The sequence below is a fragment of the Aotus nancymaae genome, unplaced genomic scaffold, assembly GCF_030222135.1.
Source record: "Aotus nancymaae isolate 86718 unplaced genomic scaffold, 86718_ANA_hifiasm-v0.15.2.pri h1tg000076l, whole genome shotgun sequence".
Taxonomy (NCBI): Eukaryota; Metazoa; Chordata; class Mammalia; order Primates; family Aotidae; genus Aotus; species Aotus nancymaae.
Genome location: NW_026988491.1, coordinates 6,151 through 128,418, shown reverse-complemented (window position 1 = coordinate 128,418; position 122,268 = coordinate 6,151). Strand labels below are relative to the sequence as shown.

The 122,268-nt window shown below is 48.0% G+C and overlaps 2 protein-coding genes across 3 annotated transcripts; one reads left to right on the top strand and one right to left on the bottom strand.

The window, feature by feature from the left end:
• The first annotated feature begins 2,435 nt into the window (after positions 1–2,435).
• LHFPL7 (LHFPL tetraspan subfamily member 7) lies at positions 2,436–12,868 on the top strand. 2 transcript variants are annotated; one of them, XM_012454093.2, is made up of 4 exons: positions 2,436–2,552; positions 8,044–8,160; positions 9,430–9,568; positions 12,380–12,868. In XM_012454093.2, exons 2-4 carry the CDS (start codon positions 8,116–8,118, stop codon positions 12,640–12,642), a joined length of 447 nt encoding a protein of 148 aa, XP_012309516.2. In that variant the 5' UTR covers positions 2,436–2,552; positions 8,044–8,115; the 3' UTR covers positions 12,643–12,868. The 2 variants fall into 2 exon arrangements, with proteins under 2 accessions (XP_012309516.2, XP_064224393.1); XM_064368323.1 differs by having other exon boundaries at positions 7,943–8,160.
• Positions 12,869–20,840: 7,972 nt separating this feature from the next.
• SGSM1 (small G protein signaling modulator 1) lies at positions 20,841–114,902 on the bottom strand. Its single transcript, XM_064367862.1, has 25 exons — positions 114,867–114,902; positions 114,726–114,769; positions 82,293–82,368; positions 79,723–79,885; positions 77,387–77,539; positions 75,824–75,891; positions 75,457–75,602; positions 75,207–75,338; positions 72,093–72,217; positions 65,818–65,885; positions 64,496–64,659; positions 64,180–64,312; positions 56,289–56,427; positions 53,044–53,108; positions 49,210–49,355; positions 46,972–47,100; positions 43,728–43,934; positions 42,120–42,188; positions 39,788–40,375; positions 36,116–36,240; positions 32,724–32,806; positions 31,271–31,380; positions 27,281–27,377; positions 25,405–25,572; positions 20,841–22,387 (listed from the first exon to the last, which is right to left on the bottom strand). Exons 1-25 carry the CDS (start codon positions 114,883–114,885, stop codon positions 22,299–22,301), a joined length of 3,306 nt encoding a protein of 1,101 aa, XP_064223932.1. The 5' UTR covers positions 114,886–114,902; the 3' UTR covers positions 20,841–22,298.
• Positions 114,903–122,268: the final 7,366 nt, after the last annotated feature.

The window sequence follows — 122,268 nt, the reverse complement described above, 5'->3', positions numbered from 1 at the left end:
TGCTCTGTCACCCGGACTGGACTGCACAATCTTGGCTTACTGCAGTCTTGCCCTCCTGGGCTCAAGCCATCCCCCTGCCTCAGGCTCCTGAGCAGCTGGGACCGGAGACATGTACTACTATACTCAGCTAACTTTTGTATTTTTGTAGGGACGGGATTTTGCCATGTTGCCCAGGCTGGTTTTGAACTCCTGGTTCAAGTGATTCACCCACTTCAATCTCCCAAAGTGCTGGGGTTACATGCATGAGCCACTGTGCCCCGCTGAGATGTTCTATTATTTACCCTTTTACAGATGAAGGATCTGGAGCTCAGAGAGATTAAGTAAGTTGCCCAAGGTCACTCAGCTCGCATTTCAGCCTGGATCCCTGGAAAACAGAGCCCAAGGCAAATTTTATGTGCTAATGCTTTATTAGGGATAAAATCCCAGCTCAGCAGGCCAGGCGCAGAGGCTCACACCTGTAATCCCAGCATTTTGGGAAGCTGAGGCGGGCGGATCACCTGAGGTCGGGAGTTCGAGACCAGCCTGACCAAAATGGAGAAACCCCGTCTCTACTAAAAATACAAAATTAGCCGGGCGTGGTGGCACATGCCTATAATCCCAGCTGCTCCGGAGGCTGAGGCAGGAGAATCACTTGAACCGGTAGGCGGTGGTTGCGGTGAGCCGAGATCGTACAACTGCACTCCAGCCTGGGCAACAAGAGTGAAACTCTGTCTCAAAAAAAAAAAAAATCCCAGCCCAGCAAGGGTGAAGGGAAGGGGACTTCAAGGCAAGGGAGGAGGGAGAGCAAATATAAGACATGCCTTACTAGGCTGGCTACAGAAGCCACGTGAAACAGACCGTGGAAGGGATGACGGAAGGTCAAGGACTTCATTGGCTGGAGCCTCCCGCCTCCGTCCGCCATTAGTCACAGTTGGGCCCAACAGTGTTATCTGTGCCTCCAGACAGCCCCAAGGGAAGTCAGTTCCACCTGAGCCCAGATGAGGAGGGTCCAGGGCTCCCTCCCTTAAATCGGGTCAGGTCTGCTTGAATGACAGCGGGAGATGCAGGCATAGGTGGCCGAGTGACTGCAGCAACTGACCCAAGCCGCCCACAGGCAAAAGCGAGAAGAGGCTGGATCTTGTCTGGAGCTAGTGGCTGCTGGGGAAGGACGCAGCTGAGCACACCTGAGAAGGTGCATCAGTCAAGCCTGATACCGCAAGTCAACATCAGAATGAAATCCAGATCCAGTTTAGGCTAACTCCAGTGCCCTTCAATATATATTGATTGAAAGGGGAAAAATGGATACATGAATGACTGAGTGGGGAAAAAATCCTGGCAACCACCACTTCAGATGCCCTCATTTTACAAGTAGAGAAACTGAGGCCAAGGAGGCAGAGAAGCCCCAACTCAGGTCACACTGACTGAGGTGGCAGAGCTGGGACTTGAAGCCTGCGTCTCAGGCTTCACTCAGATTTTCTGCCTCTAACTGGCTGGAAACCTCCCGCTTCCAACAATGCCAACTGCTGGGTGCTCATTCGTTAAGCTACAGGGAAAAGCTAGCATGTCCTGTACACTGAGGTGGTGTCTCTTGTTCTCACCTTCCTAGCAGCCATCTCCCCTCTGCCAACAGCATCTCCGTTTTCCTCCAGGGAAGAATCCCATCCCCTACACTCAGTCCATGTAGTTTCAAGGGGGGTAAGCCTCCTGACACCCTTACTTGGGTGTCAGTTTCCGAACCTCAACCCTCAACCCTAGGACACAGGATGTAGGTCTGGCCAGTAGGACCATACTATTTGCCTGACCACAATGATTGGCTCCTGGGGGGCATGTGCTCCAAGTTTGTCCAGGTGTTGTTAATCACAACACCTGCTGCAATTGTGTGCAAAGAGGGGCTTTCTTTTGTCTGGGGTTGCTGAGTCTGGGAATGTCAGCCTGGAGCCACCAAAATACAATATTATTAGAGAAAATCTGCCTGAGAGTGAAGCCAACCGAGCAGAACACAGAACTGAGAGGTGGAGAGAGAGGGCCTCTGAAGACATTGCTTATTTACCTGGATCCCGCTGTGCCTGAAGCCCATTCCAGAGAATTTTCAGTTATGTGAGCCAATACATTTCTCATCTCTACTTAAGCCAATTTGAGTTGTGCTTCCATCACTTATACCTAAAGAAAATACCAGCACCTACTCTGTGCCAAGTCTTGTCCTAAGGATAAAGATATTTAAGACACAGTGCCTGACTTTGAGAAGTTCACAGCTCTTGGGGAAGATCTGAGAAATAACACCATACCCTCCCCTTGTCCCCACTTGGGGCTGGCTTTCCTCTCTTTGTTCAGGCCACTCAGCAGCCTGGAGTGAAAGGCTATAGATTTAAGGAAGTGGAAAGGAAAACACACACACACACACACACACACACACACACACACACACCCTCAGACCAGTTTATCAAGTGTGCCCGGGCATTGTTCTACAAGCTAAATTCTTCCTTCAAAGGAAAGGAGAATTTTACAAGGTCACAGTTGTGGATTCAAAGCCGGAGCCTGAGCAGAGGTGGCCACATTGGAGGGTCTAAAGTGTGGTGAGTCCGGAGGGAAAAGTGATATGAGCGGGGAGGGAAGGAAAACTGGGATAGTACAAAGCACTGCTCAGGGGCTATGATGGGCTTCAGGGGGTCCAGGAGCCTCTGAAATGACATACAATGTGTGTGTGTGTGTGCGCGCGCACGCCTGTGTGCTCATGTGTGCATGCTTGCTCGTGTGAGAGTGCATGTGGAAACATCCATGGTTTTATTTTGTTTGTTTGTTTTAAGACAGTCTTGCTCTGTTGCCCAGGCTGGAGTGCAGTGCTGTGATCTCAGCTCACTGCAACCTCCGCCTCCCAGGTTCAAGCAATTCTTCTGCCTCAGTCTCCCAAGTAGCTGGGACTACAGGCACCCGCCTACCATGCCAGGCTAATTTTTGTATTTTTAGTAGAAACGGGGTTTTGCCATATTGGCCAGTCTGGTCTCGAACTCCTGACCTCAGGTGATCCGCCCGCCTCAGCCTCCCAAAGTGCTGGGATTACAGGCATGAGCCACTTCACCCAACCAACATCCATAGTTTTATTTTATTTTATTTTTTTAATTTTTTTGAGACGGAGTTTTGCTCTTGTTGCCCAGGCTGGAGTGCAATGGCGCGATCTCTGCTCACCGCAACCTCCGCCTCCTGGGTTCAGGCAATTCTCCTGCCTCAGCCTCCTGAGTAGCTGGGATTACAGGCACGCGCCACCATGCCCAGCTAATTTTTTGTATGTTTAGTAGAGACGGGGTTTCACCATGTTGACCAGGATGGTCTCAATCTCTTGACCTCGTGATCCACCCGCCTCGGCCTCCCAAAGTGCTGGGATTATAGGCGTGAGCCACCGCGCCCGGCACATCCATAGTTTTAAATCATATCTTCAAAGGAATGCATCACCTCTAAAAGGTTAAGTCCTGCTGACCTTCCTTTTGTACCTGAGGCTCAGAGCCATTACAGAGTTTGTCCTATGTGGCATAGCCAATTTGTAACATATGCTGGAATAGATCCAGTAATTGGACTTACCTGGCTGCATAGCTGGGAGAATGTGAAAAGGGATGAAAGGAAACGTCCTCCCTAGACCTAGTTTGCCCACCTGTGCATTTCAGCCTGGACATCGCCCGCACCCCCCAGGCTGGACCAGGTGCCCTTCCTCTATACTTGTCCCCAACATCACCCCAGGCTTTTTCATGCTGTGGAGCCGTGCCTGCACTCATGCCTGTATACATATCAATTGATGGGTTGGGGAAGATACACATCTCAAGCTTTACTTACACAACTTCACACTCAGACACCCCCACCTGCCCCGGTAAACCTGTTCCTTCAGCAGGTTCTCCGTCCCAGGTCAAAAGCCCTGGAGGCATCCTTGCCTCTTCGCTTTCTCTCACACCCGAGGTCTTCTCTTTTAGCAAATCCGATCAGCTTTGACCTTTGCCCTTCAAAATAGATCCAGAATCTGACCACTCTTTGTCCAGTTCCCTACCCTCACCTCCACGGCCAACCACATCCACCTCTGTCCCTTGTCTGACTGAAGAGTCATCTTCTGAAGGTTTCTCCCTCCTTCCCTTCTGCCTGTTCTCCACTCAGGAGCCAGAATGGTCTTTTGAAAACCTAAGATGGTTCATGTCATTCCCCTGCTAAAGACCAGCCAAAGACTCCCTGCCACACTCACAAGTTAAAAGTCAGACTAGGCGCAGGGGCTTATGCCTATAATCCCCAAACTTTGGGAGACTGAAACAGGATGTCTTGAAGACCAGCCTAGACAACATAGAGAGACCTCATCTCTACAAAAAAAAAAAAAAAACCAGGTATGGTGGTGCACACCTGTAGCCCCAGCTACTTGGGAGGCTGAGGTGGGAGGATTGCTTTAGCCCAGGAGGTTGAGACTGCAGTGAGCTGTGATTGCACCAGTACGCTCCAGCCTGGGCAACAGAGCAAGACCTTATCCTTACTACAAGGCCCACTGCTCTTTCCTGTCCTCGTTTCTCCTATTCACATGGCCCTCTGCATCCTCAAATGTGCCAAGAGCCTTTGCACCTGCTCCCTGCTCTGCCTAGAATATTCCTCTGACCCCTCTCCACGTGGCTCCCTCTATCACCTTCTTCAGGCCCCAGTTCAAAGGTCACCTTCTCATGGAGCTTCAGTGAACATCCCCCAGTCACCCAGTCACTTGCTCTCTCCCTCCAATGCTTCATTTTTCTCTAGGGCACTTATTGACATCTAGCATATTACATACTGACTTGCTAATTTCCTCCCTCCCTCCCTCTCTCTCCCTCCAGAGCCTAAGTTCCATAAAGAGGGGCTTCGTCTGTTTTCCTCACTGCGGAATCCCCCCGGCACCTAGAACAATTCCGGGAACATCGTAGACACCTCATATTTGTTGAATGGATGAGCAGACAGACATGTTGCCATATCTTGTTGGTCTGTCTTGCCCACGAAACTCTAAACTCCTTGAAGGCAGGGACTGTGTCCCGTTCACCGCTGTATCCTGGGGGTATGGGGTTAAGGGGTCACATTGAGCTGGGTGCGTTAAAGTTAATGAATGATCAGTCCCTCCAGTTTACAGAGAAAAACATGAAGCCAGAAGAAGAAAGGGACTTAGCTTGACATAGCAAGTCCGTAGCAGCCACCTTGAAACTCCCAAACCCATTTCTCCTGCTGAGATTCTGCCTGTGGCTTCCTATGGCTTCTTTGGAACCATCCCTGCTCCCTGGGTAGAGCTGGCAGGAGAGCTCCATGCCCTCAACCTGGGCAGCCCTGGTAAGCCACTGTGTTAGCTGGCCTTTAAATTAAATCCTTAATATCCCTTTGGGTTTAGGGCCAAGAACCAGAGCCTGATTCCCTAAGTATGAGTCCCAGTTCTATGGCTCACTTCCTGAGCCTCAGTTTTGTCATCTGTAAGATGGGAGCAGTGATGGTAGTATCTACCTCATCAGGTGGCCACAGGGCTTACAGGTAATGAGTGCTTACCTATGCAGGTGCTTAGACTGCAGCCTGGAGAGCGCCCAGAAATTCTTGACTGCTATTAAAAGCCCACTGAGCCAGAGGAGAAAATAGTCCCTTTCAAGCTTCCCTTAGGTGGATTCCAGCTAATTGCAGCCTGGCCGGATGTGGTTTTGGGTTTAATGCCTCATTTAGGTTTCTGGGCACCTGGACGGTTGGTGTGATTTTCCCAGGTCACATTGAGCTTTATCTGGAAAACAAAACTCCTTTCAAGGTCAGAAACACCTGGAGAGCCACTGGTACAGCCAGAGAGAGGCATAGTCACAGGCCTCCGTGGATTCAGCTCTCCCCAGCTTCCTGGCTGGAATTACACCCCTCAGGATCTTGCCAACCCAAAGGAAAGGCTGATTTTGGTGTAGGGAAAACAATGACCCCACAAAAATACTGTCGCCTCTCACTCAAGGGAGCACATTTCACTTGCTGGCGAGCAGCTATGATGTTTTTCTAATCTTGGAGTTAAAAGCCCATGCAACTTGACCCAGACCTACCTGCCCAGGCTAATCTCTGCCCCTCCCCGTGCCAACCCCCCCCACTACACACACACATATCTTAACACCCTTGAAACTTTACAACAACCCTCACTCCCATTTTTCCAGAGAGGTGGGGCCACCTCCCTAAGCTCCTGTAGATGGGAAAGGGAGGATCTGGGCTTCTCTGCTGTTTTTCATCATATCACCCTGCCCACTGACTGATTCCAACACTATCTGCCCCTAGTGCAGATTAAGGGGTTCATAATCTTCTTGCACAGATGGAAAAACTGAGGCCCAGAGCAATGGAGTCACTTGCCCCAGGTCCCGCATCTGGGATATGGGGGAGGGGTTGGCTGGCCTCCAGCCCCAGCTTTCCCGACATGTTTAGTGGGTGACTGGGTTTAGACCGCCAAAGTGAAAGCCGAGGTTGTGGCCTGGAAAATCTGCCTAGTGCCCTTGGCCTGGTTGGCAGCTCAGCGGCTTGTGACCCTGAGTGCCCTTGGGCAGGCTCACCCTTCCAGGCTTCCTTTCTGGCCATCAATGGCAGGGTTGGCTGTTTGCCAGCAAATCACCTTCCAGCCTCAGCCACGCCATGAAACCACATCTATTATTATTTAAGTAAGACTTTACTTTGACTTGCTTTTTTATTAAAATACATTTTAATTTCCATTGGAAAACCATGCCCCGACCCAAAAAAGTTAAACAAATATAAGCAAATCAAACCACATTCACAGATTCTCACTAGAGTCTTGCTATGGACTGAATATTTGTGTCCACCCAAAGTTTATATGTTGAAACCCCGGCTGGGGCGCTGGCTCACGCCTGTAATCCCAGCCCTTTGGGAGGCCAAGGCTGGTGGATCACAAGGTCAGGAGATCAAGACCAAACTGGCTAACATAGCGAAACTCCATCTCTACTAAAAATATAAAAAAATTAGCTGGGCGTGGTGGCACGCACCTGTAATCCCACCTACTTGGGAGGCTAAGGAAGGAGAATCCCTTGAACCCGGGAGGCGGAAGTTGCAGTGAGCTGAGATGGCACCACTGCCCTCCAGCATGGGTGACAGAGCAAGATTCCATCTCAAAAAAAAAAAAAAAATTATATGTTGAAACCCTAACCCCCAAGGTGATGATATTAGGAAGTCAGGCCCTTGGGATCTGCTTCTAAGGAACCCAAGCCAAGACAGGTAGAACAGGAATACACATGGCAACATGAATCCACCTAAAACCATGGTGCTTCGGTCCAAAACTAGGAGGCAGAATACAATACATAATACCATCTGCCAGCCTGGCCAACGCAGTGAGACCCCGTCTCTACTAAAAATACAAAAATTAGCCAGGTGTGGTGGCGTGCACCTGTAGTCCGAGGTACTGGAAGCTGAGGCAGGAGAATCACTTGAAACTGGGAGGTGGAGGTTGCAGTGAGCCAAGATCACACCACTGCACACCAGCCTGGCGCCTGGTGACGGAGCAAGACTCTGTCTCAAAAAAAAGGGAAGGAAAGAAGGAAGGAAGAAAGGGCATATGCGTATGAATTTTTAAAAGGGCCCCATTTGGGTAGAAGCGGAAAGAATGGATAAATGAATGAATGAAGGTACAAATGAACAAATGAAAGTATGAATGAAATATCAGAAGAGCCCTGCATGGACCATTGAGGACGATGCACCATGTGGAAGGTGGAGGGGCAAATGTTCAAAGGTCTGTAAGGACTTACATTTATTCTAGGACTTGCGGGTTGGACTTCTAGAATTTGTTAGGGCAAAATAACCCCCACGACCAGACCACAGTTATTAGTACCTCCCATTGCATTGCCAGTCTCAAGGGGGGCTGATTATCTGTGATCTGATCATAGCACGAGATCCCTGGCTAGGGAGCACCTCTGCCTGCTCGTTTCTCTCCTTGTCCCTGCAGTCTCCATCAGTAATCTTCAACACTGACCCCTAGGTCAGCAATACTTCCTAATGTTGAGCAGCGTGCGGGCAGCTCTGGGGCTCTCTCTGACCTGCATCTCAGCCCTCAGCCTCATCTCCCCTGCCTGGTTCCAGACTCCGACCTTCTCCTTTGGCATCCTCACCTACTGCTCCTGGCCTCAGGGCGACAGCTGGAACCAAAGCTGCATGACCTTCAGTTCCCTGGAGGACATTCCTGACTTTGCCTGGAAGGTGAGACCTGGCTCACCAAGTCACTGGGTCTTCAGGGGCTCGGTTAAACTCATCAAGGCAGCAAAGTTGACTGAGTGGAATTCAAGGAGGCTTTCCTCACTGCCTGGGTGTCCCAATGCCCACACATTTGCCATTACTCTCCTTAGAACTGAGCACAGAGATTCTTAAACCTGACAGCCCTTCAGAAACACCTGTGGAAATTTGCAAAAATGCCAGGTTCTGTGCTACACTCGGATCCCCTGTCTCTGTAGGCGTGGAGTGGGGTCCAGCTACCAATAATTCAGCAAACACGCAGGATGATTCCAAAGGCAGCTGCCAGTCAATATAGCACCTGCCTGCAATTTAGGAAAAGGCATCCCTTCTTTAGGACGCTCTACTGCCATCTGCTGGAAAGTCACCGTAATCAGTTTGCAAATCTATGACAGTCCCCAACATGTCTGAGAGTTGTGCAGTATACAACCTGCACGCTCCTACCTGGCCACCCTCTAAACACTGCTAGGTTTACAAATAAAAGCTGGCCAGGCGTGGTGGCTTACGCCTGTAATCCCAGCACTTTGGGAGGCTGAGGCGGGCAGATCACGAGGTTAGGAGATTGAGACCATCCTGGCCAACATGATGAAACCCCATCTCTACTAAAACATAAAAAATTAGCTGGGCGTGGTGGTGCACGCCTGTAGTCCAGCTACTCAGGAAGCTGAGGCACGGCAATCGCTTGAAACTGGGAGGTGGAGGTTGCAGTGAGCTGAGATTGTACCACTGCACTCCAGCCTGTGTGACAGAGTGAGACTCTGTCAAAAAAAGAAAAGAAAGAGAAAGATAGCTAAGGTGTTAGAAGTCCCTGTTATAATGCACGTTGCCAAAACCAACAATGGGGAGAATGAGAAAGGACTCCTCACCTCTAAGGAAGAATAGGCAGCCTTCAAAGTTGATCGTTCTAAGGGTGATGTAACAGCAGCCACCAGGTGCCTCTCCCGATGATCCCCACATGTAGCAATTGCTTAATAAAGGTGCCATATGCTGGTCAGTCAATGTGGAACTTAATTCTGGCTCTACCACTTAATTAGCCATGACTTGAGGCAAATGACTTCAATTTCTTGCACTTTTATTGGACAATTTATTTTCTTCAACAGTTTCTATGTAAAATGGAGATCATAATAGCACAGACCACGTGGGGATGCTGAGAGGACTCAGAAGCTGGTCAATGAGCAGAGGGAGCGTCCACCTGCCCCTGTCCCAGCCAACACCCTTCATTCTATCTCTTCCCTGCAGGTCTCAGCTGTGATGCTCCTTGGAAGCTGGCTCCTGCTGGCCTTCAATGCAATTTTCCTCCTGTCCTGGGCTGTGGCCCCTAAAGGGCTGTGGCCAAGGGGAAGCAGTGGTCCAATGCCAGGGGTGCAGGCAGTGGCAGGTAAATCCAATGCACAGGCACGTAGTCAGTACTCTAAACATATTCATGGAATGAATGAATGAATGAATGAATGATCTGTGAGCAGAGCCTGGCCTCTTGAGTCAGATCTCAGAGATCAACCCGAGGCCCGTTGACTATCCTTGGTCCTTTGGTAAGCCAGAAATCAGGGGGAAGGAGAGATGGCATCCTTAGTGCCACCGATTCCTGCTCTTAGCTGACCCATTCCTAATCATCTGTCCCCCTTCGTTTCTCTCTCATCCTTCCACTTCGTGTCATCCTTCCCAGGGCCACCATACACAGTTGAGGATGTTGTGCACTGTGCAAGCATGCCCAGCTGTGAACTGAGAAGATGCCGAAATCTAGCCCATGCTTCACTTGCTAAACTGTGAACCTGCAAGACTGCATCTCTTGAGAAGTTGAAATTACTTTTCTCTAATTCATACATAGTTTTTGAATGTACTAGCCTGGTCTTCATTGCAATCCTCATTCAATTAATTCTCCACCATCTCTTGCCTGGATTACAGCAATAAGCCCCTCACAGGTCTCACTGTTCTCACTGTTGCCCCTCAGTGTCTATTTGGCCGCACACTGGACAAAAGAGTCCTGTTAAGCTGACATCAGATTGTGCCACTCAGGCTGGCTTATCCACCCTCCAGTCACTTTGCCATCATACTCTGAGTAAAATCTGAACTGCTTACTGTAGCCTATGAGGCTCCACCTAACCCAGGCCCCGATCCCTTACCAACCTCATCTCTTTCTTCCTCTGCCAGTCTCAGTGTGCTCTGGCTACTCTGATTTGCAATTCGTTGCTCATAAACACCACACTTGCTCCCTCTGCTGGACCCCTCTTTCCCCAGATTTTCGCAGGTCTTGCTACTCATTTCATTATGGGCTCTGCTTAGATACCACTGCCTCCAAGAGGTCTTCCATGACTTATAGCTAAGGGAGCTTCCCTCTCCTTTGATTCTCCATCTTACTTTGCTTTATATTTTTCTTTTCTCTTTTTTGAGACGGAGTCTCTGTCGCCCACGCTGGAGTGCAGTGGTGCGATCTCGGCTCACTGTAACCTCCGCCTCCTGGGTTCAAGCAATTCCCCTGCCTCAGCCTTCTGAGTAGCTGAGATTACAGGTATGCACCATCACACCTGGCTAACTTTTTGTATTTTAGTAGAGATGGGGTTTCACCATGTTGGCCAAAATGGTCTCAAGCTCCTGACCTTGTGATCTGCCCGTCTCGGCCTCCCAAAGTGCTGGGATTACAGGCGTGAGCCACCGCACCCGGCCTATATTTTTCATAGCCCATACTTACCTGAAATATCTAATCCGCCTACTTGACTATTGTCCCTCTTTCTCCAAAGAACATCAGCTCCATGAGGACAAGGACATGTCTGTCTTGTTATCACCAGCCCCTAGCACAGTGCTTTACACGTAGCAGGTGCACAATAAACCTTTGCCGAATCAACTGATGAAGACATGATTCTTGTCCTAGGCTTGCTTACAGTGTCTAGTTGGTGGGGCGTTGAAGGGCATCAGTTGTGTTTTACATGATGGAGATGAGCAAAGGATGCTGGGAAAAACTCCAGGAAGCACCTGACCCAGTGTATGGATGGGCCCAGTGTATGGATGGGTTAAGGGAAGCTTCTTGGAGGAGGTGCCACTTGAGCTGAGTCTGGAAGGATGAGCAGCAGTTAGCCAGGAGTATAAGGTCATTTCTGGTAATGGGAACACGAAGGACAAAGGCATGGAGACAAGAGAGCAAGGCATGTGCAGGGAACGGAAAGTAGACAAGGGTGGCTGGAGAGCAGCAAGGGAGGCCAGGGGATCTTCTGATTTCTGTTACAAGTGCCTTGGAAGCAAGAAGGTATCCAGTCATTTCGTTGGTATCATTAATGTCCACTGCAGCACCTCTAACAGTTAGGTGGAATTTTGATGAATGAACACGTGGTTGGGTGGGTAAGCTGCTGAATGGATGAATGAGTGTGTTGGTAAGTGGGTGGATGAACTGATGGATGCATAGATGGATATATTAGTAGATGGATGAATGGACGGATGGATGGATAAATGGGGGGATGAATGGAAGGATAGGAAAAATAGATAGAATGGAATATAGTTGGATTGATGTAGGATGAGGGATGGGTAGATGGATGGGTGGAGGGTAAGTGGCTAAATAGGCAGATGGACAGATGAATGGGTGAGCAAATAAATAGGTGCACAGAGGGATAGAGAGAATAAGTGGAGATGAACATGGTTGAGTGGATAGATGAGCAGATGGAAAGAAGAGTGGAGGTGTAGTTGAGTGAGTGGGTGTAGTTGACAAAAGGAGAGATGAGCCATAAATAAGTGAATGGATGGATGGGTGGGTTAGGAAATGTCAAAAATGACTGGGTTGGTAAGTGGATGGATAAACAATGAATGAATGGCTGGATATTTTAGTGGATGGATAAGGAAAATGAGTAGACTGGATGAGGATGGATGAAGGGTGGGTGGATGGATGAGTGGAAGCAGGTGGTTAAGTAGGAAAGTGGATAGATGGATGGATATGTGAATGGATATGTCAATAGAAGGATAGAGAAAACAAGTGGGTAAGAGTATGTTTGAATGGATGGATTAGTGAATGGACAGATGGGGGAAGCATAGTTGAGTGGGTGGATAAAAGGAGAGATGAGCCAATCAATAAGCAAATGAATGAATGGGTGAGTGGATAGATGGGTGGGTGGATGGTGGGTGGATGTAGGGTGGATGAGACATGGGATGGAAGGCTAGTGAGGTGCCCCTTGGCCAACACATTGGCTTTCCTTCCTGCTATCTCCAGCCACTGCCATGATTGTGGGTCTGTTGGTTTTCCCAATCGGCCTGGCCTCTCCATTCGTCAAGGAAGTCTGCGAAGCGTCCTCCATGTATCACGGTGGCAAGTGCCAGCTGGGTTGGGGTTACATAATCGCTATCCTCAGTGCAGTCTTGGTCAGCCTCCTGCCCATCATCAGCTGGCCCCACACGACCAAGGTCCAAGGAAGAACCATCATCTTCTCCAGTGCCACCGAGAGAATCATCCTCGTGCCAGAAATGAACAAATAAAAATCTCCTGGGAGGAGCACACTCCAGAGTTTTATGAAATCATCATGTAGCCAAATTTGAATCCCCTCTTTGCGCCTTCTTGCTGTGTGACTTCAGGCAAGTCACCTTACCTCTCTGGAACTGTTTTTTCTTCTGGAAAATGAAAGGTGCAATCATGCTTACCTCATAAGGTTGTTGTGAGAATTCACTGGAAATACTCTATGTAAATAAAGCACTTTGCACCATGTCCGGCCCATAGTGTTCAACAAATATTAGCTACTATTATTACAATCCTTACCTCATAGGACTGTGCTGAGAATTCAGCATCTTTATGAAAAGTGCTCAGGCTAATTCTGAGTTCACGGCTGTCACTCAAAAGCTACATTGTTTAATGGGCATGTGCATATTCTCTCTTCTTCTTTTTTTTTTTTGAGACGGAATCTCTCTCTGTTGCCCAGACTGGAGTGCAGTGGCATGATCTCGGCTCACTGCAATCTTTGCCTCCCAGGTTCAAGCGATTCTCCTGCCTCAGCCTCCCAAGTAGCTGGGACTACAGGTGCCCGCCACCATGCCCTGCTAATTTTTTGTATTTTAGTAGAGATGGGGTTTCACCATGTTAGCCAGGATGGTCTCGAACTCCTGACCTCGTGATCCACCTGCTTTGGCCTCCCAAAGTGCTAGGATTACAGGCGTGAGCCTCCATGCCCAGCCTCTCCCTTCTCTTTTTATAATTTTTCCTTTTCTAGATAATTTTAAAATTATTTATTTTCTCATTAAATATTTAGTGAGTGCCTATTATGTACAAGATTTTGAGCCAATGGGTCGAGGCGTGGTGGCTCACACCTGTAATCCCAGCACTGGATCACGAGGTCAGGAGTTCAAGATCAGTCTGGTCAATATGGTGAAACCCTGTCTCTACTAAAAATACAAAAATTAGCTAGGTGTAATGGTACACACCTGTAGTCCCAGCTACTTGGGAGGCTGAGGCAGGAGAATTGCTTGAACCCTGGAGGCAGAGGTCACAGTGAGCTGAGATCACGCCACTGCACTCCAGCCTAGGCAACACAGCGAGACTCCATCTCAAAAAAAAAAAAAAAAAAAATATATATATATATATATATATATATATATATATATATATATATATATATATTGAGCCAATGTTGGGTGTGGGAGAAGGAATTAAGGACTTGTCTCATCCCTCATGCAAATAATCCCACTGATGTGGAAACTACACTGTTACTTGGGACTCTTTAGAATCCATTTCCAACCTCTCTCTTCAGGCTCTTTCTTGTCACCCACCCAACCCCTGTGCCTCTCCTTCCAGCCATGGTGAACTTCCAAGCCCACAGAAGTCCTCTTCCTGCAGCAGGTCAGGTCTCACCAAATGCAGGCCTCCATAACAGCTGTTTCAGTACCAACTGAGTGGTTAAGTTAAATATTAAAACCAGTGCCCTTATACAAAGGCTGGAATGTAACAAAAGCTGACCAAGAGTTTTGCCGAGGCCTTTCCTGGGCCTCAAAGCATGACAAAATAATGAAGGAATTCTTAACAGGACCCATTTGGGATTAAACAAGTTTTACTGGGGCTCTGAAGAAACTCCCCAGGCCTCCACAAACAAGTTTATTAGAGGTCTGAAGGAACTCCCCAAATCCCTGTGATTTAGCAGGAGATAAGATAAGGGTAATCACCCCATTACTTGGACCCATTTAGATTAAGTAAATTTACGGAGGCTCCAGAGGAAGGTCTTCAAGGCTCAGACCTTATTTATAGATTAAAAGAAGTTATTTATCATTTTTTATTTATTTATGAGATGGAGTTTTGCTCTTGTTGCCCAGGCTGGAGTGCAATGGTGTGATCTCAGCTCACTGCAACCTCCGCCTCTTGGGTTCAAGCGATTCTCATGCCTCAAATTCCCAAGTAGCTGGGATTACAGGTGCGTACCATCACACCCAGCTAATATTTTTGTATTTTCAGTAAAGATGGGGTTTCACCATGTTGGCCAGGCTGGTCTCGAACAGCTTCCCAAACTGTTGGGGTTACAGGCATGAACCACTGCATATGGCCCACTCATGCCTTTAGATGAATGCACACTTACACGCAGAGATATAACTTAGAAGGTATAAAAGCTCTGAAAGACTGTAATTTTGAGTTGATCTGGCAATAATTTCCTGGCCTTCTCCAGGTAACCAGTTACAGGAATAAAAACTCTCTTCCTCACCAGTTCATCTGCATCTCTTTATTGGGCCACGAGAAACAGCAGCCTGACCCTCAGTTTGGTTGGGGAATATTCCCACCTCTACGGCTTGGCACATGCTGCTTGCTCTGTCAGGAGTTGATCTGTTGGTTTTTTCCTGTCTTGACACATTGCTCTTCTTTGGGAGCAGCACCTAATCTTCCTGTAAAAAATGACCCGCATCCACTCTGTGGCTACCTTGGGCTTTAAGATGGATAAATGAGCCCTTCTGGCAAATCGAGCCTGGTCAGAGAGCTTGACTCGGAGTTGGGCATGGGCTCTGTGGAAGCCAGCATGGAGGAGAACAGAAGCACGAGATGGAGAGAGGTGGAGCTCTAAAAACTTCATCTCAACACCTGGTCCCAGCCACACCTGACTCCTTTCTGCAGGAGACATGATCATAGGCGGCCCTAGGCTGGCATCTCCCAGCATACCTGCCCCAGAGGAAAGAGTGAACTTCTGTTTCCTCTTTTGGTATATATAAATCCCAGGGAAGGACTCTGATCAGCCTGCAATGGGCCATGTGTCCACCCCTGGGCAGGGAGGAGCATGTCAGCGGTCTCACTAGAAGGTCACGGTTAGAGTTCCCCAAAGGATGCTGGGGGAGTGCTGGTACCAGAAGTCGGGAAGGATGCTGAGCAGGCAGAAACACTCAATGGTCACTTCTTTCTTTAAGGGAGTCTTTCTTATCCCAATTTCACAGAAGTGAAAATTGAGGCTCAGAGAGGTAAAACGACTTGCCCAAGGCCATATAGCCTATCAGTGGCAGAGCTGGGATTTGAACCCAGGTCTGTCACACTCTGTGGTAGATGCAAAATAACACCTGGATTTGTTCCCTCTGTCCCCATCCTTCCAGCTCATCATAATCAAACTCTTTTGGCTTGAAACACCCACCCAAGAATATACATGAACAATCCCCAAGAGTGATTCTATTATTCTGAAGACACATAGATCACAGAGAATGCAGCTTGGTATTTATCTTTCAGTACAAACAATAAGAACAACTTGACAGCTTGTAAAGACAGAATAGAATAGAAAAAAAGAATAGAAAATCTAGGAAGATACCACGAGGTATTCAAATGGACTTGAAGACAAGTGGTTCATTTCAACTGTTATCAGAAGCACTTCAGTGCAAACCAGTCTCATGTGGGAAGATTCCTTAAGCCTCACGCAGATCCCAGTACAAGGAGGGGCAAGTGGAAGCCACCAAGTAGAAAACAAACTCAGTCTACACATCACCTCCTGGTGCTTGGAACATGCTCCCTCTTCTCTGTAATAATCTCACTACGGTCCTCAAGTTTCTTAACTTTCTCTTTGCACTGTTTCAGCAATGCCAAAGGGAATGATTCTCCAGCCCATAAAGCTAAATCAGTTACAGAGAGACTCTGTTGTCTTCATATGGCAATAGATGGAGTGTTATGTTTTCTTTATCAAAACAAGAGGCATTCATTGTTTGCAAGGAGTCCCGCACCTACAAAGCCTGGAAATTACTGTGCCTACAAATCTGAAAAAGGAAAGCCAGGAAGACACCAGAGGGTCCCTGTATCACATCCTCGTGTAATGGAAAGTCTCCACGATCCTAATGGTCATTTGAATTCTGCTGAAGTTGACTTGGAAATGAATTGCCAAACTGGTACTTCACGAAGTATCAAATTGTGCTCCTCCAGAGTTTATACCTGTCCTCGGCTCGAGCTCTCAATATGCCCAGTGGCTTGGAGGCCAGAAAGATGTGGCGCTGGGAGCCCTCTCCTGAGAGCAGAAGCAGGTGCAGATCACTGTAAATGCTGCTCCTGTCAAGAACTGACGGCCTCATCACACCCAATTTCGGAATTTCTCTAAGACACAGCCCAGGAGGGCCCAAGGCTCACCTTTTCCAAAGTTCTCCTCCTACAGCCACATTCTCTGAAGTTTCAAAGTCTCACCTGAGAACCTGAGAAAGGCAGATGATGGGAACTTAGGACAAATGGGTTCCCAGCCCCATCCTCAGTGATGCTGAGGGGCAGCGGGTTCCAGTGAATGAGGTGGAGGGGCCAAGGCTGAGTCCAGAACCAAAGGAGGAATTACTATCTCCACTTTGCAGAAGTGGAAACTAAGGCTGAGAGGTGTGAAAGGAAAATATCACGGGCCCCCAAATCACTAAGGAAAACGCAAGCCAGAAATTACTTAGGGTAAACCTGCCTGAATTCTGAATTCTATTCAAAGTAGCCCTCTGCTCACTGAGAGAGATGCATATCGGATTGCCTCCTTTGGAAAGGCCAATCAGAAACTGAAAAGAATGCAAGTGTCTGTGTCTCACTCATCTGTGACCCGTCAGCTTCTTCCAGCTTCAAGTCTTCTGTATTTGCTTCAAGTTGTCCCACCTTTCCAGAATGAATCAATGTACTTCTTACATATATTGATTGATGTCTCATGTCTCCCTAAAATGTATAAAACCAAGCTGTGTCTCAACCACCTTGGGTACATGTCCTCAGGACTTCCTGAGGCTGTGGTATCATGGGCACATCCTCAACCTTGCCAAAATAAACTTTGTTTTTTTTGTTGTTGTTGTTGTTTTTTTGAGACGGAGCCTTGCTCTGTTGCCAGACTGGAATGCAGTGGCACGATCCTGGCTCACTGCAACCTCTGCCTCCCGGGTTCAAGTGATTATCCTGCCTCAGTCTCCTGAGAAGCTGGGATTACAGGTGCGCACCACCATGCCAGGATAAGTTTTGTATTTTAGTAGAGACGGGGTTTCATCATGTTGGCCAGGATGATCTTGATCTCTTGACCTTGAGATCCGCCCTCCTTGGCCTCCCCAAAGTGCTGGGATTACAGGTGTGAGTCACCATGCCCAGCCCAAGTATATGTATTTAGAAAAACCTTTACAAAAGCAAAAATGTTCTCTTAGGATTTTTTCCCCCATAAAATGTATTGCTAATGATCAGAGGCCAACAGTGACCAGGCATCTGTGCACACGCAACAGGTACCCAGCACTCCCCAGGTCTGGCCATGCCAGGCAGCTGCAAACAAGAGTGAAGCCCTCCAGGAGGAGAGTCCAATGGATGGAGTTCAGGTTGAAGTCAGAGAAATTAGACCGGAGGCTTCAAGGGACAGTGGCAACATCAGGACCAGTGTCTGCCCTGAGAAGCTTCCCCCAGGAGGAAGCATATGTTCCAAATAAAAGAACTTCCACCTGCTGGCTGCTGTGGGTTTCATTCTTGCTCCTGCTAAGAGTCTTCCAAGAAAGTGATGTAACACACCCAAGCAGCCAACACCTCCTGGAAACTCCTCTACTTTGCTAGCTTAGTTGGAAATCTTTTTCAATTTAAAACCTGAAGTTTTGATGGTGCTCATTAAATCAGGCTGTGCATCTGTAGCTGAAAACCAGTTTTCCTCAGTCCACGTTTAGAGACTGATAGAGGTGGGGATCTGTGCAAGGTGCTCACTGCCTGATGACCATAGCGCTGAATGGCAGCCATGAGTGAGACCCAGAGATGTCGGGGGAAATGAACTCGCTGTCTTTGGGAGCATCAGAGGTGAGAAATGAGCTAGCTCAGCAGTCGGGATTCAGGGAAGTGTTAATTTAGCGCTGTGCTCCCATGTCAAATAGCTGACTGACTGGGAATGCCTGTGGTGCACAGGACCTTTGGGAATGTGGTAGACTCTTCGCAAAAATGACCTCAATTATCTCCCACCCTGCATCTGTGCCCTTTTCTTATTTTGAGACAGGGTTTTGCATTGTCACCCAGGCTTAGCTGTAGTGGCATGACCATGTCTCACTGCAGCCTCGGTCTCCTGGGCTCAAGCGATACTCCCACTTCAGCCTCCTGAGTAGCTGGGACCACAGGCACATGCTACCACAACCAGTTAATTTTAATTTTTTTTTTTTTTTGGTAGAGACAGAGCCTCATTATGTTGCCCAGGCTGGTCTTAAATTCTTGGCCTCAGGTGATCCTCCTGGTTTGTCCTCCCAAAGTGCTGGGATCATAGGGGTGAGTCACTGTGCCTGGCCTGTGCTCCTTTTCAGTGTCACTTTCCAAAGACTCTCATCAGGAAATATGGTCTATTTTCCTACCCTTTGAATCTGGGCTTAGCTATGTGACTTACTCTGACCAACAGAATGTGGCAGAAATGACTTTATGCCAGTGAAGCTGACACTGAGAGAGCGTATGCTTCTGCTTACCTTCCAGGGATCTGCCATCACAGCCATGTAAACAAGCCTAAGCTAGCCTGCTGGAGGATAGGAGATGCGGAATCCAGTTTCCTCTACGGCCCTGGCCAACAGCTCGACAACCATCAGAAGCAGAGTTGCTTATCTGGACATCAGCTGATCACAGACACATAACTCACATGATCTCAGAAGTCTAGAGGAGAACAGAAGAATCTCCCAGCTGAACCCAGCCTGGACTGCTGACTCACAGGATTATGAGATAAATACATGGCTGTTTTAAACCACTAAATTTTGGGTAATTTGTAATGCAGCACTACTTGTGGTAAGAGCCAACTAATACAAGAGGTCAGGAGTGATTCACCTTTTCTGGGAAGAGGCCAGGCAGCTATCACAAAAATCTGACCCCACATAGGGTCAGTAGGGTGTGAGTGGGAGGACACAGTCTTCAGATCAAACGTTTCTTTCAAATAAAAAAAGGACACAAAAAATAACCGATTCACATATTTCTCTGTTTATATATATTTTCTCTATATATAGACACAACTCTTCAGCAAACACTTACAAGACACGTGGGCCACACTGAAAAAAGAGTGCACTCCATGGATAAAACAACTCTCACGCATCCAATCCAGGACACAGAAACACACACAACGTACAGAGATCTGAATAGGCACAGTAAACCAAATAAATACGACTTATGCCAAATCACAACCACGGATGCTCTCTGGAACATCACGAGAGAAGGCAGATAAGAGATTTTGTGCTGTACTTTAAGACTAGTCTGTTAAAAAAATAAATAGGAATCAGAAGGTCTGGGACCTGGCTCTTGCTAAAATAACATCCTCTGTAGCAAACAGCTGAATGGCAAAATACAGTTTTCTCCAGAGGGGCCTTTTGCACATTTCTTCCTGTCCTGGGAAGCTGGGGTACTTAGGGCAGGGAGACGCAAGTCTGATGGCAGCCAGAACGCTGCCGTCTCCTGTTTCTGCTTTGGTGGGGTGGTGTAGGAGCTGGGAGCTGTGAAGGCTACTGTAGCCTTGTGTCTCCCACGGAGCTCTCATTAGAAAGGGCTGACTAGACCTCTATCCACCCTGCACCAGAGGTTGGGCAGAGGCTGGAGGTTCAGGTGCAGTTGAAGTTGCTGCAGCCGAGGGAAAGCAGCCTTCACAAGCACGCAAGGCAAGGATGCATTTCCGTCCCGGTGTGCTCAGGGTGGGAGGACTAATACGCCCCTCCGAAAATGCTTTGCCACGCTGCTTCACCTATCCTCTCCCCTCTCCAGAACCCCAGCTGTCATTCTTTGACCACCCTAGAGGTGGCAGGTCTCCCGGGAAGAGCCTTTCTCTCGGATGCTTGCTGGGTTTCTCCGATTCTGGGTGAGCGGCAAGACTGCTCTATCAAAAGGATGTAGGCAGAGTAAACTCGCTCACTTCGGGTCTGTTTGTGGTTTGGTGACACTCTGTGTGAAGACCTGGAGGGGACTGTTCCCAGACCCTGCATCTAGTTCATCAGCGGGTATTTCCCAAGGAAAACACACACCACACTCTACCCTGGCCGACCTCTGCCTTCCTTTTCCTCCTTTGTCCTGAGTAACCGCACTTAGAGAAAAGCTGCCCTCCCCCACCATCAAGTAGCTTTCACAAAACACACACCTTTCCAAGACCCAATACTTGGAAGGTGAAGCAGTTTCTCCTTGCAAGATGGCAGCAGGATGTAGGCTCTGCCCTGCCTGGGGGACTCTGAGCAGGATCCCAAAGAGCTCTGACTGTCCCAGGCCTACGGACACTTTTTGGGTCCCACCACCTATGTGGGGAGATGCTTTTCTTGAAAAGAAGAATCTCCTGGCATCAGACAGAGGAGAGAAAAGGAGAAAATACAACAAATGGAATCCCAGACTCCCAAGAGAGATGTGTGAGGGACTCCTGTGTGCCTTCTCTTTTTTTTGAGACTGTCTCACACTGCCACTCGAGCTGGAGTGTAGTGGCGTGATCTCAGCTCACTGCAGCCTCTGCCTACCAGGTTTAAGCTATTCCCCTGTCTCAGCCTCCCAAGTAGCTGAGATTACAGGGTACCCGCCACCATGCCCAGCTATTTTTTTTTTTTTTTGAGACAGAGTCTCACTCTGTCACCAGGCTGGAATGCAGTGGCACGATCTCAGTTCACTGCAACCTCCGCCTCCTGGGTTCAAGCAATTCTCCCGTTGCAGCCTCCCAGGTAGCTGGGACTATAGGCGCACACCAAAATGTCCAGCTAATTTTTGTCTTTTTAGTAGAGATGGAGTTTCACTATGTTGGCCAGGATGGTGTTGATCTCCTGACCTCGTGATCCACCTGCCTCAGCCTCCCAATGTGCTGGAATCACAGGCATGAGCCACCGCACCCAGCCAATTAGAGGGTTTCACTACGTTGGCCAGGCTGGTCTCGAACTTCTGACCTCATGATCCGCCCACCTTGGCCTCTCAAAGTGCTGGGGTTACAGGCGTGAGCCACCGTGCCCGGCCTCCTGTGTGCCTTTTCTAAGTGAGGGAGGCCTCAGGACCAGGGTGGCTTAGCATCAGAAGAATGGGGCAGGAAGTACATTTGTAGCCCCTCTTCCAACTCGGTGGTTCTCAAATGGGGGCAATTTTGCCTGCAGGGAACACTTGGCAATGCCTAGAGACATTTTGGGGGGTTGTCACAACCGGGGGTGTGGGTAGGGAATGATGCTACTGGCATCTGGTGATGCCAGGAATGCTGCTCAGCATCCTCCAATGCAGGGGACAGTCCCCTCAGAAAGAATCACCTGGCCTCAAATATCAGCAATGTGGAGGTGGAGGGTCGATCTCTAAGTCAATCTTTAGCATGGCCAGAACATCTCCAAAGGCCCCTTGCAAAGCAGCATAGAGGCCGCCCCACAGACCTCTTCTACATCGATTTCCAAAAAGAAATGCCCTCCCAGGTCTCATCTCACAAGATGGTTTGGAGGGATAGGGAAAGAAGAAGAGGTCATTCTGGACATCAGGAAAACAAAGATGGTTCCTCCTCCACCAACAAGCCCCACCTCCTGTAAGGGGGGAACGCCAGACTTGGGCAATCTTTGGTCAAACAGGAAAACGTAAGGCTGAATTGAAGGGGTACTCCCTCCACCCCATCTGCCCAGAAGTGAAAGTCAGGGTAGTTTCTTTTACACTGAAGTCCATGCTTGTGAACAGACACCAGGACCTCGCTCCTGGGGTGGCCGTCTGGCCAGGAGGAAAAGTAAGCAGAGAAACAGGTGGCAGCTTGGCGGAGGCTGCCTGGGTGAGGTGCCCCTCACTTGTTCTCGATCAGAGTCTGCACCTTGTACACGAGGTCCCGCGCCAGCTTCAGGACTTGCTTGGTGTTGTGTCGCTCAGCCATTTCTGAAAGAGCAGAAGGAAAAATCTCATGAGCTTCCTTCTGTGTCCAGTTTTAGGGTGCACTTCCAGCCCCTGGAGGCTTCTTGGGGGGCATCTTCATCACAGACTGACTCAGGAAGCAGAGACCCTGGAGAAGGCTGATACCTCTGGACCTTAGTTTCCTCATCTGTAAACTGGGAATTGGAACAGCAGCCGCCTCACCAAATTACTGTGGGGATTGAATGGGATAATGCTGGTTCACAGATGTATCATGAACAGGTGAAGTACTTCTACCCCTCCTATAAGCAGAATGACTGAAAGCAGTGCTGAGCACACAGCAGACGCTAAAAGATACGAAAAGCAGGCTGTGCCCATGCCTGTAATCCCAGCACTTTGGGAGACTGAGGGAGGCAGATCATGAGATCAAGAGATTGAGACCATCCTGGCCAATATGGTAAAACCCTGTCTCTACTAAAAATACAAAAATTAGCTGGGCATGGTAGTGCACACCTGTGGTCCCAGCTACTTGGGAGGCTGAAGCAGAAGAATTGCTTGAACCCGGGAGGCAGAGGTTTCAGTGAGCCAAGATCACGCCACTGCACTCCAGCCTGGCCACGAGTGAGACTCCGTCTCAAAAAAAAAAAAAAGAAAAGAAAAGAAAAGGAGGAAGCAACAGAAGGAGGAAAAATGGAGATGGAAGAAAAAAGGACAAATAAAAAAACAAAGAAAAAAATTTTATTAAGATCCACACAACGTGGTCAGACCTTTAAACCAGAATAATCCTAAACTTAGACATTTATCATAAACAAACCATTTAGTACAAAGAAAACAAGGAAAAAAAAAAACGCTAAAACTAACACATGGTTCCCAAACTGGGCACCGAGGTACCCCAGTGTATCACAGTGAACTCACAGGGGCACTGTGGAGTATTTGGATATTTTGAGGGAAGCACAGCAATATTCCACCTAAGTTGAGTGCCACGTCAACTGTCAGCTGGAGTGAGTTCACAAATTTCACCACACTCCCATTAATAACTTGCTTTTTTTTTCTTTTGAGACAAGGTCTCACTCTGTTGCTCACGCTGGAGTGTGCAGTGGTGTGATCTCGGCTCACTGCAACCTCTACCTCCCAAGCTCAAGTGATTCTCATGCCTCAGCCTCCTGAGTAGCTGGGATTACTGGTGTGCACCACCATGCTCGGCTAATTTTTGCATTTTTAGTAGAGACAGGGTTTCACCACGTTGGCCAGGCTGGTCTGGAACTCCTGGCCTCAAGTAATCCACCTGCCTTGGCCTCCCAAAAAGCTGAGATTACAAACGTGAGCCACTGTGCCCAGCATCCCATCATTGACTTTCTGATTTTGCAAAGCTAGGTTTTCAGCAGCAGCTGCAATACAAAGCAAGTGCCACGTGAAAATCACTATGGAACAGAAAACGAAAGGGGTGGTGTCCAATCTCTTTCCGAGGCCTGAGAAGGTGCACAAAGCCCAGCAGGTGCACATACCCCATTAGCAATTGTGCTTATTTAGGAATGAAGTGAAAATGTTATTTTTTTTAAAGATATATATGTATTATTTTTTCAATGGCTTCTAAGTTGTTAGGATATAAATATATATTGAGTGGTTTGGACCTAACAACTTACTAAATGAAACTTTTGGCCTGAGGTGCTGTTATAATTTTTTCTTTTTTTTTAGACAAAGTCTCGCTTTGTCACCCAGGCTGGAGTGCGGTGGTACCATCTCAGCTCACTGCAACCTCTGCCTCCTGGGTTCAAGCAATTCTCCTGCCTCAGCCTCCCAAGTAGCTGGGACTACAGGTGCGTGCCACCACACCTGGCTAATTTTTGTTTTGTTTTGTTTTTAGACAGTCTCACTCTGTCACCCAGGCTGCAGTGCAGTGGTGCGATCTCGGCTCACTGCAACCTCCGCCTCCTAGGTTCAAGTGATTCTCCTGCCTCAGCCTCCTGAGTAGCTGGGACTACAGGCACACAACACCATGCCCAGCTAATTTTTGTATTTTTAGTAGAGACAGAGTTTCACCATGTTGGCCAGGATGGTATCGATCTCTTGAGACCTCATGATCCGCCCGCTTTGGGCTCCCAAAGTGATGGGATTACACGTGTGAGCCACTGTGCCTGGCCAATAATTTCTTAGTTTTGACAAATGTACCTGGATCACGTAAAATGCTAACAGTAGGCAAAACTAGACCAAGGTATGATGCATTCTCTGTGCTATCTTAAATCTAAAACAATTCTAAATCTACAATTTTAGTAGACAACTAAAATGCAAAATTATTCCCCAAAAAAGTTTAAAGTGGGAACCCTACTAATGTTTTAAAAGTGAGGTCACAATTGGTATTTTTTCCAGAACTTTCTTTCATTAAAAAAAAAAATTAAATCGTGATGACAGTGGCGACAGCTTTCAATTATTAGTTCCCTCATGTGAGCCAGGTACCGCATGCTGGGATTTAACCATGCTGTCTCCTGTAATCCTCTGGGCCTCCCTGTGAGTGAGGGAGTGTTAGTACCATTTTATTCCTGAAGAATCCGAGGCCTAGAGACGTGAAGTTACTTGGACAAGGTCACACAGCTCCCAAGAGCCTGGATCAGAATTCACATCCGTCTGATTTCAAAGGTTCTGTCTTTTTTGTGTTACTTCAATTGCTGCCTGGGCCTGCTTTTCCTGTGCATGTCATCCCTCCGAAGCAGACACTGCTGCCCCATTTCACAGATGAGGAAGCGGATGTTTACCCAGAGGGGAAGTGACTTGTCCATGGACACAGCTGGTCAGCGGTAGAACCAGGCTTTGCCCCTGAGCTGATTTCAACACCCGTGCTCCCTCTGCCAGACCCCTGAGAAAAATGCACCCTCAGCATGACAAGACGTCAACTTGTCTTTCTGGGAATAGCCATAAGAAGTGAGTAGAGCCCTCTTTATTCCCTTCACCATACATCCATCTCAGCCCATTCTCATGCCTCCTGAGACCCCCAGAAGGGGCCTACAGAAGCCTGCACCCCTCTCACGAGGCCCCAGTCATGTGGGTACCGTTAAAGAATTTGATGATGTCTGTGAAATCCATGTTGTTCTCCAAAATGATGTCGCGGTAGACTTCCACCAGAGCCAGTGCGATGAACAGGACGTAGTGCGCAGAGGAGACATGTTTGGCTGCCCAGATGGTCTCCCAGACCAGGAAGACGTCATCATAGACGAGTTCTGCCAAGACACCGACACGCGTGGGGAGAGAACGGGCGACAGGGCTCACAGCGTGGCCCTCCCTTGGGAAGCCCCTCTGGGAAAATCCCGGGCAAGTTCTGTCTTAGCCTCTGACCTGGTGCAGTGGACAGAACTCAGGTCAAAAGACAGAGACCTGGACTCTGTCATTTGACCACCAGAAACCTCAGCTTTCCTCATCTGTAGGATGGACTGTGTGAACCAGGTGAGTGCTAAGTTCCTTCTGGCTCTGACATTCTGTGAGTGGAGGAACCAGGCATGTGCGGGTTTGAATTATATGGATCTGTCCTTGCTCTGCCCCTTCGACCAGCAACACCTGCTATCCCTGCACCCCAATCTCCATTAGCACCCCTGGAGGCCTCTCTCCTTTCCCCTACACACTGGCAGAGGCTGCTGTGGTTTCTGAGTCTAGTGAAGAGATAGAATAGAGCGATGGTTACAGCAAGCCTTCCTATGTCCGATTAACTTGGTGTGAATCCTTCCGCCAACACTTGCTGGCAAAGGGGACCCTGGGGTACTTACTTCTCCATGAGCCTCTCTCTTTCCTCATCTATAAGTGGGGTGAAGCTGACAGTAGAAAAAGACTAAAGAGATAATACATACAAATGACTCAGCACAGTGCATGGCACTAAAACACCACGCATGTCAGAGTTGTTTTTATTTTTTTGAGACAGAGTCTCATTCTGTCGCCTAAGCTGGAGTGCAGTGGCTCAATCTCGGCTCTCTGCAGCCTCTGCCTCTTGGGTTCAAGCCATTCACCTGCTTCAGCCTCCTGAGTAGCTGGGACTATAGGCACCTGTCGCTACACCCAGCTAAGTTTTTTGTATTTTTAGTAGAGACGGGGTTTCACCATGTTAGCCAGGCCGGTCTCAAACTCCTAACTTCGTGATTCGCCTGCCTTGGCCTCCCAAAGTGCTGGGCTTACAGGCGTTGAGCCACAGTGCCTGGCTTTTTTTTTTTTTTTTTTTTTGTGAGATGGAGTCTCTCTCTGTTGCCCAGGCTGGAGCGCAGTGGTGCCATCTCAGCTCACTGCAACCTCTGCTTCCAAGTTCAAGCGATTCTCCTGCTTCAGCCTCCTGAGTAGCTGGGACTACAGGTGTGTGCCACCATACCTGGCTAATTTTTTTGTATTTTTAGTAGAGACAGGGTTTCACTGTGTTAGCCAGGATGGTCTTGATCTTCTGACCTCGTGATCCTCTGGCCTTGGCCTCCCAAAGTGCTGGGATTACAGGCGTGAGCCACTGCACCCAGCCCATGTCAGATATTATTATTATTATTAACATCACCCCAAATCTGAACAACAGCAACAAGATACTGTGTTATACATCACTTTTAAGTCATGTTGGAAACATGCATGAAATAAACCCTGCCTCATGGGCTTCAGAGTTCTTGGGCTCTGATACGAATGGAAGAGGTGTGTTCAGATCCTGGCTGTACTTGCCCTAGCTCTGAAGTTAACCCTTCTCAGCCTCGGTTTCTTCACTAGTAAGATGAAGATCTTAACAGCACCCACTGCAGAGTGCCAGTGCAAGATAAGGCAGGCGAAGCAACAGTCTGAACTCTGTAACGTATGCTTCTCTCCTCTGCTGCCTCTGCTGCAAACCCCTCAACCTCATCTCCATGGGATCCTTCCCCCTGAAAGTTCTGCTACCAAAAGTCTGGAGACAGGTCCCCAGTTTAAAGTCTGTACCTCGCTTGAAATCCAGCAGGAACCAGCGGTAGCAGAAATAGAAGTGAGTGTAGTCCCCGTTCTGATGCATCAGCTCGAACAACTCTGAGTCCAGGATCTGTCAAGGAAGGAAAGGCAGCATCAGCCTCTGGGAAAAAGGTTGGAGCAGAGGAGACAGCTGAATGAATGGTGGTACATTGGCACACCAGACTCCACATAGCCCTTAACAGCCAGGTGCAGTAGGCCAGGCATGGTGGCTCATGCCTGTAGTCCCAGAACTTTGGGAGGCCGAGGCAGGTGGACCACAAGGTCAGGAGTTTGAGACCAGCCTGGCCAACATGATGAAACCCCGTCTCTACCAAAAATATAAAAAATTATCCAGGTGTGGTGGCATGCACCTGTAATCCCAGATACGCAGGAGGCTGAGGCAAGAGAAGTGCTTGAACCCAGGAGGTGGAGACTGCAGGGAGCCAATATCACGCCACTACACTTCAGCCTGGGCAACAGAGTGAGACTTCACTTGGAAAAAAAAAAAAAAAAACAGCCAGGTGTAGTTTCAAAAATGGGAAAGGATCTGAATAGTCATTTCTCTGTGGGTAACCCCCTTCCTGGGCACCGAGGAAGGAGAGCTAAGCAGACCCCCGGCACAATTACTGCCTGAAGAACTTACTGCTCACTTATTTCCTTTTATATATATAATCATATTTTAGTTTGTAGTCGGAGGAGTATCTAGAGCAGACATGGCACAGAGCGTGCACTAGGGAGAAAGCCATACCGGGACAAGAATCAATGGCCCAGGCGGTGGCACCCCTGCCTGAAAGGGCATGCGCTACATGGCAGGCCAGCCCAGGCGGCAGCGTTCAGTATCGTAAAGATACTCGCTGTATAGCAGGCTTGGAGCAAGAGTCACTCCTCCTGCAAGGGAGTTGTAGTATCTTACGTCCAGTTCTTGTGGAAGGCTGGCCTCAGGCGGGTAATCCCGCGAACATCTGAGGGCTTAAAACCCCTCCGGTATAATTGCGCCGAGGTGGCTGTATACGCTGTTAGCTCTCTTGCAATTATGCTGTCTCAGACTCCTCCCATAGAAATCATTAGAAGACTCCTCCCACAGAAATCCTTAGAAGACTCCTCCCATAGAAATCCTTAGAAGACTCCTCCCACAGAAATCCTTAGAAGACTCCTCTCACAGAAATCCTTAGAAGTTGCCTGCCCCTAGATAAGAGATGTTGCAGACTGCACCCTCCTTACCGCACACTGCCCACCTCCTTGCCTTGGTGACCTAATGGGGTGGGCCCCTTGTACTGCCCACCTCCTTGCCTCAATGACCTAATGGAGGTGGACCCTTTGCTTATCGCTCACGTAATTGTCTTCACCCTATCACTATCTTAAGATGACCTCATTCACTATCCTTCCCCCTGACCTATACCTAATAAATACAGATGCGCTTGGATGCTTGGGGCCTCGCCTGTCTCTGCTTACAAGTGGCAATGGGCCCCCAGCCCAGCTGCGCTTATCCAGTCATTTCTGGTGTCTTGTCTCTTTACTTCTCGGATCCAGTGCCTCAGCACAGCCATAGGGGACACCCCACGACCCTGTAGGGCTGGACCGTACATTTCTTCAAAGAAGATTCACAAATGGCCAAGAAGCACATGAAAGATGCTCAGCATCCTTAGTCCTTAGGAAAATGCAAATCAAAACCACAACAAGGATGGGCGTGGTGGCTCACACCTGTAATCCCAGCAATTTGGAAGCACAGGTGAGCGGATCACAAGGTCAGGAGTTCAAGACCAGCCTGGCCAACATGGTGAAACCCTGTCTCCATTAAAAACACAAAAATTAGCCAGGAGTGGTGGTGGGCACCTGTAACCCCAGCTTCTCAGGAGGCTGAGACAGGAGAATTGCTTGAACCTGAGAGGCGAAGGTTGCAGTGAGCCGAGACCACACCATTGCACTCCAGCCTGGGCAACAGAGTGAGCCTCTTGTCTCAAAAAAAAAAAAAAAAAAAAAAAAAAAACCACAACAAGATACCAATTCACACTCACTAGGATAGTTAAAATTCAAAATGACAGACAATAGCAAGTGTTAGCGAGGATGCAGAGAAATTGGAACCCCATACACTGCTCCTGAGAATGTAAAATGGTGTGCCTGCTGTGGAAAAGTTTGGTAATTACTCAGAAACTTAAACACAGAGTTTCCACATGATATAGCAATTCCACTCTTAGGTGTATCCCCGAGAAGAATGCGGTGGCTCAGCATTTTGGGAGGCCAAGGCAAGAGGATCACTTGAGGCCAGGAGTTTGAGACCAGCCTGGGCAACATAACAAGACCCTATTTCTAAAAAAAAAAAAATTTTTTTTAATTAGCCTGGCAGGGTGGCATGGGCCTGTAGTCCAAGCTACTCGGAGGCTAAAGAGGGAGTATCACTTGAACCCAGGAGCTCAAGGATGCAATGAACTATGATTACACCACTGTCTTCAGCCTGGGTGACAGAGTGAGACCCTGCCTAGAAAAACAAAACAAAAACACATCCGTATAAAAATCTGTACATGAATGAATGTATGTAACAGCATTACTCATAATAGCCAACAACTGGGAAACAACTCAAATGTCATCAAGACATACATGGATAAGTAAAAAGCGGCACACCATATGATCTAATTTAATATTGTCTGGCAGTAAAAACAAACTAAGTTTGCTTGTTTTTGAGGCTGAGTCTTGCTCTATCGCCCAGGCTGGAGTGCAGTGGCACAATCTCAGCTCACTGCAACCTCAGCCTCTCGGATTTAAGTGATTCTCATGCCTCAGCCTCCTAAGTAGCTGGGATTACAGGTGCCCGCCACCATGCCCGGCTAATTTTTGTAATTTTAGTAGAGACAGGGTTTCACCATGTTAGCCAGGCTGGTCTTGAACTCCTGACCTCAGGTGATCCATCTGCCTCGGCTTCCCAAAGTGCTGGGATTACAGGCATGAGCCACGGCACCCAGCCTCGAACTAAGTTTTGACATATGCTACGATGCATCATGCATACATGGTGAACTTTGACATCAATATGCTAGGTCAAAGAGGCCAGTCACAAAGGCCACTTAATATATGATTCAATTTATATGAAATGTTTAGAAAAGGCAAATCCACAGAAACAGAAACTAGCTGATTGGTTTTTCAGGGGCTGGGGAGACAGAGGGGACAGGGAGTGGCTGATAGCGGGTGAACAGTTTCCTTCTGGGGTAATGAAAATGTTCTCAAATTGGTGATGGTTGCATAACTCTGTGAATATCCTAAAAGCCACTGAATCATACACTTCAAAATGGTGAATTTTACGTATCTAAATTATATTTTAACAAACCTGTTGTAAGAAAACAGATGGTGGAAGAATACCTCCAGCTATCGGATATGCTATTCAGTGAGGAAAAAAAGCATGCTTGAAAAAGAATGTACGGAAAGAAAAGTATCTACAAAATGACGCTAATGATGGAAAAAATGTGCAAATAAAATTGGCAAAGCATATGAATAGGCATTTCATAGTCCAAGTGAACCAAATATACATATATAATACACACGTATATATACACACGTGTGTGTGTGTGTGTGTGTGTGTGTATATATATATATATTATATTACAGGCGTGAGCCACCGCACCTGGTCTCTTCAAAGAGGCCAGGTGTGGTGGCTCACGCCTGTAATTTCAGCACTTTGGGAGGCCGAGGTGGGTGGATCACAAGGTCAGGATATCGAGACCATCCTGGCCAACATGGTGAAACCCCATCTCTACTAAAAATACAAAAATTAGCTGGGCGTGCTGGTATGTGCCTATAGTCCCAGCTACTCGGGAGGCTGAGGCAGAAGAATAGCTTGAATCCGGGAGGCAGAGGTTGCAGTGAGCTGAGATTGTGCCACTGCATTCCAGCCTGGCAACAGAGTGAGACTCTGTTGGCTCTAAATAGCTCAGTCTGAAGTCACTAAGCTTTACTTAGTTTCCCCAAAACGTCCAAAGCAGAACTGGACAGTCATACCTGGATCAACGACCTCATGTTTGCAAAATGCGTGTCCATGGCGCCTCCGTGGGGGAAGTTCTGGTTCATCCTCTTCATGAGTTCCGTGAAGCAGCTGAAGGCAAGGGCCTCTGAGAAAGTAGCACAGAGAAGTCAGCTGCCCTGCTGCCCAAGTGATATGGTTTGGATGTCTGTCCCCTCCGATTCTGATGTTGAAATATGACCTCCAATGTTGGAGGTGGAGCTCGTGGGAAGTGTTTGGGTCATGGAGGTGGATTCCTCATGAATGGCTTGCTGCTGTCCTCGCAGTAATGAGTGAATTCTCACTCTATGGTGTTCACGTGAGATCTGGTTGTTTAAGAGCCTGGCAGTTCTTCCCTCTCTCTCTTGCTCCCTCTCTTGCCATGTGACATGCTGGCTCCCCTTCACCGTCCACCATGATTGGAAGTTTTCTGAGGACCTCACCAGAAGCAGATGCCACTTTGACAAACTTGTTTATCAGTTCTAATTTTTTCTATTACTTAAGATCTATATGCAAAATCATATTATCTGTGAACAGAGATAGTGTTACTTTCTTTCCAATCTGAATTACTTTTATTTTTTTTTCTCTCTTAATTGCCCGGGCTTGAACCTAAGGTGGCAAAAGTAGACACACTTGTCCTGTTTCTGCTCTTAGGAAGTGTCCGTTTTTCACAACTGAGCCTGACGATATTTGTGAGGTTTTCGCAGATGCCTTCTGTCACGTTTACCTCCCTTCTATACCCAGTTTGTTGAATGTTTTTATTATGAAAGAGTGTTTAATTTTGTTTTTTCTGTGCCAATTAAGATGATTGTGTGGGTTTTTCTCTTTATTTTGGTAATGTGGTGAATTAAATTGATTGATTTTTGCATGTCAAATCACCCTTGCATTCTGGAGATAAACCCTACTTGGTCATGGCATATAATACGTTTTAAATCTTGGGGGATTAAGTTTACTGGTATTTTGTTGAGAATTTCTGCATTTGTATTCACGAAGGATATTGATCTGTAGTTTTCTTGTTATGTCTTTGTCTGGTGTTAGTGTCTGGGTGCCAATGAGACACCCAGTCCTCACATGAGGTCTGGCTTTACTGAATGAGTTAAGAAGTGTTCCTTCCTTTTCTACTTTTTTGAAGAGTTTGTGAAGAATTGGCATTGATTCTTCTTTAAATGCTTCCTAGAACTCAACGGTGAAGCCGTCTGGGTTTGTTTTTGTTTGTTCTCATTCAGGCTCATACAATCAGTGGCTAGCGAAGGCCTGCCTGGGTGTTGAGTATGGGGCACCACGGAACTAAAGGACTTTTTATTTCACTGGGATCTTGATGGGTTCACCAGACAGGCCTTCAGAGCACCTGGCTGGAGCCACTCCATGGAGTCACAAAGGGAGGTTAACCCCTCTGCCACGCAGTGGAAAGGAAACGCACCCCCAGCCCTGAGGCAGTAAGGACACACTCACCGTCATCCAGAATGACCAGCAGTGGAGCCAGAAGATCACACATGCCCTGGACATAGCCAATCTCAATGTGCTGCCAGATGTAACTAGAAGAGACACAAGGGGCCAATGATGGCAGCCACGACCTGCCTCTCCAACCAACTCCCCCTTCCACTTCTCCCGCTTCGGTCCCCAATTCCTCAGCCTCCTGCCTGCATCCCTATCCCCAATCTCTCTCTTCAAATATCCTATGTGCAGTCACCAGGGTAACTCAAGGAGGCCTCTTTAGGCTCAAAACTTGCACAAGCACCTTGCTGTCTGCTGGGATGTTACCCAAACTCCTTTACAAGGAGTAATAACCTCCTCCCAACCCATCTTCACATCCTCAAACATCACTTCTCACTGTCTTCCTCTCCAGCTACATTGACATATTCACTTTGTACAAATAAATCACAAATGTATGTCTCTGTACCTTTCCCCTACAGCTCCCTTTGTCAGGAATTCCAATCTTCCCCTTGCTAATAACAGCGTGTATTTACTGAGCCCTTACTGTATACTCAACCCACTATTTTCAAACTAGTCACGTGAAATATGGACCACTATTATCCCATTTCACAGACGAGGGACTGAAGCATAGACAGGTAAATGACATGCCCCAAATCATACACCTAATAAGTGGCAGAGGCAGTATTTGAACCTAGGAGGCCTTACGAAAGGATATATGATCTTAGCCTCTATGCTAAACGATTTATTTAGTTTTCTTTTTCTTTTTGTTTTGTTTTGTTTTGTTGAGACAGAGTTTCACTTTTGTTGCCCAGGCTGGAGTGCAATGGCACAATCTTGGCCCACTGGAACCTCCACCTCCCGGGTTCAAGCAAATCTCCTGCCTCAACCTCCCAAGTAGCTGGGATTACAGGTGTGTGCCACCACACCTGGCTAATTTTTGTATTTTTAGTAGAGACAGGGTTTCACCATGTTGGCCAGGCTGGTCTCGAACTCCTGACCTCAGTCTCCCAAAGTGCTATAATTACAGGCATGAGCCATTGTGCCTGGCCTATGGTTTCGTTAGTTTTCTTAACTTTGTCAAAATCCATCTCAAAAAGTCACCACCTCTGTGAAGTCTTCCAGGATTTCTCCTTATGCCTTAACCAGGGAGAAGTCAGTTCATTTTTACTTCTTCCCAGCCCTTTTTAAGTGTTACATTAAAATGATATAACACTTATCACTCTATATCACAGTTTAAAACATTTAAAAGTTATGTACATTCAGGCCAGGTACGATGGCTCATGCTAGTAATCCTAGCACTTTGGGATGCTGAGGCGGGCCGAATGCCTGAGCTCAGAAGTTTGAGACCAGCCTGGGCAACATGGTGAAAACCCATTTCTACTAAAATGCGAAAAATTAGCCAGGTGTGGCAGCGTGTGGCTGTAATCCCAGCTACTCGGGAGGCTGAGGTAGGAGAACTGCTTGAACCCAGGAGGTGGAGGTTGCAATGAGCCAAGATAGCACCACTGTACTCCAGTCTGGGTGACAGAACAAGACTCCGTCTCCATTAAAAAAAAAAAAAAAGTAGGCCAGGCACGGTGGCTCATGCCTGTAATGCCAGCTCTTTGGGAGGCCGAGGTGGGCGGATCATGAGGTCAAGAGATCGAAACCATCCTGGCCAACATGGTGAAACCCCCTCTCTACTAAAAAATACAAAAATTAGCTGGGCATGGTGGCATGTGCCTGTAGTCCCAGCTACTCGGGAGGCTGAGGCAGGAGAATTGCTTGAACACGGGAGGCAGAGGTTGTAGTGAGCCGAGATCGTGCCACTGCCCTCTAGCCTGGTGCCTGGTGACAGAACAAGACTCTGTCTCAAAAAAAAAAAAGTACATTCATATTCTGTTATACAATATACAATCCATTAGATATTACCAAATTGTTAGGAGTCATTAATTCTGGGTAAGAGGCACTGACGGACAGAGATGAAAGGAGAAGTTTCTTTTTCTATCTTATGAACTTCTAATTTCTTTGATTGCCCAGGCTGCAGTGCAGTGGTGTGATCACAGTCCATTGCAGCCTCAACCTCCCAGGCTCAAACCATCCTGCCCCCTCAGCCTCCCAAGGTAGCTAGGACTACAGGCACACATCATCATGACTGGCTAATTTATTAAAACTTTTGTAGAGATGGGGTCTTGTTATGTTGCCCAGGCTGGTCTCAAACTCCTGACCTCAAGCGATCCTCCTGTCTTGGCCTCCCAAAGTGCAGGAATTAGAGTTGTGACTGATTTAGTTTTTTTTTTTTTTTTTTTTTTTGGAGACAGAGTCTCACTCTGTCTCCCAGGCTGGAGTGCAATGCCATGATTGCAGCTCACTGCAACCTCCACCTCCTGGGTTCAAGCAATTCTCCTGACTCAGCCTCCTGAGTAGCTGGGATTACAGGTGCACACCACCATGTCCAGCTAATTTTTGTATTTTTACTAGAGACGAGGTTTCACCATGTTGGTCAGGCTGGTCTCAAACTCCTGACCTCAGGTGATCCGCCCGCCTCGGCCTCCCAAAGTGCTGGGATTACAGATGTGAGCCACCACGCTGGCCGTGATTTAGATTTTTAACAAGTGTGTGTTAGTTTCACATGTTTAGAAATATCAACAATAATTTTTCATTTTTTTTTAGAGATGGAGTCTCACTCTGTCACTCAGGTTGGAGTACAGTGGCGCGACTATACAATGGTACAATCATAGCTCATTGCAACCCTCTAACTCTGGGCTCAAGCTATCCTCCCGCCTCCACTTCCCAAGTATCTAGGACTACAGGTGCATGCCACCATGTCCAGCTAAATGTTGAGTTTTTTTTTTTTTTAATTATTTTGTAGTGATAGGGTCTCACTATGTTGCCCAGGCTGGTCTCTAGTTTTTTGAAGTCTGTGAGGAACTCAAGTGGTCTCAAGTGATCCTCCCACGTCAGCCTCCCAAAGTGCTGGGATTACAGAAATAATATCTTTTTAGTGAACAGTAATAAGCCATCTTAGAGCTTGGCTTAAAGAAAAAAAAAGAAAAAGAACAGATTCGAGAGCCAGAGAGTCGCACTGAGTTCCCGCTCAGCCATTGCCCAATGCCTACTCAGCAATGAGGCTCTTCCTGGAGCCTCCACATCGTCCCATATAAAAGGGGTTAATACTCACCTCGAAGGGTTGAGGAATAAGTGAGTGTTGATAGTATAGGACTCAGGACAGTGGCTGGTATACAGTAAGTGCTTAATAAATGTTCTGTATTATTATTGCTATTAAATTTTCATTGTGGGCTAAAATAAGATTCTAGGTGAGTATGATGCCAACTTCAGAAGCTGAAATAACTTCTAGGTGGGCCCCCTGTGTCCCCATCTCACCCACCCCCCCATCCCATCCCCCAGATCCCCTCGCTGCCACCAGCCACCTGCACATGATGTTACGCAGCTTCTCCAAGTTGGCGGGAGTGAAGTACCAGTAATTGCGGTCACACCTCTGCACATCCTTCTCGATGCGGTGCAGGTTCACCGTGTACAGGTCCAGCAGCTCTGGCTATAGGCCACCAGGGCGGGGGATGAAGGGAAGAAATGAAAAATTACATCTGACTCCCCACGGGGAGGCAGCAGTCCTATTTCCTCCTCCTAACGCTCTCCTGTTGTCACTGAAAGTACATCTCCCACCTGGACCAGTTAGGTGTTTGATTTTGTTTGTTTGTTTTCTGAGAGGGTGGTTTTTTGGTTTTCGTTTCTTTTTTTTTAGGACAGAGTCTCACAGTGTCACCAGGCTGGCGTGCAGTGGCGCGATCTCTACATCCACCTCCTGGGTTTAAGCAATTCTCCTGCCTCAGCCTCCCAAGTAGCTAGGACTACAGGTGTGTGCCACCATGCCCAGCTAATTTTTGTATTTTTAGTAGAGATGGGGTTTCACTATGTCAGCCAGGATGGTCTCGATCTCTTGACCTCATGACCTGCCCACCTCGGCCTCCCAAAGTGTTGGGATTACAGGCGTGAGCCACTGCGTCTGGCCGGAGGGTCTTTTAATTTGCAGGATGAAAATTCTCCCTCAGAGAGTTACCACTATAGCTGGACATGAACCTCTCCCTGCTGAAAACTGGACAAGGGGAATGGAAGAACTGAACAGAGGTCAAATTCTGCTAATGTACTGGCCTGGCTACCTTGAACAATAACCTTAATTTTGAAATGGCTCAATGATAGGCCAAGAAAATAAGAAACATTTAAGGAAAAGAAACTCATACCTAGGCACATAATCGCACACAAGACCAAAAAAAAATCTTAAAAGTAGCCAAAGGGGCCAGGAACAGTGGTTAATGCCTGTAATCCCAGCACTTTGGGAAGCTGAGGCAGGCAGATCACCTGAGGTCTGGAGTTTGAGACTAGTCTGACCAACATGGCAAAATACTACCTGTACTAAAAATATAAAAATTAGGCCGGGCGCGGTGGCTCAAGCCTGTAATCCCAGCACTTTGGGAGGCCGAGGCGGGTGGATCACGAGGTCGAGAGATCGAGACCATCCTGGTCAACATTGTGAAACCCCGTCTCTACTAATACAAAAAAATTAGCTGGGCACGGTGGTGCGTGCCTGTAATCCCAGCTACTCAGGAGGCTGAGGCAGGAGAATTGCCTGAACCCAGGAGGCGGAGGTTGCGGTGAGCCCAGATCGCGCCATTGCACTCCAGCCTGGGTAACAAGAGCGAGACTCCGTCTCAAAAAAAAAAAAAAAAAAAAAAAAATTAGCTGGGTGTGGTGGCACACACTTGTAATCCCAGCTACTTGGGAGGCTGAGGCAGGAGAACTGCCTGAATCTGGGAGGTGGAAATTGCCAGTTAGCTGAGATCATGCCAGTGCACCCCAGCTTGGGCGACAGAGTAATGCCTTGTCTCAAAAAAAAAAAAAAAAAAGTAGCCAAGAAGAAAAGATTATCTTTAAAGGAATGACAATTAGACATCTGACTTTTCAACAGCAACAATGGAACTTGGAAGACAGTGGAACAGTATCTTCAAAGTCCTGAGAATATCCCCGCAGTCTCGAGTTGCATATTCAGTGGAACTCTTTCAAGAATGAGGGCAAAATGCATACAACACACGATAAATACAAATGAGAGACTCTGCTAAAGGAAATTCTAAAGGAACTTCATACAAAAATGCAATTAACCCAGACTAGAGGCCTACAGTAGAAGAGAAATGAAAAGCAAAAATGTGGATGCCACTGAGGTATGTGGTTCAACTAAACCAAAGAGTAGGCTAAGAGAAAGGAAAACATGAGCGATACAAAAGGAAGCTCAGGACAAGGATGGAGGAGATACTGAACGATAACGACACATCAGTGCAGTGGAGTGCAGGGCCTCAGTAGTTTTTTAGAGAGAACTCCTTAAACACACAGAACAAACAGAAAACCTGATGAATCTGAATGTTTAAAAAGAGATTTAGGAAAATGGTAAAGACTTCTGGGGGTGAATTGACTTTAAATATGCAGCAAACTAAGAAAAAGCAAACAGGAAAATAAAAACACATCTGGAAAAACTATTCTGTTTTTTTGCAGGAAAGACAAAAATGAGAACAGTTTACTGCATGGTTTATGCATTATACTGCTAAAATAATGCAAGCGGCTGGGCGCGGTGGCTCACGCCCATAATCCCAGCACTTTGGGAGGCTGAGGCAGGCAAATCACGAGGTTAAGAGATTGAGACCATCTTGGCCAACATGGTGAAACGCTGTCTCTACTAAAAATACATAAAATTAGCTGGGTGTGGTGGAATGCACCTGCAGTCCCAGCTACTTGGGAAGCTGAGGCTAGAGAATTGCTTGAATCTGGGAGGCAGAGGTTGCAGTGAGCCGAGATCCCACCACTGCACTCCAGCCTGGCAACAGACCAAGACGCCGTTTGTAAATAAATAAATAAAAATGCAAGCACTGACATTTACAGTATATTCCTAAAATATGATAACACTATACACATTTAAATCATTACCTAACTATATTAGAAGGACAGGGATGGGAAGGGGTCACGTGTGGTTGAGAGCTGGGGGTTGGGAAGAAATGGGAACTAAACCATCCTTTTTCTTTTGAGATGGAGTCTTGGTCTGTCGCCAGGCTGGAGTACAGTGGCACAATCTCGGCTCACTGCAACCTCTGCCTCCTGGGTTCAAGCGATTCTTCCACCTCAGCCTCCCGAATAGCTGGGACCACAGGTGCGTGCCACCATGCCCGGCTAATTTTTTTGTATTTTTAGTAGAGACGGGGTTTCACCATGTTGGCCAGGACGGTCTCGATCTGTTGACCTCATGATTCACCTCCCTCAGCCTCCCAAAGTGCTGGGATTACAGGCGTGAGCCACCGCACCCGGCCATCCTCCTCTTTCATAGTGGGAAGTCACTAGAAAATGTCTAAAACTGAAAGAAAAAATGATCAAGAAGCAGCAATGCCAGTGTGTCAGAGACATGGGGTCAACACCAGATAATCTGGGCAGAATAAGTAAATATGATTGCCTCTGGGGAGGGTTAAATGGGTGAGATGGGGCAGGTATCTTCTGGGTTTTATATTCAGCCTTTTCTAAGTGTTTGACCCTGGATGGGCTTGCCTATCTTTGAAAGAAATAACAAGGTCTTTTAAAAAATAAATGAATACAACCCTCCCTTTCAAATGACGTCCTTTGGCTTAGTCTTTCTGGTAAGAAACCAAATTTGAATATTTACAAGTAATTGGACCTAAGTCACAACGAAGGCTGCTGTCGACTGAGTGCTTACTATGCAGCAGGCACACTGGACTTTAACTCATTTATTCTGAAAACCACTCAGGAAAGGAAGTAAGAGACATATAGGAAAACTGAGGCTCAGAAGCATGAAGTGACTTGCTGAAGGTGGGATTTGAACCCAGCACTGTTGACAGCAAAGACTGCCTTTTAAAAATACTATATTATCTTCTCTCCCAAATGGGTTTCTACAGTGAATCCTCCACGATGGAAAAAGATGCAAGGAACCAGAGGTCTGACTCCTGGGTCATTCTGGATAACCGGCTTGTAGTACATCCCTCCCTCCCGCAGCTAGAAAGGAGGAAATGGAATGGAGGGTTCCGGTGACTTACAGAGTAGGTGACACCGCTGGAAGACACAGGGGACACCTCGTTGGCAGAAGTAGTCACAGCCAGAGAAGCCAGGGCAGGGAAGAGACTCTCCATCTCAGGCTCCTCTGAGAGGTTGTCCTCACTGTCCACCTGGCCACGTTTCTCTGCCTCGCTGCCCCTCCAGCTCTCCATCACAACATCGTCCTTTTCAGGCAGGGCCACATCCATGCTGCCTGTGATGGACATGAACTCGTCCATGCTCTCGTTGGCCAGGAGGTCACTCTCCAGGCTGTCCTGCACAGCCAGCTCCTCCCGGGGGGCCTCATCCTGGGATGTGGTGGCCTCGCTGCTCTGCCTGTCATCCACACTGCCATCCCCAGGTCGCAGCACCGGGGGGGTGTTCCGCTGGGTGTCCAGGACACTGTCTTCTGTGCTCAGACTGGGCTCTGAGTGCTCTGAGAAGCCCGAAGAGAAGTTATGCGAGGAAGGATGACCCGAGTCTGGGGAACAAGTGCCGTTCACTAGGTTCCCATTGGGGATCTTGGGCTGTTTCTCCTCCAATCTGCCTTCAGCCTCCACCTGCTCCACCTCATCCACAGACTCAAACACCTGAGGACAAGGTGCACAAAAATAGATGGACCAACATGTCCACGGCAGCACTATTTACAGCAGCAACCTAAATATCCAACAACAGGTGATCGGCTTAAATATAGATCAAGCATGCAGTGGAATATCATACAGCCAGTGAAAAGAGTGAGGTGAAACAAGGTGTAAGATATGCTCCCATTAGTGACAAATAAGAAAGTGGAGCCGCGCGCAGTGGCTCACGCCTGTAATCCCAGCACTTTGGGAGGCTGAGGCGGGTGGATCACGAGGTCAAGAGATCGAGACCATCCTGGTCAACATGGTGAAACCCCGTCTCTACAAAAGATATAAAAAATTAGCTGGGCATGATGGTGCGTGCCTGTAATCCCAGCTACTCAGGAGGCTGAGGCAGGAGAATTGCCTGAACCCAGGAGGTGGAGGTTGCAGTGAGTTGAGATCGTACCATTGCACTCCAGCCTGGGTAACAAGAGCGAAACTCTGTCTCGAAAAAAAAAAAAAGTGATCTAGGCTGTGCATGGTGGCTCACACCTGCAATCCCAGCACTTTGGGAGGCTGAGGCAGGCGGACTGCTTGAGCCCAGGAGTTCGACACCAGCCTAGGCAATGTGGTGAAACCTGGTCTGCAAAAAATACCAAAAAAATTAGTGTGGTGTTTTGTTGTGGTGGTGTACACCTCAGCTGCTTGGGGGGCTGAGGTGGAATAATACCTGAGCCCAGGGACTCAAGGCTTCAGTGAGCTGGGACTGTGCCACAGCACTCCAGCCTGGGTGATGGGAGTGAGACACCATCTCAAACATCAATAAAAAAGTGACCTATGTGCTTGTGTATGCATAGAATAATCTAGAAAGAAATAAGAAAGTACTGCAGTTGACTCTGTTTTGTTTTGTTTTTTTTTTTTGAGATGGAGTCTTGCTGTGTCACCCAGGTTGGAGTGCAGTGGCACAACCTCAGCTCACTGCAACCTCCACCTCCCTGCAACCTCCACCTCCCAAGTTCAAGCGATTCTCCTGCCTCATCCTCCCAAGTAGCTGGAATTACAGGCATCCGCCACCATGCCCAGCTAATTTTTGAATTTTCAGTAGAGATGGGGGTCCACCACGTTAGCCAGGCTGGTCTTAAACTCCTGACCTCAAGTGATCTGCCCACCTAGGTCTCCCAAAGTGCTGAGATTACAGGCATGAGCCACCACGCCCTGCCTGCAGTTTACTCTGAGGAGGGGTAATAGGGAATCAAAATAAGGGGAGACAGTAACTTTTGATCATATAGACTTTTACCATGTGCACATAATTTTATCTTTATGTATGTGTGTGTGTATTTATTTATTTAAGATGGAGTCTCGCTCTGTTGCCCAGGCTGCAACAACATACAGGATGGCATTTATGTACACATTTTTAAAAAATTTACCAAACATTGCTATATACTATCTACATATTTCTGTGTCCGTACAGTCATACAGGTTTTGAAAGAAACAATGCAAACTGACGATAGTGGTGTTATTTCAAGGGAGGGCAGGCAGAGATTAAGGATGATCAAAGCAGACGTTGACTTTCTCTGCAACGTTTTAGTGTTTTACAGGGGTGACAGATCCATATATTTCTTTCATTACTAAAAAAAATGATGTTTAATGCCAATATAAAAAGCTAAAACAAAGCAAAAAGTGACCTGCAGATGATGGACACCCAATCCCCATGACCCCAGGCGGAAGGGAGAGACACGGGTGGGAGGGGGCGGGGACTCCACAAGGTCACCTGTGTGCTGCTGCTGGAGTCACTGTGTAGGCGGATGTTCTGGTGGCCCGAACTGCAGCTCTGAGAAGACTGAAAGAAAAAGGAGCAGGAGGGAGGGAGGGTGAGGTTGCACCCTGCCCAGAGCAGAAGGACGGCTGGGCTGGGAGCCAGGAAGTCTAGTTTCATCTCTATTCCTAACTTGCACAAGTCCTCTCTCACAGCGTCAGCTTCCTAGCTGTAAAATGAAAGGGGGGACCACTCCCTGCTTCCTAGAACCTCCTCAGAGACCACTTTGACCTCTGGGTTCCCACCTCTCACCTCTGCAACTAGAGCACCCCACCTTTAACTTCTCTGTAGTTAAGACTTCTGGCTAATATTTTAGTTCAACTCAGAGTAACTGGTTTTCTATTCATGGCTCCATTTTTTTTTTTTTTACCTGATCCCTGTATACATGGTTCTGCCCTATAACCTCATAGTCCGTGCCTACTCTGACACTAGACTTGGCCATGTGGCTTGCTTTTGTCAATGAGATGTTAGCAAACTTGACTCAGCAGAGGCTTAACCCCCTCCTGTGCATTTCTGCTTTCTCTCTATGGCATCTGCTTTCACCATGAGAGCATGGCTGGGTTAACCTGACAGGCAGTGAGGCACGTGGAGCACAGCTGAGTCACCCCAGACAATAAGAGAGCCCAATCGAGATAAACAAGTGCTTTAGATGACCAGCTACAGGCAGCTGGTGCCAGAATAAGCCTCACCCAGCCCAGCTAAGAACAGAACTTCCCAGCTGACCCACATTGATTTTTGGTGGTTGGTTGTTACTCACTGTTATTGTGGCAACTGATGACCGATACAATCACTGGTGAAGAGAATCAACTTTTTTTTTTTTTTTTTGAGATGGAGTTTTGCTCTTGTTGCCCAGGCTGGAGTGCAGTGGCACAATCTCAGCTCACTGCAACTTCCACTTCCTGGGTTCAAGTGATTCTCTTGCCTCAGCCTCCCAAGTAGCTGGGATTACAGGCACTTGGCTAATTTTTATATTTTTAGTAGAGACAGGGTTTCACCACGTTGGCCAGTCTGGTCTCAAACTCCTGACCTCAGGTGATCCATCTGCCTCGGCCTCTCAAAGTACTGGGATTACAGGTGTGAGCCACTGTCCCCGGCCAAGAATTAACTTTTTTCTGAGCTCCTACTTTGGGCTGTTAAACTTGAGGTTCTGGGAGGTCAGACAAGTCTGTCTGGGTCACTGGAACATTCCTGATATCCCAGGATATTCTCAATAGTACCTGCATGTAGTAGATACTCAACAAGCATTTGCTGGATCAGTGAGAGTCAGGCAGTGTGCTGGGCACTTTATATACGTTGTCTTGTCTGGACTGTACACAAACCTCCTCTATACCTGGTTATTCCCATTTTACGGATGCAGAAAACTAGGCCCAGAAGAAGAAAAGGTACTGGTAGGACACCCCAGAACCATAAAATGGTGGGACTAGAGTTTGAACTCAAGTCTGATTCCAAAGTCACCCCCGTCTTAAAGAAAAAGCCAGGGGTGAGACTGTCACCAGGCCCCAGGTACTCAGCCTTCACCACTCTTAGAACAGCCCAATGAAGCAGCCCCCAGCCCCCCATCACCTCGTTGCTGATGGTTGAGTCCCTGTGCATCATCCGGTGCAGGTGGCTGTCCAGGCTGGCCCCGGATGAGCATTTGGCCAGGGCGGCCGCATGGGACTCCCGCTCCCTCTGCCGCACGATCGCCTCGCAGCCCAGCCACTCGGCCATGGTCTGTGCGTAGCAGGCATGCATCTGCTCGTCCACCTGCCAGGGCAGATGCAATGTCACCTGAAGTGTCAACAGAGGGGCCCCGAGGTGTCAACAGAGGGATAATATATTGGATATATCTGGTTAAATAAAATACTGAAATGAATCTCATATTGATGAAATGTCATGGAACTACACACACATAAAAACATACACAAGCAGATGCAAAATCTGCTGAAATCCTACTAAGGCCTGTAGTCTAGCTAGTTGTATTGTGCCAGTGTTAATGCTCTGATTCTGACAGGGTACTTTAGTTACATAAACTGTTACCACTGGGGAAAGCTGGGTGATGGGCACCTGGGACCTCTGTTACTTTTTGCAGCTTCCTGTGAACTTATAGTTACCAATGCTTCTCGACTTATGATGGGGTTATGTCCCAATAAATGCATCCTAAGTTGAAAATATCTTAGGTCAAAAATGCATTTAAGGCCGGGGGCGGTGGCTCACACCTGTGATCCCAGCACTTTGGGAAGCTGAGGTGGGTGGATCACCTGAGGTCAGGAGTTTGAGAGCTGCCTGGCCAACATGGTGAAACCCCGTCTCTACTAAAAATACAAAAATTAGCCAGGCATGGTGGTGGGCATCTGTAATCCCAGTTACTTGAGAGGAGGGGGGAAATTGCTTAAACTCAGGAGATGGAAGCTACAGTGAGCCAAGATCACACCACTGCACTCCAGTCTGGGCAACAGAGTGAGACTCCACCTCAAAAACAAAAAAAATACATTTAATACTCTGATAAACCTATCATGAAGTCAAAAAATTGTAAGACCAACCATTGGAAGTTGGGGATCATTTATATTTCAAAATAAAAAGTTCAGAAATATGAATTGCATATATTTCTTTTTACTTTTAAAATGTGACTATGAAGACATTTAAAATTATACATGTGCTACAATAACCAAGACAGAGTGGTACTGGCAGAAGGCCAGACTCATAAATCACCAGAACAGAAGAGAGAACCCGGAAACAGACCAACACATATATTCCCAACTGCTTTTTTTAACAGTGCAAAAGCAATTCGATAGAGGAAGGTCATCTTTTCAATAAATGATGCTGAAGCAATTGAACACTCATAAGCAAAAAATGAACTTTCACCTAAATGACACACTATATTAAAAAAAAAGAACTCAAAAGCTTTTATGTCAAATGTAAAATAGACAACTTTTAGGATAAATCATAGGAGAAGATCAAGACCTAGGGCTAGGCAAAATTTTCTTTTTCTTTTTTTTTTTTTTAGTGCAATGGCGTGATCTTGGCTCACCACAACCTCCGCCTCCTGGGTTCAAGCAATTCTCCTGCCTCAGCCTCCCGAGTAGCTGGGACTACAGGCGCGCGCCACCATGCCCACCTAATTTTTGTATTTTTAGTAGAGACGGGGTTTCACCTTGTTGACCAGTATGGTCTCGATCTCTTGACCTCGTGATCCACCCGCCTCGGCCTCCCAAAGTGCTGGGATTATAGGCGTGAGCCACCGTGCCTTGCTGGCAAAATTTTCTTAGACTTGACACCAAAAGCACAATTCAGAAGAGGAAAAATTGATAAACTGAGTTTCATTAAAAATTTAAAAAATTGTTTTGCAAAAGATCCTGCTTGTTACAAGATGAGAAGTTACAGAGTACGGGAAAATATGTGCAAATGCTATATCCTAACAAAGGACTGTTGTCAGAGTATATAAAGGACTCTCTAACTGCACAGGAAAAAAAAAAATCTAATTAGAAGGTGGACAAAAGACGTTAGCAGACATTTCACCAGAGAAGATACACAATGGCAAATAAACACATGAAAAGAACTTAAACTTCACTAGCCATTTGGAAAATGCAAATAAAAACAATGAAATATCATTTACATGTGTCAGGTGGCTGAAATTAAAAATAGTGACAAGACAAAAGTCTGGTGAAGATGGAAGTATGGAGCACTCCCATTTTGCTGGTGGACATATAAAATGGTACAGCCACTGCAAAAGTGTGGCACTTTCTTTTCTTCCCCTTAGAGACAGGGTCTCCAGATGTTGCCCATGCTGAACTTGAACTCCTGAGCTCAAGTGAATCTCTTGCTCCAGCCTCCCACAGCTGGGACTAAAGGCATGTGCTATTGTGAAAGTTTGTAAGTTTCATATAAAACTGAACATGCAACTACTGTATGACCCAGCAATTACATTCTTCATCATTTATCCCAGAGAAATGACAATTTATACTCGTACAAAAACTGTACGCAAATATTCATTACAGTTTGATTAGTAACAGCCAAAAAACTAGAAAAAACTCAGCTGTCTAGCAACAGGTGAAAGTTAAACTTTGCTACATCCATATCATGGAATACTACTCAGCTATCAAAAGGAATCAGCTCTCGATACTCTCAACAACTTGGATGAAGATTTATGCTGAGTGAAAAAAATCAATCCCAAAATGTTACACACTGTATCATTCCATTTTATAACATTCTTGAAATGACAGAATTATAGAAATGAAGAACATATTATTAGTGATTGCCAGGGATTAGGGCCAGGGTGTGGGTATGGGGGAGGTGAGTCTGGCTCTATAAGACAACGTGGGGGTCCTTATAGCATTAAAAGTGCTCTGTATGTTGGCCGTGGTGATGGACACAGATCTACGCATGTGAGAAAACTGTAAACACACACACACACACACACACACACAAACACACACACACACACTACAGAGAACAAGTAAAACTGGGAAAGTCTGATTAAGATGAGTATATTACATCGATGTCAATACTCTGGTTCTGATAACTTACTGCCTCAACGTTTTGCAAGATGTTACCAACAGAAAAAAATTGGGTAACAGATGTATGACATTTCTCTGCATTAATCTCTTACAACTGCATATGAAGCTACACTTAGTCCAAAATTTAAAAACGTAAGAATTCCCTATGTGGCTTGTGTGGTGTTTCTACCAGACAGAGCCGCCTTCAGGTTTCCATCTCCCCTGTATCTCCTGCCCCTCCTTGGTCCAGCATGAAACCAGAGCTCCCCAATCCCACACTTTCTGGCTCCTTTTGTTGCCCAAGACCCCAGTGCCCATGGCGGGTAACCAACCTCTTTCCTTTCTGTTTCCGTCATCCCGAACTGGTAGTGGCCCAGGAGGAAGGGCCACACAGCCTTGCGGATCTCAGGCTGGATGCCCCCATAGTAGATGAGGCGCAGCAGCTCCTGCTCCTCGTAACTCTGTGGTAGGTGGGGAGGAGTAAAAAGTTTGGTCAACAGAAAACCAGAGGTGGTTTTAGTAGAGATGGAGTTTTACCATGTTGGCCAGGCTGGTCTTAAACTCCTGACCTCCAGTGATTGGCCTGTCCTGGCCTCCCAAAGTACTGGGATTAAAAGTGTGAGCCACCACACCCAGCCACCCTGAACTATCTTCCTTTTTTTTTTTTTTTTTTTTTTGAGACAGAGTCACTCAGTCACCCAGGCTGGAGTGCAGTGGTGCAATCTCGGCTCACTGTAACCTCCGCCTCCCAGGTTCAAGCGATTCTCCTGCCTCAGCCTCCTGAGTAGCTGGGACTACCGGCACCTGACACCACACACAACTAATTTTTGTATTTTTAGTAGAGACGGAATTTCACCATGTTGGCCAGGCTGGTCTCAAACTCCCGACCTCAGGTGATCCACCCACCTTGGCCTCCCAAAGTGCTGGGATTACAGGCATAGAGCCACCACGCTCAGCCGCCCTGAGCTGTCTTCTCACCAATATTCCTCAACTCCTGTGCACCTGCCCTTCTATAATACTAATTGGCAACACCCTAACTGTATCATTATGATCTACTTCCGTGATCCAGCAGTCCTGTTTCTTGGACCTAGCCCTCAGATACCCTGGCCTGAATAAACAAAGTCATAGGTCCTTGGTTATTTGTCGTGGCATCATACGAAAAAGCCAAGCCCAGGCAACTTTCCAACTGCCCAGCAATGGGTGAACGTGTGTCCCTACACAAGTACGCAACACAGAGCTGTAAAAGATCGAGGGGTGCATCTATGGGGACCCATATGAAAAAGTGCTCAATGTGTATCGTTAAGTGAAAAAAAATTGGTGGTAAAACATACGTAGTATGAGTCCGTTTTCATAAAAAGGGAAAGGGCAGGCTATAAGGAATTCATATTTTAATTAATTTTCAGCCCATTTTTTTGTCTTATGCTTATTTGAAAATATTATTGGTCGGGTGCAGTGGCTCACCCCTGTAATCCTAGCACTTTGGGAGGCTGAGGCAGGTGAATGACCTGAGGTCAGCAGTTGGAGACCAGCCTGGCCTACATGGTGAAACCCCGTCTCTACTAAAATACAAAAAATTAGCTGGGTGTGGTGGCGCGTGCCTGCGGTCTCAGCTACTCAGGAGGCTGAGGCAGGAGAATCACTTGAACCTAGGAGGCAGAGGTTGCAGTGAGCCGAGATCATGCCACTGCACTCCGGCCTGGCCACAGAGCAAGACTCCATCTTAAAAAAAAAAAAAAAAAGAAAGAAAATATTATCTTGCAATTATTAATCTTGACTCAGGTCTAAGAAAATTTCTCTAAAGCAAATTAATCCAAAATGAACAACTGTAGCTATTACTTTATACACTAATATCTTTTGTACACACTAGGATGACTTTATCAGGTATGTGATGTATTGTGGAGTTGAGTTTGTCCGTTTCTTTTTTAAAATTTCATTTTCAGGCAAAGGTTTTGCGGTTACAACGTGTTGAGCTATGGGGCCAGCAGGTTCTAACTGCACATGCGTTATGGGAAGTGGCGATGGTGTTAGAGGGCTGCCCTGAAGGGCCCCGGGGCCTGTTCCGTCTCATCTAGTCACATTCCAATATTAAAAGCCTATTTTACTTTACTCTTAGGTGTACTCAACCACAAGGGCAAGCTAATTTTTGTATTTTTGTAGAGGCAGGGTTTTACCATGATAGCCAGGCTGGTCTCCTGGCCTCAAGTGATCCACCCGCCTCAGCCTCCCAAAGTGCTGGGATTACAGGCGTGAGTCACCGCGCCCGGCCCAGATGATGCTTAATGATAAATGCTTACAGAGCGATTTGTTCTTTACTCCTTCTAGGTCAGCATGTTTTACCTCCATTCAATCTCCACACTCATGGGCAGAAGTGAGTTCTAGGTCTTGGAACTCTCAAGAAAAGAACTCCAATTTGCATATGCAGAATCCAAGCACATCAGCTAGAGTCCCCACAAGCAGGTGGGCTTATGTCTCAGGTAATAAGATGGCCCCCTGCAGCCTCTGCAACACTGCAGAGCAAGCCCGGCTGAGCCTTACTGTGCGATCCTGCAGGTGCTGCTGCTGAGCCTTACTGTGCTATCCTGAAGGTGCTGCTCCCAGATCCCGGCTGTCAGCCCCTGTCCAGCATCGCAGGGCAAGTTCCGAGACACGATCCTGTGATTGACCAGGGCTGACAGGTGGGTCCTCACGGTGGACAGATGTCTGCAGTAGGCCAGCCCTGTTGAGAGAGGGAGGGAAAGTGTCATCATCCACCACCTGAAGCCCCTCACCTTATCTCATGGGGCTTGCCAAATGGTGTCCCACCCCCCATCTTTTTAAATTTTTAAGACAGGGTCTTGCTCTATCTATCACTTGACTCACTGCAGCCTCAACCTCCCAGGCTGAAACAATCCTCCCACCATAGCCTCCTGAGTAGCTGGGACTAGAGGCATGTGCTAGCACGTCTGGTAATATTTTTTTGTAGAGATAGGGTTTTGTCATCTTGCCCAGGCCGGCCTCGAACTCCTGGACTCAAGTGATCTTCCCACTTTGGCCTCCCAAAGTGCTGGGATTACAGGCACAAGCCACTGCACCTGGCCCACTCTGGATCTTACCAAACTCGACTCAGTGAATTCTTGTAAACTTCCCCTTTTCTAGACAAGGAAGATGGGGCTTGACGAACTTGCTGGCTGGACTGTAAATAGCTCTATGACCCTGGGGAAACCTTATCACCTTTCTCAGCCTCAGTCAGGGTGATGGCACCCAGTTCTCTGCTCTAAGCCAAAGCATTTAATTCATAGGCTAGAGGCAGAGAAGGGGCAGAAAGGAAGGTAGCCAGTGACTCTGTGGGCTTGCTGTGCCTCTGTCTGCCTCTAATTCATACAGCAAGAAAGAGAATGTGAAATGTGGACAACTCCTGTTCAAATTGCAGCTGAATGAGTATTTATCCAAAAGAAAGGCAATCAGCATATCAAAGAGATATCTGCACCCCCATGTTTACTGCAGCACCATTCCCAATAGCCAAGATACAGAATCAACCTAAGTGTCCATCAATGAATGAATGGACAAAGAAACTGTGGTATATCAATGCAATGGAATATTATTCAGCCATAAAAAAGAACAAAATCCTGTCATGTGTAGCAACACGGATGGAACTGGAGGTTATGTTAAGCAAAAAACACGAGGCACAGAAAGACAAATATCCCACGCTTTTACTTATATATGGGATCTAAACAGGTAGTTTTCATGGAGGTAGAGAGTGGACTGGTACTTACCAGGAGCTAGAAAGGGAAGGAGGTAGGAGGAGGACGCAGAGACATTGGTTAATGGTACAAAAATATAGTTAGATGGAATACATTATTGTATTGGATGGTATAGTAGGGAAATTATAGTTAAGAATTTATGTGTATTTCAAAATAGCTATTAAAGAAGAACTGTAATGCTCCCCAAAGATAAATGTTTGAAAGTGATGAATTTCACCATTATGCAGACTTGATCAGTACACAATGGATACATCTATCAATATATCATATGTACTCCTAAAACATGTACAATACATCTTTTAAAAAACAAATTAAAAACAGTGTGGGGCACAGTGGCTCAAGCCTGTAATTCCTGCACTTTGGGAAGTCTAGGTGGGCAGATCTGTTGAGCTCAGGAGTGCAAGACCAGCCTGGGCAACACAGTGACACCACATCTCTACAAAAAAATACAAAAAATTAGCCAGGTGGCCAGGTGCGGGGGCTCACGCCTGTAATTCCAGCACTTTGGGAGTCTGAGGCAGGCAGATCACAAGGTCAGGAGATAGAGACCATCCTGGCCAACATGGTGAAACTCCATCTCTACTAAAATACCAAAAAAAAAAAAAAAAAAAAAAAATTAGCCAGACATAGTGGCACATGCCTGTAGTTCCAGCTACTCAGGAGGCTGAGGTGGGAAGATCACTTGAGCCAGGGAGGTAGAGGCTACAGTCAACCATGATGGTGCCACTGCACTCTAGCTGGGGTGACAATGTGAGACCCTGCCTCAAAAAACTAAAATAAAAATAGAAATTTTAAATTTAAATTTAAAAAAATACAAAAATTGCAGCTGGATTAGAAAGGCCTCCAAGTCAGTAACCAGGGAGATGCTGAAGGGGCACCAAGTCTGCTTTCCAAGGTTGCCCTGCCTTCTTAAAGCATGCTCACCAACGTGCCACCCCTTATCTGGCCCACGCTGGCACCTGGAGGGTGTTAAGTCAAGTGCCTCAGCAAATTCCAGCCTGTGCTGTTTGCTCTGGCTGTGCCCCCTCCTTCTGGCTCTCCAAGGCTATTTCATCCTAAATTCTCAGAGAGAACCCTGGACCTTCTGGAGACTGCAGACTACACTTTAACAAAAGAGACACTCACAGTGATGATGAGAATGGTGAGGATGATGAGGATGACAATGATATAATAGCTAACATTTACACAACACACATTACATGGCAGGAAGCTGTTCCCAGAGTTGCATAACTTAACCCATCCCATCCTCCCCACAACCTTAGGAAGCAGGTACTATTATTAGCTCCATCTTATAGATGGGGTAAACTGAGGTACAAACTGGTTATGTTACTTGCCCAAGTCGCATTGCTGGGATCTGAAACCAGGCCACCTGGCTCCAGAACCTGGGTTCTCAATCACCGTTAGGGATGAGCCACATTGTCCAACGACATTATTCCAGACTCATCCCAACCCCCACCCCTTCCTGCAGGAAGATCTTCCATTTGGGTCCAATAAATGCTTCCCCAGTGCCTGCTTCATGCCAAGTCCTGCATGAGGTACTGAGGACAGGTGGCAACTGAACAGATAAAACCCCTCTCCTAGTATAGTCACACTCTCCCTGCCTCTCCAGGCACTCAGGCCCATGCAGGTTGTATTAAGATGTTTCTAGGATCCCTGAAAATACATACCCATCTTCCCCATCTAGGTTGTGAAGCTGGGGAAATAAATCCAAAAAATTAAGACAGCAGGGACAGGTGGGCGTGGTGGCTTACACCTGTAATCTGAGCATTGTGGGAGGCCGAGGCAGGCAGATCACTTGAGGTCAGGAGTTTGAGACTAGCCTGGCCAACATGGTGAAACCTATCTCTACTAAAAATACAAAAAATCAGCTGGGTGTGGTGGTGGACACCTGTAATCCCAGCTACTCAGGAGGCTAAGGCCGGAGAATCACTTGAACCAGGAGGCAGAAGTTGCAGTGAGCTGGGATCACGCCACTGCACTCCAGCCTAGGTGACAGTGACAGAGTGAGACTCTGTCTCAAAAAAAAAAAAAAGAGAGACAGCAGAGAGGAAAACACAATGCTTTTGGAGTCAAACAGGCCAGGGTCTGAGTCCCAGCTCTGCCACTTGTTAGCTGTGTGACCTTAGGCGAGTCATTCTGCCTCTCTGTGCCTTAGTGTCTTCATCTGTTAAATGAGAATAATCAGAATATGAGTACTATGAATTTAATATTTAAGTTTTGGGGTAGGGATATGGTCACCTTATTCTTTCTGCTGCTTCTGCCCACGAGAGAAGGAAACTGACATTTATTGAGCACCGACAGCATGCAATATCAGGCACTAGGGGCTTTCTACGTGGTCCTTATTCAATCCTGAGAAACAAGTCCTCCACTGTGGCACCTGGGGATGCAGTGGTGATGAAACCAAATCTCTGTCCCCAGGGGACCCCACTGTCCACTGTCCTCTCTCAGGACCCAGGAATAAAATTTATCCCCGATCAGTAGACAAGGAAACTGAAGCTCAGAGAGGTTCATGTAACGCCACTGAAACCAGACATCTAGGGAAGAGAGGTGGAGAGGTTCAAACTCCATCAAGAGCCAATATCTCTTGATGTTGCTGGCATCAATGTAGCAGGCACCAACAGCTGCTCCACGAGGACCACACTGGCAATGAAGCCCTATACGTACATCCATAGAAGGCTCTGGAGAGGATCTGGTACTTCATATTGTCACAGAGAAGTTTCAGGGGAGCCCTGCAGGTGGAGAAAGAGGGAGATGCTTAGAATAGATCTAAATACAGCCCAGATTTTCTGGAGAAGAGCACCGTGCATTATCTCTAGAGGACAGATTAAAATCAGCCAGTCAGGGGGACTGTAGGGAGGGCTGCTAGTACCTCTACCTGTATAGTATCATTGCCCCTTCTGCTCCCAGCACCCTGATTTTCCCTTGAGAAATCACTCTCTCCACAACTTTCTGCCTGCGTGGTTTGTATGCGGATAACTCTGCCCACTACAGGACCCAGGGTGGAGTCATAGTGATTGGGGCAGAGATGGTCATGTTACCCAACCTGAGCCAATGAGAATCAGCCGTGGGACTTTTGTTGCAATGACTAGGAATTCCACTTTTCTGCTTGGGTTTCTAAGCCCGTGGGATATAAGGCAGTGGTTGCTGGGAGTCACCTTTGCCACTGCATAGGAAGGGCTTGCCTGAGGATGGAACCATCACAGAGGCAAGCAGAGCCAAGAGCTGAAGAAGCAGAGATTCCTGTTTCAACATCTGTATCCAGCCATGCCTGAAGCTGCTGTGCCTCTGGATGTCTCAGTGATGCCAACGAATTTTCTTTTTTACTTGATCCAGTTTGAAGTGGGTTTCTATCACTTGCAGAAAGAGTTCTGATTTCCAAAGTGACCCAGCTGAACCAAGCTGAGCCAAATTGGGATTCAGAGTCTGGCTGAATGCCAAGTAGGTGATGTCTCAAAGCTTCTCCTTACGTGGGAATTTTGGGGAATTTTTTTGGCTGAAAGAGGTGAGAGGAGTCAGATTCTAGCATTGGTGGAGAAATCCAGGACTGTTGAAGGGAATGCTATACACTCTCCTAAAGGATAGAATGAAAGAATATCTGTGTATTTGTTCTCAGGACATCCCAAGAGACATCCAGAAAAACAGGCAGACTGGGGTGGGGCAGGAGGAGCATAGCTGAAGTCCTCCAGTTAGGCGCATTAAACAGTAAAGAGGGCCGGGCGTGGTGGCTCACACCTGTAACCCAAGCACTTTGGAGGCCAAGGCGGGCGGATCACCTGAGGTCGGGAGTTCAAGACCTGCCTGACTAACACGGTGAAACCTCGTCTTTATATAAAAAAAAAACAGTAAAGAGTCCCCCTTTGTGTAGTTAGGCGCATTAAACAGTAAAGAGTCCCCCTTTGTGCCCTCACATTGGTGAGGCTCAGACTTGCTCAGGTTACATGAGAACAGGATCACTTCAACAGCTTGCCCACTGTAGACCTGGCTTTCTGCAAGGTAGTGAGCTCTCCATCACTCCATGTGTGTAAGCAGATGTTGCAACAGGAGAGGGGGCAAAGGGTTATAGCAGCATTTCTCACTGGTCCATGGACCATCAGCCCAAGAGTTACTTGGAGTTTCTCCAACATGTGGATTCCTGGGCCCTGCACATACCTACTCAGCCAGGACCTCTAGGAAATAGTCCATGAACCAATATGTTTTGCCACTTGGCCCAGGTGATTCTGATGTACAGTAAGAAAATCTCGGCCAGACATGGTGGCTTATGCCTGTAATCCCAGCACTTTGGGAGGCTGAGGTGGGCGGATCACAAGGTCAGGAGTTTGAGACCAGCCCAGCCAATATGGTGGAAACCCCACCTCTACTAAAAAATACAAAAATTAGCTGGGTGTGGTGGTGCGTGCCTGTAGTCCAAGCTACTCGGGAAGCTGAGACAGGAGAACCACTGGAACCCGGGAGGTGGAGGTTGCAGTGAGCCAAGATCATGCCACTGCACTCCAGCCTGGGCAACAGAGCAAGACTCTGTCTCCACAACAATAACAACAACAAAAGAGAATCTCCAGGTCGGGCGCAGTGGCTCACATCTGTAATACCAGCACTTTGAGAGGACGAGGTAGGCAGATCACTTGAGGTCAGGAGTTCGAGATCAGCATGGTCAACATGGTGAAACCCTATCTCTACTAAAAATACAAAAATTAGCCAGGCATGGTGGCATGTGCCTGTAGTCCCAGCTACTTCAAAGGCTGAGGCAGGAGAATCACTTAAACCTAGGAGGCAGAGGTTGCAGTGAGCCAAGATCATGCCATTGCACTCCAGCCTGGGCCAACAGAGAGAGACTCTGTTTCCAAAAAGAAAAAGAAAAAAGGAAAAAAGAGAATCTCAGTAATATCAGTACTTCTCAAACTTTAAAGCATACACATGGTCTTGAGACCATGTTAAATACAGGTTCTGATTCAGGAGCTTTGGGATGAGAGACTGAGGACCTGCCCAGGTGCTGATGCTGGTTCACGGACCACATTCTGAGGAACCAGGAGTTGGATGGCTTCAAAAATTTGCTGCCGGCTCCCACCCTTTATATCCTATGGCTGATGACTGGACCACCCACTGAGACAGAAGCCCAGCAAGGACAAAAGGGTTCCATTCTCTCAGACCAGGCCAGGTTGTACCAGGCAGAAACAAAACCAGTCTCATGAATTGGCTGTATAGTTCCAAAGAGACAAAAGATCTACGGGCAAACAGGAGATGCGCTTGAGATTTAACTTTATACAGCAAGACAGTGTCATTTACTGAATAGTACCATGTGCAGGTGCCACACTGTGGCCACGTTAAACCATTACTTGAGTTGGTCCTTACCACAGGCATATAAAGTAAGAACAGGAATTTCCACAGTGTGGAGGAGCAAACTGGGAAGCGGTTGTCATTAAATAATATTTCTGGGATTATTCTGCCTTCCAGGTGTATGGTAGGGCTGCACTTACTGTCCCCTTGTTAACGGGGCCAATGGAGTGTGAGTGGATATGACATGTGCTGCTTTTGGGTAGAGCCTTTCCATTGTGGGTTCAAGCCCTTGCAGAGCTATCTTTCCCTGTCACTGTGACTGGCAACATTCAAGATGGTAGCTGCTCCATCAGCCAGGCCCTTTACTGTGGAAAAAACAGAGCCACCAGCTGACCCATGATAGAAACATGGCATGCATGATAAATAAACTTCTGTTGTAACAAAGCCACTGAGATTTTAGGAGTTTGTTTTTGCACCATAACCTTATTTAACCTGACTAGTACATGTAAGCTCCAACAGCTAGGATTTCACGTAGATCTGACTGACTCCTCTGAATTCAGTGCAGGGTGAGGTATGGCATCTACAGATCTCTGGTACATGCTTCAGCTCCCTCCATCTGCAGCCCAAGCCCCTCGTACCTCTCGTGGTGGCAGCCATTGGTTGAGCTACCATCAGCCGAGCCACTCTGTGAACAGGATGAACAGGAGGACTTCCGGGGACTGGGTTGCCATAGGGACGGGAGATTGCTCACAGAGACATCCATCAGATCCTGAGGGACTGTGGTGGATAGAAGTGGGGTGGCAGAAGAATCATCCTGGTTAAACCTATGTGGGTCACAGAAACATCACCCCAGAGCAAGCATCTCACCCACCCCAGCCAGCACAGAGATAAGAAAAGACCCTGAAGGTGACAGTAGGAAACAGCAGCCCCAATCACCCTTGTGTCTGCCTGATCCAGTGAAAGCCACCACCAAAATCTGGGGCCCTAGCAGATGGGCAGAGCTGATGATAGCCAAAGAGAGAAGATGAAGACACAGAGAGGCAACAGCCAAGGGAACAGGACCAATCCCAGAGCAGAAGGCCAAGCCTCGCCATGTTGTCACTTAGTCATGTTCACAGGATGCTGCAGGAGGGAAGAGGAGCCTGCTGCGTGATTCTGGAGAAGAGACAGGCCTCATGAGTGAGATGGAAGGGAGCCTGACTCAACATTATAAGGCAGGGCATTCAAGGGCAAGAGACCCAGTGAAGCCCCTGCTGATGAAGAGGACACCTGTGCTGTGGTTCTGAGGCTAAAGCTGCTCCACCAAGCAGGTAAACATATTAGCGACTCCCTAAAATCATGTGGGAGGCTTGTTAAAAAGCAATATGCCTGCCCCACACTCCTGGCCTACTCAACTAATCCTGGAGACAGAGCTCTCAAATCTGTATTTCTAAAGCAATTTTAATGCAGCAGGTACATTAGACAAACTCTGATTTCCTAACTTTTGGACACTGGTGATTCCTGACCAGTCACTCTCAGGATACAGCACTCATGGCTTCCTTTATTTATTTTTCTTTCTCAGCTGTGTAGAAGCTGCAGTGTCTACAAAACCGCATAACAAACATACTGGGGACATAAGCACTACAATTTTTATACTCAATTTCCTGGCCTCTCGGTAGTCCTAGACAGGCGTAAAAGCTTTATTTTTTTTAAAACAGGAATCCATAAAGTTTTTCTGTAAAGGGACAGCTAGTAAATATTTTAGTATTTGCAAGCCATTTGGTCTCAGTCATAAGCACTAGACTCTGCTTTAGTGCAAAAGTAGCCCTAAACAAAATGTAAAAAAGGAAGCATGCAAACGTTGTAATAAAACTTTATTTATAAATACTAAAATATGAATGTCTATCATTTTCATGTCACAAAATACTACTCTCCTTTTGGCTTTTTAAGATCATTTAAAATATGAAAAACCATTCTTAGCTCATAGGCTAATACAGAATACAGCTGAATTTAGCCCATGAATCTTAGTTTTGTAATCCCTGCTGTAGCAAATGAAGAGTTGCACACTTTTCCCCCCATATGTCATGGTCCCCACAGGACAACTGGTAATACCCTGACTCTTCCCTTGGGCCCCAAGGTAAGGGAGAGTTGTGGAACTGGTCCTCTTTCCATCAGAGCACTCAGTAGCTGACAAGGTCAGCCCCTACCCACTGACAGAAGAAGAAGCTGCCTATACGATGCAACCACCAAATATGGCTTGTTACACTATCCTTCCCCATGTAGCCTCACCCATGAGCTAGTCAAGAAAGTCCAATACGCCCCTGTAAAATGTTCTAGAAAAATAGCCCCTATAGTTTTTAGCCAATCTCAGGGATACACTGACCAGTTTAGCCCAAGTATGGCAACCATGCCTTCCTCCCTCCCAGCCTCTCACACTCACATCCATGCAGACATCACCAATTGATCACTTTGCTACTGAACCTACAACATCACAAGCTGCCTTCTGTAGGGTGGAGGCTGGACAGCAGGAGAGCATCAATCTCTCTGCCTCCATCTCCCTTGGGACCAGGACTCAAATGACAACATGGCAGAGGTGGCTGGCACCAGCCCCTGGGGAAGGGGAGATCCCAGGCATTACTGGGAAGCTGCTCCTTCAGGCTTGGCGTGGGGAGAGTAGCGTCCCATCTGGCTCGCTCCCACTGACTCCCTCTGGCCACCACGAGCATGGACCGGCCTGCAGGAACCATCATCCAGGCAGGGCCCACAGAGACGGGGGAAGTGCTGCCCAAGAGGCCGGGGGCAACTTGAGACACAAAACGAAAAGAACCAGTGAGGTGGGGGTTCTGCAGTGGGCAGGAAACAGAGACAGTGGGAAGAGCCAATTCCTGGGGGCTCCAACCCTCCCTTTGCCCAGCTCCACACCGCTTCCACATATCCTGTGTTCAATTAAAAGAAAAAAAAGCTGATTTTTATAAATTGCCTACTATTTGCTGAGTGTCAGGCTAGGCAGTTTGCGACCTGAGCAAACCTAAGGAAAGCAGTTATTGTCCTTCGCGACCCTTTAGGGATGCATCCTCCTTCCTCTATTTTTCAGAAGAAACAGGCTCAGAATGATGGCACAACTTAATTGTACAACTTAATCACCCAAAGCCCTGTCAGGTAGTAACAGACATACCTAGTCTTTTTGACTAAAGTCCCTCTCCTCTTTCCGCTAAAAACAGCTGTCCCTACTGAGTACAGTACTATCGTTATTCTCTTTTACATAAGATTAGAAAACAGGCATGGAGAGTTTAAGCAACATGCCCAAGACCACCCAGCTAATAAGTAGAAGAGCCAAGATCCCAACGAGGTACACATGGCCCACTGTAGCCCTGATCTCCCAGACTCAGTCTCCTGAGTGGCTGGGGCTACCGGCACACGCTGGCATGGCCAGCTAATGTTTTAAAATTTTTTGTAGAGATGGGGTTTCACCATGTTGCCCAGGCTGGTCTCGAATTCCTGGGCTCAAGCCATCCTCTGCCTCAGCCTCCCAAAGTGCTGGGATTACAGGCATGAGCCACTGTGCCTGGCCTGAGGACCTGACTCTGATCTTACTCTTTCTCCCTCAGCTGGTTCCCATAGATACTTACCCCTCCACACCATCTGTTCTCAACCAGGGCAATCCTGTCTATGTCGGGAGACACTTTGGGTTGCCATGCCTTGAGGATTCATTAGGTGCTACTGTCATCTAGCAGCTGGAGGCCAGGGGTGCTGCTCAACACCTTACGATACACAAGGTAACCCCCACACAAGGAATTATTCAGCCTTAAATGTCAACAGTGCTGAGGGTTAAGAAACCCCACACCAGACCAGCACTAACCAATAGAAACACAATCAAGGGGCCAGGCAGGGGCTCACGCCTGCAATCCCAGGACTTTGAAAGGCCGAGGCGAGTCAATTGTTGAGCCCAGGAATTCAAGTCCAGCCTGGGCAACACGGCAAAACCCCATCTCTACAAAAAAAATCCAAAAAAAAGTAGCCAGGTGTGGTGGCCTGTGCCTGTGGTTCCAGCTACCCAGGAGGCTAAGGTGGAAGGATCAATTGAGCCCAGGAGGTTGAGGCTGCACTGAGTCATGATCATGCCACTGCATTCCAGCCTGGGCAACAGAGCGAGACCCTGCCTCCAAAAAAAAAAAAAAAATTACAACTGAGCCACATATGTAATTTTTTTTTTTTTGAGACAGAGTCTCACTCTGTCACCAGGCTGGAGTACAGTGGCATGATATTGGCTCATTGCAATCTCCGCCTCCTGGATTCAAGTGATTCCCCTTCATCAGCCTCCAGAGTAGCTGGGATTACAAGCACATGCTACCACACCCAGCTAATTTTTTGTATTTTAGTAGAGACGGGGTTTCACCATGTTGGTCAGAATGGTCTCAATCTCCTGATCTCGTGATCCGCCTGCCTCAGCCTCCCAAAATGCTGGGATTACAGATGCGAGCCATTGCGCCCGGTGTAATTTAAAAATTTTAGTAGCCACATTGAAAGTTTAAAAGAATAGGTAAAATCAATTCCAACAATATATTTTGTCAAACTTAATCTATCCAAAGTGTTACTATTTTAACAAATCAATATAAAATTATTGAGACTTTTTTTTACAGTCTCAAAATCATGTGTGTGTTTTATACTTCCAGCACATCTCCATTCACCCTGGTGACATTTCAAGTGCTCAGGAGCCACATGTAGCACATGGCTACCCTGCTGGACAGTACAGAGACAATCTCAGAAGCAGAGGGATCTGAAAATGCCCTGATCTAATGTGAACTGTCTACATATTTTGGGACTTGTCTGTTCCTCCCCAGAGCACAAGGGGCAGGCAAAGAACCCAGTGGAGACAGGGCGGAAGGGACACTGAGAGGCAGTTTACAAACATCTATGGTCACACCTCCCCTCCCACAGGGTGAAATTCTTTTCTTATTATTTAAGGCACATTATCTGCAAATTTCTTCTGTTAAGAGCCTGAGAGTAAATACTTTCAACTTTGTGGGCCATATGATCTCTGTCACAATGATTCACCTCTGCTGCTGTGACACAAAAGCAGCCATAGACAATACACAAATGAATGGTGTGGCTGTGTTCCAATAAAACTTTATTTACAACAGCAGGTGAGTGGGCCAAATTTGGCCCATGGGAAGGGGCTTGTTGACTTCTGATTTAGGCACTACTCCAGAAAGGACGTCATACCTCTCAAAGATGGAAACTGTAAGATGACTGGTTTTGTTGAGCCTGTGTGGCTCAGGCCCCAGAAAATCAACCAAGAATGTGTTTACCATTTCCACGTGTGTTGAAGATGACCTTGATGATGAAGGCAGTGAAACCACAATGCCCTCTCCCTGCCAGTCAACATAATATGCATGGAGTGGTGGTTAGAGGCACAGGCTCTGGAGCCAGACCTCCTGCTTTCAAATCCCAGCCATGACAAGAATTGGTTGTGTGATCCTGGACCAGTCGCTTAACCCTTCTGTGCATCAATTTCCTCCCTGCAAAATGGGGGATGGTGATGACAATGGTACCTGCCTGGGAGGGCTATGGTGGGGACAGAATGAATTAAGATAGGGATGGCAGGACAGCAGACAGAATTGGGTCTAGCACACAGTGGCACTCAATACACAAGACCTACTGTTGCTCACCGAGCATCTGCCAAGCATCAGGCCCCATGCCAGGTCACCAGGTGTTTTAGGAATGATCTTGCTGATTCCTCAGAATATGATGCCGATGGGGAATGCTGTTACCCCATTCTACAGAGAAGGAAGTGAGGCCTGCAGAGGACAGGTCACTTAACCGCACTGCAGTGGCAGAGCTGAATACAGTGATGCATTCTTTGCTCTAAACCAATGGTTCTCAACCACAGGCAATTCTGCCACCCTCCAGAGGACACTTGGCAATACCTAGAGACATATTTGGTTGTCATAACTTAAAGCAAAGTAAGTCTGCTACTTGGCATCTAGTGGGTGCTCAGCATCCCACAATGCACAGGACCTCCCTCTATGACAAAGAATTATTTCATCCCCAATGTCAGAAGCCCTAAGGTCCGGATGTCCAGTTCTAGATAAACTGAATTAGTTGGGGGTTTCCTCAAAGGCAGACCAGGATCCAAGTGAAAGTTCCCAAGGCAGTCAGTAAGGGAGAGGCAAATGGAGACAAAGGAGGAAAAAGAGAGGGAGTAGAGGGTTAGTTGCCACGTAAGTTACCACTAGGGGTAACTGTGCTTAATCTCCCATGGAACCTCTGGAAGGCTGTGCAGAACATGCATGCCAGAGTTTGCCCCACAAAGGGGAGGGAGCCGGGACTAACTCCTATCAGCCATGAGCTGAGGGCTGCTCCAGGAAGGCGCTGGTTCCCTGATGCATCCAATATGCCGCATTCCTGGCCAGAAGGGACTCTGGTGGCCAGAGAAAACCCTCAGGCAAACAGATACTGAGGCAGGGAGCTGCAGCTGGCAGCTGAACAGCATGCACCAAATGGGAAATGCTGAGGATGTGGGTGCGCACAGCCGGTGTCTGCTCCACTGGCCTACATCAAGCCACAGGAGGAGGACATGGAGAATCTCCCAATAAATTAAACAGCCAGCACTCCGCCTAGCTCCTAGAGGGACTGTGCACGTTGCCCGTGGGATGAGAAGCTGTGGAGTTTCCTGGGAAGGCAGCTATGGGGATCTGGCCCTCTCTACTAATTGGCTCTCGAGTAGAGCACTTAATGAACGTTGGTCTTCACAGGGGTGGGAAGCCCAAGCTCTTGGGCAACAGAACAGAAGCTGCTCAGAATCCCAGGGGATTTCACCCTCACACATGGAGCCTTTTCAGCCTTGGGGCCCGCAACAGCCTTGGTGTCTGGCCAGGATTGTGGGCACCTGGTTCCATGGAGTGGCTGGGAGGCCCTGATCCAGGGCAGGAACAGACATGGTCATGAACATTTCAGGACACTCTGTAGCGGTTAAGGGATTCCAGTCTGGCCCAGGTGGATATCTGCTCTCAAGAGAGCCTGACTGCCCAGCACATGGCTACTTCAGCAAAGAGGGGCTCAGAGCCATTATCCATGGGACGGGAACATCAGGGAGACTGCAGGTTAAATAAAATGAAGTGAACAGAAAGAACCTACCACTCAATACTGATTTGTTTAACAGACGCCCACACAAGGCTTCATAAATGCCAGGCCCTCTTCTAAGTACTTTCCAAATCCTAATTCACTGAATACTCACAGCAGCCCCATAACAATGATGATCTTAGTAGTAAGAACTTTCATTTGCTATGCATCTGTGTCACGACAGGCACCGTGCAACCTGCTTGATGTTTATCCCCATCTCACGTGCCAGTGCCGAGTGCTCTGCTTCGCCTCTGCTGGCGTAGTTTGACTGTAACTTACTGAGGGTCTGCTGTGTGCAAGGCCTTACTCCTTACTTATTACTACATTGAATATATCTCATCATCTCACTGAATCCATATAACAAGATGAAGTAGGCCGGGTGCGGTGGCTCACGCCTGTAATCCCAGCACTTTGGGAGGCTGAGGCAGGTGGATCACAAGGTCAAGAAATTGAGACCATCCTGGCCAACACGGTGAAGCCCCGCCTCTACTAAAAATACAAAAATTAGCTGGGCGTGGTGGAGCACACCTGTAGTCCCAGCTACCCTGGAGGCTGAGGCAGGAGAATCACTTGAACTCGGGAGGTGGAGGCTGCAGTGAGCCGAGATCACGCACACCACTGTACTCCAGCCTGGGGACAGAGTGAGACTCTGTCTCAAAAAAACAAAACAAAACAAAAAACAAAACAAAGTGAAGTAGAATATTAACAACAACGTTTGAATGTTCTCTATGTGCAAAATGCCTTATCTCATTTTAAAAATATTTTAATTTGCATTTATTTTGAGATAGGGCCTCACTTTGTTGTCCAGGCAGGAGTGAAATGGCACAATCACGGCTTACTGCAGCCTCGACCTCCCCAGGCTCAGGTGATCCTCCCACCTCAGCCTCCCAAATAGCTGGGACCATGGATGCATGCCACCACACCTGGCTAATCTTTGTAGTTTTTGTAGAGACAGGGTTTCACCATGTTGCCCAGACTGGTCTTTAACTCCTGGGCTCAGGCAGTCCACCCACCTCAGCCTCCCAGGGTGCTGGGATTACGGGTGTGAGCCACCGTGCCCAGCCACCTTATCTCGTTTAATCCCCAGAATGACTCTATGAAACTGGTGCTATGAACATGCCCATTTTACAGATGAGGAAACTGAGGCACAGAGGGCTGAGGTGATTTGCCCGAGTTCAGCCAGGATTCCACAGCTTATGCCACTGACACTACCCCAGGCCACCTCTCCTAGTGGCATCTTTATTAGTCAAGTAGAGGGTGGTTACTTGTTCCCATTTGGGGGGAAACTGACGCTGCCAAGAAACCAACTTCCTGTTTCCAGATCCTCCTGTTAATCCCAGAATTCAGACCTGTCATCGTCTAGTTCCAAACACCTGTAGAGGATCAGTTAGCAGGTGACTCCCCGGGGCCCGGGTCAGGGCAGCTCACCAAATTCCGACTGCATGCCAGGGTAGATTATCCTGAACACGTAATCCGTGGCCTCGTCATCGTCTTTGTCTGAAGATGTGGACTCGGCAGAACTCTGAGGGCTTCGCTTGCGCAGTTTAGGAAACACTTTGCCCTGCAAGAACGAATCCCAAAGCAAGGTCCTTGGGACACATCTGTCCCCACAGCCTGTGCCGTCTGGGGGTATCAGTGGGAGTGCATGAGGCCACAAAGCCACATTAAGGGCACACAGGCAAAAACAACCACTCTCTGTGACCAGCCTCCACCCCAGCCTCCCTGGGTCCCCATGATCACTCACCTTCCCCCGCTGAGACCACAGTGGCGGGTCCAACTGCCCATGCGGGAGCAGCCCATTCTCCAGGCATGAGAGGAACTGCAGGAGGTGCCCACCCTTGGGGAAGCGGAAGGGCGGCCTCTGGATCCCGTCCTGGCTGACCAATACCACCGTCCCGCCGCTGTCCACTGCCACCACCACCAGCCAGAGAAGATCCAGTGGGAAGTCACTATGAGGCATGGTGACAGCCCCTCCCTGCAAACACATCCCCCAGCGGTGCCAAGCCAGACCCAGGGATCCTGCTCTAAGCTCTGGGAAAGGCCTGGGCAAAGGTCAGGCACAGTGTTTACCTCCCCTGAGTCTCCCTCATCTCACTCACCATCCATCTCTGACAGGAGACTACAGGACAAAGTTGAGAAGAGCAGAGTTGATCTCCCTGACATTAACCACCAAAGGAAAAAGATGCCCCCTAGCAACCTCCGCTCCTCAGGAATCCTCTACAAATCTACCTGACCTGTTTTTGTACAGAGGCCTATAGACTACCCCTGTCCCAGGGCAGTAGCTGACTCTGGCTAGCACGTAGTGAGCACTTACTGAATACAAGCACAGCATGTTAGAGGCACTGTCTTATTGAAATACTCACAATATCCCTAAGAGTCCTATCTATTATTGCCTATTTTACAAATGCTGAAACCAAAGCTCAGAGAGATTAAGTAACTTCCCCAATGTCACACAGCTGATCGGTGGCAGAGTCTGGGTCTGAATCCAGGTTCTTTCTAAAGCAGGATGGCCCTCTGCTTACTTGGACTGTACTTCCTTCTGTCTTTAAAGGAGTGCTGCAGTTATTGACCCCAGATCTTCAGAGCACTGACTTTGGAGTCACAAAAAGCTGGGTCCAGTCCCAGCTCTGGAGCTTCCAGGCTGTGTACCCTCATACTAAGCTGCTTCCTCTCCTCCAAAATGGAACTGATGTCACCCCTGTCACGGGGTGGTTGTGATGACTGAATAACAGGCGTGTGGGTGCTCAGAACTGTGCTTGGCACATTGTCAATGCTTAGTAAGTGTCAGCAGCTAACGCCATAGCCACAGATGGGTGTCATGCTGAGCCCTTAACATACATCATTTCATCTTCACAACTACCCCATGAGAGGGTGCTGTTATAATCCCATGTTACAGATAGGGAAACTGAGGCACAGAGCAGTGAGGTCGCTTGCCTAAGGTTGCACAGGTAATATGTGGTGTCCACCATATCACTGTCTCATGATGCTAATGAATAGGCAGGGGTGGAGACAGGCAGGGGATCCAAGAGGAACATACAGCCCCCTTCCTGTCCCCACGGTCCCTACCTTGCTGGTGGCAGTGCAGGTAGACAATCTCCTCCAAGCGGATGGTCATGGCATAGTCCCAGTAGACGCTGGAAGGGGAGGGAGGGTCAGGCTTGCAGGACTTCTGCCTACCCTGTTGTGGGGAGGGGCTCAGAGGCCAGCAGACCACACCCAGGAGCTCCGCCACCCTTCCCACCAGTTCCCCAGCATCTGGGTCCCAGCTGCCCAGACACTATCTCCCTTTCTTCTGGTCTCAGAAACCCAATTTCCCGAGGTTACCATCCTTCCCACCCCCAGTCCATATGGGAGGTGAGGTGGACTTCACCCACTCTCCACCCTGGGACTCCGGGAGTGGCCACCTGACCCAGGCCTGGCCAATCAGCCTGTCCTATTGCTCCAGCCACAGTGTTCAGTGCAGGACTGACTCCTGACTGGCAAAACCAATGAGATTGGATTATTAGATTTACATTTGAATGAGTGGGAGAGAGATGCCGCGTTCTGCCTGGAGAGCAGTGGTAAGGGCAGAAGTCTGAAGACGGAAGCAACCATGCCTGAGAAAGGTGCCAACAGACAGGAAGACGGAGCAGAGAGATGCAGAGTGCAGGTCCCTATCATTCAAGTCCCTGGATCCATCCATGCCTGAAGCTACTGCCCCTGGAGTGTCAGCTCACGTGGGCCAGTGCTTAAGTCAGCTTGAGTTTGGTTTTCACTAACTGGCATCTAAGAGTCTTGACTAACTCACATCCTAACTCCAGGCCACCATGTGTCCATGGGCAGGAGCTAGAATAGCCACTCAATAGCTTCACAGGTCCCCAGCAGTGTGACTTGAGGGTTTCTCTGAGCCTCAGTTTCCTCATCTATAAAATGAGGGCTAGAGTAACACCCCCCATAGTGTTGCTGTGAGGATTAAATAGAATCACATATTGGAAGGGCTCAGCACAGAGCTGATACACTAAAAAGTACATACCTGGGAAGTGGTCCCTGTGATTACTTATTTAAGTGTTTCCATTTCCAGCTCAAAGCCTTGCAGCTGTCCTGAAACAAATAGCTTTTCCCATCAGAACACACGGGAGGTGGAGACCACAGGAACCTGGGCTTTGCGGTGGCCACGGAAATGCGCCACTCAGGTCTCCTTCGGAAGACCTTGCTGAGGGGAGCAGTGCTGATTAACTTTAGAGGCCACGTTTGCACTGAAGCCATGCTCCCCTTAGGCCGCTCCCAGCCAGGACCTAGCATGCCGGGGTACTAGTGCCACCCGTTCCTGCGAGACAAGGAACTCCTCTCACAGTCAACGGTCCAGGAGACTTCCATTTGACCCGGCCATTCTTAGAGCTGTGCTGTATCTCAGACTCCTTCTGCCCAACCTTCCTTCCTTCCTCCCTCCTCTCCCTCCCTGCATGGCAGCCTGAAGGCTCTCCTCATCCACTCCTGCCCCTCCCTTAACCTGCACAGGTGTGTCCCCAGTAAACCTCTGCTGGTCCAACCCTGTCTTGGTGCCTACTTCTTGGAGGACCCAAACTAATATAGACTTCAAGGTCAGACAGTGTTCAAATCCCACTTCCACCAGAGACATTAGCCAGTTCTTACCCCTTTCTGGCCCTCAGTTTTCCCAGCTGTGAAGTGAGAAAAGTGGAAGAGGCTCAGAGAAACCCTCAAGTCACACTGCTGGGGGCCTTTTCTCTTTGAAAGCCCTTCCTGCCTTGGCCTGTACCAGAATCAGCCTCACCAGAGTTCATGGAAGTAAATGCCCTTCGAGGACAGTCGAGGACACAAGAGCAGCAGCCTCTGTTGAGCCCCTCGCATAGCCAGTCTAGCCAAGGTGTCCCTCCCTGGGCTCCCACAGTCCTGCGTGCCCAGCACACTGCATGGCAAGCACCTGTCTTCTCCTGATTCCCCAAATGATGCTGAACACCTGCAGCAGAGGGGCTCTGTTTCGTTCACTTCTCTGTGATGCTCAGAGAATGTTCACAGTGTATAGTGAATGCTGAGCACTGGAAATGCCCAGCGAATGAAGCCACCACCGGCCATCAGCAAGGAGCTCTGTAGCCACAGTCTCTTCGGACCCATGAAATTGACACCAACAGCCTCCATGACTGACAGCCCTGTCCAGGTGCCAGGCTCCCAGCTAAGGGTTTTCTATGCACTTCTGTGACATAAATTCTCCCTACGTGCTTATTCAGAGGCTCCCTTACTATTCCCATCTTACAGATAAATAATCTGAGACTCAAGGAAGTGGAGTTGATCATCCCAGGCTGCACAGCTAGGAAGGAGCAAGTGCTGAGTTTCTAGTTTTCTTTTGCATGTTTTAGCAGCTTTACTGAGGTATAATTTACACACTATAGAATTTACTCACTGTAAGGGTACAGTCTGATGCGTAAATGTGCAAATCTGGGCAACCATCATCACAAGGCAGTTTTAGAACATTTCAACCACCCCCAAAGATTCCTCTTGCCTGTTGGGAGTCAATCTTCCATCCCCACCCACAGCCCTAGGCAACTGACAATCTGCTTGCTGACTCTACAGATGTGCCTTTTTCTGGACATGTCATCTAAATGGAATCCTACAACAGGTGGCCTTTGCGGCTGGCTTTCACGTGGTATAATGCTTCTGAGGTTCATCCATGTTGTAATGTCCACCAGTGATTCAAATCCTTTTGTGGACAAATAATATTCTGTTGCATGGATGGACCACAAATGTCTACATCCACTCTCCAGTGGATGGACATCTGGGTTGCTTCCAGCCTTAGGCTATTACGAATAATGCTGTTATGAGCATTTGTGTGTTAGTTTTTGTGTGGGCATAAGTTTTCATTTCTCTTGGGTAGATCCCTGGGAGTGGAATTGCTGGGCCACATGATGAGGGGATGTTACAAGAAACTGCCAAACTGGTCCGTAAGTTGGTTGTCCCACCAGCAGGGTAGGAGGGTCCCACTGCTCTCCACACAGTAGGGTTGAGACTGGAGGCAAGTCCAGCCTGACTCCAGAACCCCAATATCCAGCTCTTTAGCTGGTAAGCGAGGATTGCAGCTGTGCAGGAGTGAGGCTGGCTATGAAAAGTAAAAATGGCTCCTGTACAAGGTCAGACAAAAACCTCCCCCACTCCATTGCTTTATGGTCCCCCAAGGGATGCTGGAGCTCCTGGGCAAACCCCTTCCCCACACACCAACCCCCGCATTTCTGATCCCTGCCTTTTATCTTCCATTGAGCCTCAGGTTCTAGTGAGAATAACAAGGAGAGACAGGGGAAAGGTTCACGGCCCAGGGCTAGGGACACCCCAGCTCCTGGGTAGTGACCTTGGAAGTTCTGATTCAGCCAGAACTCAGTATCAAAGCACCTACGAGGTGGCTGTTCACAAAGAGAACATGATGCAGAAACATGGGGTCCCCAAAGATCTGAGCTGGGGCAGGGAGGGCTTGGCAATCACTGGATCCAGTGCTTTTCCCGAAACACTAGCATCAGGTTTCTGGCCCACACAACCCTGGCTCAAGTCCAGGCAACAAACAGGCTCCTCAAGCTGTTAAAGCTTTGTCGTTGGGTCCAAGACACTTCAACGTTTGAGAAGTCCCTGCAGACCCCTTGCAAATGCCTTGAATCCTAAGGAGACCATCTCGCCCTACTTCCCTATTTAATAGAAAGGGAACCCTGAGACTCACTGAGGTGGAGTGACACACCCCAGGTCATTCAGCAAGGTGAGGGTGGAGCAAAGGCTGGGTCCCATAGCATACATTCATCCCTCTCCCTGCCCATTCATTGTCTTCCAGTAGAATGTAAGCTCTGAAAAGGTAAAGATTTTCCCCTCCTTTTCTACAACTGCTGTCTCCCTTGCATCTAGCACAGTGGCTGGCATGGAGCAGGTGCTTAGCAAACACCCAGTGAATGAATCCAGGTGGCCTGACTTCCCTGCTTCGTTTCACAAAGCTGATCTGAGCACCTACTATGTGCTACAAGCTGTGGCAGGGGCTGGGGATTCGATGCAAACAAGACAGGACCCTTGCCTTTAAGGCACTGAGCTCTCGAGGGTGAGACGGTGGGTATACAGGCACAGATCAACTATGTGACTGCAGTTTTCTAAATGCTACCAAGGAGATTCAGGGCTTGTGTGATCTGGACTCAGCAGGGAGGTCAAAGAAGGCTTTAAACCAAGGTTTAGGATAAAGAGGGTGAGATGAGGTTCCAGGCTCAGAGCACTCCCGGGACCCCTCCCTTATTCTTTTTTTTTTTTTTGAGATGGGGTGTCACTCTGTCACCCAGGCTGGAGTGCAGTGGTGTGATCTTGGCTCACTGCAACCTCCGCCTCCTGGATTCAGGTGATGCTCCTGCCTCAGCTCCCAAGTAGCTAGGACTACAGGCATGTGCCACCACACACAGCTAATTTTTTGTATTTTTAGTAGAGACTGGGTTTCACCCTGTTAGCCACGATGGTCTCGATCTCCTGACCTTGTGATTTATCCTCCCCAGCCTCCCAAAGTGCTAGGATTACAGGTGTGAGCCACTGCTCCTGGACCCCCTCCCTATTCTTCCATGACAGTCTCCTCTAGACTCTGGGAAGCCAAGATTAGAGGCTTGCTTGAAGCCAGAAGTTCAAGACCACCCTGGGCAACAAAACGGGACACCATCTCTATATAAAATAAAATAGAAATAAAAAAATAATAACCTTGTGAGGCCGAGATGGGCAGATCACTTGAGGTCAGGAGATTGAGACCAGTCTGGCCAACATGATGAAACCCCATCTCTACTGAAAATACAAAAATTAGCTGGGTGTGGTGGCAAGTCCTGTAATCCCAGCTACTTGGGAGGCTGAGGTGAGAGAATCACTTGAACCCAGGAGGTGGAGGTTGCAGTGAGCCAAGATTGAGCCACTACACTCCAGCCTGGGTGAGAAAGTGAAACTCTGTTTCAAAAAATAAAAGTAATTAAATAAAATTTAAATATTTACTGCAGGGTCTGGCTGGAGCTGAGTTATTGTGCCATCACGGGACAACTGTCTTGCCAACTGACCAGCTCTGAGGACAGATGGTGACTCCTGCACAGGAAGTGACCAGCTTAGAGAACACCTTTTTTTTTTTTTTTTTTGAGACAAAGTCTCACTCTGTAGCCCAGGCTGGAGTGCAGTGGCACGATCTCGGCTCACTGCAACCTCTGCCTCCTGGGTTCAAGCCAATTCTCCTGCCTGTCTCCTGAGTAGCTGTGATTACAGGCGTGCACCACCACACCTGGCTAATTTCTGTATTTTTAGTAGAGATGGGGTTTCACCATATTGGTCATCCTGGTCTCGAACCCCTGACCTCATGATCCATCCACTTCGGCCTCCCAAAGTGCCGGGATTACAGGTGTGAGCCACCACGCCCGGCCGAGAACACTTTTAATCACTCCAAAGTCTGACGTTAACCACACCAAGCCTTCACATTAAACAGAACACAATAATAGCCTTCTAGTGATGTTTCTTGAAAAGAGCCCTTATTTTCTTAGAGATGAACATTAAAATATTTACAGATGAAATCATATCATGTCTGCCTGTTGCTTCAGAATACTGGGGAGGAGGGAATGGGTTTGTGGCCGTGAGGGCAGGGTGATGGGTACCTGAGTTCTGTCTATCTTTAGGTTAAAAAATCTTCATTGTAAAAAGTTTTAGGAAAGCAATAAAATGTAAAAGAAAATTAAGATGAGATGTGGACTTAGAGCAGCAAAAACCACTGCTTCTCCTCCCCACCAGCAGCCGAGACTCCTCAACCTGAAATACTGGAACCAGCCACACCTCTGCACCATGGCTTTCTCTGTTCCTCCTGAAGTCTTCCCTAATTGGGCTGGAACCCAGGCATTGCAGCAGGGAATCCCCTGTCCCAGCACTTCTTTCAAGCGTGACTCTAAAGCCTTTGCTGGGTCTTATACATCCCAGGATTTCATGGGAGATGCAACCCTGGACCAGATACTCGCTAACACCTCCTGCTTTCCTTTTTTACTGAGTGATGGAAGGGAGGACAGAGACTGAAGAATATTTGCCATTTGCAGGCTTAGGAGAGGACTATAAAGATTTCTCCGTCTGGATGGTTTTGTCCAGGGCATTGCCAACTCCCATGCCCTAAGACTCTTCCAGCTGGTTTCCAGATTCTCCCAAGCCTTTGAGTTTCCCAGGAGGCCAGAGCTGCAGGGAGGCTGAGCCAAGAGGCCCTAACAGCCAGGCAGAGTAGCGGGCAGAAGCCGGGCGAGATGCAAGCCTCCCTTCCCCAGGGGAGGAACTTCCTTGTGCCAAGGGGAGTGGAGGGACCCACGGGACGCAGAGCAGACCCAGTGCCCTACCTCTTCTCATAGTCCAGGTCCCCCACAGACCCGTTCATCAGCTGGTTGGGCGTCCACTTCAAGGTCATGACATCAGCCGTCTGGTGCAGGGACAGGTACCCTGGCACAGCCTCCATGTCGTCCCTCTGCAGAGAGAGGAGGACTCAGGTCTAGCCATGGTGCTGGAGTCGCTGTGGACATAGGTCCCAGCCCATGTGACTCAAGTACACCTAATCGGAACTAAGAGATTGGGTTAATCTCTTCAAGGCCCTGGCCACTTGGAAGACGCTAAGCTTCCTTCCAGGTGGCCATGCTAAGCAAAGCCATTTGTAGCCAGCCTCCCAGGATGGGTTCTACATCATCCAGCTGTGAAAGCCTCCCACCCCCATCACTTTCACACTCATGACTTCCTCCTGAGCTCAAGCGTCCCTGACCCTAGGTTCCTTAAGAACCAGGAAGGAGGCCCTGCCCCACTGAAAATCACGCTTTTCAAAACAGAAGGCATTTATCTTGGCCAGGTTTAAGGGGGAAGAGTGGTAGACTGCCTGTGTGATGCTGGCAGGGTAGGCACGCGTTTATCCCTGCAGGGAAGCCCCCAAGTCCAGATTTTCTCTCTCTTTTTTTTTTTTTTTGTTTTTTTTAAGACGGAGTCTTGCTCTGTTGCAAAGGCTGGAGGGCAGTGGTGTGATAGCTCACCGAAATGTCTGCTTCCCAGGTTCAAGCAATTCTTCTGTCTCGGACCCCCAAGTAGCTGGGATTACAGGTACCCGCCACCACACCCAGCTAATTTTTGTATTTTTTTTTTTTTAGTAAAGATGAGGTTTTGCCATCTTGGCCAGGCTGGTCTCGAACTCCTAACGTCAGGTGATCCGCCCACCTTGGCCTACCAAAGTCCTAGGATTACAGGCGTGAGCCACCATGCCCCGCCAAGATTTTCTTGAAAAGCAACAACCAAATACTATCACAGGCTGGGCGCTGTGGCTCACACTTGTAATCCCAGAGGTTTGGAAGGCTGAGGTGGGAGAATTACCTGAGCTCAGGAGTTTTAGATCAGCCTGGTCAACATAGCAAGATCTCATCTCTACAAAAAATAATTTAAAAATTAGCCAGGCATGGTGGAACATACCTGTAATCCCAGTTACTCAGGAAGCTGAGGTGGGAGGATTGCTTGAGCCCAGGAGTTTGAGGCTGCAGTAAGCCATGATCACACCACTGCACTCCAGTCTGGGTGACAGTGAGACTGTGTCAAAAAAAAAAAAAAAAAAAGGCCAGGTGTGGTGGCTGACACCTGTAATCCCAGCACTTTGAGAGGCTGAGGCGGGCAGATCACCTGAGGTCAGAAGTTCGTGTTCATCTTGGCCAACATAGTGAAACCCCATCTCTACTAATAGTACGAAAATTGGCTGGGCATGGTGGCAGGTGCCTGTAATCCCAGTACTCAGGAGGCTCAGTCAGGAAAATCACTTGAACCTGGGAGGCAGAGTTTGCAGTGAGCTGCAATCACACTATTGCACCCCAGCCTGGGCAACAGAGCGAGACTCCATCTCAAAAAAAAAAAAAAAAAAAAAACCATCCCTGAGATGATGAGAGTGGACATTCTTGCAAGAAATGCTGTATTTCCTGTGCTGCTGGGTCAGGGGTCACCAAACATTTTGTGTAAAGGGACAAATACGGAATATTTTTTGTTTTTGTAAGCTACACAAGCTCAGCTGCAACCACTCAACTCTGCCAGCAAGGCCTGAAAGCAGTCATAGGTTGTAGCTGTGTTCCAATACAACTTGATTGGTAAAAACAAGTGGAGGCCCACATTTGGCCCACAGATGATTGCTAACTCCTTCTCTTGATGGAACAGAAAATGATGTTTGGAAAAATGCGGGCACTGATGACTCCTAAGTCAAAAAGTGATAGAGAAGATGGAACTCTGAAGAAGTCTGAAGACTATCTTAATGGATTTCAATGATATTTTCCCTTTGTGTTACTTGTAAAAGTGGTATAGATTAAAAAACAAAACTACATCCATATAAGTTTCAAAGGCCTCTTTCAAAAAGTATAAGCTAAAATTTCTAAGTAGCAAGAAAAAAATTGTATATAATCTAAATGGCATTTTGAATTGTTTGAGATTATGTTAACAAATGGTATATCTTAAATTAGTAATTAGTGTCTTGGCTTCTTAGATTTGTGGCAATAGGGTTTTGGACCCACTGTGAAACAGATACGGAGGCTTAGAGGGAAAAGTGACTTGCTCAACATCACCCAGTGATTAAAACTGTGACTGCAGAGATGAAGGGGCTGATGGTTTTCCCTTTGCTTTCTCCCGCTGAGCCCAAACACCACAATGACCATGCAACCAAATGGAACCGGGCAGGGGACAGCTGAAGGAGACACTGCATGAAGGCAGGAACCACATACGCCTCGCCTACACTCATCCATGGAGCCCAGACGCGTGATGGGGCAGAGAAGGTGACTGAGGGATGGCACCGACTCTGGCATCAGCTGGCCTGAATTCAAATTATAACTGTCTGCACCTTACTTCCCCTGTCCAGGCCTCAGTATTACCATCTGATAATACTGAGGCCTGTAAAAACAGTACCTGCCTCAAAGGGTCATTGGGAAGTTTAAGAGTTAATACAGTTGAAAACACTTTGCACAGTGCCTGACACATAGGAAGCATCGAGAAATACTGGCCATGAGAATGAAGATCTTGACATCATATGCACCCAGCACACAGCAGGTCCATGGAAATGTTTGCAGAAACCATGAGAAGACAGTGAACAGACAGAAGCCTGGGTATGCAGGTGAGTGAAGAGATGGATGAGAAAATAAAGGGACAGGTGGATGGATGGTTGGATGGACAGATGGATGGACGGATATATGAAATGTAAATATGAGTGGATGGATGAATGTAAAGATGGGTGGATGGATGGATGGGACAACGGGTGGATGGATGGATGGATGTAAGGACGGGTGGGTGTAAATATAGATGGATGACTAAATAAGTGTTGCCTGGGTGGATGTGTGCATGGGTGAGTGGACAGATGGAGAATGGACTGGCAACCGGGAGCCAGAGGGACTTCTTCCTCTATAGCCTGGAGTGAGACCCTCAGTGCAAGATCTGGGCCCAAGATAACCTCTCACCGGCTGAACCAGAACGTTGTTTTTGCCATAGAGCAGGGTGGCACGGGAGTTCTGATGCAGGGACTCCACGTAGTCGCGGGCAGAGAGAGATGGTCGGTCATCCATGCTGCCACTGGAATGCCTCTTCTGGATCTGGTAGGGCGTGAGGGGAGATAGAGGGATGAGGCCTGCAGTGACCCTGAGGGCTCCTACCCTGTTTCCTGCCCCCACGCGAGGTCCCTCCCACAGCCCCACCGTCCACCCCACTCACACAGAGGGCAGGACGCTTGGTGGGCGAGTCCTGCCGCACGTGGGAGCTGTGAATGCGGTGCCTCTGGACAAGTTCATCAGCCGAGGGATCGGTCCAGAAGTGATCTGCAGTCTTCATCTTGGTGTACTCTAGGGCACAGGGCCCCACTGAGGGGCACGTGGGGGCTGGGAACCCACTGTCGTGGAAAGTCCTCCCACTCACTGACCACCAGGTGGCTGCCCATCTCACTATCCTCCCCTCCAGCCAGCTAGGACAGTGCTGCGTTTCAATGGGTGAGGCTGGACAGGGGTGAGAGAGTCCCTGAGGAGGTGCCCCTGAGACTCAAGACCAAGAGTCTAGATGAAGCTCAGCGCACAGGACTACTTACCCAACAAAGACGCAAGGATGGGGCCATCCACAGGGTCCATCAGGAGAGCTTCCTTCTCATAGTATTTACTAGCAAGAGGAGAGAATATGCAGGTTTGGATGGAGACCAGCAGGGGACGTACAATCCACAGACCGGAGTTCAATCCCAAGTGTCATTCAGTTACCACCCAAAGCCTCAGCTGCCCCATCTGTAAAATGGGGATAATAATAATAATATAGTTCATAGGGCTGACAGAAAGACTTCTTTTTTGAGATAAGGTTTTTCTCTGTTGCCCAGGCTGGAGTACAGTGGCACAATCAAAGTACACTGTAACCTCAAACTCCTGGGCTCAAATGATCCTTCCACTTCAGCCCTGATCAGCTGGCTCTAGAGGCATGCACCACCACACCTGGCTAATTTTTTAATTTTTTGTAGAGACAGGGTCTCATTATGTTGCCAAGGTTAGTCCTAAATTCCTGGGCTCAAGTGATCCCCCCGTTTGGAGATCCAGAGCTTAGATTCTTGCAGTTTCTCTCCTGCCATGAGGCTCTGCACCTGTATTTCCTCCACCAGAAACACTTTGTTCCCCATCTCATCATCTGGCTGATGCCTCCATGATCTTCAAATGGGAGCTTAACGGTTGCAGCATCTGGGACACTTTCCCTGACCACCGGGAGAAAATGAAACACCACCACACCCCCTTGGAACACCCATCACATATAATCACCATGACCGTGTGCTGGTTTTCCTTGCAAGCACGTGAACTTCATGAGAAGAGGGACTTTTCTCTTCCCTTTCATGGAGATTTTCCTTGCAAAGGGGCAAAGAATAATAACAAAAGCATCCACTTTGTAAAGATGTGGTTAATCCAGCACTTTCATATTCTGAAAGATGGGGAGATTCTGAGATATTTCTCTCTTTCTCTCTCTCTCCCTTCCTGCCACCTCTTGGGGGCAGGAGAGGCATATTGGCCATGAGGTGTATCATAATAAATTTTGCCATGGCTCCTCACTGCTCTTGAGATGATGTACAAGCTCTATAACATGACAGGCATCACTACTGTATCCCTGACATCTAGGTTAGAGCCAGTACACAGCAGATGCTCATTAAATATTTGCTGGATGAATGAATGCATGGATTAATGCTTACCCAAGAGGGCTCATACTATAAAACTTTCACATCAGATTAAGCTAGTGGAGAAAATGTGAAAAGGCTCACCATGCATTTTCAAAATGCTGCATATTCACCAAATTCCTTTCTCACTTTTTGGGAGTATCAGGAATCTCCATGTCATTTACCAAAAGAGATAATAGACACGGAGAGGCTAAGCGATTCTCTAGGGCCACACAGTTATTGAGTGGAGTAATCCACAGGAGAAGGAAGAAACCCAGGATCCCTATGCTTCGAAGACCTTGTACTGCCATTAAGCTCATGAATCTTCCCTAGGTTCCAAGCATTTAATCACTTTCAAACTTAGTGGCTGTCAAGGAAAAAAAGAAAGCAGCTTGTGCCGGGGGTGCAATTCCCATAACGGCCAACAGGTGGAGGCAGAGCATGGTCAGGTGTTCGGTCTTTCCCTCTCACCTGCTGTTTTCCACAAGGTAATGCACGATTTTGTCCAGGACCTTCTCAAACAAGGCCGTGCGAATCCACAGATGCTTGATGGCAAGTGGGGACAAGTTGGGCAGCTTCGGCAGCTTCCGCACATTCTCCTGGAGGCCCTGGATCTGGTTTCTCCTTCAAGACCAATAAAGGAGGGGAATAGATACTCACAAGAGCAAATCCACAGGACCAATAGGCAAACGAGATTCTCTCGGGGAAATGAAGGAATGGCAGCTAAACACCAAGAGCCCACATTGCTGCTAGCAAGCTGGTCAGGAGTTGAAAAAATAATAATACCAGGTGAGTGTGCAGATGTGGTTAAACAGACACTTTCCTACACTGCCAATGGGCAAGCCAGATTCTCATACTGATATCCCCCCACCTCTAAAGGAGTGCTGGCCAAGAAGAGTCTTCAAGTATAGATCCTTCAGTGGCTCCCCAGTGCCCTTGGGAAGCAAGCTCTTCAACATGACAGGCAGAGAGCTCCAAGACCTTGCCCCACTCACCTCTCCAGCAATCTCCTTACCACTAACCCTTCTCACTCCATGATTCAGCCAGAGATATGTGCAGATGCCTGAGGCCACCATCATCTCATCTGAAGCCTTTCCCTGGGCTGCTGGTTCTTCCTGGTTCCCTCCCCACCCACTCCCAGGAGGACCCCTCTCATTCTTTAGGTCTCAGCGACGGCTTCACCTCCTACATATGGGAAGCCCTCTTGGACCAACCAAAGCTGGTCTGTGCTGTCAGCCTCTGCAGCTGAACTCCCTGCTCATTTTTCTTTCTTCCCCTCCACACCATGATCTTGAGGATATGAAACAGGCAACTCATTTTTTAAAAAATAAAGTACTTACTGAGAGGCTACCATGTGGCAAGTATGGGCCCACTTCATGTCTGTATCTCCAGGGCCCAGCACAGTGGCTGACGTATAGAGGAGGCTTAGTAAATGTTCATGAAGGAATGATTGCATATATGAATAAATGCATCTCTAATTCCTCCATTAGGCGGTCACTCCCAGTGTTGTGGAAGGCCCATGACAAATCCAACCCTTTAAGAAGTTATCTGCAAACACCTGGGAACTTAGCAGATGGACTGGAAGGTACCCAAAGACCAGCTGGCTGAGAAGTCACTCCAAATGGGAGTTGGCAGGGCCAAATCCTGGGCTCTGACCACCATACAGTTCTGGCCAGTAGCCCTGGGCAGGCAGGGCCTGAAAGCCAAGGAAAGGGCCATTCTCATCCAGTGAAGTGGAGTGACCACCACGGCAGAGACTGCAAACATCTGACATGCTTGTGTCTTCCCTGCCTTTGCCCTTGACAGATATGACCAATCAATCCATGTGCTTTTCCCCAGGACGCCCGATCACAGCTTCAAAATCACAGCACATTCCTCTGGGAAGCCACCAGCACCACATTTGTTGCCAGGAGTTGAAACCAAATTTGTCATCCCTGACCAGGCTGTAGACAGGGGCATTGGCTGTACAGTCAGGACCTCCCAGGGAATGGCTCTGGCTGAAGGTGCTCACATGCACACACTCCGTCCATGAGCCTCCCCGTAACACACACCACCAGCCACACGACGAGGGAGGGAAGCCACCTCTCCCCTTCAAAGGTTACTTTAATATGAGGCTTTTTTAAAACTTCTAATCAGTGTATTGGGATGTGATATAATATGCCTATTGATATGAGGCCCTTGCGTCATATCAGACAGTGATATGATGGGAAGCCACTTGATGGCAAGTGGGGACAAGGTGGGCAGCTTCCATGCGGACAGAGTCCATATTGGTTCCATCAAATTTTGGTTGCGCTGCATTTAGAACAGGCTGTGGCTCCCAGTAGGCACTCACTCAATCATTGTTTCTTGGGCATCTACTAGGTTCTAGACACTGTCCCAGATGCTTGTGACATAATGGGGAGAAACAGATCTAGTTGCCTGCTCTTGTGGAGTTCAGCGTCAAGTGGGACAGAAAACAATCAAATAAAGCTTGCATGAGTAACTACAGATGGCCAATCAATAACAACCGGGAGGAAAATAAACAGGGTGATACGGAAGAGAAGATGGGGTGAGGACTGGAATTTTCTGAGCTAACGTAAAGTCTGAATAATGACAAGAAAGCAGCTACAGACAATCAGATGGGTGAGCCTGGTGGAGGGTGTGGCACATGCAAAGACCCCAGGGTGGGAAAGAGTCTGGTGGGTTTAAGGAGCAGGATGGAGAGTGAAGAGAGTGACGGGGGGTGCGGGCTCTGTCGGGGCCCAGGGAGGACTGCGGACTATTCTCTGGGAAGCTGCTCCCACCTGCGCCCCATGCTTTGCACTCACGCGCTCTCGATCAGCTGCTCCAGGTCTTGCACCTTGCGGCTCAGATCCTCAGCCGGCGGAAAGCTCTTGCCCACTTTCATAAAGAGAGCTGCGATCTTGTTGCTGCGTAGGAAGCCGGCCGCCCGCCGCCGAAGCCCGTGCAGGACGCAAGCCTCCACAGCCGCTGCAGGGACATGGCAGTCAGCAGGCCCTGCCCTGCCCACACTTCCCAGCACCCAGCATGGCCCAGAGCTTCTGTCAGACACAGGAACCGTGGAGAGCCCTCTCGATCTTCTTACCTTCTGTCTTACCCCAGAGACAGGGAGCTCACACTTGTACAGGTACGTAATCAGTGTTTATTGAAAGCGACTACATAAGAAGTCCTTCTTACTAGGCAGCTGATGGGTGTCAGATAACTGTGAAGATTTACCTTTCCTAATTCTTGTGACAAAATTAAACGTAAGCCCTTTACATGAAATGTAAGCTCTAAAGAGCAGTGCTCTAGGGGGACAGAGCTTGACCAAGGTTATGTTATGTGCAAGGAGGAATATTGAGAAGTTTTGGTCCCATCACTGTTTCTGTTTTTTTGTTTTGAGTTACCAAATACTTTGTTTTGCATGAATGGTCAAATATTGCCTAATCTGCCCATGGATTTAAAATATTCCAGGACACAATCTCTTAGATATCTTATTTTTAACTTACATATGCAGTACTTTCTGTTTTTTTTGAGATGGAGTCTCGTTCTGTTGCCCAGGCTGGAGTGCAGTGGCATGATCTCAGCTCACTGCAACCTCCGCCTCCCCAGTTCAAACAATTCTCTGCCTCAGCCTCTCAAGTAGCTGGGATTACAGGCACGTGCCACCACGCCTGGCTAATTTTTTGTATTTTTAGTAGAGATGGAGTTTCACCATCTTGGCCATGCTGGTCTTGAACTCCTGACCTCGTGATCCACTCACCTTGGCCTCCCAAAATGAGGAGATTACAGGCGTGAGCCACCGCATCCGGTCCATATGCAGTGCTTTTCATTGGTGTATGTTGATGTAAGTTAACTTTCTATTCAGGCTTTGGAGACATTGTTTAATTCTTTCTGACAATGGCTTATAAGAAACAATGGAGAAAAGAAACCTCAAGGAGATTCTTTAGGCTTCATTTAGGGCCATCACACTTCTCCCACCCAAATATTTTGAATAGAGCTACAGAATTATTATAATATTTTATCACTTTTATTCCTCTAAGTCTTTAATTGGTAGGTATGCTATCAAGTCTTAACATGGACATGCATATGACTTTATTTGAAAATAAAAATATTCAGGAAAAAATAAAAAGCTGGGAATGCATATATGTATATATACACATACATATATGTATGTAATTTTATGTGTGCGTGTGTATGTGTGTGTAGCTTTATGTTTAAATAAAGACATCCCACTTGAAAAAATAAGATCTTCACTTTGGGAGGCAAAGAGAGGTTTGCTTGAACCTAGAAATTTAAGACCAGCCCTGACAACATAGCAAGACTCCATCTTTACAGAAAATTTAAACATTAGCCGGGCATGGCGGCACATACCTGTGGTCCCAGCTACTCGGGAAGCTGAAGTGGGAGGAATGCTTAAGCCCAGGAGGTTGAGGCTGCAGTGAGCTGTGACTGCACCACTGCACTCCACCCTGGGTAACAGAGTGAGACCCTGTCTCAAAAAAAAAAAAAAAAAAAAAAAAAGATCTTGCCCAAGGTCAATTAAAAGAAAGCAGCAGAGGTGGGTCCAGGTCTGCCTGGCAGAAAAGGGGATGAACTGAGGCCCGTGGCCTCCTGGGTCACAGTGTGTGCTCAGCATGCTGTGGGCCCTGTGGGGTGGTGCCCCCGCCATTTGGACAGCAGCTGATAGGCTGACCAGCTCTTCTAGCTCAGGCCTCTCCACAGGACCAAGATCACGGGAGGGGAATTAGAACATGTCCTTCATTATGAGACACTCCAATTATTAAATTAAAATCCAACTCCAACTTCTATGTACACACTGATTATCCTAACCCCAGGGATACTCAGAACACATCCCTAGCCATTCTCAAAGTACAGCAAGAGCCTGGCCATGGGGTTATTTCTGGAAGCTTGTGAGCTGAGCTGGTTCAAGGAGACATGGCTGAGTCACGCCCTGAGCCCTGGGCCTGCATCCTTTGCTGAGCCAGATGGACGCCACCCTTCAGGATGTGTCAAGGGCTCGTAGTTCCCTTTTTTAAAAAAGTCCCCATCTACCCTCTCCCTTTCCTAGCAGTAGCCACAGGCAGAGTGAGGGACAGGAGCCCATTCATCAGATGCAAGACAGCCTGTCACTTGGAGCGTGGTCGGTGTGAACATTGCCCAGGGGGAGGGAAGACAACCCCTACAGTGTTAACCACGCTGACCCCTTCATGGGGCAAATAAGTTATTTTTAATTGTTTCTCTACACTGTTCTGTATTTTCAAATTCTCCAATGGAATCTCCCACCCAGAATCCAAAAATAACTTCAGAGTTATAAAGCAAAACATTGGCTCAAAGACGCCACTTCCCTGAGGCAGCCCACGGAGAAAGAAGCCACTTTCCCAGGCCACAGACTCACCACAGAAGGAGATGATGTGGCTGCTGTCTTCGTGGACAAACTTGCGTGTCACAGCCTCCTCCATGATCTGCTTCACCTGGAAGGCAGAGGCGGCCGGAGGGGAAGGGGTCCAAGGTGACCAAGGTAACCTGGGTGTAGGTGCCCCAAAAGAGCTGCATTGCTCCCCACAAGGCTTTTTGGGCTGTTTGGGATGTTTTCATAGCTGCTTTCCTTCCCACCTCCTCGCCTTGTCTTCTGTAGGTCTGAGGACTGTCACAGCCACACGCTTCCCATTTTATCAATTATTTGTTCAGGTTCTTTGCACAGCAGGCTCTTGCTTCTCTCAGGTGTCACACAAAAACGTCATCTCCTTTCCTGACCACATTGTCTAAGGCATCCCCCTCCCCAATCCCGTCCCTTATTTTAGTTCCTATAGGGCACTCACCACTATTCCCATTCTTTTTATTTATTTGTTTATTGAGACAGAGTTTCACTCTTGTTGTCCAGGCTGGAGTGCAATGGCACAATCTCAGCTCACTGCAACCTCTGCCTCCCAGGTTCAAGCAGTTCTCCTGCCTCAGCCTCACGAGTAGCTGGGATTACAGACATGCACCACCACGCCCGGCAATTTTGCATTTTTAATAGAGACAGGGTTTCTCCATGTTGGTCAGGCTGGTCTCGAACTCCTGATCGCAGGTGATCCACCCACTGCGGCTTCCCAAAGTGCTGGGATGACAGGCGTGAGCCACCACATCCGGCCTCCTTCTTTTTGTTTGTTTTTTTGAGACAAAGTCTCATTCTTGCAGGCTGGAGTGCAGTGGCATGATCTTGGCTCACTGCAACCTCCACCTCCCAGGTTTAAGTCATTCTCCTGCCTCCGCCTACCGAGTAGCTGGGATTACAGGCGCATGCTACCACATCTGGCTGATTTTTCTATTTTAAGTAGAGACGGGGTTTCAACATGTTGGCCAGGCTGGTTTTGAGTGATCATCCCGCCTTGGCCTCCCAAAGTGCTGGGATTACAGGTGTGAGCCGCTGCGCCCGACCTACTACTATTCCCATTCTATTTGTTGATTTGTTGACTATCTGTCTCTCTCTTCTAGAATTTAAGTTCCACAAGGGCAGAAACTTCATCTGCCCCATTCACTGCTGAATATGCACAACCTAGAACAGTGCCTGGCACAGAGCAGACACTCAATCTACATCTTCTAAATGACTGAATGAATAAATGAATCCGTGTATGAATGAATAAATGAGATATATAAAGGAATCAGGAGGATGCAGGATAAAAAACCTGCCCTGCAATCAAGTAGACCTGAGTTCAGATGCCTGCCTGGACACCTCCCAAGTGAGTTTCTGATCTTATTTTGGGAAACAGATGCTTAGCAAAGTAAAGGCACTTGCCCCGGGAGGCAGCGCTGGCTGTCACAGGTTCCAGCTCAGGACAGACACCTAGGCTGTGTGCTGTTCCCAGTGAGCTGAGCTGATTCAAGGAGACATGGCTGAGTCACACCCTGAGCCCTGGGCCACTTGCTCAACAGCTCTCACCTGAGTGCCTCTAATGTGCCAGGCATGGGGACACAGTGCGAAAGGGCAGCTGTGCCTCTGCTCTTGGCGTCGATCCTCTGGCAGCCTGAACACCCTTCTTTTCCACTGGATTTTGGGTCCAATTCTGCTCAGAGTCATTGTGGGATTTAAGCAAAGACCGTCTCCTCTCTGGGCCTCAGTTTCCCCACTTTGAGGTTGAGGAGGTTGGAAAAGACAATCCCAAAGGCCTGTTCCAGCTCTGCATCACCCTGAGGGTTCTGACGTTGGGGTAAACAAAGCAAAGTTCTGAGTTACTCCCACCCAATGGGTCTCCACACCCTTTCCCACTGTCCTGTGGCCCATCCAGATTCTACTATGTCAGCATGTTCATGCATCCATCTGAGAGCTGTCCTAGGCCCTCCCTGCCCCCTCTCCCTGCCTTCTGGTTACCTCCTGGAGATGAACACAGAGTTCGGTGCATCCCTGTCCACCTTCTCTGCAGAAACACATGGCAGTGTCCCCCACAGAGCTGGCTCAGCATCCTTACCCAACACAACCAAGTCAGCATCAGCACTATGAACAGCTTCCGACCTCCGTGCTCCACCAACTCCAAGCTGGGGGTTGCCTGCAGCCTTTCTATGCCTGAAAACTATCTAGGGAGGCCCAGGAAATTGTCTTATGGAGGCAAACTGGCCCACCCAAGGTCACGTAGTAAGAAGGAGCAGAGCAGAAATTCAAACTTATCTTGTTTTTTTTAATTCCCATCGTGGCTCCCAATGCCTATCTTGGCTCCTCCCACTATTAGCTGTGTTTCCTCAGGCAAATCATGTCACTTCTCTGAACTCTAGTTTTCTCCTTGGTTAAAAAGGTTATAGAAATAGCACCAGCCTCAAGGCGCTTGGGAAGACTGCATAAGATAATGATCATCACGTGCAGAGCACAGGGCCTGGCACGCTGTGTGCTCCAATAAATGTCGGCTGCATGCAGGTCATCACCTCTGCCTGAAACCTTACCTGGCCCCGCTGTCACTGTTATTTTGGCCCTGGCTGGAAGGTTTCCTGTTCAGGACATCAAATTCCCCTGCTTGGGTTCCTAGAGAAGCTGCTTTTGAAACACCCATCAGATGTATAACATTTGGTCAGCAACTCATTTTCCCTGCCAGGCTCTGATTGCCATGGGGGTAAGCATTCTGTGTTTCCTTGCTTTACGGCTATGGTGCCAACAACTACCTCGAGTTCCAGCACGTGGTATTTGCTCAATAAAGTTCTCTTTGAAAAATGAATGGCTCCAAGAATCATGATTGATCTCAGTCTTTGGTAGAATATTTTATTTGAAAAAAGAACATTTTCTTATAACCATAGTTGTAGATAATGGAGAGTAACATTATTATCCCTATTTGTCAAGGGAGGAAACAGAGGCCCAGAGAGGTGATGTAATCTGCCTGGGGTCACACAGCTGGCGAGGAGTGGATTCAGGGCTTGGACCCAGGTTTGTCTGACTCCAGGGGCTGAGCTCCTTCTACAACATGTCATGAAGCCCATGTGGTCTCAGAGCGTTTGCACACCTCTCTCCCCTCTGCAGGAATCTGTCTCCTTCTTTTCTTTGCTCCTCTAAGGCAGGACATGGTGATGCTGAGAAACTGCCAGAAGACGGCGGCCAAGCACCCAGACCCTGATGACATTTGGGAATATAGCAGTAGAGGGAGTGAGTTCAGGCTCAGTCGTAGATGGTAGAGGACTGTCAGGGAGGCATTGAGGGTGGGGAGTTCAGGCAACTGGGTCAGGAGCACTTTCAGGAAAGTACATGGTTAATTAAGAACTGAGAATTTGGGGGACAGACAGACCTGGGTTCAAATCCTGGATGAGCCATTTATCAGACCTTGGGCAAATTCCTTTACCTCCTTAGGATAATGGTACCAACTTCTAAAGATTCCGTCAAACATGCTGGCTGTACCTTCAAAATGTCCTCTGATTCCAACCGTTTCTCAGCCTCCCACTACCACCTCCCCGGTCCAAGTCACCATCACCTCTCCCCAGAATCAATGCTGTAGACTCTTACTGGTCTCCCTGTATCCACTTCTAAGAAGCTCAGTTTAATGCAGCCAGAAGGATCTCGTTAAAAGGTAAATCAATAGAAACCAGATGTAGTATCAAGGAAACAGAGGCCTTGAGCAACGCTGCAAACCAACAATTGGACTTAACAGACATGTACAGACACTCCACTCACTAACAGCAGGATGCCCACTTTTCTCAAGTGTACATGGAACATCCTCCAGGAGAGAGAATATATTAGGATGCAAAACTAGTCATTGTAACTTCTAAAAAATGAAAGCATACGAGGCATCTTTCTCATTCACAATGGAATGAAACAAAAAATCAACAGCAGAAGGAAAACTAGAAAATCCACAAAAATGAATCTTAACGTACTCTTAACCAATGAGTCAAAGAACAAATCTCAAGGGAAATTAGAAAATGTATTGAGTTAAATGAAAACAAAAACGCAACATGGCCAAAGCTATAGGATGCCATAAAAGCAGTATTAGGAAGGAACTTACAGCTGAAAATGCTTACATTAAAGTAAGAAAGATCTCAAAGAAACAAGTTACCGGCACACCTTAACGAACCAGAGAAAGAAGAACAAACTAAATCCAAAGCTAGCAGAGAGAAGGAAATATTAAAAATTAGACTGGGCAAGGTGGCTCATACCTGTAATCCCAGCAATTTGGGAGGCTGAGGCAGGTGGATCACCAGAGGTCAGCAGTTCAAGACCAGCCTGACCAACATGGTGAAACCCCATCTCTACTAAAATACAAAAATTAGCCGGGCATGATAGTGAATGCCTGTAATCCCAGCTACTCTGGAGATAGGCGGGAGAATCAGTAGAGAGGTTCTGGCAGTGATCTTGGCAGTGAGCCGAGATTGTACCACTGCACTTCAGTCCAGGTGACAGAGCGAGACCTCATCTCAAAAAAATAAGTAGATAATTAATTAATTAGAAAGTAAAGATTAGAGCAGCCATAAATGATACAGAATTAAAAAACAGAGAAAATTAACAAAACCAAGAGATGGTTTGTCCAAAAGATCAACAAAATTGACAAACCGTTGGCTAGATTGACTAAAAAAAAAAAAAAAAGAGGATTCTCAAAATTAAAATCAGAAATGAAAGTGAGGACATAACAGATGCCACAGAAAAAAGCATTATCAGGGAATACTATAAACAAATGGATGCCAACAAATTGGATAACCTAGATAAGATGAATAAATTCTTAGAAACACACAATCTACAAACCAAATCAGGAAGAAATAGAAAATCTTAACAGACATATTGTAGCAGGGAGACAGAATCAGTAAGCTAAAAACCTTCCAATAATGAAAAGCCCAGGACCACAAGGCTTCACTGCTGAATTCTACCAAACATTAAAAGAAGTGAACCAATTCTTCTCAAATTCTTCCAAAAATATTAAAAAGGCAGGAACACTTGCAAACTCATTTTATAAGGTCAGGACTACCTTGAAACCAAAGTCAGTCAAGGATACAAAAAAAACTATAGACCAATATCTATGATGAATATGCATGCAAGAATTGTCAACAAAATACTAGAAAACAGAATTCAACAGCATATTAAAACGATTATGAGCCAGACTTGGTGGCTCTCGCCTGTAATCCCAGCACTTTGGGAGGCCGAGGCGGGCGGACCACAAGGTCAGGAGATTGAGACCGTCCTGGTTAACACTCTGTGAAACCTTATCTCTACTAAAAATCCAAAAAAAAATAAAAAATAAAAAACTAGCTAGGCGTAGTGGCACATGCCTATAGTCCTAGCTACTCGGGAGGCTGAGGCAGGAGAATCGCTGGAATCCAGGAGGCAGAGGTTGCAGTGAGTTGAGATTGTGCCACTGCACTCCAGCTTGGGTAACAGAGCAAGATTCCATCTCAAAAAAAAAATAAAAGGATTATGGTCGGGCACTGTGCAGTGGCTCATGCCTGTAATCCCAGCACTTTCGGAGACTGAGGTCAAAGGTTCACTTGAGCTCAGGAGTTTGAGACCAGCCTGGACAACATAGTGAAATCCCACTTCTACAAAAAAAAAAAAAAAAAAAAAAAAAGCCAGGCATGGTGGCATGCACCTGCAATCCCAGCTACTTGAGAGGCTGAGGTGGGAGGACAGCCTGGCCCAGAAGGTTGAGGCAGCAGTGAGCCGTGATCACACCACTACACTCCAGCCTGGGCAAAAGAGCAAGACTCTGTCTCAAAATAAAAACAAGACAAATAAATGGAAAGGCATCCTCTGTTCATGGTTTAGAAGGCTTTATGTTGCTAAAAATGTTGATATTACAAAGTAATTGACAGACTCAATGAAATTTCTATCAAAATCCCAATGGTGGTTTTTTTTTTTTTTTCAGAAACATAAATATCTATCCTAAAATTAGTATCAAGAAACATTTCATGGAACCCTCAATGCCAAACAATCTTGAAAAATCTTCAAAATGAAGAACAAAGTAATAAATAAACAAATAAATAAATAAATAAAATTTAGACAAATGGAATAGAGAGCCCAGAACTAAAACCTCACATATATAATCAAATGATTTTGTCAAGGGGGCCATGCCCACTCAAAGGGGAGAGTGAAACTGACCCAATTGCCCCATAAACTCTTCTTTTTGATAAACATAGAAACTGACCCTTGCAGTCTTAAAAAGCTTGAGGCTTGTATTTATCTGAGTTCCTTCCTCAGAGAAGGTCCTTCAGGCCTCTCAAAAAAAGTATCAAAGAACTGAAACTCACCACATCAGACAGTGGGGGGACCCCCTCATTCCCCATGATTGCTTCCCTGTCACTCCTAGTTCTTGCTTTCTTACAACACATTATTGCATTTCTTCTCGGCTATATAAATGCCTAGTTTTAGTCACTCGGAGATGGATTTGAGACTGAGCTCCCATCTCTTTAGCTGCAGCACCTGATTAAATCTTCCTTGAAAATACTTGTCATCTCAGTGATTAACTTTCTGTGCAGTCAGCAGCAGGACCTAGACCAAACCCCTGGTATTTCAGTAACAAAAGGATAGTCTTTTCAACAAATGGTGTTGGGAAAACTGGATAGCTACATACAAAAGAATAAAATTGGACCCTTACCTTACCCCACATATAGAAATTAATGTAAAATGGACCAAAGACTTAAATACAAGCTAAAACCATAAAGATCCTGTAAGAAAACAGGGGGAAAGCTTCATGGCATTGGATTTGACAATGATTTCTTGGATACGACACCAAATGCAGGAGCAACAACAGTAAAAATAGATAAATTGGACAGTAAAGTTAAAACCTTTTGTGCATCAAAGGACACAATAAACAGAATGGAAAAGGCAACCCATGGAATACAAGAAAATATCTGCAAATCATATATGTGATAAAGGGTTAATGTCCAGACTATATGAAGAACTGCAACTCAACAACAACAAGCAACTGAATTCAAAAATGGACAAAGGACTTGAATAGGCATTTCTCTGAAGAAGCCATACAAATGACCAACAAGCACATGAAAAGATGCTCAATGTGATTAATCATTAGGGAAATGCAAATCATAACCACAGTGAGATACCACTCACACCTATCAGGAGGCTGCTATGAAATGTTGGTGGGGATATGGAGCAACTGGAACCCTTGTGCGATGATCAGAAGGAGAAATGGTGGAGCTGCTGCAGAAAACAGTATGGTGGTTCTTCAAAAGATTAACCATACAATTAGCATATGATCCAGTTATTCCACTTCTGGGCATACACTCAAAACAAATGAAGGCAAAGTCTCAAAGCCAAATTTGTACACCCATGTTCACAGCAGTATTATACACAGTAGCCACAGGGTGGAAGCGACCCAAGTGTCCATCGATGGCTGAAAAGGATAGACGAAATGTGGTCTACACACACAATGGAATACTATCCAGCCTTAAAAAGGAAGGAAATCCTGACACATGCTAAAACATGAATGAATCTTGAGGACATTGTGCTAAGTGAAATAATAGAGACACAAAAGAAGAAATACTTCATGATTCCACTTATATGAGGTACTTAGAGTTGTCAAATTTAAAAGAGAAAGAAAGGAGAATGGCAGTTGCTGGGTGGCTGGGGAGAGAAGAAATGGGGAGGTATTATTTAATGGGTGTAGAGTTTATCTTTCAAAAAGAGATTTGGAGGTTGGCACACAGAATGTAAATGTACTCAACATTGAACAGTATATTTAAAAATGGTTAAGAAGGTAAATTTTAAATTATGTATATTTTACCATTTTAAAATGTGCATATGTTATGTGTTCACATAGTATAAATAAATGAATATCTTTCAGTTAAAGAAAGTTCCATCAAACCATGTTCCTCCTCTGCCCAGAACTTTTCCGTGGCACCCATCTCACCCAGAGTGACAACCCAAGTCCTCACCACCTCCCTCAGGGAGGGCCCTCTGCTGATCTCCCAAGCCCCTCTCCCCCATCCCAACCCTTACTCTACATACACAGGCTTCCTTGATGTTTGCCCATCTCATGTCCTTTGCAATTTCTGTTCCCTTCGCCTGGAACGCTCTTTCCCCAGAAACCTCAACTCTTTCTTCAAATGTCACCTTCCCTGACCATCCTATTTAAAATTGCAACTCCCCGACCCCCACCCAACTTGATACCCTACATACCCCTTTTTCTACCTTTTTTCTCTCCATAGTCCTTCATGATTTTGCTTATTTGCCTCATTCCCTAACTCTCTGATTTAGTGGCCTCCACACTCTACGAGGTCAGGAATTCATCTCTGCCATCTGGTGCTCTATTCCCAAGACCAAGCAGAGTGCCTGGCACAGAGCAGCATTCAACATCTATCTGTTGAATGAATGCCCTGATGGGGAGGTTTAGATGAGGCGATGCGGGTAAAGCTTTTAGCACAGGGCCTGGTATACAGTGTGTGCTCAATAATCCGTAGCATTTGAATAATGATGACAGAGACACCCCTGCTTCCCTGGACCAAGTTACATCTGGACTGTGCATCCCACCTCCCTGCTCATCAGGCGTGTTTATGCAGGTAAAAATCAGGTTAAGAAAAAAATAACAAAATTTTGCAGGGGGAAACCCCACCACCAAGGGCAGTATGGAGCAGGTATGAAAAGGAGTTTTGCCTAGGATGTGAGGAGGGGGAGGAGGCAACAGGCAGGTTGAACGCAGAGAAGAACTAGTATGTCTTGAGTGAGTTGCAGTTTGTAAAGCTCTCTCCCGCCTGCCTTGCCTCACAACTTCAGGTGAATACAATCCCCGCCAGCAGAGGAGGCAGTTGAGACTCAGAGGGCAGGGGACATTCCTCTAAATCAGCACAGCCAGGAAGGTCCAGGGCCAGGCCTGACACTCAAGACTTTAGACTACAAAGCAGAGGACCAAGGGTTGGCAACCCTTTTCTGTAAAGGTCCAGAGAGTAAAAAATTTCTGCTTTGTTGGTAACATGGTCTCCATGTTAATTATTCAACTCTGCCCTTGTAGTATGAAAGCAGCTACATATTCATTCATGTATTTAAATGAATGGGCATGGCTGTGTCCCAATAAAACTTTATTCACAAAAACCAGTGGAGGGCTGGATTTGGCCTGAGGACCAACACTGCACAAGAACATTTGGCTCCACCAGGCTGGTCTACTTCGCAGCTCCAGCCAAGAGAACTGCCCCTCTATCCCGATGACCCAGACAGCATACTTAGGTGGTCTGCAGTCTGGGACAGCTCTCGGGGTCAGTGCCGATATGACTGACAACTCCCATGCACTGTGGCTGGCCCTCTCTTAAGGTTGTAGCCATCCTGCCAACATCCTCCTGTTCCTTGGAGGCAGCCATCTGCTGTCACCTCCACAGTGGCTCTGACGTAGGAGCCCGGCCACCTGTCTGTGTTCTCCCTCATGGTGAACACAGAGGCTACCAGGCTCCATCTGTTCCTTCCACAAAAGGAAGCCATGAGCTTCCTCAGGACATGTGGCAAACCCCTGGCTTTCTCCAGAGCACACGGTGGGAGGGTGGGAGGGGGAGGTGCCAGCTCTGGAAAGTTCTAGCTCTGTCACCAACAAGCAGATGCCTTCAAGCAGGCAGCACCCCTCAGGGTCTCCCCACTTATTCCTCGGGTCTCAAAGACATGCCCACCTCCCACTGTCTAGGATGCCTTCATCCTCCCTTCTTTTCCTGTGTCGTGCCTCTTCCACCCTCAGAAATCTGATCACGCAAAATGTCACCTCCCCCCCTGCCATGCGCTTAACTGTGTCACTTTCACCTCGACTGCATATGTGGAAATCTTAACTCTACTGTCTCAGAATGGGCTGTCTTTGGAGATCAGGCCTTGACAGAGGCGACTAAGTCAAAATGAGGTCATTTGGGTGGGTCCTAATCCAATATGAATGTAAGTGTCCTTATAAGAAGAGGAAATTGGGGCTGGGCACGGTGGCTCACAACTGTAATCCCAGCACTTTGGCAGGGCGAGGCAAGCAGATCATGAGGTCAGGAGATCAAGACCATCCTGGCCAACATGGTGAAACCCCATCTCTACTAAAGTACAAAAAATTAGCCAGGCATGGTGGCATGCACCTGTAGTCCCAGCTACTTGGGAGGCTGAGGCAGGGGAATAGCTTGAACCCGGGATTGCAGTGAGCTGAGATCAAGCCACCACACTCCACCCTGGCAACAGAACAAGACTTCATCTCAAAAAAAAAAAAAAAAAAAAAGAAGAGGAAGTCGGGGCTGGGTGCAGTGGCTCACATCTGTAATCCCAGCACTTTGGGAGGCTGAGGCAAGCAGATCACCAGGTCAGGAGTTCCAGACTAGCCTGACCGACATGGCGAAACCCACCTGTACTAAAAATACAAAATTAGTACATGGTGGCATGTGCCTGTAATCCTAGCTACTTGGGAGTCCGAGACAGGAGAATCACTTGAACCCGGGAGGTGGAGTTTGCAGTGAGCCGAGACTGTACCACTGCACTCCAGCCTAGGTAACAGGGCAAGACTCTGTCTCAAAAAAAAAAAAAAAAAAAAAAAAGAGTAAATTGGCCAGGTGCAGTGGTTCAGCACTTTGGGAGGCCAAGGTGGATGGATCACCTGGGGTCAGGAGTTCTGGACCAGCCTGGCCAACATGGTGAAAACCTGTCTCTACTAAAAATACAAAAATTAGCCAGGTATGGTGGGAGGTGCCTGTAATCCTAGCTACTTGGGAGGCCGAGACAGGAGAATCGCTTGAACCCAGGAGGCAGAGGTTGCAGTGAGCCAAGATCATGCTACTGCACTCCAACCTGGGCAGCAAGAGTGAAACTCTATCTCAAAAAAAAAAAAAAAGAAGAGGAAATTTAGACACAGATACAAAGGGAAGATCATGTGAAGATCAGGGAGAAGATGGCCACTTATGAGCCACGAAGGGAGGCTTGGATCAGATACTTCCCCCATGGAGTTCAGAAGGAACCAGTCCTGCAGACACCTTGATCTTAAATTTCCAGTCTCCAGAGCTGTGAGAAAATCAGTTTATGTCGTTCAAGCCACCCATTCCGTGTACCCTGTTAGGGCAGCCCTAGTGAAGTAACAGATCCACCGAGAGCACCACCATTCCCATCATCTTCATCATCCTCATTCTCTGCATCATCTCTCCCTCTGACCAAGCCCTCCTCATGTGCCAGACTCAGCTGAACAGGTGGCGTCTAGGTTTGATCTGTATTATTTGCTCATTATGCCCTCTCCGCAGTGCTGTGAGGACAGGTTCTATTTCATACCTAGTTCTCAGATGGTGAGACTGAGGGGCAGAAAGATTAAGGAAAGATTAAGTAACATGCCCAAGGTCATAAAGTGGGCAGAAATGGAAGCTAAACCCACACTCTTGACTGCACCTCTAGAAGCTTCAGCCAGTGACTCTCTCTGAAAATAATACTACCCCTCTTATTTATATGTGCCCGGCACTTGACACACATACATGGCAAGCACACGGAATCCTGATAACATACGCCCAATTTTTTGACTTTTTAATAATTAGCCATTCAGGCCGGGCATGGTGGCTCACACCTGTAATCCCAGCACTTTGGGAGGCCAAAGTGGGTGGATCACAAGGTCAGGAGTTCGAAACCAGCCTGGGCAAGACGGTGAAACCCAGTCTCTACTAAAAATACAAAAAATCAGCTGGGCATGGTGACAGGCACCTGTAATCCCAGCTACGGGTGCTGGAATTACAGGCACCTGTAATTGCAGCTGAGGCAGGAGAATTGCTGGAACCCAGGAGGCAGAGATTGCAGTGAGCTGGGACCGCACCACAGCACTCCAGCCTGGGCAACAGAGCAAGACTCAAAACAATTAGCCATTCTGACTGGTGTGAGATGGTATTTCACTGTGGCTTCATTTGCATTTCACTAATGATCAGTGAGGTTGAGCTTTTTTTCATACGCTTGTTGGCTACACGTATGCCTGCTTTTGAGAAGTGTCTGTTCATGTCATTTGCCCACTTTTTAATGAGGTGTATTTTTTTTTTCCCATAAATGTGTTGAAGTTCCTTACTTGAACATCCTCTATGTGCCAGGTGCTTTTGTAGAATACTTATTTAATCCTCAAAAGGCCATTATTATCCCCATTTTAAAGATGGGGCTGATGGGAGTGTAAACTGAGGCTCAGGGAGTTTATGCAATTTTCCCAGGGTCACACAGCCAGAAAAGGGCACTACTGGAATTTGAACTTAGGCCTGTCTGACGGCCTGCCCTAAAGCCCTGCTGCCAGACCTGCCCAGTACTGGGCCATCTGAAAATCAACGTGCTGGGAAATCCATGAGAAGGGATTCCTCAGCCTCTCCCAACTTGAGGACCAAAAGAAACACCACCCTGGGAGTTAGGAGAACTGGGTTGTCTGGCAAGACTGCACCCATCATACCCAAAGGGAGGTCTTTCAGGAAATGGGGGTTCACAAAGGTCCAGGTGGTCAGGAGGCTTTTATTCCTCCCCAGCATCCATTCTGAGGGGTCCTCTAGCATCTGCTTGCAGTCCTCCAGTGATGGGGAGCTCATTCCTTCTGGAGCCAGCAAATTGGCATAAAGGACAGGGTGTCAGGAGGCAGCTGAGAGAGGCTGAGAGCCCAGAATGTGGAGTCACTGACCTGGGGTCGAATTCTGTTGGGCAAGTCTCCAACCTCATGTGGATACCTGTAAAGTGAGGTGGGTGGTAACAGCACCCCTCCCTCAGGCTGTTACCTCACTTTACAGATATCCACATGTGAGGAGGCCTGAATGAGATCATGGAGATGGTGCCTGACACACAGCAGGTGCTCATGGGCGTCAGGTGAATGGCCAGCTGCTGAGGCCTTCAACTCAGTACTGCCTTCCCTGGGCTTCCCACCTCCTGGCTAGTCGGGACCTAGCTGGTCCCTGGGGGCTGCAGCCCCGACCCGCCCCACCACATCAGGCATCTGAGCACCTGCCCACCACCTCCAGCCCCACCCTGCAACCATTCAGAAACCAGCCCCACCCGCCTTTCTTCCCTCTCTCCACCTGCAAATATTTAAACAGCATAAAAAGAGGATTAATCTCAGGAGGGACTCAGGGCGAGTAAATGCTAATTCCAGGCAGGGAAACCCAGAGCAATCTGTGAGGCAGGAAGGGGGACTTCTGGGTCTCCTGGGCCTGCCCTATCTTCTCCCACCCTCTCACCTACCACCTGCCCACACCCAGGTACCCTCTGCAGCCCACCCTGAATCCTGCCAGTTCCACATTAACTTGCCACTCCTCCCTGCCTCCCCATACTGTATGGGCTGGGTTTACTCCTCTGGGCCCCAGATGAGAAACATGCCCCAGGGTGCAGAGCTGTCATAAAGATTGCAGAAAATAGAGGCAGAGAGCCTCAAACAGGACCCAGCATGCAGCCAGTGCCAGATCAATGGAGGCACTCTAGGGAGGTAACAACATAAACAAGTCAATCGCCAGCTCTGCCATTTGCTGGGTGACCTTGGGCCTCAGTTTCCTCATCTGTGAAACGGGGACGGTACCCGCATCACCTCATAGGGCTGCTGTGTGAAGATTCCATGAGCAAAACATACATAGCACTGGAACAGGGCCAGGCACACCACGAGGGCTGGAGAAGGGGCAGCCCCCAGAAAGCCACATCCCCACTCCATTCTGTGGTCGGCTCAAATGTCTGCCCCTCAGAGAGGCTCCCTGATCACCTTGTCTAAAACAGGGCCTCAAACCTGCCATTGCCACTCTTTTCCTCTGCTGTGTTCTCTTCCTTAGGACTCATGCACTTGACCTCTCTTTATACATCTCTGGGCTCATCCATTTAGCGTTCATCGCTCCCATGAAGAGCTTGAACCCCTAGGACAGTGCCCGGGCACATAGTAGGTGCTCAATAAATACTGACAATCAATCGGGCTACATTAATAACATTAACACCAGTAGCTAATGCTTACTGAGCTTGGTTCCAGGTGGCGTCCTAAGCCCCCCTGGCTCTAGATCCCACTGATACGTGTTTAAAGCTGGGATCAGTAAATTTTTTCTGTAAAGGGTTGGGTAGCAAATATTTTAGGGTTTGGGGTAGGACTGCCTGAAAAATTACAGGATGCCCAGTTAAATCTCAATTTCAGATAAATAAGGAATAATTTTTTGAGTATAGGTATGCTCCAAATACTATACGGATTGTTGATGATTCTCTGAAATTCAAACTTAAACAAGGCATTCTGAATTTTTATTTGCCAAATCTGGGAAATTATTTTTATTTGTTAAATTTCTATTTGCTAAAACTGGCAAATATAAATTGTATGTGACCTATTTTCAGGCCACATACAATCTATCTCATAGTATCTTTGGTTTTTACAACCCTTTGAAAATGTAAAGGGTGGGTACAAACAGGTTGGATTTGGCCTACAGACACCCCTGGTTTAAAGCACCCAACACAGTGCTTGTGGCACACAGTAGGTTTAAATAAAAATCACCCAAGCCAGCTGCCCCCTGCTCCTCCAAGGTCTGCTAACTCAGAGCGCCCCACCTGTACTCCCCACCTGGGGTCTCTGGTGGTTGAGGTGGGGTGAGTACTGTGCAGGTGGGGTGAGGACCACTGAGCTAGCACCCACTTATGACATGGGCTCCCTGATGCCTACCTGTGGAAGAAACTGGCAGTGGAGAGGATGGCTAAATTGGGATGCCTGGAGGGCCCTGCCGGGTGGCTTTAAAAATAACTCTCAGGCCAGGCATGGTGGCTCATGCCTAGAACCTCAACACTTTGGGAAGCTGAGGCAGGTGGATCACCTAAGGTCAGGAGTTCGAGACCAGGCTGACCAATATGGAGAAATTCATCTCTACTAAATATACAAAACTTAGCCGGGTGTGGTGGTGCAAGCCTGCAATCCCAGCTACTAGGTAACTGAGGTGGAGGTCAACTGCTTGAACCCAAGAGGTGGAGGTTGCGGTGAGCCGAGATCATGCCACTATACTCCAGCCTGGGCAACAGAGAGAGACTCCATCTCAAAAAAACAAAAAATGGCTCAGCATGTGAGGAAAGTGGGGAGAAGAGGGGGTGACTCAAAGGCGCCTCAACAACCACTGGAGCAATGGGAGCGAGCGAAGGGCAGGTTATGCCACTCTGCTGCTCTCACAGGCACCTGGGACTCCCAGGACAAGATGCATGGACCAGCATCTTCAGCCCTGCCTGGACCACTGACCCTCAGCCATGGTCCCCAAAGGTGGCACTACATGCTCACTTCCGTACCATTGCTCGTGCGGTGCCTTCTGCCAGATGACCCTCTGAGAATGCTCCAGCTGGCTAGCTGCAATGCAGCCTTCAAGCTTCAGCCAAGGTGTCACCTCATCCTGGAACCCTTCCTGGACTCCCCATCCCCTAAGCCGGGACAAGTGTGCCTCTTCCATTTCCCATTAATACCTCCTTCCCCGCACATATCACAGGAACCAACACTGTTATTCACACACTCAGTATTTCTCAAGTGCTCCCGTGAGTTAGGCAGCGGAGAGCAAGCAGACGCGGTCCCTGTCTTCACAAGCACTACAGTCCAGGGAGAGGAAAAGATAGAAACGAGATCACAAAATGGGTAAATCATTACAAAGTGAGACCGGTTCTTTGCACCTTGGTTCTAGGAGAACAGATAACAAAGAAATCAGATCTGACAGCGTAGCGGGGAAGGTCAGGGAGGGCTTCCTGAAGGTGGTGATGGCTCAAGATCTGAAGAACAAATATAAATTAACTCTCCGAGTCTCAATTTCTCCCACTCTAAAGGAGAGAAAAAAATCGCCCCTGTGACTGCCCCCACATAGCTGCCGTGGAGCTCAAAAGGAGGAACAGACGTAAGGGCATTGTGTCAGGGAGAAGCAGTCTACCGAAAAAGCTGGCAGCTTTTAATTTTTAAATTTATTATGGGTGAGGTACACAGGAGGTGACAGTTGGGAGGGACTGGAGTGGGGCTGGTGGTGGTGATGGGGTGGAGACAGGAGTATTTTGGGAAGCTCCAAAGGACAGACACAAACAGACTTGGGGTGGGGGATGGGGAGAGACGGTGCCACAGCTCTGCAAGCTGTGCCTGCCTCCACGCTGTGGCCAAACCTTCTTCCCTGTTGAATCCTGTCCCACACCCTAGGCTCCAGTCACAGGTGCCATTCCTTCTGTGTGACCCAGGTGACTCTCACCTCCTGGTCCTTGCCCATGCAGGCCCCTCCACTTGATATCCTGACCCATTCCCAGCTCTGTCTCCTCCAGCTCTGGAAAAATCCCCCTATTTTCCAGGGCCAAGTCATATGGCCCTCTCCACGTTCCCTCCTGAGCCCAGCACTCCATGCAGGTCTTCTTCTGAGCTCCTGGAGTAACACCTGCTGCATCAGGCTCTGAATCAGACTCCCAGAATTCCAATCCTAGCTTATCCATGCATGACCTTGGGCAAATCCTGTCCTTTCTCTGAGCCTCAGCTTTCCCATCTCTGAAATGGGCGATATCAGCAGCATCTGCCTCAATAGCATATAATATATTTATTTATTTAAATATATTTTTAGAGATAGAGTGTGTTGTCCAGGCTAGAGTGTGGTGACATGATCATGGCTCATGGCAGACTTGAACTCCTGGGCTCAAGCAATCCTCCCACCTCAGCCTCCTGAGGTAGCTGGAACTATAGATACATACCACCATGCCTAGCTAATTTTTTTAAAATGTTGCCCAGGTTGGTCTTGAACTCCTGGCCTCAAGTGATCTGCCTGCCTCAGTCTCCCAAAGTGCTGGGATTACAAGCATGAGCCACTGCGCCCAGCCAAGATAATACCTTTAAAACATTTGGCACAATAGCTGCTGCATACTCAGTACTTTACACATTTGTTTTAAGTCATCATATCCAGCATTTCTTTTCTTTATTTTTTATTTTTTTGAGACAGAGTCTCGCTCTGTCACCCAGGCTGGAATGCAGTGGCATGATCTTAACTCACTCCGACCTCTGCCTCCCTGATTCAAGCAATTCTCCTACCTCAGACTCCCAAGTAGCTGGGACTACAGATGGGCACCACCATACCCAGCTAATTTTTTGTATTTCTAGTAGAGACAGGGTTTTGCCATGTTGGCCAGGGTGCTCTCGAACTCCTGACCTCGTGATCCACCTGCCTCAGCCTCCCAAAGTACTGGGATTACAGGTGTGAGCCACTGTGCCTGGCCAGCTTTTATTTATAAAATGTTTACTGAGTGCCCGGCACTATGGCTTGGAGTATCATCTCATCTATTCTCCCAGTAATTCTGTAAAATGGGTACGATTACCCTCTTTGCTTTCCAGATGAGGAAACTGAGTTCTGGTCAGGTGAAATGACTTGCCTGAGAGCACAAGGTTTGGAAATGGCAGGGCAAGATTCAAATCCAGGACTGTCTTTCCTGCACTGAGCCCGGCACAGAGGTTTGTTCATTCATTCAAGATACACCTACGGGTGTTTCCCACAACTGGGTGCTTTACACACTTGAGCCCAAAGATTCACAACTACCATGCATTATAGGTGCCTCTGTTATTCCCATTTTCCCAATGAGGCAGCAGAGCTGGGAGAGGCAAACGCCATCAGACCTGTGAGGAGGCTGGGACTTAAAGTCTCTTGCTCTGGAGCCCCATATTGCAGTGGGGACCCCAGTGGCAGGGCGACCCATGCACCTGCTCCCTTAGCCCACTGAAGCCAAACATCACAGTCACAGCCAACTTGCTGCTCTTGGGGCCAGGGGACGCGGCACCCGCCAACTCCACCTCTGCCCTTGGCTATCATTTCTCACAGTACACCTCTCCCTGTATGCCTAGCACCACCTGGCTCCCTCTCTGCTCCACATCAGCTCCCCAAGAGGAATCATGATGACAAAAAGAAATATCCTATCTTAAATGCCTTTTACTAAGTGAGAGAAACCAATCTGAAAAGGCTACATACTATGCAATTCCAACAATATGACATTCTGGAAGAGGCAAAGCTATGGAGCTGTGAAAAGATCAGGGGCTGCCAGGGGTTGGGAAGGAAACAGAGATGAACACGTAGAGCATGGGAGGTTTGCAGGGCGCTGGAAACACTGTGTGATACTGTGATGGCGGATGCACACCATCAGACATTTGTCCAAGCCCACAGAACGCACAGCACCGAGAGTGAACCCCAATGTCAACTGCAGACTCTGGGGGATAAGCGTCCATGTGGGTTCATTAATTCTAACAAAGGCACCACTCTGGCCGAGGACACTGACAGAGGGGAGGCTACCCGTGTGGAGGGTCGAGGATATGTGGGAAACCTCTGCACCTTCTGCTCAATTTTTCTGCGAACCTAAAACTGCTCTAAAAAGACTTTAATAAGTCTTAAATACAAACTTTGGGGGAAAAATAAGAAAACCATGTCCTTTCCTCACACTGTCAGTCACGGAAGATGTTGGCAGGGATCCTGACTTTCAGCAGACAGGCTAAGCGCCACCTTCGCAACGGGCTCCCCTGTGCCCGCGGCCCACTATGACCTGCAATGGGCTTTGGGGCTTTTGTAGAGGTGTCTGGTGGTGTCAGCTCAGAAACCTTCCCTGCCACCTCCGCAGGGGACATTCCGGGGAACAGTCCCTGGCCTGTCTCCTATCGCTCTCCTCCTCACTTCCTCCTCCCTTGCTTTCCTCCAATGCTGCAGGCTCCTCTCTGCCTCAGTGCCTTTGTTCCTGCTATTCCTTCTGCCATTCCTAGTTCTCTGCACAGCCTTGTCTTTTCATCAAGATATCAGCTCAGGCTGGGCGCGGTGGCTCGTGCCTGTAATCAAGACCAGCCTGACTAACGTGGTCAAACCCCATCTCTACTAAAAATACAAAAATTAGCTGGGCATGATAACGGGCACCTGTAATCCCGGGTACTCAGGCTGAGGAGGGAGAATCGCTTGAACCTGGGAGGTAGAAGTTGCAGTGAGCCGAGATCGCACCATTGCACTCCAGCCTGGGTGACAAGAGTGAAACTCCATCTCAAAAACAAAAAAAGAAAAAGAAAAAGATATCAGCTCATATACCACCTTCTCAGACCTGCCATGACTGCCTAGGTAAGCTGCCACCTCCCCACCTCAGCCCAGCCTCTCTCCCCACACTGCACTGCTGTTTTCTCAACCATTTCTGAATTCATCATGCTTCTCCCCGTTTGCATGGTCACCATCCGCCTCTGCCCTCTAGGCTGGGGGTATGGATCTCACCTGTTGTGCTCCCTGCTGTCTCCCCCATGCCCAGCACAGAGCCTGGTGTCCAGTAAGTGCTCAGCAAATGCTGGTGAATGGATCAAAGCTTCCTGTCCTGGACTCGCTCTCACATGCAGTTCCAGGACAGACTTGCCCCCCGCTTTCTGCCCACACCCTTCCATCTTTCCTGTCACTTCCACACAGCATAGATAACAAAAGCAAAGCCACAGACGGGTGTCCTACAGTCCACACCATGGCGTAGGTGACAGTGGGGAGCGGGGAATGAAAAATCATAAGCAGTGGCCTGTGGGTCTTCAGAGTATTAGAAAAATTCTTCCTCCAATTCCTCCCCACATAACCTGCCCTAAATGTGGTTACTGGGGCCTACAGGAGAAGCAAACACTGCTAACTTGGCTGCTGCCAGCCTGGCCCCAGTTAATCGTTTACTGGCTTGCTATAAATAGGTGCCAGCATGGTTCTGTGACAGTGTGAGGACCGGCCAGCCTGCCATGACCTGGAAGGAGTGTTCTGGGGCAGGGGTTCCTACAAATGAGCCTCCCCTTATCACCCTGCCCAGGTTCCTCAGACACCCCTTGACAAGAAGGCTCCCCTGGGGCCTGATTCCAGGGCATTCTCCCAGGGACATCCTGGTATAAAGGTCCTTCAGGCTGCCACGCCCATGCACAGGAGAGGATGGAGCTGTGAAAACACTCCCCGGCCTCCTCCATCCCCAGAGAAGCCAGCCTGTACGTTTTTCATTCCTAGCCCACACCCTGGAGACTGGCCAGCCTCCTCCTGGGTGCCTGCCCACTGCTTGCGTCTGGTTCCCCTGGAAGCACCCCCATCTCCACAGACCCAGGGGCCTCACAGATGAGGAAGATACACGCAGACTCAGAGCTCACCCAAGATCCCTGGAAGATGGCCAAACTTAGGGGAGTGGCGGGGAAGGTGGTTTGGGCAGCTGCTGAAAATGGGAAAATGAAATTCCCAAATGGTTGCTTAAAACACACACAGGTACGTCAGAAAGTATTTATTATCTTTCTGGATAAGGACTAACCACCTCCACCTGGCCTTACAAGGAAGAGCAATTCAATAGTGTGTCTAAACACTGGTTTCAAATCCTGTCTCCACCTCTTACCAGCAGCATGACCTTGGGCAAGTCATTTCACTTTTCTGTGCTTCAATGTACAGTACTAATCTGTCAAACGGGATAATAAGGACCTCAAACAGGATGCAGCACACAGCCGGTGCCAGTATCAAGGGAGGCACTCTGGGTAAGTAAAAACATACACAGGTCAATCTCCAGCTCTGCCATTTGCTGGGTGACCTTGGGCCTCAGTTTCCTCATCTGTTCCCTCTGATGGTTTCTGGGTTTGTTTACTTTTGACATTACATATACTAATGCATACAAAGTGCATAGCATACTGTCTAGAACAGGATAGACTTTTGGGGAAATGCTCAATACCTGTGCTGTCCCATAGTATCACCAATCATACGTGGCTACTGGGCACCTGAAATGTGGCTAGTGTGACTGAAGAATTGCATTTTAAATTTAATTTAAATTTAACTTGATTGAAATGTAGATAAGCACTGGTGACTCATGGCTAATATACTGGAACAAGGCAGGCCTGGAGAGAGTAGGTGCCCAATAAATGCTAATTATAATTATTACTGGGGTTGTGATTATTGTTATTTTTATTAGAAAGCTATTATTACTGGAACTGGTTTAGAAACTAAGAGGTACCACTTCATTTCTGGGCACACTGAGGACAGAAAACCGTATTGCATTCATCTCTGATTTGCATGTCCTGCAGGGAGTTACAGACTGAATGTGCTGACATACCCCTCTAAAATTCATATTTTAAAATCCTAATCCCTAAAGTGGTGGTATTAGAAGAAAGGGCTTCTGGGAGGTCATTATGTCATGGGGGTGACTCTTGGACTTGGAGGGAATTAGTGCTCTTTTTTTTCTTTTTTTTTTTCTGAGATGGAGTCTCACTCTGTTGCCCAGGCTGGAGTGCAGTGGCACGATCTCGGCTCACTGCAACCTCCACCTCCTGGGTTCAAAAGATTCTCCTGCTTCAGTCTCTTGAGTAGCTGGGATTACAGGGGCCTGCCACCACGCCTGGACAATTTTTTTATTTTAGTAGACACAGGGTTTCACCATGTTGGCCAGGCTGGTCTTGAACTCCTGACCTCAGGTGATCCCCCAACCTCGGCCTCTCAAAGTGCTTGGATTACAGGCATAAGCCACTGAGCCCGGCCAGGATTTGTGCTCTTATAAAAGAGACCCTAAAGACTTCTCTCACCCACTTTCCACCATGTGAGGACATGATGAGAAGTCTGCAGTGTGCAAAAAGGAAGAGGGCCCTCACCAGACACCAACCATGCTGCTGCCCTGATCTCAGACTTCTAGCCACCAGAATTGTGAGAATTCCTGTTGTTTAGAAGCCACCCAGTCATGGTACTTTGTTACACCAGCCCCAACTAAGACACAGCGTGATGCTGAACCGTATTTGGGTTGTGGATTCCTTAGAGGTCCTGACAAAAGCTGAGGATACTCTCTCCATACAGCGAGGACAAGGAGTTTGTACAACTTCAAGGATTTGCACACTCCTAGAATAGAAATCCTTGATTCAGTAATCGCTTGGCACATAGTACATCCCCAGGCAACACTCGGGACCGTAGGAAGGCACAGAGCACAGGAATGGACACCTCCCGCATCACAGGCTGAGCTCCAAATGCAGCCTCAGCACTTTGATGTGGACATCTGTGGTCTGTCTGCCTACTTTCCATCTCCCCGTCTGGTGACTTCACCTTAACTCTCCTCTGGTGCCCCTTTCCTTACTCTCACAGGGCTGACTCCACCCTTTATCCCTCCTTGACCAAGCGGAGCAATCCATCTCACTGTGACTGGCACAAAATAAGCAAGAGACCCACAAGTGGTCCAATGAGACCGAATCCTAAGACTTTGGCTAGAACCCTTAGGAAGGGGAGGCTTTCTTTTTTGCAGCATTGCCAAGCTGGCAGAACGTGCCCCTAGAGCTGCTGGGCAACACTTTACCTCCCCATAAAGATACTGGGCATAATGCCAAAACAGAAGAAGGCAATGCAGAGAGATGGCAAGAGGCCTGATGACATCGCTGGAATCCCTGGATATACCTGTACCTAAACTTTCCCAACACTTAAACCAAGAAATCAACTTTTTACCTTCACTTTCTCTTTTCATTTTATTTTTGTATGCTTATTATCATTCTAGCTAGTTTTATCAGGGTTTATCCGACTTGAAATGGTGGATGGAGCTGGCTAACAAACCCTGCACTGCTGTTTCTCAGCTCTGTAGTCCTGGTTCAGTTTCTTAGCTTCTCTGAGCATCAGTTTCCTTGTTAGTAAAGAGTAGTTGTTACTTGTACCTACTCTGTAGGAAGACTTGTTTTGTGGACTAAGTGAAAAACAGCAAAGCACTTGCAGCAATATTTGGTAAATGCTACGATTCTAATTTAGCAAGTAAGCATAATTTACCAAATAATAATAATTAAAAAGGAATTCATTCAATGCCCCAAGTATCACTGAAACTGGCCCAACTATGCAATAGAACTAATGTGCATTGTTTCTTTTGAATAAACACAGAAACTGACCCTCCCGGTTTTAAAACTCCAGAGAGTTACATTTGTCTTATCTGAGTTCCTTTCTCAGGAAACCAAACATCAGGCCTCCCCCAGGGAACTGAAACTTACCAGATCATTGCATCTGGACAATGAGATGCAACACCCCTCACCCACCATGACTGCCTAAGCTACACCTGCTTCCTGTTGACCAACTCCTTTTCCTTACCCCTCTTTAATTACAGTTTTCTTGCATGCACTTAACATTTCTTCCCTGCTATATAAATCTGCGTTTAGCTGGTCAGGAAGATAGATTTGAGCCTGATCTCCCATCTCCTCGGCTGCGGTTCCCAATTAAACACTTCTTCCCAGGCAAAACTTATCTCAGTGATTGGCTTTCTGTATGGCCAGCCACAGGACCTAGGCCGAAACCCTGGCATTTTGGTGACATCAAGGCTCTTGAACTCTTGGGGCCTCGGCTATCCATTTTCTAAATGAGGCCTTACTGCAAAAGGAGCTGTTAACTGTCCTTTGTAAATATCCACAATCTAAGTTCCTGCAAAATTGTGCAAAGGAAAAAACATAGAAATATATTCATCTCATCTTCTATGTCACTAAGAGAAAGAAAAATATACTGCCCCACATCTGGGTTTAGCATTCTTAGACTCCTTGCCCAGGGATGCGCAGTAACAAAGCTCAGGGTCAGGAAACTCACCAGGGACTCTAAGCTCCTTAGGCTGAGGTACTGTCTCTAGGAGCTGATGGGCAGCCAGCCCCAGAGGGAAGACCCAGCTGCCCTCCCCAGGATGGTGATGCAGCCAGCCAAGACTCAGCTCACTAGAGGGCTTTTCCTTTTGGACCTCAAGAAATCTCTTCCCACTCATTCCACAGCACTGCTCTGGAGGCTGCAGCACCCCCAGGTCAGGGCTTACCTAGAGACAGCAAGATCCTGCGCTGAGGGCATCTGTAAATTCAGATGTGACCAGAAAGGGGAGCAAAGTGTCCTTCTGGGACTGAGTCCATCTTACTCCCAAAAGGGTGAGCTATGCGCTGTGCCTGGCCCCTCCATAAATACTGCCAACTGCCTGACAGTGATAGTGTAGCAGCGCTGCTGCGTGGTAGATGAAGCCCTTGCTATCTGACACACAAGGAAACTAGTGTCAGACAGGTTCATGCAGCTGCTAAATGGCAGGGCCACTGTTTGAACCTAGGGCTGTGTGGTTCCAAAATTTGGCCTTCTCTCTGACCCCAAACTCTCAGTGGAGCTCAGAACCCTGTGTGGGTTGCTGGTTTTAGCTCCAGAGTGATAGAAAAGATTGTGCAGCTAGACAGCTGGGCTGTACCAATGACAATCTCTGTGACCTTACGGTGAGTTCCCTGCCATCTCTGTACCTCGATTTCCTTAACCATAAAAGAGGATGTTTTATGCACTTCGTAGGGTATCAATAATTCAATGAGGTCATCAATACAAAATGCTCAGTATATGCTGTTTTTTTGTTTTTTTTTTTTAATCTTTATCCCATGAGAATGGCATTAGTTAAGCCCATTTTGTTTCCCTTGAGTGAACTGAAGGCACTCAAAAACTCTTATATCAGCTACTTAGTTTTAATTAGTCCTCAATACAGACTTGGCAAATTCAGAACAGAGAAAACATGAAAGATTTGGCTCTCAGAGAGTGACACTGGCCAAATTAGATGAGTTGAGGTTCTTAGAGTCCTGGAGCTGTCCAACCTCGTCCACTTAGAAAGCAGAAAAATGAGACCTTGAGAACAGACCTGGTAGGAGCCACACCCGTTACTGGGGACAGAACTGGAACAAAGACACCGGTCTCCCCACTTCCCATCCTGGGCTCTGTAGACAGCAACTGAGGGCCCTTAGGGGTGACCAAAATGCCCTCTCCTACCTGCCAGCCAGCAACAAATGCTACCACCAGCTTCCAGAGCACCTCATGAGGTGGCTGGGGGATACCCAGCCAGATGGTGCAAGAGACAGAACCAAGCAAGCCAGGGGCCTTCCTGCCAGCCTTGCCACATCGAACCAGGATGCCCAAGCTGCCGCAGACGCTCATCACTAGCAAAAGCTCCCGGAAGCCAGGTTGCCAGAGACCTGAAAAAGCATCAAGACGCATTGGACGGATATGGCTGCATTATTCATCAGGAGAGTTTCTGTCCTCTTAAGCCAGCAAACACGACACATGCAAGCTGATTTGAATCAATCCTGGAAGCATCAGAGAGCCCCAAAATAGCCCACCTGGCATTCCTGCATTAATTCAAGCACATGCATTTTTGGAGCCTCTCCTTGGCACAGCGGGGTGAGTAGGGGGTGGGGGCTGTGATTCCAGCCTAAGAATGGAAAGCTCAGCAAAGACAGACGTTTCCTGTCTTATCCGATGATCTGGTGTCTTTGCTTGCTCCTGACTTGTCCCCAAAACTTGCCTGTTCCTCCCCTGCTCAAAATACTCCCATGGCTCCTATCTCACCCAGAGTCAAAGCCAAAGCCTCCAATGGGACAAGGTCTTGAATAATCAACCTCCCACTCTCTCAACCCTCATCTCTACTCTTGCTGACTTCACTGCAGCCTCACTGGCCTCCTAGCTGGTCTCTGTTCCCAACTCACAGTCTTTGCATACGCTGTTCCCTCTGCCAGGCACACATTTCCTGCAGATGTCGACACTGCTCCCTTCCTTCCTTCAGGTCTCTGCTCAAATGCCATCCCATCAGTGAGGCCATCCCTGACCACCTCCTCTGGCAAGCCTTTCCCATCCCTCTCCAGCCTTTCTTTTCCTTGGAGCCCTTGTCACCTTTAATATATATTTATTGTTTGCTCTATATGCCCTCCTACCATATCCTGTACACTGAATGAGGGGATATAAGCAAAGACTTTGCTTTACTTACTTCTCAGTCTGCCCCTTCTAGAACTGGACATGGCACATAGTAGATGCTCAATAAATATTTGAGGGAGGAAGGCAGGAAGGGAGGGAGGGAGGAAGGCAGGAAGGGAGGAAGGAAGGAGGAAGGCAGGAAGGGAGGGAGGGAGGGAGGAAGGAAGGGAGGGAGGGAAGGAGACAGTTTTCTTCTAAGAGCAGGCAGAAACTTTCTATCCTGGTCCCTGCTATTAGCTGAAACTTCCTGAAGTACAGCTCTAACCAAAAACCTCCCTTGCTCATAAATCTTCTACAGTTCCCCATTATCCACTGTGGGAAGTTCAAATGTCACAGCCTGGCACTAACAACCCTACACACGCTGGGACGAATGGACCTTTCCTGTCCCATTTCCTTCCCCTGCACATGCCTGAACCCAAGCTGTGCTTCCAGGAACTTTTCTGAAGCTCATAGCTCCCTACCACTGCCCACTGTAAGCCAAGGTCATGAGGCCACCCTTCCAGATCTTGGCAATGTGAGGTTTTGATCCTGACTTCCCCACGGACTGATTGTGGGACCTTAAAGTGAGCTGCATACATAACATCTCTGTGCCTCCAGTTCCTCATCTATCAAGGAAAAAGATGATGACTCTCTCCCTTAGGGCTTTTACAAGGAGGTAAATGCTCAGAAAGTTCATGGCACAGTGCCCAGCAGAGTAAGCCCCCAGCAAACAGGCAGAAAATTAGGAATTGCCTTTTTTTTTTTTTGAGATGGAGTCTCACTCTGTCACCCAGCCTGGAGTGCAGTGGCGCCATCTCAGCTCCCTGCAACCTCCACCTCCTGGGTTCAAGCAATTCTCCTGCCTCAGCCTCTCAAGTAGCTGGGATTAAAGGCACATGCTACCACACCCAGCTAATTTTTGTATTTTTAGAAGAGATGAGGTTTTACTATGTTTGCTGGCCAGGCTGGTCTTAAACTCCTGACCTCAAGTGATCCCCCTGCCTTGGCCTCCTAAAGTGCTGGGATTAAAGATATGAGCCATCACGCCTGGCCATTTTTTTTTTTTTTCTTTTGAGACAGGGTCTTGTTCTGTTGCCTTAGCTGGAGTGCAGTGATGCGATCACAGCTCACCGAAGCCTCAACTTCCTGGGCTCAAGGGATCCTCCTGCCTCAGCCTCTCAAATAGCTAGGATTACAGGCATTCACCACAATGCCTGGCCATTTTTATTTTGTTTTCTGTAGAGATGGAGTCTTGCTATGTTGCCCAGGCTGGTCCCAAACTCCTGGCCTGAAGTGATCCTCTCACCTCAGCTCCCCAAAGCGCCGGGATTACAGGCATGAGCACCGTGCCCAGCCAGGAACTACTACTGTTATTACACAGTACAATCTCTCTTCTATGGCCTAAGTCCATTTTATAGGTGAGAAACTGGGGCATTCTAGGGAAGCTTTCCCAAAATGACATAGCTAGGGAAGCCAAGACTTCATTCACTGCCCCCCACCTCCACTTTGGACTCCAAATATGCATCCAATATAATCTAACAGTGAGAATGAGTTGTTCAAGAATAGGACATTCCTGGTCTGGCATGGTGGCTCACACCTGTAATTCCAGCACTTTGGGAGGCCTAGGCAGGCAGATCACGGGGTCAAGAGGTTGAGACCATCCTGGCCAACATGGTGAAACCCCGTTTCTACTAAAAATACAAAAAATTAGCCAGGTGTGGTGGCTGGCACCTGTGGTCCCAGCTACTTAGGAGGCTGAGGCAGGAGAACTGCTTGAACCCAGGAGGCAGAAGTTGCAATGAGCCAAGATTGTGCCACTGCACTCCAGTCTGGCGACAGAGTGAGACTCCATCTCAAAAAAATAAACAAAAATAATATGACATTCATATCAGCCCAGCCTAGAGAAGTGAAGGGCAAGGTGGGTGCAGGATGGGCAGGGTCAGAGGGAGAAGATTTCCCTGCCTTATCAGCATTGCCATTCTGGGCTGGCCACTTCTTTGTGCTGCTACTGGTGGTGGGCTGAGGGGGAGTCTTGCGTATTGCAGGAACGTGAGCAGCATCCCTGGCCTCTTCCCACTAGATGCCGGTAGCACCCCCAACTGTGACAACCAAAAATATTTCCAGACATTGCCAAATGTCCCCTGGAGTAGGGCTGCCAGATTTAGCAATACATACTCATACTAAAGACTTACTCACTGTTTATCTGAAAGTCAAATTTAACTGGGCGACCTGGATGTTATCTGGCCAACCTAGGGATGGGAGACAAAATTGCTCCCCTTCATTAAGAACCACAGGGTCAAACGGCAGGGTCCCCATGGTAACAGCAATCGCTTCTCTCATTTTTCTCCAACCTTCTTAGCAAGTCCTGCCTTTCTCTCCCATCTCATTGCCCCTAACCCAGAGGCTGGGAGGCTCAGTTCTCCAAACACGCTCTACTCAGCAGCTGTGACAATGGCTCCACAATTACAGCCCTTCCACCAGTTCCAGTCTGCAGAGCTAAATGTAGCTTCCCCTCCAGGACCTGCCTCATCTCCCTGTCTCCTTCCTGGGGTCTCATCTGCCTCCTACCAGCCCCTGCATTCTCCCCTCCAATTAAGAGGCTGTCTAGGCCCAGTCCAGAGGCAGAAAAACAAGGCAGTTAGTCACTTTACTTGCATTATCAACTGGCATCACATGGCTGGCTCCCTTAATGGCGGTTGTCACGGCAACAAGAAGCCAGTCCTTGCTCGCTCCGGGAACCAAAACAAAATTAAGGGGTGGCAGGGAGGGTAAAGCAAGCCAGGAAGGAGCCAAGATAGAGCTAGTGGGATTTAACTGGAGGAAATCACTGCAGCTGAGGCCACCTTGTTTGCAGCTGAGGCCACCTTGTTTGCAGCTTTCTCTTGGTGACACCAAGGACAGAGCCAGGGGCTGTGGGGGAAGAATGCTTGCCCTGGAGGAGCTCAGGCTAATGTGGTGGGTGTTCTCGAAGGGTTTATCCTGCCAGCTGAATCATTTTCATCCCCATTATGAATAAACCAAAACCCACACACTGATAAAGGTAAAGACAGATCTTCTCCAAGATTGTGCAGTAAACAGGCCATCAATTTCATCTCCCTCACCTTCTTTCCCTGTTCGCGGTGTCCTCCCCATTCCTTTCCCCTTGCTTTTGGGATAAGACCACATGCTCTGCCTTCTCTGTCTCTGAACCTTTCTCCTTTCTCTCTGCCCCAGTCACTTCAGTTCCTTCAAGTTCACAGTGCTCCCTCCAGTCACAAAGCTTCTGCATGTATAAATCCCTCTGCCAGGAATGGTTTTCCCTAGTCTCTCCCAATCCCCGTATCTTCACCTGAAAGTCATACTCATCTTTCACCTGTCTTCTGAAGCGACACATCCGGGGCCCCTGCACATGGTCAGTTCTCCCTGTTTTGTGTTCTCACAGCCCCAGGTGCCTCTCCTTCACATCTCTGTGCACAGCCTGTAATTATCCTTGTAATTATGATCAAGTATCTGTTGGGGGTCTGTTTCTACCACTGCAAGGTCAGCCCCAGGACAGGGAGGCGGCCTGTTTACAAGGGAGCCTGTCCCTGCTATATTCACAGAACCTAGCCCAGGGTCTGACACACAGCCCTCAGTAAATATGCATCTGGCATTGGAATTCAGCTCTAGTTGATCCCAAAGTTCCTTCTTGACCTGCCTCATGGGTGCTGGGTCCTACTGGCTCCCCAGGTCAGCACTGGACAGTTTCCAGCTCCCAACCTCTGCTGGCCCCTTAGTGGCTACAATAACTTTAGCAAAGCTTGCAGAGCTGCCCAGCCTATCTAGAGATGTTGTTAGGGCCCCCCTTCTAGAAAGAAGGCTGGGAAAACAGATGAACACACAGAAAACAGATATACACACAGACACACATAGATATGTGTACACACAATGCAGTGTCTGGGTGAGGCTGTGACAGGTGGAGAGGTGGCTCCTCTGAATCCAGGAGGAGGAAGACCCGACTTGACTCAGATTTCTAGGCAGAGAGCTTTCCCTTCTATTCCACTGGAGACTGGCTCTCTGACACTGAGAGAGATGCCCCCCTAAAGGCGTAAGCAAAGAAAGGAACAGGAGAGACAGGCTTTGGGTGGGGCACAGAGTGGCTGCCACCTTCTTAGGGTACCTATGCTGAATAGGAGCTCCAAGACAGAAGACTGGAGCCTGCCCCCTGCACTGGTTCTGTGCCCTTGAAATAATCACTTATTGGCCGGGCGTAGTGGCTCATGCCTGTAATCTCAGCACTTTGGGAGGCTGAGGCGAGTGGATCATGAGGTCAGAAGATCGAGACCAGCCTGGCCAACATGGTGAAACCCTGTCCCTACTAAAAATACAAAAATTAGCTGGGAGTGGTGGTGGGCCCCTGTAGTCCCAGCTACTCGGGAGACTGAGGCAGGAGAATCGCTTGAACCCAGGAGGCGGAGGTTGCAGTGAGCAGAGATCGCGCCACTGTACTCCAGCCTGGTGATAGAGACAGATTCTGTCTCAAAGGAAAAAAATAAATAAAAGAAACATCACTTATTGTCTCTAGGATACAGTGTTCTCCTCTGTTCAATGGAAACTGTACCACCCACACATTCTGTCCGAGGTGTGGCACCATGTGCATCTGGATGAGCACGTTTGTGGGATGGGAGGGTCAGAGTGTGGCTGTGACATCAAAAAGACCTGGGGGGTAAGTCCCAGCTCTGTCCCATCTTGGCTGGATGATCTTGGGCAAGTTATCCACCCTTTCTGAGCCCAAGACCCAAACTAGACTGACACAGATCAAACCACAAATGACATTGGTACCAATGCATCCTTCTGCAGATCGAGAAACTGAGTCCTGGAGAGGAGAAGGGACCTGTGCAGGAAACCGAGCTCAAGCTGGTAGCTGAGCTGGGACCTGGGCCTCAGCTACAGCCTTCTCCAGATAGATGTTTACTGGTGTTCTCTTCTGCCTGCACCCCCCCCAACCCAATTCAACCAACCATCGCCTTAAAAACAAAGCTACCTATGATGTGATCTCTTTTCAGGAAAAAGATTTTAAAAAAATAAACAAATAAACAGAAAAATAAAAACAAAGCTACTCCAGGCAAAAATATCTTGGGGGCACATATTACACGTGGGTCTGGTTAAACCATGGACAAAAAGACAGCAGGTGTTTTGTAAGGTACATGCCCCTCCTCTGGAAATAGTCATGAGAATGTTGTTGGTCTGTGAGTTCTGCTGTCTAGACAGAGCTCCCTTGGAGTACCCACAGGGGTCTATACAGGGGCTTAGCTGAAAACTTCCGGGCCTTTCTGAGGGATCCGATGTATTTTGCGTGTCTCATTCGAAAATGCTAGAATGTGCAACATCCCTGGAGTTGATTCTTTAAACAAAATAGGACATGCCACACACAGACACACACACAGACACACACACACACACACACACACACACACACACTCACGCTCCCCGAGGAGGGAGGGGCGGCAACAGGTCCAAGCCTCGAGGCTGCCTTGGTGGCTGCCTGCCGCTGTGCAGGGAAGGAGGGGTCATCAGTGCTGATTGATGCTGCCACCTCAGCCGACACCCCAACACACATAAACACACACACACAGACACACACACACACACACACACACACACAGACACTCAAAGCCAGGCCCTGAAACCAGGCCAGCCCACAAGGTCTGCTGCCATGCAAGGTCTTGGGCTAAGCACTCATAAGGTTCAAAAGTGATGAAGACACAGCAGCCATGGGGCCTGAGGCTGGAGAATGCGAAGGGCAACACACACACACACGGAGTCACAGCCCTCATTATTCACAGACTCATGCATCACATGCCACACACCCACTCAAGATACACACGCACAGTCACAGCATCACTTATTCACACAGACTTATGCATCACACAATACACACACACAGACGCACCCTCACAAAAACAGATCTACACACAGACACGCATAGGTATGTGTACACACAGTGCAAAGACATACACTTAGATATCTCCAGACAGATGCACAGACATTCTCATATGCCACAGGTCCTCACCCACGCAGGCGTACACACCAGAGCACACAGTCCAGGTGACAAAATGCCACCCCAGGCCCCAAGGACTATAAATTCTCCTTGTCTATGGGGTTCTGGGAGGTCATTGGCCATTAGCCCTAAAGACTAGACTGGGCTCCCTGCTGACCCCAGGGAGAGTGGAGGGGCAGGAGAACCTCTCTGATTCTCACCCTCTGAGTGTGTGGGGCGGGGGTGGGAGTGAGGGGACCCCTACTGCCAAGGGAGCTGCTCACTCACCCGGGACTCTCAGGGAGGGAGTCTCCTGGCTCCTGGAGGTGGCTCCAAGGACTGAGAAATTGGAGGCTGAGGAGGGAAGCTTTATTTTCCCAAATCGAACCTCTCCCTTTTCCTGGAGCGTACCCCACCTTTGGCAGACCCATTCAGAGCCCCTCCCCCAGCACACCCTGTTGGGGGTCCCCCCAGCAGCTTGTCTCTCTTGGAAGGTCCCCTCCCTCAGCCGCACCCACCTGCTCCTCCACAAGAGGAGGTCCTACTGGGACACTTGAGGGCCCTCACGCTGCATCCGCCCCCACACACAGCCCCAAAACAGCCAAAGCCCCCTCCATACCTACGCCCACCCCCAAATTCCCTCGCGGCTCCTCCAGCCCTGCGGGAGGTCAATGCCCACCCAGGTGAGCCCCATACCAGATTTGGCCGCCCTTCCACCGCCAGAGGCCACCCTTCCACGGAGACTCTCCCCGCCCCCAGCTTGGCTGCTGCTGCCCCCTGCCCGGGGGGTGGTCCTGCCCTGCGCCCCACCCTGGCACCCACCTCCTTCTTGACGGTGCGTAGCAGCCTCTGCCGGGTCTCCGCCTCTGTGGGACAAGACGCGAGAGCCGCAGGTTAGCCGAGGGGTGGGCGCGGGGGCCAGGGGCTGCCCTCCCGCCGTCCCCGTGTCCCGCAGCCCCTTACCCGCGGTGGCCGAGGCCATGGCTCCGAGCCGCTGAGTTCCGAGTCCCGGGAGGTGGGGGCGGCGGCTGCTCCTCCGGCCTCGGCGCCGCTGCTGCAGCCGCGGCGGGGCGGGGCCGAGCGCTGATTGACGGCCCGAGGGCGCCCGACGTCAGGACCCGCCGCGGTCGCCCCACCCCTCCGGAAAGCCACCGCGCGGCGGAGCCTCCGCGCCAAGCACGCGTGCTTGCTTCCGCGCACCCAGCGCCCTGGCCTTTCAGCTTCCCCAACCCTCCACGCCAGAGCCCGTGTCCCTCCCGCTTCCCTGGGGTGGGGAAGGAAAGCGCCCTTCCTGAACCCTCCTCTGTGGGCCTGGTTCCAGGAAGTGATAGGAGATGGTGGGGCTACTACCGACATTCTCCAAGCCTCAGCTTTCTCATCTTTAAAATGGGTATAGGCCGGGCGCGGTGGCTCACGCCTGTAATCCCAGCACTTTGGGAGGACTAGGCGGGCGGATCACGAGGTTAGGAGTTCGAGACCAGCCTGGCCAACATGGCAAAACCTGTCTCTACTAAAAATACAAAAATTAGCCAGGCGTGGTGGTGGGTGCCTCAGCTACTTGGGAGGCTGAGGCAGGAGAATCGCTTGAACCCGGGAGGCGGAGGTTGCAGTGAGCCGAGATCGTGTCACTGCACTCCAGCCTGGTGACAGAGCAAGACTCCGTCTCAAAAAAAAAAAAGGTATAATGTTGTCTAAGATGGGCATCATGGGTCTCAGAACGATCTGAGACTCAAGTAAGATATTGGATGTGAAGTCCTTAATACAGACCCGGGGGAAAGGCCGGGAGCATAAATGCTTGCCACTGTTACTGTTACTATTAATTGTTATTATTGAGAGTCTGCCAGGGGGTGCGGTGGCTCACGCCTGTAATCCTAGCACTTTGGGAAGCCGAGGCGGGCAGATCACTTGAGGTCAGGAGCTCAAGACCAGCCTGGCCAACGTGGTGAAACCCTGTCTTTACTAGAAAATAAAAAAATTATGCCAGGCGTTGTGGTTCACGCCTGTAATCCTAGTACTTTGGGAAGCCAAGATGGGTGGATCACCTGAGGTCAGAGTTCGAGACTAGCCTGTCCAAGATGGTGAAACCCTGGCTCTACCAAAAATACAAAAATTAGCCAGGAATGATAATGTGTTCCTGTAATCCCAGCTACTGGGGAAGCTGAGGCAGAGAATCACTTGAACTCAGGAAGTTGAGGTTGCAGTGAGCCAACATCTCGCCACTGCACTCCAGCCTGGGTGACTGAGAGACTTCGTGTCAAAAAATAAAAAATACAAATACAAAAATTAGCTGGGCATGGTGGTGTGTGCCTGTAAATTGAGCTACTCAGGAGGCTGAGGCAGAGGTTGCAGTGAGCTGAGATCATGCCACTGCACTCCAGCCTGGACAACAGAGCAAAACTCCGTCTTCAAAAAAAAAAGTTTTCCAAGATATTCCAAGATAATGTACTGGCTCTCCATCCAGGATAGGCTGGTACTTAAGTGGCTCCCTCCTTCACATGCAGTACGCTGCAAGTGGGGTTTTCCCAGGCATCTGGCCCCAGCAGGAAGCACTTGGCAGCCATCTCCGGGCCTGAGCAGGCAGTGGGCTCTGTGGGAAAAGGCTTGTTCCATTAAGAGCTCCTGATCACCCCAAGTCTCTAACTGTATCCACCCAGAATGCAACTCAGGTCAACATTGATTGAGCACCTACTGTGTGCCGAGTGACTGTGCTAGAGACTTCTAAGTGAGCAAGACAGACAAAGAGCTTTGCCCTCATGGAGCTTAGGAGGTGGACAACAAAATACATAAGCAAAGTACAGAACATGCTGGAAAAGTGCTGAAGAAAAATTAAGTAGGCAAGGGGGACAGGGAGGGCCCAGACCTGTAGGGATCGTATTCTGAAGAAGGGTGATTGAGGGAGGCTCCACTGAGCCGGTGACATTTGAGCGAAGAGGAAAAGGAGTAGGCCAAGGGGTTTTCTGGAGGAAGAGCAGTTGGGTCCAGGGAACAGGAAATGCAAAGGCCTGGAGGAGGGAGTGTGTCCAGTTGCAGTGACAAATAGCATGGATGCCTGTGGGGCTGGTGTGGTGTGAACAAAGGGGACAGTGGTGGGATGTTGGCCAGAGAGGTGCAGGGCCAAGATCCTGTATGGCTTTGATGGTCATGTTCAGGATTTGCAATGCCTTTTAGGATCCCCCAGAATTCAGGCCTTGCTTCTGTGGGACTAGGGGACAGCTTAGAACGCCCTCTCCCTGCAGCTGTGGATCCAGAGCCCCCTATTTTCCATTAGTCAGTGTCAGGGGTCTCTGGCCGTAAGCCCCAGAAGCTGACATCGGCTTCCTCAGGCAAAAGGAAACAAACTGGAAAGATGATGTGTGATCCCAGAGCCCATGGGAGCTGGGAGAACTGGGAAATGGGATGGAATCAAGGTGACTCTGGAAGGCCAGAAAGGGGAGCTCTTGGGAATATTTGCCTGGCAAGGAGAGTGTGGTTAGGGTGCTGCTGCTCTGGTGAAGAGAATGCCATTCGTTTAAGGTTTTCATCTCAGAGAGGGAGTGCCTGATTGTCCTGATCTGGGACACAAGTCTGCCCCTTGGCTTGGGGAGAGGGGTCTCAATCACAACCCCCTGCCCCACAGTGTCCAGCAAGTCCCGCAGGAGAATGGGAAATGGTTGCTTGGGAGCAAAAATAATAATATATTGTGGACCTACTCTGTGCCAGGCACTGCGCTAAGAGCTTTGGGCTTTGCTTACATGATCTTATTGACCCTCGTTCCACCCCACCCTAACCCTACGATCCTCATGTCATCGACAAAGCCAAGCCCACAGGGGGTTTCATCCCAGTTCGTTTAACAAGTGAGTGGCAGCCAGGATTCTGACCTGAGGGCCAAAGTGATTGATCCATTAGTTCCTCTCCTTGGCTTCACCCCTAAGTTAACTGGAGTACTTTAGAAAGGTGGTAGGGTGCCTGAGCCTCACTCTAGGGAATCATTTTTCAAAACCCACATTTTTCCTTTTCCTGCCAAGCATGAAGCCTGGGAAGTTGACCTGTGCTGGTCCTTGAAGACCTGGAGCTTTTCCTCCAAGATAAAAGACTTCGTGGTATTTGGTGCAGTAGCAATGGGCAGGAAGGCATGGTTGACCTGCATGCAACTCAGGTTAACAGATATTTATAAGGCACAAATATTTATTTATTTATATCAACAGATATTTATTGGGCACACTTACTGTGTGCCAGGTGACTGTGCTAGATACTTCTAAGTGAACAAGACAGGCAAAAAGCCTTGCACTCGTGGAGCTAAAGAGGCAGATGATAAAATAAGCAAATAATAAATAGAGTATGTTGAAAAGTCCTGGAGGAAAATAAAGTAGGCAGGGGAGATGGGGGGTAGATTTTATTATGAAACAGAGTGGTTGAGGGAGGCCCCACTGAGCAGGTGACATGGGAGCCATAAATTCCATGGGACCAGGGATTGCCTGGATTCAGAATCCAGAGCCTTATGCTCCCTGCTGCAGTTGGAACGCTCACCACTAGGGGCACCACCACCTAAGATCAGCTTGGGAAGAATTGCACTCTCCCGGTGGCCAGAATAGGAAAACTTACCGGGATCCCAAAGCTTCCGCCAGTGTCTGAGAATCCCATTACCTGACCCATGACACCTCACACCCTCAGCGCCGACCAGTGGTGCTGCAGCTGGAACCAGTAAGAGAAGCCTGTTTCTCCTGCGATGTTTTTTCACCCCCTCTACTGGGAAAGCTCAGCTCTGTGATCAGCGTAAATCAGAAATGCTGTAAAAGTCCAGGCTATTGTGGAGGAGCAAACATTGAAGAATGAATTAGTGGAGCTGAGAAACAATAAATACATCAATAGCCAGTACAACGCATAACCTCACAGTTTGTAATCAAATGATCATGATAATAACAGCTACAATGTGCTAAGCACTTAACATGTCTGACACTGTGCTGTGAACTTCACACATATTATCTCATTAAATTCACCCTTAACCCCATAATGTAGGTTCCTCCCATTCTCTGCATTTTGTGTTTTGTCTGTTTGTTTTTTGAGATAGAGTCTCACTCTGTTGCCCAGGCTGGACTGCAGCGGCATGATCTCTGCTCTCTACTCTGTTCACTGCTCCACCTCCTGGGTTCAATTCTCCCACCTCAGCCTCCCAAATAGCTGGGATTATAGGTGCCCGCCCCCCGACACCTGACTAATTTTTGTATTTATAGTAGAGATGGGGTTTCACCATGTTGGCTAGGTTGGTCTCGAACTCCTGACCCCAAGTGATCCACCCTCCTTGGCCTCACAAAGCACTGGGATTACAGGCATGAGCTACCGCGCCAGGCCTATTACCTGCATTTTGTAGTGGAGGCTCAGAGAAGTTAAACAGCTTAACCAAGACATGCAGCTAGAAAGTAAGAGAGGCTAGATTCAGGCCGAGGCACTCTTGACCCTCTTACTATACAGAGAAATCCTGATTAATGTTGTGTCTCGTGCCCTGTGCAACAGACACTCCTTATTGCTGAGATGGTTAATTTTATCTGTCAACTTGCTGGGACCAGGGGGTGCTCAGACATTTGCTCAAAGGTTATTCTGGGTGTGATTGTGAGGGTGTTTGTAGATAAGATTAATGTTTGAATCCATCAACTGAGTAAAGCGGATTGCCGCCTCTGACGTGGGTAAACCTCATTCGATCAATTGAAGACCTGAATGGAACAAAAAGGCAGAGCAAGAGGACACTCCTGCCTGACTGCTTGAGCTGGGACATCTTTTCTCACCTTCTGACTCAAATTGAAACCTCAGCTCTTTTTGGGCCTCAGGCCTTCGGACTCAGACTAAAACTGCACCATCAGCCCTCCTGGGCCTTCAGCTTACTGATTGCAAATCTTAGGACTTCTCAGCTTGCATAACTGTATGAGCCAATTTCTTAAATCTCCTTATATATATGTATATACATACATATATATAAGTGTGCATATATGTATATGTTTGTATATATGTACACATTAGTACATCTTGTTGGTTCCGTTTCTCTGGAGAACACTGACTAATACAGTTGTCATCTCGATATCCATTTACCTCCTCCTCTTCCTAATGAAACTGACTTTGCCCAGGTATCCACCTCTACTCATTGGCCAATGCCTTGGAGGACCTTGTTCCTCCTCCCATCTAGGTAGGTCCTGATTGGACTAAGTCAATCATAGTGCTCCTGCAATTCACAATTGCAAAAATATGGAACCAGCCCAAATGCCCATCAACCAATGAGTGGATAAGGAAAATATGATATATATACCATGGAATATTACTCAGCCATAAAAAGGAATGAAATAATGGCATATGCATTTCTGGATGGAGTTGGAGACCATTATTCTAAGCGAATTAACTCAGGAACAGGAAACTAGACATCCTTTTTATTTTTGAGATGGAGTCTAGCTCTGTCACCCAGGCTAGGGTGCAGTGGCACCATCTTGGCTCACTGCAACCTCCGCCTTCACCTCCTGGATTCAAGTGATTCTCCTGCCTCAGCCTCCTAAGTAGCTGAGACTACAGGCACTCACCACCATGCCCAGCTAATTTTTGCATTTTTAGTAGAAATGGGGTTTCACCATGTTGGCCAGGCTGGTCTCGATCTCTTGACCTCATGATACACCGGCCTTAGCCTCCCAAAGTGCTGGGATTACAGGCATAAGCTACCTTGCCCAGCCAGGAAACTAAACATTCTATGTTCCCACTTGTAAGTGGGAGCTAAACTGTAAGGACACAAAGGTATAAGAATGATACAATGGACTGGATGCAGTGACTCATGTAATCCCAGCACTTTGGGAGGCCAAGGTGCGTGGATCACCTGAGGTCAGGAGTTAGAGACCAACCTGACCAATGTGGAGAAACGCTGTTTCTACTAAAAGTACAAAATTAGCCGGGTCTGGTGGCGCATGCCTGTAATCCCAGCTACTTGGGAGGCTGAGGCAGGAGAATCGCTTGAACCCGGAGGCAGAGGTTGCGGTGAGCTGAGATGGTGCCATTGCACTCCAGCCTGGGCAACAAGAGTGAAACTCTATCTCAAAAAAAAAAAAAAAAAAAAAAGAATGATACAGTGGACTTTGGGGACTCTGGGAGAATCATGGTGGGGTAGGGATAAAAGCCTACACATTGGGTACAGTGTACACTGCTCAAGTGTTGAGTGCACTCAAATCTCAGAAATCAGCACTAAAGGACTTATCCATGTAACCAAACACTACCTATTCCCCAAAACTATTGAAATAAAAAAATAAAAAGTAAGTAAATAAATAAAAATCATGGTGCTCCTGTTTCCTTTGTCAGTGATTGGTTTAGACATGAGCAAGTGACATAGTTCTGGCCAATGAGACACAGGAGAAGTCAGCTAGGTGCCTTCTGGGAATGATCTCTCCACTCTTGAGAGCTCCACTTCTGGTCACTAACATTTTACGTGCTGCCGTCACCTGACAGCCTGCAGGCACAGCCAATACAGGGAGGTGGGTAGAGCAAAGAGGATTACAAAGAAGTAGAGCCAGAGTGCCCCCTGGCCCTGACCATCTGGAATTTCTTGTTATTTTGGAAAATACATTTCCTCATTGTGAAATAATTGAGTTAGGGTTTTCTCTTACTTGCAATCGAAATCATCTTACTGATAAAATCAGTCTACGTAATGTATTCATCTATGTTCATGAATGTGAATAAGAAAAATATTGACCTGCTTTTTCACTTAAAAATGAACATTCAGGCCAGGCATAGTGGCTCATGCCTGTAATCCTAGCACTTTGGGAGGTCAGGAGTTCCAGACTAGTCTGGCCAACATGGTGAAACCCTATCTCTACTAAAAATACACACACACAAAATTAGGCGGGCATGGTGGTGCACACCTGTAATCTCAGTTCTAAGGAGGCTGAGGAAGGATAATTGCTTGAACCCAGGAGGTGGAGGTTGCAGTGAGCCAAGATCATGCCACTGCACTCTAGCCTGCACGACAGGAGTGAGACTCCATCTCAAAAAAGGAAAAAAAAAATGAACATTTATGTCAATAAATATAGATCCAAAGTATTCATGTTCATATCTGTAAAAGGATTTAATAGATATGGATGCTTCATAATTTATATTGTCTTCTCTTCTTGAGCATTTTGATTGATTCCATTTTTGCTATCATGAACACTTTTGTAATTGGAAAGAACCCTTAATTATTTCCGTATGATAAATTTCAAAGGTTGAAACTGTTTCCAACTGTAACAGGTAGAGTAAATGGTGATGCAACAAAGAAAGTTATTGGTTGATTTGGGGCTCAGACACTGCAAATGCGAATAGTGATTCCTCATTTTGAAACTGAACACCACTATACACTAACATCCATGGACATGGCTGGGAGAGAATG

Bases quoted from the DNA above. Each gene is read 5' to 3' on its own strand.
- SGSM1 (XM_064367862.1), bottom strand. The intron at 82,369-114,725 runs GTGGGTGCCAGG...TCTGCCTTCCAG, and splicing joins TACGCACCGTCAAGAAGGAG to GTGAAGCAGATCATGGAGGA. The intron at 79,886-82,292 runs GTGAGTCTGTGG...ATGTCCCTGCAG, and splicing joins CCACATCATCTCCTTCTGTG to CGGCTGTGGAGGCTTGCGTC.
- LHFPL7 (XM_064368323.1), top strand. From the start codon at position 7,960: ATGTTGAGCAGCGTGCGGGCAGCTCTGGGGCTCTCTCTGACCTGCATC. The intron at 8,161-9,429 runs GTGAGACCTGGC...TCTTCCCTGCAG, and splicing joins TTCCTGACTTTGCCTGGAAG to GTCTCAGCTGTGATGCTCCT. The intron at 9,569-12,379 runs GTAAATCCAATG...TGCTATCTCCAG, and splicing joins AGGGGTGCAGGCAGTGGCAG to CCACTGCCATGATTGTGGGT.